The sequence below is a fragment of the Diplotaxodon limnothrissa genome, linkage group LG16, assembly GCF_057381915.1.
Source record: "Diplotaxodon limnothrissa isolate DT_005_m linkage group LG16, D_limnothrissa_male_GT1.1, whole genome shotgun sequence".
In the NCBI taxonomy this organism is placed as follows: Eukaryota; Metazoa; Chordata; class Actinopteri; order Cichliformes; family Cichlidae; genus Diplotaxodon; species Diplotaxodon limnothrissa.
In genome coordinates this window covers 37,416,716-37,519,753 of record NC_140611.1, presented here as the reverse complement: position 1 = coordinate 37,519,753, position 103,038 = coordinate 37,416,716, and the positions used below count along the sequence as shown (strand labels likewise).

Below are 103,038 nucleotides of genomic sequence, written 5' to 3'. Positions count from 1 at the left end.
CCCTGCCAAATGTTGCCATAGCCTAAAGCAGAGTTTGTGTATCGTGAACCTTAGGCTTCAATCGATTCATGATCTCCAAGTGTGGCAGAGTGTGCCGTGCAACCTGTTTCCTCATTGATATTTTCGAATGCTCTCTTCCCTTTATAGATTCATTGACCTGTCAGAAACACACCCACACTTTCCTGACACGATCTTTTCTTGTTGCTTGTGCCAAAAGTTCTTGGAAAAATAAAGGGCGGTGCTTCCTGTGGAATGTCTAATTTTCTGTTGGAGTGACTTCTGTTGACTGGTTTTAAGAAGCAAAGTTCAATAAAACGTCTGCTTAATGTGTCTAATACGCTTGGGAGTTGCACTTGTGTTTCTTATGAGATGTAAATAGTGCAAAATGCTCCTGGATGTGTTAAATATTAATCATGAATCCAGCATTAATATATGCAGGCCTTAGTGCACCATGCTGAGTCATAATGAATGCACTTGGTTCAAGCATGTGTCATTTGCTGAAGTAGGAAACGTGAAAAAGGAAAAACTGTTAAATAATGTATAAACAAAGCAAGAAGCTCCTGTTTATATAGAAAAGAGTGTTTTTCACTCAGTAATTACTGATAAATGTAGCAATTAAATATCATCAAGATCTTGTTTTCACACTAAACCACTGGGAAAACATAAAATGAGCCTGTGAAGATGCCAGATATGAATTGTTTGTATTGGTGCTGTCACAGGTGCGTGCTTGAAGCCCAACCAATAAGACAGCCACAAGATCTTGTTCTTTACTTGGCTTTTTGCTTGATGAGAGTAACTAGAGGCAGCACCAAGTCTCAAATAATTAACAAAAAGACCAAATCAAGTCTCAAGTGTTTCGAGACGTCTACGGCAACTCCAGTCCAGCAACTTGATTAGATAACAGACACCTGGTCAAGAGAAATCCAAGTCAAGTCTTAATTCAATCTCATCAACAAAAGACCGAGTTGAACTACGCTTGACAAATGGAAGTCGAGTGTTGTTCAAGTGCACACTGCCTTTAAGTCAAAATTTTGAGTGTTGAAAGATATTTTCCTGTGTTAGTTGTTAGCACTGCAACTCTGTCTGATAAGTAAATACTCCAGGTGCCTGCAAACTACTGCTTTCTTCATGTAGTGAGGACTGAGGAGTTTTTACTTTCTGAGAGTCAAGTCTCTAAATAGCTAAGGCCACATCACGACTTAACTGTAAGCATAATCTTACAATAGCACATGAATCTCATTTGTCCACTTACAGAGAAAAAAAAGAAAAAGCTTTCCCCTTCGTGCCCCCGTCATTGTTGTTATACAGGAAACTTTTGAAGACCTTGTCCAGAAAGTGATCCCAGTAACACCAGTAATACACACAATGTGTTTTTGGTTCCTTGCTGCAGCTGTATTGGCCACAGAGAGATAACTGTCACACTTTATAGACCTACACTCCGTGGCATAGACATAGATATGGACTTTGTTAATTCCACACCAGGGAAATTCAAAAAGCAGCAAAAGGGTCAGAGAGAAAAAGTGAATTACAGATGTATACTTCTTTAAAAGATTAAAAAACAATAAAAAAATAAGAAAAAATGACTTTAATACTAGAAAACACCCCAAAACTATGCAAGAGTAATATATATACTATTTATAAATGATTGATATAAAATATTTGCATGTATATTGTTGCAGGTAACTTTTGCATGCGTGCATTGTGCAGTCTGACTGCTGTCGGGATGAAGGACCTGTGATGCTGCTCAGTCTGCAGCTGAAGGAGCTCCAGAGTCTGCACTATGCAGGGGGTGAGGAGTGCAGTCCTTAATGGACATCAGCTAGGCTAACGTCCCCCTCTCACCCCCCCATCTCTGTGGTTTACACTAGTTTAAATTGGCAACTACTTCAAAGAGCAAATTTTCACCTGACTGCTGCCAGCAGCAGCTGCAGTGACTCCAGACATGCTGGAAAAGTATGGGAGGAGTTTGACTGCGCATGGACATAATCCGTGAGAGGGGTACACGTTGAGCACTCGTGACTATTGTTTTGTATGTAAAACTTTATATTCGGCCATGTATTTAAACATTTCTCGTAAGCTTCCATGTCCATTACTTTAAAAATACAGCCTTTTACAATTAGATGATTCTTTTTGACTCGCCCTGTGCATACGCAGCGACTACACATAGTAGTTCTAGTTCTAACCACCTTCGACCTGAGCCAGGTTTAATCAGCCAGAATGTTGCTGGGAATAAAAGAATAAAAGGACTTCTTTGTTATTTTAATTAACACTTGATTATCATTTCTGGCTAAGCGATCTAACACTGAGAAACATGGTGTTCAGGTAAAGTCTCTTTGATGTACCAGCATCCTTCCACTTGTATTAAACATGAAGTAGTTGAGAGTGCGTTTTTAACTGCAGTCTGTCTGTCAGAGTGGCTCATTATCATGCTGAGATGTAGTCATGCGGTCAGTGGTTAATTGAAATCAGGAAGAAGAAATGGATATGGTTAAATCCTCGAGTGCAGGAGCACCAAAAGCCCCGGCTTATAATCTTTATATGTAATGTATTTGTAATGAGGTAGCTTTATGGTGTGGTCCAAGAAATCATTGTTGCAGCAGCTGCTGTTTTCCTGTCTCACAGGGATCTGTGCTTGTTTACTGCATTATTTAATACTGATCCAGGAAACCAATGCTAGCAAGCTAACTTTAAAACACATTCAAACAAATGTGCATTCTTATGGAATAATGCAGGAATACAAACTTAAATGTGTTTAAGAGTTTCAAGGACTCACTATCAGACATAACCTTCTCCGCCCACTCTAGCTGACCTTATTAATGAGTTAAAGCTCCCTGGTGAATAATTTATGGAGGAGAATAGCAACCTGAGGAGATTCAAGTGCAAAATCCACGTGAGTGCAACAGCAGCAGATACACTTACATTAACAAATGTGTACTGTGCAGATTTGATTATTTAATGACCAAGGACACTGAGTGGGTTGAGGTCAGAAGGCTCATATTCAAAGTTGCAAAATTGGTTTGTCTTCCAGCAGATGTTGCAAAGAAAAGACGTGTTTGAACTCTTACTGGAAATATTGAAAGTTCACGAGGGCTTGCCACTCTTCAGTCTTCGGGCCACTCTTCTGTCAAGAAAGTTTAGTTGCTCTCCAGAGACGTGCAACGCTGGAGAGGCTTCCGTTTACTTTCCTTGTCCTGATATAAACAGAACTGCTCTTGTGAATTGCAGCAGAGACATTTTGCACTCCAACAACAGAGTGGCTGCAAAAGAAAGAAGCACATGAGCCACGAGGTTAGAGATCTGTGGACTGTATTTCAAAGACGGGACACAATCGATCTACAGTAGATGAAAATTACAGCTCCACACAACGTTCTGTGTTTGCTGCTGAGCATGATGTGTGGTGTTTGGGTGAACGTAAACATCTGTCTGCAGTTAAATTGCTCTGCTTGGAGGGGAACATATATCCAGCAGCCACAACATTAAAACCACCCGCCTAATATTGTGCAGGTTCCCCCTCGTCCCCATCATTTGTCGGGCCATGGACGGGAAACCTCGGGGGGGGGGGGGTTGTTTGGCAGCACACCTCAGCTCGTGTGGATCGGGCTTTTTCCGGCACATCCCACAAATTCTTGATTGGATTGGGATCTGGGGACTGTGGAAGCTGTATCAAAGTGTTCCTTGTGCTGTTTCTGTCCTGCTGGGGTTAATCTGCTGGCCGAGGAATGCTGCAGGGACCTGGTCTCTAGCAATTTTTTGAGTTTGAGGTACATCTATTGCTGAAATGAGCATTAAAAGTTAATGTCAGTGATATGTGAAAGTTTTCTCTTGTTATTTTCATTCGTCTTTGATACAGATCACGAAAGCTTTCATTTTTTAACTTAGATATGTAACTGCAGGACAGTGAAACGTCACGAATGAAGTGCGAGTGGCTGACCTGCTGTAGGTGGAAGAGAAAGATCAGATTTGTGTAACCCTTTCAAGAAGACAGATCTAGGTCTGATTTCTTGCAAAAAACATTTTAATGCACGTAAATACTTAACAAGTGCAGGTTTTGAATGAAGACATGAATGCTTCCCGAATGCCCGATTCATTTATGTCACCTGCAATTATTCACGATTGCAGATGAGCATGGAAATGTGAAAGAGAGCTACTGTGAAGAATTTCAAGTAAACACACTGAGAGCAAAGGTGCTTCCTATAACTGTGAATAGCTTTTCTATGCATGATGTTTCTCATAACTGTAGTGAAGAGCTTCATTTATTCCTTTTAATTCTGTAATTAAAAATTACTCTGTAGCTTTCATTTATAGTACGAGACTAATTATACTAATGATCAAACTAACAGTTTTTCTGCCCTGCAAAATGAACTGTGTGTGTAAAAAAGCCTGAGTCGATGCTGGTATCACTATCTGACATCTAAAGTCCAACTTATTTCCTTGACTTTCTGTGAACCTTGTCATCAAACTGGGGAAAATATTAGACACCTCCTCTTGAGTGACTTCAGCAGCCCATTTCATTTCCTCACAGAAACATTATTTCTACTTCAGGATGCTTGACGAGCTATAGGGGTACAATAGGAGGATGCTGTTAGGCGCCAAGTGGGACTTCTGCGCCTGCTGAAACTAATTAACAAGAAAACTATGCTTGAAACCTCATTGTCATCATCACAGAAGGTAACAAACAGGAAAATATCCATTGGTGTATTTATAAAAACATCCTGCCAAGTCAGACAGACGTGGCCTTTATAAAGACGTGTGAATTTGGTGAAAGCTCACCTTTTCGGGGTCCTGGAAAGCAATTGGTTCATTAATGCATGTCAAATGTGGGCGATCGTGGCTCAAGAGTTGGCAGTTCATCTTGTAATCGGAAGGTTACCAGTTCGAGCCCCGGCTCGGACAGTCTCGGTCGTTGTGTCCTTGGGCAAGACACTTCACCTACCGCCTACTGGTGTTGGCCAGAGGGGCCGATGGCGCGATATGGCAGCCTGGCTTCTGTCAGTCTGCCCCAGGGCAGCTGTGGCTACAACTGTAGCTGCCTCCACCAGTGTGTGAATGTGAGAGTGAATGAATAGTGGAATTGTAAAGCGCTTTGAGGGTCTCGAAAAGCGCTATATAAATGCAATCCATTATTATTATTAAAAGAGATAAAAGTTTAAGTTTAGAGAGCTGCCTCAGCTAAATAAAAAAAAGACGTTTCTCACCACATTTGTTTTTTTGTTCATGTTAGAGCTTTATCAGTTTTCACACCAAGCACCAACAACAACACCAAGCGTGAAGGCGGACCCAAATACAGTCATGAAAGAGGATACATTAAAAAAGGAGAAAGTAATTTATTACACTACTTATTACATCACACTCACACACACAAAGCCCTGTCCTAATGAGGACACACATACAAGCTTTCTTTTAGTACTTACGTATGAACAAAAGTTGACAGACGTTAAAACAATTGATTCTACTCTTCGTGTTTCTACTAAGTTATGTTTCTGTCCTGGACACAGTTGACTTTACTGTTACGCTCTGGTAAAAATAAAAGTAGACGCCGGTCTCTCCACTGGAGACCGCTCCACCATTTTTCTTCTAGCTGATTGTGGTTGAACTCCCTAAGAAAAAAAAACGTGTTTGTTTGATGCTTTTTTCCTTTTATCCATCTGGTGTTTGAAGAACTAAGGACAACTGAAGCTATTTAAGCTTCAGTTGTCAGAGACACCAAACACGAGGAACCGGCGACACAAACAAGGCAGAGAAAGTAAAACTACTGACTAGACTTGAGTCTAGTGCAGTCACATCCAGTGTCTCACAGCTACTGTGGAGGCACAAACAAAACCATCCCCAAACTGGTACCAGTCTACCAAGTTACATGTGGCCATGCAGGTGACCACAGGCAGTGCTAGTTATGAAATACTGTGTCAACAGTCATTAAACTTCTCTGTAATCGAACCTGAACTATGGTTTGTTGTGAACGCCAGTCAAACAGAGCTTCGAACATTTAAATAATGACACCACAAAGAATCTCTCCATCTTCGAGCCAAACACAGTTTCATTAGAAACTTTCCTGCAGCCATTCCAGTAAATATCTGTGGGACAGGAAACGAGAAGAAAAAGAGAACCGTGGAGGAGAAATGATGGAAAGAAAAGTATATAAGTGCCTCATGTCAGGAAGTGCTCCAACTCGCCTCCTCCTGATGTCCCCGCATGTTGATAATAGACCACCTAATGTCATTCACAGATGTCTGCTGGAGATGTTAATGCATGTCATTTTCATGGCTCGGAGCTCAGCTCGTCTGTTCCCAAGTGGCTCTGGTGTATTTCTGTCTTGTTCGCAACCTCCCAGTGGAACCTCATACAACGTTTCAGTCTGCCAGCAGGCAGCTTGGGAGATTTGAACCTAACAAAGCACTGCCTAAAAGAAAGAAATTAACTTCTTGGGGTACTGTAGTATAAAATCCGTACATGATGCAATTACTCCATCTGGAATGTGCTGTGAAAAACGTGAAAACACGAAACAGTAAATGCGTGTTCTCGGTGTAGGGGTCTTGATGTGTACATCTGCAAGTCATGCGTTGCCAATTTGTCTTCTCATAAGATTAAGTAGTGTTATCATACGAGTCTCACGCTCCGCTCTCTGAAGCCTTACACTGTTCTGTCTCTAGAGATGCAGGAGACAGCAAGGCGGATGTAGAGCACAGGAAAAATGGTGGGAGAGAGGAAGTGAAACAGGATGTATATGTATATATAAGTATTGAGCCACCCTTTATTTGGTATGACTACCTTTATTCTTCAGCCTTCTTAGAGTTAAAGACTACAGAAAGCTGCCCAAGTATCTTCAGGAATAGTTCATGAAGTTAAAGTCAAAGTTTTCTTTGGATGTTTCTGCATTTTGCTCCCAAAGTGCTTCAGTAATGCTGCTGCTCTGGGGAGGCCAGTCCATCACTGGTATTCTTCCACTGTGTGTTTTTCTATCCAGTTATGCTTTTAATGCATTAGCAGTGATTGGCATCATTGTCGTGCTGTAAAATGAGTCACTCCTCCGCACACCATTTCTGATCAGAATCAGTAAACAGCAGCATTTATCAACTGCTGCAGATCGTTTTTTAGGCCTGCTAGTTTTATTGTCCTCCAGGTTCCTCAAAACTTATTAATGACACGCTGTGCAAAGATACATCATGTTTCATCCTCTTTTCTTCCTGTCAAACTGTTATTTTTGGCATTTCTTTTGTAAATTCAAGACATGATTTCAAACTAGTTCTTGTCTAAGTTGTCTCTTATGTGTAGACATAACAGTGGTTCATCATTTAGGCTCCTTTTTTATCCTTCAGTGATTCAGACGTCAGTTAACATTCCTCTGTCAGGGACAAGGACTGGACAGAAAATGAGGATAAAACAGCCAACGTCCAAAGGAAAACTTTGACAGACCTTCAGCAAGCCTGGAGAACTATATCACTTAAAAAATGAATTTTAAATTAAGAAGAACACATTTTTAACATCTCGGTCATTAGCACCAAATCTTTCTGTGGGTGAGGCAGTGCTAACACCAGGGATTGCTTGAGCGTCACTGTCCCCCTCACCACTCGTCTGCGCTCATGTTGCCCTTAACGATCTACGCTCCAACATCTCAGTTCCTCTCTCGTGTTTACCCTTTCTATGTTTTAAACACTGGTTTGAAAAGCGCTCTTGCAGCGCAAACGTTTCATGATTTCATGCATTTTGTGGCTTATTTGGGGCAAACATCACACTAGTCACACAAACTGGGCTTTGGGGGTGAAAAGGGGGTGCAGACTGGCCAGTGTGAGTACACCTTAAGACACATTAATTTTTATCTGGCATCCTCTAAAGTTCCCCCCTAATTTCTATTTTAGGTTAACTCTCTATGATGAGGTTGAATTAACTGCAAAAACTGAAGCAGGGAAATAAAATGTAGTAGAGAACAGAATTAATAAGTCTAACGTCTTAGCATCCATTTATTTTCTCCAGTCTGCATGAACACCTGCATTTACAGAAACCTGCTGAGACAACTTTGTGCCCTTTGAAACTAATTAGCAGCCAAACATTACAGGAAAATTCAGAAAATGCTTGAGGTCAGTGGTGTAGGATGCTACTTGCAAGAAAAGTCTTGGCAGAAATATTTCAGTCTTTGACAATTTGCATAACAGCGAAGAGTGGGAGGTTTTTCAGTTTATCCACATTATGTTTACTGAGGCAAAACACTGTTTTACAGAGAGTCCAGAAAATACAGGAACAGTTTTTTATGCTTCCTTATATTAAAGCTGACAATATAATAACAGTTCACTGAGCCCTGCACAGTCAAATTAATGGTATAATTATATGTATATGTAAAGAAAGAAATGTGTTCTCACTTGAGACACCGTCATAACGCCATTTTCTGTCCTCACATTTACGTTGCTTGATAGGAACTGCTGTGCTCACGCAATTATGAGCACATGCTTGATTCCTGTAATTCCAGCACACGTCAGTGACAGACAGCCTTTAAAGTTTAGATTATACTCCCTCGATATCCCGGCATTAGAAAGACATTGCATTCAAGCTGCAGATACAGGCGATGTGGCATGATTCATTTTGTTTTTGTGACTGGAGCTTTTGTGTTTGGATTTATTTAAATGACAGCTGAAAGTCATTTTTCCTACAAGAGATAAGCTCAGTCGGTTTCACATCACGCTGCAGCATGTGTGCAGTGTGGTTTGGCTTGATCCTAATGATGTTGTGGGTGATCATTATACTTTGTTAGAGATGTAAAATCCTGCACAGTGCTCACTGAAGTTAATGATTCAGTGTCGGAAAAAAACACACATATGGGTATAAACACATGTGCAGCTTGTGGGTGCTGTTGCACAGATTTGTTTTGTTGGCACATACTTTTTGATCTTCTCCCACTGCACAAAGCACTTTGATGTGCATTTGTGTGACAGCATTTCATGAACCTGTACTAAGTGGATCAGTTTTGCAGTTTTTTATGACTTAAGCATCTGCATGATCAGGAAATCACTGTAAAGCTGCAGTTAAGCACTAATGTGAAAAGTACATGCTCATCTGACATTAATGTTGTCCCGATTCAGCAAAGCAGCAGAGATATAGCGCTTTATTTAATTACAGTGATGCGTTCATTGTTTCTGTTTAAATTGGCATGGCTGTATGTATTACTCTTTGCAGTCTGCCAAGCTAATCTCACAGCACAATGAAATGCCTCCCACAGCTGGAGCAAGTGTGTGGGCAGCTTTTGAAACAGAACAAAAGGAAATAGAGAGGCACTTACTCTTAGACACACTGTGAAGCACACATAGACACGTGTGACTCCATATGCATCTGCTCATTCACACACACACACACACACACACACACCTGGACGTGCATAATTACATTCAAAATAGATGCAGTTCTTTCATGACGTTTCTCAGACACTGAAAACTGCTCTGTGTAACAAAGGTGTCTAAAATGTGTGCCATTCACACATTTTAGACACAAATGTGTGAATGTGCAGCAACAACAATTTGCCCTGTGACTGCAACTCTACAATCAAGAGAAGCTCAAGTTCCTTCATGTATAATCTGATCTATAATCAGAATCAGTCATATTGATTGCACGCCTATTTAGGTTCAAGTTTATTCTGTGAAATGTTGTTTTCTGCTGATTTTTTGCCTGTCAGATTACATGCAGAAGCAAGATTAATGCATTAGTGGGTTATGCTGAGATTAAAATCAGAGTTGTCAGCAACACAAACGGGAATCTCCAGGAAAAATCTGTGTACTCTGGCCAGTTGGCGAGTGGTTGCTGGAGGTTGCCGGCATTTTCCAGATGCAATCGACTGCACCAAAATCCTCTTTGTGATTGTTTTGGTTGCTAGCAGATTTCCGTAGCTGCCCACAGTTTGCATTAAAAACACTCACTGTTTACTCTTTAAAGTATAGTGAAAGTTAAAAAAGTGTGACACAAACTTGAAATGGAGAACATCACTATCAAATCAAAGTTACTGCTGCAAACAGCACGTTTCCAAAGTTGCAACTTTTACATTGAAGGTTCTTTGTTTCCAGTTCACGTTGTATCTTTCAGAGTCCCAGTACTGCTTGATGAGTAGTTTGCATTTGCGGATAAGTTGATTTCTTCAATGCAACCTACTGGTGACCATGGCAACCTGCTAACAAAGCAAGCTGCCAGCAACCTCCAGAAACCCCTCCCCTGCTCTCCTGCCACTTGTGGAATAAAAACGCTTTTCCCTTGCAAACAGTGGTTACCGGGGTAACTGACCAGACTTTATGCTTCAGCAACTGATTTTACAGCAAACCACCAGCATCCACTTGCAAGTTGGTCACCGACTACGACAGTGGTTTCCAAATGGTTGCCAACCGGTTTTTAGACCTGTGTGTGACTGGGACCAAAATCACCATGGTAACAACTGCTGAGCACATAACCTACTCCAGAGCTCAGATTTGGGTTTTAAATGGGCTGTTTTATTTACAATTAGCTTATATTAAATACATTTTCTGCTTAAGATGTTCTATGTCCTGTTCTGTTTGTATTTGTGTTTTTTTTCTGCTGTTACAACCAAATTTCCCCCTGTTTGACAATTAAAGGATTATTCTATTCTATTCTATTCTATATTCAACTTCACATCATATTAAAATCAGTGCATTAAAGGCAGCTGAAAAACTGTAGCAGCACAACCTGACTGCATTGTGTTATCACTGGAATTTAAATGTATGCAGGTAGAAATACAAAAAATGTTTTTCTCACTTGCTGGGACTGCCGCTGATAGATCGCAGATTGGAAAACCGATCAGTTACATTTGTAAGCTATATATCATTCATACACTCGAGCCATCAACAAACGAAAGTGTTTTCCACATCTCCTTCATCAGCCTGTTGGAGAGTGTAAGCAGTGAACACGTTGAAATGTGCCAAAGGTTTCAGAGCCCTGATGTTCAGCTGTCACGTTTGAATAAACAGCAGCGCAGAGCGGTAAAAGAAATATAGCATCCTTCTTTTCAGCTCATTTCACTTATAATGATTATGGATTCACAGGATTAACAGTTCTTTCATGCAACATCCCTGTTCTGTTTTACTGTTATATTTCTTTAATATTCTTTATCTAGGCCCTTCATCACCTGTTCATCTGATCGGTCTGTGATGGGAGTAGGCAGCCCTCCATTGGTCCATTTTGCATGAAAGAAGAGCCAAAAAGTCCTTTTTATGAGAGCATGCTGCTCAGTTGCTGGTTGTTACAGCCTGGTCTAGGGGTACAGGAGCGCCTGGGTGAAACAATCCAAACAGCCACCTTGATCCAAATTATGGCCAGGGCCGTAACACTGCTAATGGTGGCCCAATCGGTTATTAGGTTTAGGGGGCAATCACCTTTTCAGGGCCATGTAGGTTTGGATTTTTTCCCCTTAATCATAAACACTTTCATTTAGAAACTGCATTTTGAGTTTACTTGTGTTATCTTTGTCTCATATTTAACTTTGTTTGATGATCTGAAACATTTAAGTGTGACAAACATACAAAAATATAGGAAATCAGAAAGGGGGCAAACACTTTCTCACACCATCTCTGATGGGTTTTAGGTTTTGTAAGACAGATCACACAAAAAGAGGCTGGCTATGTTGAACTTGATAACAAAATGTACTAGCGTGCCTAATAAAGCCATGCATTTTTTTGACAGTGACTCTATATCTACACTTTAATTAGATTTGCATGGTATGTTATTTGCTAGACTGAAAAACATTCTAATGCAACATATATTAATATGCGGTATTATCTGCATGTCGTTTCGCAGAGAACGTCATTCCTCCAACTTATAAAAACGAGCTCAGCTCAAACTACTGAGACAGGAGTTACAGAAACATGTGTGACTTAAGAAAAGCGGAAATTCCTGATCTAAAAAAGGAAAAGTAGGAAAGAAAATGCAGACAAAAAGACCTCAGCTCAAGCACTACATGAGAGCCTAACTAATATTCAGACTGGGATTATGCATTTGCTCACACAGGACCTCCATCACAAACACAGTCTGTCATGTTAACTTCTCAACCCAAAGATGGAAGTCGAAAGTAAAACTTCTGCAACTTTCAGTTTTTTTCTCTCATTACCAGCTGTGATAAACAGTTGTTGTTTTCATGTGTGAAAAACTAAGCACACCCCTTACTGTTTCTATATTAAGGAGGAGGGAAAGTAACAGCCAGATGACTGATTAACTGATCGTTGGTAAGTGTTAAAGTGACGTTTGCTGATCTAAAGTTCATAACACGACTCACCTGAAATGCTGTGGTGGGACTTTAAGGAAGGGTTTCCATAAACAAGTCAACCAGAAAATCACTTCAAGTTAATATTACTAAAGCTATAATAATCGCTGGAATGTGAAATTCATAGAGAAACTCCCAGATCCTTCTACTGACCGCTGCGACACACCTGCACCAGGGCAAACCTCCGCCTGCCCCACTCCTGCTAAACAGGTGAAAATAGAGCAACAGGACCGCTGAGTCTTTGATTTTATTTATTTTCTGCTCTGTTTTACTTGCATCTATTTGAAAGAGTGAGTGTAAACACAAAAAACTATTTTATTTGCTTTACTTCATATGTTTCATATGTTGTTTGTTTAATTTAAGACAAAAAAAATAAATGAATGAGAGGTAAAACTTGAGGGGGTAGGGACAAATAAGTAAATACTTCTGCCTACTCCTTTTCAAACAAATAATGGAATGATATTTTGTAATGATTGTGAAGGCACATGTTTGAAATGTTTGAAATAAAAATGAACTGAACTATTTTATGTGATGGAATATGAAGAAAATAGGTTTAAATGTTAAACAAATTTCTTCCAGTCAGAGAATGTTGCATATAATTTAATTTTTGCTTGATGCATAAAGTTAAAAGATTAAAACTAATAAAACAAGTTTTAAAAAGAGACTTTTCCATTTGATTACATTTTGTATGATGGATTATGCAGAAAAATTAAAATTGGGATGAAAGATCTATCACTTTATCACCTATTCAGGGTGTAAATCATGTTTTAAAAAGTAACTAAGTAACTAATTACTTTTGAAAATAAGTTATCAGTAAAGTAACGGGATTACTTTTTCGGGAAGTAATCAGTAATTAGCTACTGATTACTTTTTTCAAGTAACTTGACCAACACTGCTAATAAGTCACATAGGGTGTTAATGGGTGTGGAGGATCACGGCTGTCTGTGCCACAGAGACTTTTTACTTGAGTTTTCCTCACAGTGCTCCAGCCCAGCGCTGCAATTTTGTTCAGAACCAGTGAGCGGTAAATAGCTGAAGAAATGAGATACAGCTTGGAAACAGCTAGAAGCAGCGAGCGTGGCCGACGAACGGAAGTTTGCACGCAGCTGAGTGATGGAAAGACAGAGAAGCAGCAGAGAAATAAGCAGCTGACATCGAACGCCCACCAGGGCACCAACACAAACGCACAAATAGACAGATGGACAGAGAAAACAAACACGCACAACACTCACATTTACAGAGAATTAAGACACAAAGAAAATTGCACAACTCTCTGACATCGGCTCTTAATCTCCAGCGTCGGTGCTGACTGACATTTCCAATAACCTGCAATTTTCTCCCCGCACTCTATACGAGTGTGTCCGCACTGACCTGCCTTCCATATTTAGACAAAACTTTTACTCTGCTGCACGTAATGTGCTGCAGATGCTGCAGACAGCCAGAAAAATGAGAAGGTAAAAAAAACAAAAAGTAAAAAAATAATGGTACTGCCACTGAAAGGGGAGAAACATGATATTTTGTTCTGTAACAGCCACCATAAGATAACCTGATGTGCATGTCAGCAGGAAGTGAGAGCGCACATACTGTAGGTAGATAATGATCCTGTTCAGACTGTTCTTCAGTGAGTGCCTAAAAATAAAAACCACTGTTGCTCTGATGTAACCCCTGAACCTCCCGTGCCCTTCAGCGAATGCACACACAGGAAACTCACACTGGATGCTGATGGGCGCAAATACAATTTACATCCTCTGATTATCTTGTCTGCTACACTGGTTTCACTGCACATCTCGGGATCGGATTGCTGCATCTGTTGTTGTTGTTTGGAAGAGGGGGAAAAGAGGAGAGATGGGAAGTAATTGTGTGTGTGGGTGAGAGATGCCTGAAGATGAGGAGGAAAAGAGAGGGTATCAAACTTAAGCTCTGACAGGATTTTCAGTTTAGATAAACATGAGCACTCCTGGCTTTACGCGTGAATTACTTCAGACACACAAGGGTGACGAACGCTTGGTTTAACTGCTGATCATCCGACAAAGTTTTTTTTTTCTTTTTAATTCTACAGTGCTGGTTTTAACTATAAATGGAGCAGTTGTTAGGTAATATGTAATGCCCTTAAAACTACAGTTGCTGCTCAGGTAGTGAGGTTCAATTACATAACATGCAACAGCATCACTCAGCTGAAAAGCCACAGAGTAAAAAACAAATAATTTCAAAAGTATCTAAAATGATTTAACGCTCCAATGTACCACAGAGACATTGATGATAATTATAAATTATCTGGATCTGGAGTGAACGCATGCAGTTTAATCCTTTAAGTTATCTCTAATCTTTAAAAGTAGAGTAACTGCACAAATTATTTCTGATTTGGAATTTCATTTCACACGTAGTGTACATTTATATTAATATATATTTTCCTATACGCTGATTAACCGATTTGTTGTTCTTTTACGACTCACTTCCTCATAAAACGTTAGGTATTTAAATTTAATTCAACATAATTTTATTTATATAGAACTTAATCACAATATCAGGTAATGTTATCAGGTAAAGACCCCGCAATAATAATAATAATACAGAAAACCGCAGCAATCAGACGACCTCCCTATGAGCAAATACTTGGTGAAAGTGGGAATGAAAAACTCCCATTTAACAGGAATCTCTGGGTTGAAGGGAGGAAGACAGGACAAAAGATGCACTGTGGAAGAGATAATGATTGAAACTGAATTATAATTAGTACAGTTAAGTTATATTATAGGATATTTTAGTCAGACAGTACTTAGTAATGCTTTATTTTTGATTTGATGCACATGCTTTACTGCATTTTAGGTACAGTGAACTTATCATGTTAATTAAACCAGTTTGATAGTTCACTTTGTGGCTTTATCCTGCAATCAGCCATTAGAAGACAGGCACACTGTGGTCATAAAAGGCACACATGATCAGCAGTGATGCTCAGTTGGTACTAAGGACCCCAAAGTGTGCAAATGAAACATTTCCCCATACCACCAGCCTGAACTGTTGAGGTAAGACAGGATGGAGCTGTGCTTTTATGGTGTTCTGACCTAACTGTGATCCTGCCATCCGAATGTTGGAGCAAAAATTGGTGAGCCTGTACAAATTGTAGCCTCAGCTTCCTGTTCTTAGCTGACAGGAGCGGCACCCGGTGCGATCCTCTGCTGCTTTTGCCCATCTGTTGAAGGTTTGTTGCACCTTGGTGGTAATGAGCAGTTATTTGAGTTACTGTTGCATTCCAGCTCGAAGCAGGCTGACCATCATCCTCTGACCTCTGGCATCAACAAGGCATTTTCTCCCAGAGAACTGCTGCTTGTGGACTTTACCACCACTGTTAAAGTGTTAAAGTGTCCAGTGAGTGTATTTTGAATAAGAATCAGACCGACCAATCCGACCAATCACTGGAGCCCATTAATCTCTTCCCTAACGCAGCAGACATGTGTGGAGTCCACATGGTTTCAAGTTCCCCATTATGTTTTTATTGCATTAGTATTTATTTATTTACAGCCTGCTTTTAAAGGATATGGAAACATCTGCTTAAAGATAATTGAGTGTGGGTGGAGAGGACTCGATTGGTTAGATTATATTCAGGCTGAACAGTCACTGTAGGTGAGCGGGGCCTGGAATACCCAGGGAACTGGAGAAATATGATTTATAGCACTCAGCCTTCTCATTATTTGGTTGAGGCTGTCAGCTGTCACTGCACACACAGGAAATCCACGAGGCTGCATAGCCACAGGGCACGGGAACAGTGCGACTGCGCATCCTCCAAAACCCGCCGTAATGACAGGCTGTGGGGATGACTGACAGACGTCAGCACTGTCTGCGTCCCTTTTCCATTCAAGTCAAAGCTTTGAAAGGCTGACGGTTGTGTGCTGAATGTACACTTCGTGTGCACATATGCACAAATGTGTGAGAAGCAAATGCACAGAAGGAGAAAAGCAGCAAACACATTTAATATTTTTTGTAAACACTCAAAAAATTTTGTTACTCCTTTTAATCATTTACTCCACATTTTTATTTAAAGTCATTTAAAGTACCTTTCAATGCTTTAAAAAAATTGCATATTGGTAAAGTGAAGAATTACTTGTGATACCCGTGTCTCATAATTTCTACTCTCAGCCTGGTTTTAGCTCACCTCAGAGCTTCCTTTATTTCCAGACATGCTCAGTTTGGATTAGTCTGATAACAGAACTACAACCACAGAATGGGCGCTACACAGAAGCTGTTATGTACATATATAATTACTTTGTTAACGGTCAGCCTCAAGCAGCCACTTAACTAGTGTCACAGTCAATGGTTGGAGACAGCAGCGCGGCAGCAGACAGTTAAAATAATCATCCTTTGTGAAGTGACACAGACACAGCACACGTCACCAAACGCTCGATCAACACAAGAAACAAGACACGTTAGTTTCATTTATATACTCTTTAATATATCTTAAAAAATGGATATACAATCTGAGAAAGAAAATGTCGAGGATCTGAAGAAGAACAGATTGTTAATCTCGTTCCTCTGGCCCTGGAGTTTAACTGAAGCGAAGACATTTCCAGAGAAACATCCGAAGAAGAGGAGAAAACAAAACAAATTACCTCCAACAACACAAACTGCCAAACTAAAGGACACCGATAACAAGATCTCCAACAGCAAGCAAAAGTATTATTAAGGCCAAGAAAAAGCACTGAGTGTTGGGCTGAGGCAAAAACTACCGAGACAATTTGTTGCCAATTAATGAAGCGTGGTGTAGCCAGATCTGGGACTGCTGTCACTCTGTTTTTAAAGTCCTGGGTCTTTTATTTTGGCAGAGTCGGGTGCTTTGTGTTGTTGTGTTTGCTAAGAAAATAAAAATGATCTGAGCTGATGAATCCAGATTTTAAAAAAGAAAGAGGAAACCAGAGCATGCTAACAAGTCACATCGTCTCCACAAGTCACACTGTAACTGCCCACACACACACAGACACTCCAGGAGCACAAACTGTCATTTTTGTTAATCTTACACGCACACTTCCTACACAAAAATTCAATCTTCTGCCTCTACATTTCCACATCCTCGGTAGACTGCAACACTCGCACACAGACGTTTTCCTCATGCAGACGTGAAAACAAAGCTGAACAGGTGAAAACAGGCGATACTTACAGACTCAAACCGGAGGCACAGCAATAGCCAGGGCCGGGCAAACGACACACGCTCACACACACACACACACATAAAAACACAATCACTAGCCAAAACCCACAGCAGCAGAGGTTCATGGAGACATTATCTAGTTAGTCCAGAATTCCTAGCGGCCATCCCACAAAGCATAATCTGCTCTAGTCAACCGAGAGGCGCAAATATAGTTTAACTAGTTAACTAGCACTCGAGGTAGCAATTTAATCCAGTGTCAAACATGTCAACTGCCTCAAGAGTGTTTCCCACCAAATCTGTGCAGTTTTTTTAACCTCCCCTTTTCCCCAGTGTTTGACTGTGACCGAGCCTGCAGAGCTCCACACATTTATTAGACCCCCCCATCCCCCCACCCCCAGGGTAAGGTTTACCCCACTGCTGCCCTAAATCAAAAGTATTAGTAATGACCAAAATCATTGTTTATGTTTCTGTAATGCTTAATCCTGCAGTACACACAAGCTCTTAATCAAAATTGGATTTTTAAATGGTAAAATATAGTTATTGTTATGATCCCTGACATTTTAAATTTCCTGTTTCACAAAAACGCTGAAAAAGTAAATCACAATTATTAGCAATTATTGTTATTATTTTTATTAAGATGCCAAATTACATGTTAACTTGCATTACTGAATAGAAAAATTCGTTTTAGTTGTTGAATGTGATGTCTCAGAGAAGTGCTGCAGATCAAATTCACCTATAAAAATGTAAAATCGGTTTGTTTTTGCATAAACAAAGAAAAAAAAACATATTTTTGACAGAATTCTCAAATATTTGTGATTCCTGTTTTTATGACAGGCGTTCCAATGGCTTTGTTAAGTACTGCACTTTCATAGATTTCATAGATGTCCAGAATGACGCCTTCCTGCAGTCTCTAACAGATCTGAAGCCACTTACATTAGCTAGCTAGTAATCCTGCTAGCATGTCATCTTGCCATCTGTTTTCATGCAATCTGGAAACCTGCCTTTTAAAGTAGCTGCTTGAACCAGCGTTCAAGTCTTCTGGGCTTCTGATGCACCCAGTGGAGATATATTTGGGCCAAGTTTTCATATTCTTTTGGCCAGTTATGACTTACACCTGCATGCAACTACAGCCTGCTCACCGATCAGTTGAACTCTGGCTACAAACAATAACAGCAGACTCTGCACGTCTGTATGCAGATATCATTTACAGAGTGGTCTTTATGAACCTCTGCTATTGTTTTCTCCACACACATTCAGATAGTGAAATCATACAGTCTGCTTACAAAGGGGGAGAGACTGAAATAGCGCCATTTTTAGAAAGATACAGTCAGCTCGGAAATCTCCCTAAGGGAGCAGAACGAGGGGGTTTGTGCAGATCAGTCAAAAACCTCAATATCAGTTTGGCTCAGCACTGAACAGTGACTATAAAGTAAAAAAAATGACTGAGTTTAAAAGTTGTAAGGCTTTCTTTGCACCTATTGATCTTCATTGGAGACATTTTCACACATGAACTCTGGAGAATGTCAGGACTGTCTGGTGGGATACGATACACTCTGCAGCTACCGGAGCAGGCAGGAGGGAGTGCTTGCTGTGAATTCACCTGACAGTCACCTGTTCTTTTCGCAGCTCACTTTAAAGATCATTGAAAGGTGGCTGCACGTCTCTCAATAATCTTTGGAACAGTTCGGAGCTGCAGTGCACGTGGTTGATGACAAAATGACTCAAGATCGTTCTTCAAGTGTTGCCTACGTACATCCAGGAGGTCATTTGGAGTCGTGTTTAAGGTTTCCTCCAACTTTTCTTTCTTTGACAGATTCTTTACCGTGTTTAGCACTTTGTTGCTTAGTGCTGTTATCAGACTCTTATGTCATCACTTCTTTAAAACCAGTCGTTGTTTCGCTTACATGAAGAGCCAGCATGCCAGAAGTTTTGACTGTACTGTTTTAACCTCTCCATCTGCAACACAGAACTTCACATGTGCGCTCACCTGTGCTGTGTGTGTGTGTGTGTGTGTGTGTGTGTGTGCGCGTGTGTGCGTAACAGAGACAGATGCAGTAAAAAAGACAAAGAAGTGAAGAGGGCAGTGGTGCAGAGACAAGAGATGAAGTTGAAAAATGAACAGTGCATTTGGCTGTTTTTGTGGCAGTATTTTATGTCACTGGAACTGAAAACACACAGCTGTGTCTGCGTGCATGTGTGTGTGTGTGTGTGTGTGTGTGTGTGTGTGTACACATGCAGAGAGAATGACATTAAAATGGGTCAGTGTGGTCATTCACATGCTGTCTAATGGGGCTGGGGGCTGCAGGCTTTCCAACTTCCAACCAATGTGTGTTTTTCCATGTGCTCACCTTTTACTGCAGGCTGTGACTGCGTGTGTGTGTGTGTGTGAACTCACATGCATTTTCACTTTAGTGACACAAACATGGCAGGCACTGGAACAGAGAACTGACAGTAACAGATAATCTTCCTCTTGAGTCATCAAATTTAAAAATAGCCAAGCGTGACTTGTTGTCTTCTTCAGTTAAACATCGCATCCAATTCCATCGCCACGTGGCTCGTGTCCGACGGGCTCGTCAGCGGGGTGGCGTCATTCGTGTGTCTTGCCACAACAGACAGACACTGTGGTCACTGTAACCCTCGGCCGATTAACTAAAGCGTTATTTTCTTGTGTATGTAAGTCCTCTCTTCAACGTGTGACTTTTTTTTTTTTTTTATTTCATTCCTGCGATGTGAAGTTTATTGCAATTGGGTGAACAGAAGAGGCGGGGCGTCGCCAGAGCTGTGGTGTCGAGAGGGAGGGGAGTGGTACGAGTCAAAGAGTCAGCTGCTGATTCACACATGTGGGAGGGGAGTTGGCCAAGAGAAGCAGAGGCAAGGTAGAGCAGTTTGGTTAGTTGGTGCAGGCTGCAGCGGGTCACCAATGCTTTTATCATCTGGCGTAATGCTTGATGTAATCTTGAACCTTATTCCGAAAGTCCTCCTGAGGACAGAGAAGGTAAAGAGAAGAAAAGAGTTAGATGGGAAAACTAGAAGTAAAAATGTTGCTGTGTTGCTTTTTCCCCATTTAAAACCAAAAATGGCAAAAAAACACAAACACTGATCTAACTGAAGATATTTTAATGTACTTTTTAGGTCGCTATGCTAGTTTTGGACATATTAGACGCTGTAAGGCACTTTTTCATTCCACATGTTAACTTCTTGCCAAATAATTGGAAGCAAAACAAACAAAACAAAAAGACAAACAAGTGTAAGAAGTATGCACGAGGACTAGGCTAATCTGAGGCGACACTACACAAATGTAGATCCAGAAAAATCAAGGGTCATTTGAATTTTACTACACTGAAAATATGCAAATGACCTTCGGCAGATTTGTCAATTAATTTCTTGATGTACAGTGATGGCACCCTGCTAAAAATGCAACATGTATAGGGGTACAGTATGATGCATAAACACTGTTAAACAAGCAACAACAACAAGATAAATAACAGCCACTGTTGCAAAACTAGAATATTAATTTCACCAAATATTACATCTCTTTTAACTGTACTATGCACAGTATCAGTCCTATGCAGATGTTACACTGCAAGTAAATGTACGTAAAATCTACAAGCACAAAAACCCAAAACAAAAAGACAAACGTTTAAATTCTTACGTCTGATAGTTTAAAAATGAAATTCTTCAAGTTTTTCTCACTCGGGGCACATCTAGTGCCCGAGACGTGGAGTGCTTGACATCTTGATAATAACGACGTCTGTATCGAGTCGACGTTCCTTGGCCATATCCCTTCTGGTCCTTAGTGTCTTCCTCTTTCCTTACCATGTGTCCCCCCCCCCCTACTCGATCATGCCCCTTCAGGTTATGCTTGACATCGTTCCACCCCCACCCACCATGCACGAGTCCTGTAAACGCCCCTCTGTCGTTACTTCGACTCATATCTCCTGGTGGCATCTGGTCCAACCAAGCTGTGTGTGACCTCCACTTTCCATCCTCTTTTTTCCCCTCCTCCGCTACCCGCTAGTTTTAGTCACGGTTTAAGTTTTCCATCCTTTAAAACCATTTGGCTTTTCTTGCCAACATCCTTTTCATCTTAACTTCTTTTTAATCCCATTATTCCTTTAAACACTGTTTCAATTCAATTTTATTCAGATAGCTTATACTTGCTTTACATTGTAGAGTAAAAACCTTATAATATTACAGAAAGATGTTTCAGCAAGCACTTTGTGACAGTCCAGAGACATTACAAGACTCACACACTCTCTCACACTCACACACACACTTTGAGGCTACAGGCTATTAATTTGAGCTGCAGCAGCTTTACTCTGTTGTGAAAAGGTTTCCTTTATTTGGTCTACACTAGAAAATGCAAGGTCAGGCTGTTAGCTACACACATTATAAATCATAGAAAGTGCTGTAACTGAGGTTGCTGCTCACACATAACAACAACACAGGGGACATTTTTTACTAGTATTAATGATGATGCAGGTATGACTCTGCACAGATTGCTAGCATTTCCCAAGTATGCGGACATGGGGTAGAAGTTAGGCCCCCCAAAAAGAGTTGAATCTGACTTAGGCCCTAAATAGCAGGTTAATCCTACTCTGTTTATTTAAATTTCTAATGAGAAACTATGTGCTACAGGCTCACATGGTCTTCTGCTGAATGTATTTTGAGTAAATGATCTTTTCCCCAAAGAACAGCACACAAATCATTCCAAACAGATGGATTTAATCCATCTGTGCTTTCAACTGGCCTTTTTTTTTTTTTTGCTATAAATATTTAGCTAGCTTATTTGTGACTAAATTAATATTTGTGCACCCTTGGTTCCTAAGCATCCTCGTCTGTCGACCCACTTCTTAATATACCTCTGCTTTTTTCTTTTTTTTTTTTTTTTTAAAACCCATCCACCACCACAGGGTCCTGCCCTTGTCACAGAGTCCCCCCCTCTTGTCCAACCTTTCACATAAATGTGCCGTGCATTGACAACAACGCCCTTATTTATGCGTCAGGTCGAGCGGCCTGTTGGTTACGCACACATTTCTCTGAGGTCGCTGGAGTACGAACAAGAAATGGAGAGCATGAGAAAATAAAGAGTAAATGGGAAAGAGAAAGAGAGAGTCTGTGCACAAACAGGGGAGACGGCATTAATGCTGAAAAGTTGCCAGCAACCATAAAAGAATTGATGACAGCGGTCTGAGAATTGGTCCATGGAGGGATGATGGATCAGCTATTCTCTGTTGAGAGATTACTCCCTTAAGACTTTAATTAATGCTAGAAGAGGAATGAGCGCAGTGTGCTGGAGTCTGGGTACCCAAACTGCTTGTTTCTAAGTGAACCTACTATTTTGGTTTATTATATTGATATATATAGAGAGAGAGATCAGACCGTACTGACTAACATACTCAGCCAGTCACACTGCTTGGCTTGTGACCTCAGCTTAAAAAAAGCAAAGAGAGCTACTGAGAATGGACAAGACTACAGTAAAAATGGTGAAACTGAAGACATACACCTAGTGATGCACAAATCAATGAGTCAGGGATCAGAATCATCCTTGATTGGTGAACATCTGTTCAGCCTCGTGTCTGTTTTGTATTTTGCATGAAACGTTGATGTTTTCTTGATTTTTTTTAGTTCTGGTTATTAGAAAAAAAACTGGCAAAACACACTGAGCCAAGAGGAAATCAAAATGGGCCAAATATATTTCAAAGCTGCTATTACAAAAGGTGTAACTTGAAGAATTACTGCACAATAATTATAAACAACTTTTTCTCTTCCATTAATTAAATTTGAACAGCTTGATCCAGGCTTCATCAAGTATACCTAATCAACTACTTGCTAAATGCAATTATTTAACCAGTCAGTCCCATTCAGCACATTGAGGCATGTAGACACAGTCAAGACAGCCTGGAGAAGTTAAAACCAAACAGCACCACAGACGTTGAAGGTGACATGGTTGTTGATGCCAAATGGGCTCATCTGAGTATTCCAGAAACTCCCGATCTGCTCGGACTTTCCCACACAACCATCACTGGTGTTTACAGAGAATGGTCTGAAAAAGGGAAAATATCCAGTTTGCGGCCGTTCACTGGTAGAGGTCAGAGGATAAGTGCTGGACTGTTTCAGGCTAATATGAAGGCAAGAGTAACTCAAAGTAGTACTCATTATAACTAAGGTGTACAACCTGGTGAGTGGAGGTCACAATGAACTCATAATGAGCTTTGTCCTGAAATATTGGTACATTGAGGCCATAAATGGGTGGACATGGTCAGTAACAGCACTCGGACGGGCTGTGGTGTTTAAATGTGGTGTTTAAGAGCAGCTCAGACTGCACAGGATGCCAAACCTCGAAGCAGATGGGCCACAACAGCAGAAGACCTCACTGGACAGCACTCTGGTCAGCTAAGAGCAGGAGCTTGGATGATGGGGCCAGAATTTGGTGTAAATAATATGAAAGCATCGTATTTTTCGGACCATAAGGCGCACCGGATTATAAGGCGCATTAAGCAAAACAAAGCAGTCAGAGAAGTCAAACTTTACTCAACTCATTCTTCTTGCTTCCTCCACTTCCGTACCATTGATTCATTAATGTTGAATTCTCTCACAGCTGCTCTATTTCCATGTTGTTGCAGTATATTAATGACTAACCTTCTATTGTGGATGGATTATCTCAGTTGTTCTCCTGACTGAAGTTTGGTCCGTTTACAGCATCCTGCCATGCGATTGCATTTGTCCCTGACCATTGGAAACCCTCAAGTTAACGAGTAGAAAAAAGTTAGCGTTCATCCTCCAGCTTCACTGTGTTTGTTATGCTAACATAGCTGTGTCGCTAGCCACCACGTAGCACATCATTATATACCAGCAATTCCAACTTCAGTAACCCTACAAACGTCACTGCTGTTTAGTTTTCTGTCTTCATTTATGTTGGAAGTGATAGCAGAGCTGTACGTTTGAATTTTTTAACAAATCTCTCAGTCAAAACATGCTATATCATGTTTAGCTAACTAGCGAGCTAACTTCCTGCTAACTTCTAACTCTGTTAAATTTAATAAATTCTGTTTTCATGGATGCCTGGATGTTAAACTTAATTGTTACACCTGGTAAAGCAGCAACGCTGATCATCTTATTAAAGATGAAAGAATTTAGACAGTTTTTAACTCTCAGTGATGCTGCAGTGTTCGTTTGACTTTGGGACCTGAAGTAACTGAATTTAGGACCCAGATTACTCCACGAGGCTCTTGACTACAGTAACCGTAATTCTCCGACAATCCATAAAGCGGTGCGGCTTCGTAGCTTACCAAAGTCGTACTAAAGCATTTTTTGACAGATTTTTGAGCGCCGTGTACCAAATAAAATCGGTTTGAGGTCTGTATCACAACCAGAATACATAAGGCGCACTGTCGATTTTTGAGAAAATTAAAGGATTTTCAGTGCGCCTCATTGTGCAGAAAATATGGTACTTAAACTACTTAAACTGTTAGGGCTGGTAGTAGAGGTGAAATCCTGTGGGGGATATTTTATTTACACACGTTGGGCCCCTTAGTACCAGCTGGGCAGCGCCTAAACACCACAGCCTGTCCGAGTGTTGTTACTGACCATGTCCACCCCTTTATGACCTCAGTGTACCCATCTTTCAGGACAAAGCTCATCGTGAGTTCATTGTGACCCCCTCAGTCAACAGATCTAATAGTGCACCTTTGGGATGTGGTGGAATAGAAGGTTTGCATCACTGATGAGCAGCTGACAGCAACTGTGTGACACCACTGTGTCAATATCATCTCAAAATCTCAGAGGGATGTTTCCAGCATCTTGCTGAATCTGTACCACAAAGAGTTCAGACAGTTCTGAAGGAAAAAGGATGGGGCAAACTCTGTACTGTAAGATATACTTAATGAAGTGGCCAGTGACGTGCGTATAGACATTAGTATGTCAATCTATCCAAGAACTGCTGAGAGAATTCACTAAAGGCTGAAAATTTTAAGCTCACAGTTCATCTTCTGACTACTGTTATAATAAAACCCTGCCTGTGACACTTAGTGGCTCTTCTTCCTCATTTGGCAGATGACGTGACATCACAGAGGGAATTAAAAAAAAAAAAAAAGGCAAATATGTGGTGACAAAATGACACATTAACTGTGGAAGTAAACACCAATAGAGTGCACACAGATTTTAAGCTAGAAACTCTTTGTCAACTGGGTCCAATTAAGATGTCAATACAGACTAGGAAGTTTCTCAGTGGCAGAATAAGAAAACAAAAAAACCTTAATTAAGCTATCACACAACTATGAGGAGAAACAGGATAAGAGCAGCAACTATTAAAGACGACTCACAAAAAAAATAGTACGGGTACATTTACATACTTTGATCATATACGTTTCTCTTCCTTTGTTCTTGATTTTTCTCTTACAAAAGAAAATTGGCTGAACTGCAAATTACTCTGAGATTCATTAGATTTAATATTGCAAGTGAACTCTGCAGTCGAATAAAAAGTTTGTTGGACTGGAGCTTACTTTTCTTGGCTTCACCTAGAGAAAGCAATTAACTCTGTTCCTCCAGTGATCTGCACAGGTACTCAAAATATGCACCACCATCAGTGGGAGGGGAATGTAAATTAAACCCTGTGGGTTCAAATGGTTGGTTTAAAATCGGCTAAAATATAAAAACTGAGCAACTGAGGGCCTCGGGATATATCAGGTAAGCAGACTATGAAGGGAAAATATGTCGGCGTAAGGAGCGATGTGAACAGGAAAGTAAAGAAAGGACAGCAAACAGAAATGACATCCATCGAATTAGCCAACTGTTCCCAGTCGTCTTTTTAAACATACAAAAAAGACGAAAGAAAAGCAGAATGAAGAACCAGGCACGTGTTAAAATCATGCTCTAAGCTTCTGTAGTCAATCCACTTGTGTCCACTAATCAAGGATTTCAGTACCCTGGATCATTCTTTGCTGCATGTAAATGTGATTTGATATCTCGCTGGTAAAACCTGGAAGTGTGAAATAAACTCCCAGGTATCCCCCCCCCCTCTCTCTGCACCTACTCAGCTCAGCTGAAACTTAATTAGCACTGTTGCGGGTGAATAGCTCTGCATTAATTGAGTGCATGGAGTGGTATACTGAGGCCACAGCCTTTTGTTTGAAAAACCTATACTGGAGGTGTCACTATGCAAAAGCAACTCTGCTACAGTCTGAAAGGAGGAGGTGGAGGCTCTGGCCGCTCACGATGGATGACATCGTGGCTCATGCAGCACTGAACTCGTCACCACTCTGGATTCCCTTGGCTTTTTCACCTTAAGAAAGGCCAGGCTGCTCATTATACAACTGCTGCTTTGACTTTGAAATTTAGAGCCAACTTGTGCCTCACTTTATCTTCCAGTGACTGTTTTCTGATTATTTGCACAAATCTTTGCTTCCACTTCAGCTACAGTTCATCAGTGTCTACAGGCAGGGCCTACGCTTTGTCTGGCCACTCCGGACGCACCATCTTTTCAGATGACAACAAATGGAGTTAAAGACCTTTATAGACCACTTTACATCACATGCTTGTTAAGTCAGCACTTGGTCTGACTAAACACAGACAGCAGCAGAGAGCAGACATGTCCAATGCTGTTGTCGTTCACTGCCTGGCTGCCACTGCAGAGCTCTGACACTAAACTGATAGAACAGGTACACAACACAATAAGGTGACTGGAGCTGCTGAAGGCTCTGACAGTGTGCTTGTTAACCTGTGTAAGAGCCTGCAGTGTAAATCCAAAGGACAGTCTCCCCTGTAAGACTTTGGGAGTGGACATTAAACCCCCCCCAGTAAACCTCGTCTGTTGTGTACGTCGATGGCACAAAATGAGTGGACTGTTCACTGTTATAGAGGTTGTTGGGGTATTATTTTGGGATCCTGTTCTACACCACACACTCCCACATGCACTCATATCCCCAACTTCCTGTACTGTGGACTGAAAGACAGTGAGAAATCGTGTCTATGCATGGAACTCACTCCAAGCTAAATCCATCAGTCATTCAGTTCTTTATATGTTGAGACAGTTATTTTATCTTTTTCTGTTTCTGTGCCGCAGTTTGACAAATTTAGGGAATACCTTATTACATGTCAGATATAGGGGCAATAACATCTGCTGAAGCCTACTGGGATGGTACCGATAATTCAGGACATTCAGTGGGTGACAAAGTAGAAAAATATTAGTATTTTATAAACAAGAAGTGAACACTGCTTATTTTAAGAGAGACTCAAGAATAAACAACCTTGATACGTGGTCTCCTTTTGTGCTTTAACGAGACCCTGTGGGTCATTCATGGACAGAAAGCTGATGAGGAGAAGAGAAGCCCAATCGAGATGCAGCAAAAGGTGAGAGAGTGTGTGTCTGTACTTGACACGTCTGACTATTGACTGAAGAAGCAAAGCCACTTGAGAGACCCAGGAGTGAGCATCTGGGAGAGTTAGAGAGAGTTAGTCCCTTTAATTGGTCAGTAACAATAAGTGGAGGTGCAGAACATTTAGCATTGTATGAATGAACTTTGAACCCTCCAAGGGCTGACTGGTACAAGGTCACTGTGCGCTTTAGGACAGAGAGTCTACTATGTATCCCAAATACACAGGCTCCCGTTTGTATTTCATATCCACCGAAGTATACGTGCTGTAACACAGTCCTCTGAGCCTTCTGCTCGCTCACGGTTCAGCTTGTTGACATGTTAACAACATTTGATATTTTATGATAGAAGCATGCTCGTGATCTCTGGTAGCGTGTTAATGGTAAGAGCCAATGTACACTGTTCACACTGTCCAGAACATTTCCACCACTGCTGTTGAAAAAAACTGAACAAGTAAGATGTAGGACAATTTTTAAACAATGTGATGTTTTTACATTTCTTCTATTGAATTAAAGCATTTCAGTAAAAAGAAATGAGATAGAATCCAACTTCTCTTTCTTGTAGGTGCAAACTTAAAGAAACGTCTTATCGCTGTGATCACCAACAAGGACTTCTCCAACAAGTACTAAGCCATGTTTTGCTTGGAAATCAAATACTTTATTAAAAGTTTAAATTATAACTTTTATGCAATGATTTTGATTCCTGGATCTTTGGTTGATACTCTGTAATTAAAAATGTAATTCCTAAAAACTTGTTAAAACCCTTGATTAAAAACTGAAGATTTGCATTTCATCACAAGGTGATGGCTTTATTTAAAATCCAGCATGGTGGCATACAGAGCTAAAAAATACAAATGTGTAATTGTGCAGATACTTGTGGACCTGTATGCTTTTCAGTTTGCTAACAGATTCAGTACTGTACAAAATATTCTTAAAGTAACTAATATAGTTGGTGCATCATCGAATGCAACCCAGCCCCATAGCCCTTCCTCAAGTCTTTCCACCATTCAACATTTACTTTTTTCTTCACATGCAAAACCTACTTCGAGTCAGCATGTATTATGTAACTAGGGCACAGAAAATGTTTACACATCAAGAAAAACAGGTAACTGACAACAAGCGCCCAAATCACCCTGTTCTTGGTTTGAAACACAGATCTCAGAAGGATTACAGTCAGTCAGTCTCATCTTTCACACACTTCTTTAAGCTGGAAGGAGCTAATTAGTATTTATAGATCAAGTCTTTGCTGAAGACTTCAAATGTCAGAGACTGTGTGCATTGCAGAGCTCATTATTAATCCACTTCCTTCATAAATCACAGAGAGTCATACAGAGAAATACAATTTTTTTTGTTCTGGGCAGCGACTCCTGAACATCTGTCATAGGATGATCTCCTTTCTTCAGTGTCAGCTACTCTACCACGCTTTGATCACCTACTACAAATACAGCAGTTTATGTAAAAAAAAAAGTTTGAACAATATATATAAATATAATTTTTAAAGAAGTGGACATGTTAACACAATCTCGCTGTCCTATTTAGAGTTATCTCTGAACTGTTTGTTGTACCGCTGTCTACACATGTACACAGACAAAAACCCACTCACAACTAATAATAGCACAATACCATTATAACCAACAACGCACACACACACACAGATTTACACACACTCATACTGCATTGCTCATGAGGATGCTTCCTTTTAGCCACTTTAACCAGCTAATGTATTCAGAGAGCAGCCACAGGAGGAGCCCCACTTCAAATGCCTCAACACAAAGTAGCACACGCATCCACATTCACAAGCATATTTGTGTACTGACACTCGCACTCCCACATCTCTATCCACTCGCTGCTGAAGTTGATTACAGCAGGCTTTGACTCAGTGGGAGTGGGTCACGGTTGGATGACTTTTCAGATGTTGTGACTCTGAAAAGCCACAACAGGCGGTAAAGCACCACTAAAACTTACTGAAACACATTTTGAAATGAGAGATTTTTATCATTAATGTATCAAATTAGTAACTTTGTTAACTCAGAACTATAACTGAAAACACTAAATGGATACACTACAAAAACAAATTCTGCCTTTTGGTCAGTCTTATCAATTCAAACTGCTTTTAGTTTCACAACTGATCTGATTATATATCTGTAGTTCAACGACCAAAAGTCTGTTTCAGTATAAATGTGTGTAATCAGTCAAAGTTTAGAAAAAAAACACTGATTTGACTAAAGCCACATTATAAAGCTGAAACGGGTAAAGGTGCTAAATAACAGACTGGGGCAGTAGAATTTAAAATTTAATTTGAAATAAATTTTGTTTATTTGTTTAATTATAAAGCACCGAATCACAAGTCACCTCAAACTGCTATATACTGTAAGGTCAAGTTTCTAAAGAACACAGAGAAAACCCCAACAGATGGACAACCCCTATCAGCAAGCACTTGGTGACAGTGGGAAGGAAAAACTCCCTTTTAACAGGAAAAATCCTCCAGCAGAAACAGGCTCAGTGAGGAACAGTTGGGGGTGAGCTCATAGAGTTTTCTGTCAGTGTAATTATCATATTCATTCATTGCTGTAAGTGAACAGCAATGAATGAAGTAGCCACAGCCAAACGTAGGCGCTTCTGCTATTCTGTCTGTGCCCCACAGGATGCGGTTGTTGAGACAGCAGTACATCAACCACATTAACTACAAGAAACCTTCATATAGAGATTCTGCACCACATACACTGCCACTAGTGTGACTGTTAATTAGCAATTAAACTGACACCTAAATGTTTAAGTCTCACATGTGGTCAGCTGGTCTGGGAATAATAAAAAGTGCATTTCCAGTAGTAGATTTTCTTACCTATCACAAGCTGGCTAGACTGTGTGGAAATGTGTTCATCCCAACGGCATTAAAATGCATTAAATTACAATGCACAATAAATGAGTAATATATGAGAATAGTGCAGAGTGATACAGGATGCAAGAAAATATCATTCATATTAACCTTTACCTTTGTAATCAGAAATGAATTTTTAATAACTTATAGTTAAACATTTAAAAGGTCATTGCCCAGGTCACAAACACATATTCTGAAAAGAATGACATATAGTTAGTAAACATTTATACCTACAGGAGCTGCTAAGCCATGCAAGCCCATCCCATGAAGCTCCTGGTGCACAGATCTTGTGCTGCTGTTAATGCCAGAGGAGGTCTGGAACTCTGCAGCCATTAAGGCAGCAGAGCATATAATGTTTTTAGAGGGGTATATTGAACGAATTCATCAGCTACATCATGTTAGATATTTGTCATAGAAAACCGGAAGTTAAGAGACAAAGAAAGAAGGCTTTCATGAACCAGTAAACCACACTCACATGACAGATTAAGTCTATACATGGTTTACAGGCGTTTGTTTCCACCTATTTAGTCAGTTAATAAAGATCCAGTGGATGCTTGACAAAACACAGCAGTCAATAAATGAACTATTTGCATGCAAATTTACCTGCAACAGCCTAACAGCTGCAACTTCTGCCACAAACACTTTTTAAACCCTCAGCCTTTTAAAACCCCACGCACAGTCAAACCTGCATATCTAATGGGGGCTCACATGGCAACCATCATCACACACTGTTGGATACACTCCAGTGAACACGGGAAACTGTACGTACACAGGGCAGAAGGTCAGTGATGTACTTCAAAATGCTTTCAGCTTGCCCCTACTGAGCCTTATAATTATTTCAACAGTCAGCAGACTCCCTGCAGATGTTGGCCAGAAATCTATGAATTAAACTTATGTGACCAAAATACTCAAATGATCAGTTTTAACAGTTTTGACACTAAATCGCAGGTAACTGATGGCCAAGTTAAACATAGATGGAAGGGAAGTAAGGCGACGCAGCGGGAATAATAATTTAAAGATTAATCAGCCAGGATAAACATATTTTTTCAGGGATCTTGTGTGTATATATTTATTTATTTATTCTCTATTGGGATTCCACTGTTCTCATGTTAGCTCAAAGCTTACCCAATATGCAAAAAGCCCAGTAAATCCCTGGCACTTACCAATATAAGCTTGACTAAATATATTAAAGTTATAGTCAGAATACATAATTAGCTTACAAACCATCAGGGTAGTGAAGCATATATAAACCCAGACATCCAGTTTGATGGTGTGTTATTTGACTTACAAATGGCAGAGCGTGCTTCAGAGGCAGTGTATTCAGTAGTCTTGCACAAAAACACCATATGCACCTGCTCTGTACAGACAGTTCTGGAGTCATAACGTCACTGTCTGCTCAAAAAGGTTGCCGTGTGCTCTTTGTCTTCAGCCCACCATACCAGATTAAAGCACACCGAGTTACCACATAATCCAGCTACAAAAGCAATGGTTTGCACAGAGCACCTCTGGAACCTACAGCAGCAGAAATTTTGTTTCTAAATATAGCTTATATGCAGGATATGCAGCAGTAAGAATCTCACTGTAATGATCGCAATGTGTGTATGTTTCTCCTCCAAGACACGTAGATCAATCTAGCGTACTGGGATTATCAACATCTACATATAACAATGCAACTATTATTTTTAGAACACACATCTACGAATTATATGTTATGTGTGGTAGCTGATCTCAAATGAATGGAGACATTGTTCACATTTTGTGTGCATTACGTGCACACTTACATACATTTTCGTTAAACTAAACTGGAATGTGTTGTCATGCATATCAGTAAATAAGAGTAAATAAGCTTTTTTTGCCGTCTCATATATACAGAGATATAATGAAGATTTTAAAAAGGCAATGTGATAAATTAAAGTACAAAGTCTGTGTTTACATATGTGAGCGATAGCCACAGGCTAGTATTATGAGGACTACGAGCACATCTTGGATGCTGCAGATAATTAACAAGTGTGCCGAATTTATACCAGATGACCTGAACGACGTGTCTCACCTTGTCTCTCAGATGATGTTCTGCTGCATCAATGTTCAGCGGGTCATCAAAGTTCAAAAGGTCCTGTGGAAGAGGCAAAGGAGGGGGTCATCATCGTTCGATGGATCAAACCACACACATCTTCAAAACTGGCATTTATTTCAGTATCAGCTACATGTGTTAATTCTGTAAACTTTGGTGTGGGAAATACAACCCACATTCACATTACTTCCTTTCTGTATTGACACCCTGAAAGCAGCAACTGTGATAAACAGAAAGAAAATTGAGCTAAAACAGACGCCTGAGAAGTGGTTTCCTTGTTCGAAATGTGATGAGGTTATTCAAGCTCACATTAAATGACTGGACTAAATATTCAAAATGCTTCAAGCTCCTTAATCTCTTCTTACTATGGCAGTAAATAACTTTTTAAAAGTTATTTTTATTTAATTAAAAAAAATAAAAATAAAAAATAAAAATCAGACATACTTAAAATTCACGTTTAGATTCACAAAATTAAACATTTAACATAATTCTGAAAGGACATTCAGATAACTGTATGTTTTTCCTCAATATAACCCTCAATTCGATTACTTATCAATTTCATTCATTTCCTAAAGAATTTATAATCAATTAGTCCTTATCTTTCCATATAAGACCTGGAACTAGGAGACATCCAGAGCCAGCTGGCCCAGGATCTCGATAAGTAATACGTAATCCAATTTTCCTGCTTTTATTCCCCATCAACTCAAAGCGTTCATCATGAGGAGAAAGATAATTTCTCTACGCTGCAGAAGCGGATAAAAAAAAAAAACAAGGACCTTGTTTAATTTGATGTGAATTAAGAGTAATGTCATTAGTATAACCTACATACAGCGAGCAGCTTCAATAGTGTGAATGTCTTTGTGAAGGTTTACTCTCCAGTTAAGGGATTTAATTCAGGGAGGGCTTTAGGAAGCTCTTTCGTTGGATTTCCCCGATTTAGATGACGAAATTCTCCAATGAAACTGTGCATGTGTTCACGCGTTAGGTCATAAACTAGCAAAAACTTACAGTAAACAAGGAGTTCAATCCCCAGACCACATCCTAGAAGACAAAAACAAATGAAAGAACATTAACAAAAACACTACACTTACTACATTATATGCATACTATGAACATATTTATACTATGTTTTTAAAAACATTCTGATTTTTGACTTCTGATAATGAAGAAAAACATTTTTGTTTATTTATTAAATTCTATAAAAGCGAATGAAAGATGACGTACAAAACGACAGCACAAAAACATCTTATAAGTCTGGCAAACTTTTTGGCAAGCAGATGTCAGAGACTGATGAACAGCTCAACACAACATGTATAAGATCTATAACACAATGCAAAACTTTTATAAGAAGTCATTTTCTGCTGAAGTGCTCAAAACTAGCAGAGAACGTGAGAATTCCTCAATAGCTGACATCTAACAACACGTTTGTTGAATAAAACACTTAAAGGCCAGCCTTTCTTTGTTTTGGTGTAAGTGTATTTCCCCTATCTGAAAACACGTTAAAGATAAACTGTTTCCTTGACCAGAATGTCAAAAACAGCAAACATTTTTATACATAACCTGTTACATAAACACATTTTTACACGTCTAGTAATTTCCTCAAAAGCAAAAAGATGTTTTTCAGTGCCGTCTCATGTTGGGATTATGCACAGTAAAAAGGTTGAAGGGTGATCTTCACCCACAATAGCTACAGTAAAGAAAAAAAAGACAGTTAGAAATGACAACAAGTACATCAGAAGAAATTGTGAGAGACCAAAAAGACTAAATAATCTTCATTTCATTCACTTGCTAAATACAACTTGCAATACTGATCATTTTAAAGGATTACTTTGATTTAACTGAATGCTTTCAGAGGTTTCGTTTACCTTCATTCATGCCATAAGAAAATATTTTGTTAATTTACATAATTACATGAAGTTCTGAGTAATGATTATTTTAAAAGACAAACAACTAGCTTGTCTTTCAAAGTTCTGAAGGTGTGCACTGGATGCTTTGTGAGAAAAGTAAACACAAAGCCTTCTCGTTGTACAATGTTCATGATATTAAAACCAAAAGTTTTCTCTTCCAAATCATGGTGAGCTAAAACTAAATCCCTTCCAGCTTTTATTAAAGCCAGTCTAAAGTAAGAGATTATTTTTTACTTTGCTTTACTTTTTCTTAAAGCTGTAAGGCACTGCAGCCAGTGATATGCCCTTCTAAGCAGAAGAAAGTTTATGAGCAACAAGAAAAAGAAAGGGAAAAAGAAAAGTCAACACAAGCTCCGAGTGAACTAGAAGTTAGGTAGGTAAAAACCATTTTAGAGAAAACATCCGCAAAACACAGAAGGAAAAAATGTGAGGAAACTGGTTACCTGAAGAAAAACAAAAACAATGTTATTACCACTCCAATCAACCTAGAAGCAAAAAACTACACTCTACTGACTTACTTTACATACTTCACTGCAAGGACACCCCGGCAGCCCAGTGCTCAGAGCCACGAGTGTGAGCAGAAGTCAGCAAAAGTCAGTAAAAGAGAAAGGACGACTTTGAAAAGTGTCACGACGCCTTTCCAATCAACATTTCCAGAATTTTCTAAAAGCTATGGTGCACCTTAAAAACAAACATCGGATTTAAACTGTGAAACAAACATTGCTATTTTTCTAATCCTTTAACAAAAAGAACCTCTGGCAGCATTTCTGATTAGTCAGCAAATAGTTTTGTTTGAAGTGAATTCATAAAACCACAAAGATGATTCTCAGTACTGGAACTACTGATATAGGACCTGACTATAAAGCACCTATTAGAAACACTTACATAGAATAAGTTGAAAATAAATACATGTAGGCACAATATTTCTGCTGAAATAAACCTTAAAGCAATGAAATATTGAATATGGCATGACTATATACAAATACACACAGCAAAGATATTTCACGTAGCAGTGTGTGGGCTGAAGTACAGAACAGCGGTGACCAACAATCCTTTTGTTGTGTTTTCTTTTCACTTTTGTGAACCTGATGACACTTGCTGACGCACATCAACCCAAAGTCAACCACTCTCACACATATGATCACACTCACACCTACCTTTAGGTAAACAAACACAGGCCACGTTTTAACTTGAGCTGGGGTCACACAGAGAGACAGGCCAGGAATAGAAAGGGACAGCCACAAAAAACCTTAAACAATATGACTGTGAGCATCACTCGAAGCCTTTTATGTCCTTCATAAATCGTTCCACCAGATAATCAGTGAAAGGCTGTTTAAATGTTGCCATTTTTAATTATAATAGCTGTTCTAGCAACCACTTAGCTTTGGATATGCAAAGTACAATCGTAATTTGGACAGATTTAGAGCCAGTTTAAGGCCAAAGCAGTGTTGGGGGTTATTCATTACAAAGTTATGCATTTTACTATAATCATTTGTACTTTGGCATGTACGCTCTCTCCTCCTTAGCAGCTGGGCCAATATGAAACTTTGCACAGACATCATCACACATACAGCAATCATTAAAATCTATGCTTTTAAATTTATTTTAAATCAGAATTCTCTTGATTTTTCTCTATTCTTATTAGTGCTGCCACGATTAGTCGACTAGTCACGAAAAATCGTCGACTATCAAAATCGTCGACGACTGATTTAATAGTCGACGCGTTGTTTGAAGCTTTATAAGATCACAAAAGACGCAGGAATAAGTAGTAGGATTTAACAGTGTAATAACGGACTGAAACAGAAGATGGCAGCACTGCATGTACAAGGATGCCAGCTGCCGTTAAACCCCGAAGAAGAAGCAGCTGTGTCCCAGAATTCATAGCGCGGCCCTGCTCAGTTTCCAACAATGGCGGCAGCTAGTTAGTCTTAATATTACTCTTATTATTCTTTCTGGGTCACAAAATAAACTCAGTTTATCAAGACACCACATATTTTCAAAAGCGCTCAGACGTTTTTGGAGACGTCTGTTACCCACTAGCTTGATAGCTAGCCGGGGGCTAGGCTCACTAGAGCCCGTGAGAACACCGGACCCCCGGCAAATCGTTTTCAAACCCACCGCCGTCTTTCACTTCTCAGGTTAAACATGATATATAAGTCACTTAGATAACTTAAAAATGTTATTATTTGGCTTTTTTCAGTATTTTATTTGTTCCTGAGTAAATCGGTTTGGCTGAGATTAAAGTTATAGTTTTTGCACAGCTGAATAAACGTCAAGCAGACAGCTGATTATCAGAAATGTGAGATGCTCGAGAATTTACTCCGGTGTCCTTTTATATTTTAGATAGCAAGGAGTTTATTAAACTTCACCGAAACAATCTGCAAATTTCATTAAAATTTAATAAACTATCATCTTGTCTTTATTTTTACTTAGCACATACCTTAAACACTTAAAGCTGTAAGCTATTGATAGTTATATAAGAGCAGATGCATGTTGGTGCAATAAGCTGTACGCTGTACGTCCAATGGATGATGATCTGATTAGTCGACTAATCGCAAAAATAATCGGTGACTAGTCGACTATCAAAATAATCGTTTGTGGCAGCCCTAATTCTTATATTATGTTTTTGTCAATAACAAGCACTACTACTTACTGTATAATAGGTCTGACAGCTAAAGCTTGGGCAAAATCAGGAAATTGATCTCGACAATGATCCCAAACACAGCTGCTCAATTAATCGAATTTTAATCTAAATTATGATCTGGGCTTTCAACGATCATTAAAAATGACTGAGCCGATTATTAGCACCTCCCTCGTGCTTTACTCTCGCGCTGCTCCGTGTGGCAAATCGAGCGCACCTCTCTGCATTTCGAACTCGCGTCACAACAATTAAGAGGACCCGAGGGAAGCTCGGAAAGCTAAGCAGAAGTTATTTGGAGAGGAGAGTGACTGCCGTTGGTTGAAAAGGGAGGTAAAAAAAACCTTCAGTGGTGTGGAAACATTATGGGTTTGCGGAGTCAGACGTGGATCAAGTAGACATAGTGTGTAAACTTTGCCACAGTGTTGTAGCTGCTCCACAGAGCAACACTGCAAAGTTCACTAAACATAGATAAGATAAGATAAGATAAGATAAGATAACCTTTATTAGTCCCACACGTGGGAAATTTGTTTTGTCACAGCAGGAAGTGGACAGTGCAAAAGTTATGAGGCAAAAATTAGAATACAATAAGAATAAATACAGTACACAACTGTACAGAATAGAATAAAATAAAATACTATATACAGTAGAATAAAATAAAATAAATATACAATAAGATAAAAATAGAATACAAATACTATATACAACTGAGTAAAAATACAACGATGACAGAAAGTATTATTGCATATGTATGGATGTGTGTGCTTGATCAGTTAAAGTCTTTATTATGGAGTCTGACAGCAGTGGGGAGGAAAGACCTGCGAAATCTCTCCGTCCCACACCGTGGGTGCCGCAGTCTCCCACTGAAGGAGCTGCTCAGTGCTGTCACAGATGTTTACATTTTTCATTTATTTTTTATATTGTAAACATTTGCACTGTTATCAGTATTTGCACACTATTTTATATTATTTTTTGACAATCTTTAAAGTCATTATTCAATACATTGTTGTTAAATAAATATCGTCGAATAATCGAGATCTCAATTTCCGTGAAAATAATCGTGATTATAATTTTTGCCATAATCGAGCAGCCCTAGTTCACACATATACATACAATGCCTTGTCTTAGAAACATGTGGGCGTTGCCTTGCTGTGATGTGCATTGTGTGAACTGCTTTCCCAATAAAAGGCAGTGAGAGGAGGCCGTCATTGGGGTCATTTTCGTGGTAGACACCGACGAGGCCTCCCTTGCAAGTAAATCGATCGATCGCTGACTGTCTTGTTTTCTTCATGATGAATAAGTCTCTAAACCAGCGGGGCTTGTGGAAAAACTGACCCAACGTTTATTTTTTATCAAATGTGGAAAAAAATACCTGAAACATTTTTTAAAACCAACCACAGGTCATAAGTAACACAGCTGCATATGAAGAGGTAAAGAATGGAAAGTGTTCACTACTTTCTGGAATATTGAATTAGATATTCAAATTGTTAAGCAACATTAAAACTGCAAGTAATTCACTGACTGTGGTACCTAATCTAATTCAAGTTTTAGAAATTCAACAGAAATGCCTGGTTATAAGGGACAAAACCAATGTTGAATAGCCATGATCTCCAGGCCTTCAGGCAGCACTGCATTTACAATAAAGGGGAAAAAAAAGGAAAAGATGTGGTTGGTGAAATCACTCTGTGCGCTCAGAAACTCTTTTCAGGAATCCTGCTAACTATTTTCAGTGAACGACATTCACGGATTCAAGGTAATAACTCTACAAAGAAACAATGACAAGGATTTATTGGACCCAGCTCATTTAAGATTGTGGGAGTTAAAGATGTCCTGCTGTCCGCAAATCAACATTGGACATTTTTGGATCACAGCAGCGGTGGCCACCAGACTTTTACTGCCATAAAAGCAGCTAAAAAAATAAAATAAAATAACGCACATTTTTTTCCAAAGTGTACATTGTTTCGTAGATGTTAAAAATAGATTTGACACATTCTTTAATTCTTGTACAATCATGTTGTACACGGAAGAATAGTAGATAATTCAGTTCTTTTGTACAGTTATTTTTCTCCAAGTTATAAGCCTACATTTCTATAATTTCCCTTTATGAATCCTTAGTAGAAACCTGATTGCAGACACATAACAGTCATTGGACCCCATTATACATTTTCCCCCCTAACCGACTGTGACTGAGAGCATGCTAAATAATGTAACATCATTTATTCAATGCTCTGGGGATACTAAACCTGTAATGATGATCACCCAATAAAAGAAAACATAACCAGCCTGAGAGTTTCAACTATGTGAGACATATTGTACAAGGACAAATAGTATGAACAAAGTGTTTGTACAAGAATAAAGGAATGTGTCTTCTTTGAAGGAAGGTAAAGAATAAAAGCAATGTCTGCAAAAAACAAAACAAAAGGCAAAGGAAGGCAGCTAGTCTGGATTGACACACACACACACACACACACACACACACACACACAAAACCTAAAACAGGAATAAAGGGTAAGACAAATCCTGACAGTAACTTCCGACAAGCGCCTTTGCAGGAAACTCGAGGGTATTCAAAGAGGATTTAGTGAATGACCCTCTAAACTCGGAAATCCTGCACTGGAGGAAGAAAGCCCACCCAGTACTTCAAATGCATACATTTGCATATTTCTAAAGCTACAAGAGCATACCAATGCAGTTTGTGACAGCAATTTTTATATACTCTTGAATCTCTGCAGAGAAATCTTATTTAACGTAGAAAGTACAACTACATTATGTTTCAGTCCATAGTTTCTATCAGACATTATTTCAGACAATCTTGAATTGGGCTAGAGGAGGACGTCCTTGCTCGAGTCTTCAGTAACTCTTTCTTAAGAGATTAAAAAAAAAAAAAAAATCTAAATTGAGTGAAGGGTGAAGCATGAAAAGTCAAGGCTTTCTTTTACATGCAGCTGAAAAGCTTTTTTATTGTGGAGTTTATCTTCCACGGCCCTGCAACACTTTATTGTGTCCTGAGAGAATGCCAAAGCTCTGAGCTGTATTTTTTCTGCCTCTTTGTTAGTTTAAGAAAGTGAAAGACACTGTGTGTCAAGGAGTGTGATGCTCGTGTCTTTTGTGTTTGAAATCATGTACAACCCCAACTCCTGTGTAAAGTAAATAAAAACAGAAAACAATCACTTGCAAAACTCATGAACCCATATTTTACTCCCAATAGAGCACAGAAAACATGTTTATGAAAAGATGGGCAGAGGTTCACCAGTCTGCAAGTCTGTAAAAACACAGTGTCTACAAATAGAAGAACAATTTCAGAATAACGATGCTCCACTTAAATTTGTGATGACTTTGAATATCTTATTATCTGCAGTACGTAACGCCTTCAAAAGAAATATCTGCGTGCAAACACGTGGTCTTCAGGCCCTCAGGCAGCACTGCATTAAAAACAGGCTTGATTCTGTCATGGAAATTACTGCCTGGGCTCAGGAACACGTCCAGGACACAGTTTACCGTGCAATCCACAAATGCAGGTTAAAGCTCTATGATACAAAGAAGGAGCCATGTGTGAACGTGATCCAGAAACACTACCATGTTCTCTGGGACAAGGCTTTTTAAAATGAACTGAAGAAAAGTGGAAAACTGTTCTGTGGTCAAGCGACTTGAAATTAATTGACGGCATCTGGCTTGCAGTTCAAAACTCTTGATCTTTGATGATATAGGGTGACATGGGTTTTAGAGGAACATATGCTCCCATTTATCTAAGCAAAACCTTACATATTCATACTCAGGATAATCAGCAAGAGGAAGCAGAACTGCGCATTACATCTATTACAACAACATGGCTTCACAGAAGAGTCTGGGCGATGAACTGGCCAACTTACATTCCAGACATTTTACCTTTTAAAAACATTTAGCTCGTCATGAAATGAAAAAAATAAAATTGGACAAGGACGACCAGGGACGGCTGAGCAGCAAGAATCCTCGCTCAGACGAGACTGCGTCAACCTCCTTCTCCCCAAAGTCTAGCAGCGCCCCTCCTCAGTTCCCAGATGTTTACAGACTGTTAAATAAAAAAAGACATGCTGGGTCCGTCCTAATGTTTGACGCACGATTCTCCCATAGAGTTCAAAATGACTTTATTTTTTTCTGAAAATGGGACATTATTTCAGTTTAAACATCTGATGTTTTCTACATTTCACTGCGAGTAAAATATGGGTTTTATGAGATTTGCAAATCACTGTATTTTGCTTTAATTTACATGTTACAGTGTCCACATTTCTTAAAAATTAGCATTGCATCAATATTTCCCTCCAAGGGTTCAGCACGATATAAGTTATATAGTTAGTTGAAATAATGCTATTATTTTTTTCAAGACTAAGTTTAATTTTGATTCACATATAAATTAAGATATCTGTGCGCTTCATAGCAGGAACAGAGCAAAACAAAAGCTTTGGGTTTCAAACACGCTTGGCAGACTATGACCACCACATGTTGGTCTCTGACGGAGAAAATTGACCTGTTATCCAGATAGTTTGTTGAGTTTTGGGTACATTGCAATGGTATCAAAAGCTAAGGAGAGATTCATAAATATTATGATGTAGCAATTAGAAGGGTCCAAACTTTTTTTCATCATAGAGTCCAATTCTAGTAAGACTGCCGACATCAGCAAACTGCACCTTTCATCACACCTTTGAGCCACATCTTTGTAACGGGACTTGAATTGAACCCCTAGCCCACAGATAAAACACTGATGATGACCCCAAAGTTCAATTACACAGCAAAAACAAAGAAAAGGAAATTCTACTGCAGAAAAAGTTACACTTTACCTTTAATGTTCTAGTGGGGGCCCAGCCTGTGCCATCAATAGAGTGCTCCCGCAATAAGCTGCAGAAGAAAAAAGAGATACACAGCTAGAGTATCTGCAATACTGTAAACGCTTGCGCTTTATGTAAGATGCTTTGTGTGAGCTTTTTAATGCACAATGTTTTTTTTTTTACTGTAGACTACTAATTTTTTTTTTGCATTTGCATGCATTGTCGAGGATTCTCAAAGAATGAGGGCTCAGAGAAATTATTTTTCAGTTTTGGTTTTCTATCAATTTCTAGGCTAAATAGAAAATGACAACATGAGATAAAATGTCACGCGCTAGGAAGAAGTAATATTGGGGAAGGGTACACACAATTTACCTCAAACAGATTTCTCCATTCTCCGTGATATTGGGATGCCATATTCTGGTCAGACATCTCACTTTAGGAGGCTGGAAACCAACAAACCAACAATTTAGGAAGAGACACATTTAAGTTATCTGATTATTTTAACATTATGTGATGTTTTAAAAGCAGTCCATTTCTACTTCCTATTAGTCTCCCAAGTTACCTGAGCATCACTTCATACACGCTCTAAACCAACTTAATTAATCAGACTAAATTTCATTAGATGACAGACAAGACTCAGACACAGAGAAATGTCCAAGAAAGAAAACCCTCAACCAGAAAATAAAAACAGAGGAATCATGTTAAATGAGTATTGTTTCTTTTTTGAATCGTGTTGTGCAAACAGCAGTTAAAAAGCAGAGCACACAAAACCCAGCAGAGTGTCCAAAAATGGTCTAGTCATCATTTCTGGGCAACGAGGATGCGTCTGAGCCTTTTGTGCACGTGCCTCGTATCCTGCTGTTTCTAGTAAAGCATTATTGACTTTTCTGACCTCTTTTCTTTGTTAGCAAATGTGACATAGGCCACTGTAAAAACAGTAAAATCATGTAATTAGAATTTTATTGTAGCTTTACAGGAGTGGTTTCAAAGATGGTGTTTGAATTAAGTAAGTAAAACCAAAGAAGACAGTAAGGAAGGTTTCTAGCTTAGAGCTCCCGCTACTGCAGCATGATGAGAAAAAACATAGATAAATCTAATTTCCTGTGACACTATCGTCTACTTTTCAACTTCAGATGCACGTACTTATTCAACAAGACATTGTGGTGGTTTTTGTTTACCCTTATGAACAACGTTAACTGGGCAAAATAGATTTAAATACAGAGGACCTTCATATGAGAACAAGCCACCACCAGCTCTTCAGTCGATAACTGCATTTTAATCTTTCAAAAAACAATAAAAACCAATGTTAATTTCTAATAGTATATGATGTGAATATTTATTATATTAGTAAATTATTGTATGTCACTTATCTGTTTCTCCTGCTAACCTGTTAATGTTATAGGGGAGGTGGCCTTATAAAACCTTATGGTCTTCCTAACCTCTCCTGCACAGTTGTTCTTATTTTTAAACTTGTTGTTGTTGTTGTTAATAATAATGTTAATAATAATAATAATAATAATAATAATAATAATAATAATAATAATAATATGTTGCTGTTGATTCTATTTCTGTCCAAAACAAAAACAAACTTTTTGCTAATCAGATTTTTTAAACGGCTTTAAGCTTCCCCATTCTGGACTTGATGGCTACTTTCTTTTTCCTATAATGCTATTTGTCTGGAGCCATTTTGTTATGAAAAAAAGAGTAATATACAGTAGCCCCCAGCAAGTCACAACACCCTATTTTCAAGTACAGCCAAAAAAGAAATATTTCTTATCGCACTTTTTATGACTAACAGCTTATTACAAAGAGATTGCACTCATAAATACTTGAAAATGAAGAAACGCTGTTGCATGACACACACTGTTCACTTCACCCTGATAAGTCGGAGTGACTTGAGTGATAATTATAATTATGTCTTTGTAGAGTCATTCTGATGTCCTGATATCTACAAAACTTTATACCAGCAGCTATGTGATGTGGTTCTGATGAGAATTAAATTATATGGATTTAATTTCTCAAATTACTTGTTTCTATATCATGAAGTTAAGTCTTACACTGATGTCAATCCCATCTTGACATTTTGAGTACCTACATGTGACAACCAACTATTGCATTTGGAGACGACAAAGCTATTAAACATAAACAAGTATTGATACTTCACATCTAACAGGAACTGGATTACAGTAAAGTGAGGGGGTATTTCTGGAACAAATCTAACAGTTATTGAAAATGCTTCTCTTTGCTTGTGTTGTAATACTGTTTAACTGGTCAGTAAGACTAGAAAAGCACAGTGCAACTGACTGTCCTTTAATGACTGACCATTAATTATGATTGTGTTTCAGTTAAAGTTTATCAATAGATCAACTAATGTAACATTTTAGGCCATTTGAAATTAGCAGATTATTTTTTACATTTAAAAACCTATAATCAAGAACTTCTTGTTCAACAGCAAGGTGAACATTTGTATCAGTTCAGATTAGAAAGAATTTGTTTTTAAAAAGACGTGAGTGTCAGTCTGATAATGAATAAACCCACTTATTATTCCCCTAACAGCTGACATTGAGTCGTAAAGTCGATCTGATTAACTGTTCATGGAAATTATTTTTCTTGGTGATTATTCAGGAAGGATCTGTCCATGAGCAAGATTTTACAGCTACACAGCTCATAAGAAAGCCTCGCTTCAGGTCAGAGATACATGTCAAAATTAAAAGCTTTTTTTTCCCCATGATTAACAGGTGTTTAGCCCTCAGCCGTAAAAGGCTGACAGAGTATTATAGTCAGCTTGCCGAGCGGGCGATGCGGACATGCAAGTTTGTCAACATGATAACTCAAGAATGAGCAACGTAGAAGTTTTGAAATTTATACTACTGATGTATAAAGATTTTATTTGAGAATTGTAATTTGCTCCATAAACAGCATGTATGAGTGTATTTATGTGTTCATTAATTCCGTCTCTAACCCCTGACTTTATTCTGGCTCTACCATGAGGAGAAAGCCATATTTACAACCTGCGAGCACAGACTCACAGCTAACCTTACTAAGATACAGCAATTATTAATTTAGTGCATCATATCATTTGTAAAGATAGTTCAGTTTAACTGCTGGAGTCAAGCCAGTAATAAATGTAGGCATTTAAAAAAAACAAACAAAAAAAACAAACAGTTTTGCATCTTAACAGTCGCCTAGTTTACCTCATATCTCTGTTTCCGTTCACAGTTTGTTCAATTACTCACTCACAGATCCCCATCTACTCCAGTTAACTCTGGTGTACCCCAGGGCTCTGTCCTGGGTCCTTTACCCTTTATTATCCATCTCCTACCCTTAGGTAATATTTTCAAGAAATATAACATCCAATTTCACTGCTATGCAGACGACACCCAGCTCTAGGGCTGCCACGATTAGTCGACTAGTCATGATAATGTCAATTATTAAAATCACTTAGATAACTGAAAAATGTTATTGTTTGGCTTTTTTTTAGTATTTTATTTGTTCCTGAGTAAATCTGTTTGGCTGAGATTAAAGTTATAGTTTTTACACAGCTGAATAAACGTCAAGCAGACAACTGATTATCAGAAGTGTGAGATACTCGAGAATTTACTCCAGTGTCCTGTTATATTTTAGTTAGCAAGGAGCAGACGGCTGAGTTTATTAAACTCCACCGAAACAATCTGCAAATGTCATTAAAATTTAATAAACTATCATCTTGTCTTTATTTTTAGTTAGCACAGACCTTAAACACTTAAAGCTGTAAGCTAATGATAGTTATATAAGAGCAGATGCTGCTGGTGCAATAAGCTGTATGTTTTATGTCCAATGGATGATGATCTGATTAGTCGACTAATCGCAAAAATAATCGGTGACTAGTCGACGATCAAAATAATTGTTTGTGGCAGCCCTACCCAGCTCTACTTATCTTCCACACCCACAGCTACTCTCCCACCCACATCCATTTCTGATTGTTTAAGAGAAATCTCGATTTGGTTTACTCACAATTTTCTTAAACTTAATGGCAAAAAGCTCCCAGAATTTATTCTAACAGGAACCAAATCAAAACTTATTTTCATCTTCGTATTATTAACCGCCTTCGACCTTCACTCACTCCAAACAGTACTGCCATACTTGCCAATGCTCGTCACATTTTGTTTAGATTACTGTACTTCTCTATGGTCTACCTCATAAATCTCTCCTTAAACTGCAGTTAGTTCAAAATACAGCTGCATGTATTATTTTCAGAATTAGACTTAAACAACTCCATTGGCTTCCAATTCACCTCCGTGTCGATTTCAAGATCCTGCTTCTTACTTTCAAAGCGCTTCATAACCTCGCTCCTCCATATTTATCTGATCTTCTCCATACGCACTCACCACTTCGTACACTCCGCTCTTCTTTAGCTTCCCTTCCATCTGTTCCACCTGTTTACCTGACTACCATGGGAGTCAGAGCCTTTAGTTATTCTGCCCTGAGACGTTGGAATGCACTTCCACCAGACCCCCAGACTACAAACTCTCTACTTTTAAATCACTTCTTAAAACCCATCCATTCAAAATTGCATACCCTTCATGATGATTCCGTCTTATTCTCTTTTTACCTTGTTGAGCTTTTATATTTTCATACATTTTTTATTTTTCATTTACCTCGTGTTTTTATTTTGTTGCACTAATGTAAGGTGACCTTGAAGGTCTTTAAAGGCGCCTATAAATAAAATGCATTATTATTATTATTACTACATTCCTTACATTAAGATCTAAATGATCTAAAATGATTGCTTTTTTATGCAGAAGGATTTGTGAAGCTATTATGAAGTGCTACTTGTGTGGAGCAAATAATGATTGTGTGAAAAAATGTAGAGCAAAGGGAGAAAAACAACACAGAATAAATACACTTACACAGAAGAGTATCAGAATAAATGCTTGGTAGGAAAAGAATGAGTGAAAGAACAAACAAAAGGAAGAGGTGAGCAGGCTAACACAGAGACACCCACGGGCACAGAAATGTGCTTTTCAAACCAGCCCACAGGAGAGAAACTTGACTACTCACCACCATGTTATAGGCTTCAGGGACATCTATTTCAAATTGAAACCTTCCACTTTGGTAGTAACCCTCATCTGGAAAGAGGATGACAAGAAAGGAGATTTTCAGTCATCTACATGAATACTGATTCTTGGTAAGAGATCACATTCATTCAGTGTTGGTGATCAGGACTTAAAAATAAAACAACAATAGAAGTATTTGAATTCAGAAAGACTTCAGTAAAAATGACCTTGAAAACAAGAACTTTAGCAAACACGTGACAAGAGCTGTGCCACATCACACTGTCCACGATAATAAGAGTGTCAGTTTTATGTGACATTTTGTGGCGTCAGTGAACCAGGTTATGAAGGAATGCGAGAACAAGATGCTAACAGCTGGCGATGCGCAACCCAAACATAAACAAAAGACCCCACCGAGCATCACTAGCAGCGCACCATATGCCAGGGAAAGCAGACAGACAGAGAATCCTGATAGAAAAACAAAAAGAAGAGGGCTTTCAGTACCTGTTTAAAAAGATTGACCCAAAATACAACAGGAAAAAAATATTTTTCAATTTCAATATGTGAGAATATTGTGCAGCAGCTCTTGCAGAGACTAAGGTTAAGATACGTAAGGTATTGTTAAGCGATTATTTTATAATTTTACTTCAAATTCCCAGGGATAACACTACCCAGATTACCGTGCTCACACTTGACTGATGCTGTGTCAGTACTATTGGACTTTAATGTTGCTCCACCTTGATAATGTCATTCTTCACATTAGACTCTGTCATCAGTGACAGGAGTGGAAAAGAAAGATGGAAATGCCCTTCATTCTATCTGCACTAATAAATGCAGCTAAATGCAAGCTGCCATCACTAATAAATCCCTCAGTATTTTTCTCCTAGACCATTAGAAATATTATTATCACAAGTTTCCTTGAAATGGTGAGATATAATTTTGATTCTCTCTCTCACAGGCCCACACTTAACATGACAATGTTTGCATTAAACAGTTGCATTAAATGGTTGGAGCTAACAGAAAACCATTCTTCCAAAAATACATCCTTTCTTTGGTGTTTTGATGATCTTAAGAATTCTGCCTGACACACCAGCCTAAAATCTCATTAACCTTTAACTGGCAGATTTGAAACATGAAGATATAGCAAACAATCCATGCCATTATCATCAAACCACTGCCTGACCCCTGATGCCCTGGAGATGGGAGAACCATCTTTGTGATAAAAAAAGATTTAAAAAGGACAGTTATCATTGATGGAAATGTTTCATCATAGGATAAAGGTGATCACCCAGGGCAACTCTGTATCGATTTGCTGTGACCTCTTCTTTCTGAAGAGACAAGTGGAAACTAAAACATGGCAGCAAAATACCATCAGCATCCCGTCACTGTAGGGGCCAAACATGCTGGACCACAGTGAAGGATGACGTATCTGACCACATCTCCTTTCCCCACATCTCCACTGAGGAGTAAACTCTTACATGTGCATTTGTCTTTGTAATGAGACGTTTATGCATTGCAGCCTTATTAAATATCCTTCTCTATTTAACTCTTGATGGCTAGTTTTGCTGAAGCGTACTGCACTGACCTCAACACATCACACAGACACAGTGTACATGTGATCACAGTGCCAAACCACAATTTCTGACATCAATTAGGTACGGTCATCAAAAAAAATAGGAGTTGGTTCACATTTACTGACATCCTTCCTGTAAATCTAAATACAGAGGCCTCTGCGGTCACAGCTGCTAATGGAAAAACTATCCAGCCGAGTAGTTTTTATGACTGAAGCTCATTTCAACCATGCCCTTACAATGAACCCTCGTTCAAAGTCGCTTAGGTCATCCTCATACTGGGCATGCCAGCTTTAGCAGTGGAAACACATGAATGCCTCCACGCCCCCCTGGACTGCAATCACACTGCGTTTAACATTCCAGGTCCACTTTTGCTTTAGTTTGGCTCTTTCACCCCCAATCTTTCACTCCACTGCTCTTCTTCCCCATATGTGGGCTTTCAGAGGGGGCAACAAAGAGGAGGTGAGGAAGGTCCAGGTGTTACTAAAGGACAAGATCAGAGAGGCTAAGGACAATTACAGGAGGAAGCTGGAGTGGAAACTCCAGCAGAACAGCATGAGAGAGGTGTGGAGGGGCATGAAGACCATCACTGGATTCAGGCCAACCAACAGCAGGGGAGCTGAGGGAGGTGAGAATAGAGCCGACGAGTTGAATCTGTTTTTCAATAGATTCGACACCACAGTGTCTGCTCCCACCCCCACAACCTCACCTGCAGTCAGCCTGGAATCCAGAGCCACACCACTGTGCCAGCCTCTCTCTTCACATGTTGCCTCCTATGAGATTCCTGACACCCCTCCCCCACCCATCACCTTCACTCAATACCAGGTTGAGATGCAAATGAGGAGACTTCACTCAGGCAAGTCTGCTGGACCAGACGGAGTGAGTCCCCTTGTCCTCAAGGCCTGTGCCCCCCAGCTGTGTGGAGTCTTTCATAAACTGTTTATGCTGAGTCTGAGTCTGCAGAGGGTCCCGGTGATGTGGAAGACATCATGCCTCGTCCCTGTACCAAAGACGCCTCGTCCCAGTGGCCCCCAGGATTACAGGCCCGTGGCACTGACCTCCCACATCATGAAGACCCTGGAAAGGCTCATCCTGGACCAGCTGCGACCCATAGTAAGACCACATCTGGATCCCCTTCAGTTCGCTTATCAGCCTCGTCTCGGAACAGAGGACGCCATCATCTACCTGCTCAATCGTGTCTACACCCATCTGGACCAGCCGGCGAGCACTGTGAGGGTCATGTTTTTTGACTTTTCCAGTGCTTTCAACACCATCAGGCCGACCCTCCTGGGTGATAAGTTAGCAGCGATGCAGGTGGATGCTTCTCTGGTGTCCTGGATTGTTGATTACCTGACAGGAAGACCACAATATGTACGTCTCCCACAGTGTGTGTCTGACAAGGTGATTAGCAACACAGGGGCACCACAGGGGACTGTCCTCTCCCCCTTCCTCTTCACCCTCTACACCACAGACTTCAGCCACTGCACAGAGACCTGCCATCTTCAGAAGTTTTCTGATGACTCTGCGGTGGTTGGATGCATCAGCAGGGATGATGAGACAGAGTACCGGGCTGTGGTCGACTCCTTTGTCACGTGGTGTGAGCAGAATCATCTGCAGCTCAACGTGGCAAAGACCAAGGAACTGATCGTGGACTTCAGGAAGACCAGGAAACACTTGACCCCTGTTTCAATCCAGGGGGTCAGTGTTGACATTGTGGAGGACTATAAATACCTTGGAGTACACATTGACAATAAACTGGACTGGGCTAAAAACACCACAGCACTTTACAGGAAGGGCCAGAGTCGTCTCTATTTTTTGAGGCGACTGAGGTCCTTCAACATCTGCCAGAAAATGCTGAGGATTTTCTATGAGTCTGTGGTGGCCAGTGCGATCCTCTATGCTGTTGCATGCTGGGGGAGCAGGCTGAGGGTCGCAGATGCCAACAGACTTAATAAACTGATCCGTAAGGCCAGCAATGTTGTGGGGATGGAGCTGGACTCCCTCAAGGTGGTGTCGGAGAGGCGGATGCTGTCCAAGATAAAGACAATGTTGGATAACACCTCCCACCCACTCCATGACATGTTGGTCAGTCACAGGAGCTCGTTCAGTGAGAGACTGAGATTACCGAAAAGCACCACTGAACGACACAGGAAATCATTCCTGCCTGTGGCCATCTCCCTGTACAACGCATCCACTTAACACACTGTTTGCTGCTACAGCTACACATGTTTCTTTTCCAACTATTTATTTATAAGTGACGTATGTATGTATGTATGTATATATATGTATATATTGTACTATTCTTAGTTAGCGTATTGTCTGTCTTGTCTTAATGTTGGTTTAAAATGGAGCACTGTAACAAATAATAATTTCCCCCAGGGATCAATAAAGTATTCTGATTCTGATTCTGATGTCTTTATCTCACACTTATTTATAAGTGACTTATGTATATATGTATGTATATATATGTATATATTGTACTATTCTTAGTTAGCGTATTGTCTGTCTTGTCTTAATGTTGGTTTAAAATGGAGCACTGTAACAAAAAATAATTTCCCCCAGGGATCAATAAAGTATTCTGATTCTGATTCTGATTTTTCTTCTTGGAAGACCAATTACTGTGAAATATAGTTGAGCTACATGCAGGGAGGTCTACGGTGGGGAAAGTTTTTGGTCCAGTTTTCCACACACTCTCACATCCTCATGTAGCCTTCAAAGCTCATTAAAGGCTTGTTCAGACATAGGGTCTGTTTAAAGGGTCTTTAATTAGCCGGATGACATTTACATTTCTGCTCTCACCTTATGGGGCCAGATGCTTTGAAAAGGATAGGCACTAAATATGGTACCATCACGGATCACAGGAGAAGAAAAGAAAAAAAAAAAAAAAAAAAAAAAAAATGGAGACATGGGTCAGATTCAAAGTTATAAAAAAAAATTTAAAAAAAAAAGAAAAAGGAAAAAGACAAAAGGGAAAAAAAAGAAAAAAAGAAATGGCTACTGAGCCTGTCACAAAGGTGGACTTGTCACTCCTGACAACCTGCTGAAATTAAGGTAAGAGAGACAAGGGATGGAAAAAACCCTTGGTAACTGACCATTAAATGATCCGTGTGTGTGCGTGTGCGTGTGTGTGTGTACTCAAGATTTTCTGATATTGTGGATCAGCTCCACTGTAATACAATTAGGGATGTTCCAGAAACGTAATCAGCAATAAGTTTCCTTCCCAATGCAATTCTAACAAAGAGAGATCTGAAATATACTTCCTAAAAATCAGTCTTGGCTCAGTATAGTCAACATGTCTGGCTTTATTTACAGAGTTTTTATCACTTGTTTCTATTCAAACATTATTACATTGTTAAATTCTATTCAATGCAACAATGCGGTGCGATTTAATTAGACGGCAAACAACCTCCTCTGTATTTTAAAAGGTAAAAGACACAAACAGAGAAACTGACATAGAGAAACGCAGCTTCAACATTAGCAAGAAGGAGTAAAGAAAGAAAAAGCTAAGGAATCAAAACCAACAAGGCAAAGTAACAAAAAGATTTTTTTTTTTTTTTTTTTAACACAGCCTCCCATAAAAACAAGAGGAGTAAGAATATGACAGTCAGTATTTTTTTTTTTCTAACAGCTGCAGTCAGAGGTCATAAATAATTCATGACTGTCTCCAGTACACAGGAACAATCAGTATTTGTTGTGACTAAACACTTCTCATGAACACTAAAACAAATAATCTCACAGCTGAACTCCAAATTTCTGTAAACCATGATTATCACATGATTTAACATAATTATGTATATTGCTTATTGCCTGTTTAGGGCACTGAGAAGATTGCTTTCTTCCTACATCAAGAAACAGCTTAACATTTAAATAAGGGATACAAAGCTCAGCCCTTCATCATGGTCGGTCTGCTTTGCCCTTCACACCGAGTATCCTACTCAATACAAATATTCAACCCTTATTGGGATCAACAGCCTCTGACTCGCTGATTGCAGCATAAAATTTATTGCCCTACCCGGACGAATTATTGTATTTGTGATTTTCCCCCTAGGAAGGCGGCGTGTGGAAAAGTGATCTCTGCAGTGCATGTCTGTGTTTACAGATAATTACCGTTTTACTGGAAGGCATTTTAAACAGGACATAAACACGGATCATCTAAATGTTGAAAACCTGACGGTAAAAAATAAATAAATAAATATAGTAATACGAAGAACGAGACTATGACTCAAAATATGCTGAAAAGCAGAGCGACACTTTGCGACACCAAACTATAGATGGTTCTGGCGCCACTTAAAGCTGTGCACAAGCTGGACATCACTGAACTTCTGATGACTATGCAGCTGCTGTAGCTTCCTTATGGTCATGTCTCAGCAGGAAAAAAACAACAGTTGTTTACTCTACAGCACCTCTCACTGTTCTCTTAGCTGGGACTTTTGTTCTCCGTGTTTATCAGTCTAATAACTTCACAGCAGGAAGGAACAAACACTGGCAAGCATCTTAACAACCAAAAATCACAGAACAGAAAACACAAAAACCCAACTGTGGTGATTCTGAGGCTAAATCTGAAGACGTGGCTGCAACAAAAAGTGAGTGAAGTTAGCAACGAATTAGAAAAGCATAATAAATGTTTAAAATTGACTTTGTATCAAGATTGGGCCCTTTTACTTTATTCAAACTTTAGTCACACTTCCAGGCTTGCGCATACACTTTGTACGCAGCAACAATGGGCATTACAATACTGTAATTATGCTTCCATGCAGCACAAAGACAAGGTGATTGGTACATCAATTTTCTCTCATCATTGTAGTTCTAATAATAATAACAGTGACATGTGAGAATGCGTTCACCCCGTCGTGTTGCTGGTATCCCCATTCCTCAGAGACTGAGGGGTCTAAGAGCACGGGGTCACAGCACAGAGTGTTTCATGGGAAAAGAAACAAAAGTACACAGACATTCCAACTAAATAACAACAGACCTAACTAATGTGTTGTCTACCACCTGCCTTGTTTCAATTAGATCTGGGAAGCCAATCCAGCACCAGCTATGTTTCCTTTGATGAGTATTCATGTGTTCTTAATTTGGTTTTGTGTCGTTTACTTTGTGTGATATGTATGAGATGATTTGAGCTGCTCAAAAAATGTTTTTACAAGTAATTGTTTACTAAAAATATGAGAAAGAACAGTGAATAGTAATAGAGCTTAATTCCCAGAATGACCTACAGATCTATTATATGTGACTGTCAAGGACTTTATCTGAAAGGTGATTTTCTGATGTTTTGCCCTGCTGATTTAGATGATTTAAAACTAATTACAACAACAACAACAACAACAACAACAATCTTTATTTATAGAGCACATTTAAAAGCCTTGGGCATACCAAAGTGCTTTACATAAAACAATAAAAGGTTCAAACATTGATAAAGGATAAATAAAAATAACGAGTTATGTTCATAGATAAAAGCTACCAATAAGAATGACTACAGCACATGGGTAATAGCAAGATAAAAGCTGTACCACCATAATAAAAGACACCAATAGAAAGATAGGAGGGAATTAATACAAGAGGTCAATAGGTCACAGCAACCAAACAAACAAACAAACAAACCAGCAATTAAAAGGTGGAGAAGGCAAGTTTAAAAAGATATGTTTTAAGCTGTGATTTAAAAGAATGAATAGAATCAGATGCCCGGATGCCAATCGGGAGATTGTTCCACAGCACAGGTGCAACAAGAGCAAACGATCGATCACCTCTAGTCTTAAGTCGAGATCTGGGCTGAGCCAGCAGTAACTGTGACGATGACCTTAAAGCCCTAGCAGGAGCATAAGGGTTTAAAAGGTCCTTAAGGTAGCTGGGTGCAGTGTTGTTAGTAATTTTAAAAGTAAACAACAAAATTTTAAATTGAATACGATATTTGACAGGCAACCAGTGCAGATCGGCAAGGACAGGAGTAATGTGGGCAAACTTGCTGGTTTTGGTTAGAATGCGAGCTGCAGCATTCTGAACTGTCTGTAATCTCTGTAAAAGGGAAGAGTGGAGACCACAATAAAGTGAATTACAATAGTCTAGCCTCGACGTTACAAAGGCGTGGATGAGCTTTTCGAGATCTTTATGCGGGATATAGCGCCTAGCCTTAGAGATAAGACGAAGCTGGTAAAAACTAGATCTGACAACAGCAGACACTTGTTTGTCAAGTGAAAAGGAGCTGTCAAATAAGACACCCAGATTCCTGACAGTATCAGAGAGAGAACAACTAAGAAAACCAAAGGCATCCCGGAGTTTGGCACGAAGGGCATTACTACCAAAAATCATAATCTCGGTTTTCTTCTCATTAAGGATAAGAGAATTCGACAACAACCACTTCTTGGCCTCGGACATGCATTCTCGGAGGCTATTCAGAGACAGAGCAAGATCGTCGTTTAGCTCAAAATAGAGCTGGATATCATCTGCATAATAGTGATAAGCAATATGGTATTTCTCAAAGATGGCACTTAAAGGAAGCAAGTATAATGAGAAAAGGGTAGGGCCCAGCACAGATCCCTGGGGGACACCACAGCAAACAGGTACAGCCGAGGAAGAGGATGTAGCCAGATGTACCGTAGAGAGCCGATTGGAGAGATAGGATTTAAACCAATCCAGGGCAGCGCCCTTGATGCCTACAGTGTGCTCAAGTCTCGCTAATAAGATATTATGGTCAACCATGTCAAATGCCGATGATAGATCCAAAAGCACTAAGACTGAGGGGCGTCCGTTGTCAGCCATTAGTAGGAGATCATTGAAAACACGAAGCAATGCTGATTCTGTACTGTGATGTTGTTTGAAGGCCGATTGAAATTTATCATTTATATTATTCTCATCAAGGTAGGTCTGCAGTTGGAGCAGAACCACCTTTACAAGTATTTACAGATGAAGGTTAGATCTTTACAAATAATCTCCTTTTCAGAGGACTCACAAAGCTCTATTCATTAAAACATTCCCACTACAGGATTTTGCCTGATAAGTTATTAGTATCAGTGCAGCAGCATTTCCTCACCATGGGTGAGCAAAGTGAATCAGGCCTTTTGTGAATAAAACGCCAACAAGAGTTCCTTTTTTCCTTTTTAATTTTTTTCTTTGTTAAAAATCACACCATTTAACACGTTTAAATATATAAAAGTAATATTTTCAAAAGCCCTCTGAGTCAAATTGCCAGCTTAGTTTGTGCCACCACTGCATGTCATCAACTTTCATCTCCTCTCTCTCACACACACACTTTTATCTTGTCCTTGGTCTCTACGCTTTTCCTTTCTTTTCTCTTTCCCCATCAGCCTCCAACCAGTCATGCCAGATGGCTTTTAAAACAAACAATCAAGATGTGATTGAAGTCAAACATCCAGGGGCTTAACAAAAGTATTGTATTAGCTGTTTAGAAATAAGAGCCATTTTTGTACATAGTTCCCTGTTGTCAGGGGCTCAAAAGTAATTGGACAAGTCTATGACGAGCAGTTTCACAATCAGGTGAGGGCAGCTACCTCGTTATTTTATGACAAGTTAAGCCAGCTGTGGAGTTGTGGGTGTTGCATTTGGGATCTTTTCACTGCAACTCAATAAACAGTCAAAAGAGTTGTCAATAAAAACAAAATATAATAAAATAAAAAGTAATTAACCTGTCAAGAAAATTGCAAATATTTCATGAAACCTAGACAAGTCAATGAGGGCTTATCCAGATTGACAGGGAGATAAATGTAAGGAGAACGAGAGCGCTCTGAAGCATATCACATCAAACATGGTGGAATCAATGTTATGGTATAGGCATGTACAGTGGGGCAAAAAAGTATTTAGTCAGCCACCGATTGTGCAAGTTCCCCCACCTAAAATGATGACAGAGGTCAGTAATTTGCACCAGAGGTACACTTCAACTGTGAGAGACAGAATGTGAAAAAAAAAAAAATCCATGAATCCACATGGTAGGATTTGTAAAGAATTTATTCGTAAATCAGGGTGGAAAATAAGTATTTGGTCAATAACAAAAATACAACTCAATACTTTGTAACATAACCTTTGTTGGCAATAACAGAGGTCAAACGTTTACTATAGGTCTTTACCAGGTTTGCACACACAGTAGCTGCTATTTTGGCCCATTCCTCCATGCAGATCTTCTCGAGAGCAGTGATGTTTTGGGGCTGTCGCCGAGCAACACGGACTTTCAACTCCCGCCACAGATTTTCTATGGGGTTGAGGTCTGGAGACCGGCTAGGCCACCCCAGGACTTTCAAATGCTTCTTACAGAGCCACTCCTTTGTTGCCCGGGCGGTGTGTTTTGGATCATTGTCATGTTGGAAGACCCAGCCTCGTTTCATCTTCAAAGATCTCACTGATGGAAGGAGGTTTTCGCTCAAAATCTAACGATACATGGCCCCATTCATTCTGTCCTTAACACGGATCAGTCGTCCTGTCCCCTTGGCAGAAAAACAGCCCCATAGCATGATGTTTCCACCCCCATGCTTCACAGTAGGTATGGTGTTCTTGGGATGCATCTCAGTATTCTTCTTCCTCCAAACACGACGAGTTGAGTTTATACCAAAAAGTTCTACTTTGGTTTCATCTGACCACATGACATTCTCCCAATCCTCTGCTGTATCATCCATGAGCTCTCTGCAGGTCATTCACCAGGTCCCCCCGTGTGGTTCTGGGATCTTTGCTCACCGTTCTCATGATCATTTTGACCACACGGGATGAGATCTTGCGTGGAGCCCCAGATCGAGGGAGATTATCAGTGGTCTTGTATGTCTTCCATTTTCTGATGATTGCTCCCACAGTTGATTTTTTCACACCAAGCTGCTTGCCTATTGTAGATTCACTCTTCCCAGTCTGGTGCAGGTCTACAATACTTTTCCTGGTGTCCTTCGAAAGCTCTTTGGTCTTGGCCATGGCGGAGTTTGGAGTCTGACTGTTTGAGGCTGTGGACAGGTGTCTTTTATACAGATGATGAGTTCAAACAGGTGCCATTCATACAGGTAACGAGTGGGGGACAGAAAAGCTTCTTACAGAAGACGTTACAGGTCTGTGAGAGCCAGAGATTTTCCTTGTTTGAGGTGACCAAATACTTATTTTCCACCCTAATTTACAAATAAATTCTTTACAAATCCTACCATGTGAATTCATGGATTTTTTTTTTCCACATTCTGTCTCTCACAGTTGAAGTGTACCTCTGGTGCAAATTACTGACCTCTGTCATCATTTTAAGTGGGGGAACTTGCACAATCGGTGGCTGACTAAATACTTTTTTGCCCCACTGTATGGCTGCGATTAGAGTTTACTGATGACGTGAGCACTTTCAGAAACAGAAGGATGAATTCTGGAGTGCACGGGGCTCCACTTTCTGCTCATATTCAGATAAATGCTCCAATGATGTTTAACAGTGCAATTTGAACCAAATGACTAAGATTCAAAATCTATGAGGGACAGTACACAGAGTCAAACCTACAAATGTTGTGTCATTGCCTAAACACTTGACTGATATATATATATTTTTACCTTCTTTACAGGTTGATCAAATCAGAGAGTTGACTTTAAAATGAAGACCACAGAGCCCAAGATGCACAACCTTTGAGTCCAACATTTAAATGAATACAGGATTCAGGAATATTTTTTCCACATTTGGTACAAAAAGTGATTGAGCACACTCTGCTACCTTCAGAACAATGTATTCATGCATTTCTAACCAAAGCAGTGAGTTTTATAGAACAACGTTTTAACCCTTGTAGCATGAAAACTGTTCCAGAGTAAACGGTGCCACGGTCTATGAGAAACATAGAGAACAAGAGAAGAAAATATGAAAGAACATGAGGAAAAAAGCAAAAAAGCAAAACAAAGGATCGCTTAGCCTAGAGCTAAAAATGCTCTACATAGCAAGTCAAGCTGATTTTACCTTACGCTGCTAAGAGATATTAGACAGCCTGCATCCGGAGGCAAGTTCCTCTTGCATTTGATTTTTCATTTTCCGGCCCGACTACAATTACCTTCCCTGAAGCACAAATTAAAGATGCTTCATGGGTAACGTCAGCTTTTTACACTGCCATTCTTAAAGGAAAAATCTAACAATGGAAATAAGACAAATATTCATACAGCTTTGCCAGAAACACACCTGTAACATGACACGTCTTTATAAATCCACCATTTATTCATTTATTAATTTGAAAAGCTTGATGCTATTTTTTTAGTAACCAAACTCACACAAATTATAGTATCATCCTTTAACATGCATTATAGAGAAATGTACTCCTGTAATCGTGCCTGTGCTTAAATGCTTTTAGATTTGGCTATTAGTATTTTGTGTTTTGACGAGAGGCAATATTTTGTTTGTTCTCACAGATGAAATACAAACGACCAGCAAATGATCAGGGCTGTTGTCTTAAACACCACATTGGTTACAACTGAGGAAATGCAGGACGGCTGAGGGAGCCGCACAGGAGGAGGGAAAAGGAAGATTAAACAAAGACAGAAAACAGAAATGGCAAAAGGGAGCATGTGATAGCCGAGCGCGGTGCGGGTGGAGCCGAGGTGGTGCACGCCAGAAGAGACAAAGGTTTTGAATAATTGAGCAAGCCTTTTCTGAGAACTCAGTCTCCTTATCAACTCCTCTTAGAATAACACGAAACCAAAGCTTTACTCTAATTGCTGATCTTTGCTTTTCTCTGCAGATATTGCTTATAAAGGCCTCTGTGAACGTTAACCTGAACGTTACAGTGCATACTGCAGTGGAGGAGAGGTGGATGAACCACCGAGACACAATTACACTTTCACACAATTACACAAGGCACACATTTATTACAGGATGAGACAGCTTAGAATTTTCAAATTAATTCATTTCTAAATGCCCGACCCGACAAAAACAAAAAAACAAAAACCTAAACAATTAATTCCATTGTAAAAAAAAGAAGTTTAAATATTGATGAGTTCCTAAAGTTAAATAACAGTTCTCTAAAGTCATGTTTAAGCTTAAAACTGCTACTAACAAACTCAATTCAAATGCTTTCGATTAGACCAAATCGCACCAATATTTTTTTTTTTAACTTATACAAAATGTATTTGTCCCTCCAATTTATTCTATTAGTCTGTGATTGCTGCAATAAATGTATTTTATCTAAGGAATAATGTACGAATGGTGAATGAAAAAGACAAAAAGCCTTGTCATATGAAAAAACTAATTTAGCATAACACTTATCCTAAAACCTAAAACCAGACCAAACTTAACACTTAGGGTTAAACCCCCCATGTTACTAAAACTATACAGGTAGGAGTAAGACCTTTGATGCACAGATGCTTGGTGGACTCAGAACCCATTGTTGCCATGTTTTGATGCACTGAGGTGTCATTTTTATGAATACAAGGAACAACATGCAGTCTCGCGGTCATTAATGTTATAATCATCTGATTAATTTCTATAAAGAGTTCTTTGAGATGCTGCAGTGGAGTCACTCATGCAAAGACTTGTGTTACCGTGTATTTGTAAAGTTGCAAATGTGGACAAAGCCTTGCTCACAAAAACCATCAGAAATGAACTCTCCAAAACAACTTCCAAACCGAGACCATCCTTCATGCACATGACCTCAGTCCACTCACTCCCAAGCCGTACACCCGCCAGCTTTGATGTGGACTGGATGAGTAGTTGTTGGGAAATGTGAAAACATAATAAGACATCTTCCTTAAATTATTAGCTAGATGAAATATTCTACAAATATTTAAATAATATATTTATTACCGCTCTGTTTCTTTGCTTCTCTCCTTCTATTGCTCCAACATGACTGAGATTTCTCTCAGTCTATGGATTGGCATGTTTACTGATGAAAATGAAGACAGATTGCTACATGAGGAGAATGATAAGGAGAAACTGGGTTTGGGCTGGAAGAAAGTTTGTGTGTGATGGAGAGGAAGCAGGAAGTGGGACGCATGAGAGCCTCCGGAGACTTAGGTAACCCCACACCACTATGTTTGGTTTGTACAATATTCGACAGGTAGCCCGCTGAGCTTGAAACAATGCTGATTAAGCACAACTGCCTTGGGGAGTGAGGACAGTGCTGCGGTAATGTGAAAGTACAGAGAATGCTTAAGTGCCTTTCAATAGGAATACTTTAGGACACACAGAGATTGAGAAACAAATTGCAAACACTTGCAGTCTCCTCTCCTTCACACTAAATCACCTGAACCCAACAACGTCCCCGTCAGAGCTTCTTTTACTACACCACTTCATCTTTAAATGTGCTGGTGTAGTAAATTTAAGTGAAACAGAGATTTAAAAACTTTTATAACTAGAATAAGAACAAACTTTTTTTTTTGTGAGGGTGTACCAAAGCAGTTTTTAGAGCGGGATCAAAACAGGCTTTCTTATTTTCTTACCAGGAGACACTGCCAGCTGAAAATGATGCAGCTTATCCTCATCTGGAAAACTGGCTTTGCATGTGCCTGGACACGAACGATGTGGGGAAAGAGGAAAAAAAAAAAAAAAAAAGAGTCATTAGAGTCAGATAATAAAAACAGAAGAATATTTGCCTTACTGGCAAATAAAGGCATTAAAATCTAAGACATACTGCAATCTGTTCTAACCATGGTATGTTGATACCGCCTTAATTTGGTGCAGGATTTTTGCCTTGCATTTCAAAGTCCCTGTGGCACCATATTCCCCCCTGGTGTTCAAGGACAGGTACTACACTTAAAACTATAAAAGAACTCCTCCTTTTATTTGTTTTACTTACATAATTACCAGCTTTTTGATTAAATAATAATAATAGAAATAATTCCTTTATGTCTTAAAATGACTCCAGACTGCCATCTTCACATTCACATTATATATATGCAAATGAGCCCCAGCAGCTCTAGCATATATACTCAGTGCTCACTATTGGCTTTGGTCACACACCGTAACACTACTCTGTGCTGCACAATGGAAGTTATAATATCAGAGTAATGCAGACACACACACCAACTAGAAACTCATTCTGAAGAGGATGATCAAATTATACCGGGCTGGCTGCCAGTCAATGCATCAGAATGTTAATATAACGTGTTTCACACATTGCTCCCTGATTAGAAAAGAATTAATGAAACCCTGGTTGTCTGAATCAGTGTCATTAAAGAGCCCTTGAGAAATAAAGTGCTCTGCTTGCTCTATGAGAAGATTGCATATTGCATTTAAATACAGCATCAATTTTTTTATAACCTTTCTTCACCTCAAAACATGAAAATGATGTCTTAAAAGCTGCAAATAAAAACTTACATAAATGGATCAATAACAACAATAATAATAATTATGTGATGAAGTAAACAGCTACAATTAAGACATGTTTATGAGCGTAAACCTATAGAGAATAAAAATGTCTTCACTGCACGGTGGATGAATCCCAGCTTTCACCTGGACAACAAAACTTCCCTCAGTGAAGTCCATCAGCCACGAGTGCTCCTTGTTTTTTTTACATCTGATTTGCTTCTTATTTCCCCATCCACCCTACGTTTAACATATTGCCTTTAACAGGCAAAGCTCTCTGCTTTAAGTGATTCCAAGAAAGTCACAAATATAAAAGTGAAAGACTGTGCACACAAATCTGTCACTGTTCTTCACACTGGTGTTTCTCACTGTGTTCACAGCCGGGAGGGTTGTTTTTACGTATTTAATGAATTCATACTCTTCAAGGTATCTTAGCGTTCATACTGGGACGTAAAGAAAGGATACGTAGTGGTCCATACATATTTAACAAATGAGGTTTGAGCACTCGGGAGTTCCTAAAACAAACAGCACTTTGCATCTAAAAAAAAAAAAAACAAACCCAACCAAACAAAAAAAAAAACAAAAAAAACATTGATATGTTTTGATAAAACATTTATCATCCAGACAACGATATAAATCACAAACATTTTAAATTTTCTGTAAATTCTGTGAATCTCGGGCAACTCGACTTGAAGTGTTTTCAGCTGAGCGCCGTGTACCTGAAGTCGAGTGTTTTGACCGATCCGTGAAACTACAGTTTTAGATACAAGTTGTAACGGCCGCCATTTTCTTTGTGAGTATTTATTACACGGCGTGCTGCGGGGAAAAGCTTGTTTTAACGTTTAAGTCTAAGGTGCATTTTGAGCACCTGACGGCTCTATTTTGCTTTTCATCCGTAAACTCGCTCCGTACTCTTTTACGCGACTCTTGAGTAGGTGGTAGAAGAGGTTTGTCGTGTTTGAGTCTGTAGTGGGGACCGGTTTTCGGCATAATTTGCATTGTACAGTTTTCTGGTCCGTGTCAGACTTTTCATAACCAAACCATGTCCATGCTACAGAGGTAGCCCCTCGTTTAGAAATATGGTCCTCGATTTGTTTTGACTGGTCCTTCCTTTTCTCTTATACTAACATGGAGCCTATAAAACAGGAAGCTCCGTTCTGCCGGAGGTTTCTTCCTATTAAAAGGGAGTTTTTCCTTCCCACTGTCCCCAAAGGGTCACATGATTGTTGGGTTTTTCTCTGTATGTACAGTATTATTGTAGGGTCTACCTTACAATATAAAGCACCTTGAGGCGACTGTTGTTGTAATTTGGCACTGTATAAATAAATAAAATGTAATTACATTGAATTGAAGTTGCTGATTGGAAATGTAATAATTAGATCTTTGTAATCAGCAGATTGGATAAAATCTTATTGGACAAAACAGATGCTGAAAAAGCTTAACTTGGGGAGATAATTTGCAGTATAAAAAAGTGAAATATATGTTATTCCAATAGTGAGATGGAAAATCACAATAAAATTGTATCTCGAGTGAAGTATTGAGGTAATATCGTATAGTGGGAAGTCTGGTGATTCCCACCTCTAACATATATTAATCCTAATATGTTTTTACACATAAGCCCGGTTTCCATAAATAAAAACTACTTTAAAAAAAGCACTTTGCACAGAACATTATTTTATCATTCTTTAATTGTACAGCACAGGTTGCAGAAACATAAACGCCTCCTGCTTCACACTGCTGTTCATCTAAGAGCCGCATGACCTCACAGCAACTGTAGTGATTGTTTGAAAAGCAATTTGAAGAACTCTCAGGTTGTCATATGAGGAAGAGATCAAATAAGCTGCGAACACCCGCTGCAGCAGCGCCTACCTCCAGCAACTACTCACTAGTGCTTTTTTTGGACTCTTTGAATTGTGTCTTAAATTTGAATCTCACAAAAACATCTTCTAAGAAAGCCAATCAGCGGTGTTACTTTCCTGTTTCCGTGTGCATGACACATTGTTCATTGACCCTCAAGCTACACATCAGTTTCATCAGGCCACAAACAAAACCAAAAAAAGAAGCAACCTGGTCTGAGCCACAGCAAGCATGATGAACTCTGCACTTGTGCATAGCAGTGACCAAAGAAGATCTGATATACTGAGGTGGAAGTGCTAAAATAGTAGCCAAGGGTAAAGTCTGTTTAAACAAATATCTCCCCTAAGGGCAGAAATACAGCGAGCAGCAAACGTCTTCAGGCCTGCATCACTTTTGTTTATATTTAAAGACATGAATCACTTGCAGCTTAGCACAGATACATTTATGAGGTCGAACTCGAGGAGCTGGCTGAAAATGCGCAGCTAAATAATGCTAAGCTGTCTCTTATCATTTAAAAACATCCACCAGTCTGTCATTTGTAGGGATGGGTATCGTTTAGGTTTTATCCGATACCGGTGCCAAATCGGTACTTTTGAAACGGTGCCGGTGCTTAAACGGTGCTCGAACCGGTGCTTAAAGAATGGAGAACACAAACTTTGTCCAAAAACCTCTCATGTTCAGCTGGGTTTTTTTGTAAAAAGATAACAATGTGTGCCTTTTCTGCAGCTATGTGGCATATATGGTATCACTCTTGGCTGGAAGCAGTGCTTAATCAATGGAAAAAACACCAATTTTTGTCCAAAAACCTCTCATGTTTAACTGTTTTCCACTTTTTCTTTGGTCATTTTAGCCTTTTTGGCCAGGGTGAAGGGAGTATCTGCCATCAAACAAGAAGACAGCCGCATGTAGCTATGATGATGTTTGCTAGTTCACCTTACATGCATTAATGTAATAACGTGGTTAGCCTACTCAACGTAAATTACACACTAACAACATTAAGCTACTCACGCAGAGAAGAACGGCTGCTGCTGCATCATCATCCTCATCATTTCTGCTACACTGGCAGGGCTAGGGGCCAGGACTCTCCTCTTCGGGTTTTTGGGGGATGTTGCTCCGGGTCGATAACTGGCAACCCACCCGACGTGCACGGTGTGAGGTCTCGCAGCAAGCTATCAAATACGGCGCATTTCTCGGCTTTTAAAAAAAACGCTATGCGTCGCCAGCTGTTTAATCGGATTCTTGGTGTTACCTCCTTTGACAGTATCACAGTATCAGCTTAAAGCACGTGTTGCAGGCTGCTGAGTTTGCATATTTTGCTATGAAGTACAGCCAGACTTTGACCGCTTCGCCTTGGGCATTTTTAATCTGTAGCTCTGCTCTAACAGAACGTACGTACCTGGCCCCGCCTACTATCCTCGGAAACGTAAAATGATTGGCTAGAAGTGTATCACAGCTCAGGAAAAAAAAAGCACCGAAATAAAGCACCGAAATGTGCGCTGCTTTTCGGTCTGGTTACTACCGTTTATGTCATGATGGCACCGGACACCGGTACCCATCCCTAGTCATTTGGACTAAGTAGTCTTCCATGAATCACTCACTTAACAAACATTTTAACCATGAAGTAAAATGATCGTGTTACTGGTTGTTGCTGAATAACTTCGTGGCAATGTAATAACGGCTTAAAGTATGGTTACAAATAGCTTTCACTTAACATTAGCAAAGCAATTTGTCAAAAACAGAGAACGTGAAGCACATCAGAGGCTTGGTTTTCTTTCCTGCCTCCTTTATACCATAACTGAGGAAATTAAGAGCCAGAAGGAGACTATGAGGATTTATGGCAAATTAGGCCAATTACTCAGTTGTCAGAGTTTCAGCCGCTTTTGACTGGCGGAAAACGTGGAGCTGAAAAAAAAATGCTGTGTGTATGAAAGTGGAAGTACTTACTAGGAAGATTGGCTTCAAGTTCGGCAACTTCTGTTGGCAGAAAATAAGAACGAGTGAGACAGCAGCAAAAACACAAAAAAAAGAGGCTGAAGAATGAGGCACAGTGTGATATCCTCATACACAAAGAACTCAAACTCCCACACTGGTGTTTTTATAATGAAGTAATATTTTAGTAGCTGCATTGTCAGGAAAGTTTCTCTGCATAAAACATAAAGTCTAATATGAAATTCATACACGAAAAAATGTATTTTACATACAGCGCAGTGTAGCAGAGACACACAGCGAGTAACACGGTGGGCCAAAGTAGGAAAAAGGAGACTGGGAGAGAGAAGAGCAACGCAAGAAGGATAAAAGGTTGTTTTGTTCTCGCTGCCAGAGGGCGAGGTCGGGCTGAATTTTTAAAAGCGTTCAGGGTCTGTTGTGTATTCTCACTACTGACACACTTTTCACTCCTAATTCGTGTCAGCTGGTTTAACACCTTTACCTCCCAGAAAAATACACAACAAAAATACCCGTTGTATTTTTCTTCTCTGGGCAGCTGGTGCTGTTGGTCGGACGTGGCCTGCTGAGAATTTTTACTTTGGTAAATATGCTCTTTGAGATGTGCATAGTCTAATAATTAGGTAATTCAAGGAAGTCGCTGGAGTTTCATCTGTTTCTCCACACAGAATGTGCATACACAGTAATCTACTTAACAGCTCCCTCGGAGATAACGCCGGCTTACTGTTTTGCCTAAGGAGACCAACGATGGGCTTTTATCAGATTAAGAGTAGCTCACAGTAACAAACTTTGGCCAAAAGGCAAAGTCCTATTCAGATTTTGAAAAATTTTTAATCCACCACCTACAATTTAGGTCACCTGTCCCCAGCTAAGAAAAGCTAAAAGAGACTCCTTCCTTCTGGCTGAAGGTGGGTCTCTCTATAAAACTAATACGTGTAAAAACATTTGTGTGAAGTATGTTTTTGGGATGGTTGGCTCTAAATCACCAACTTATACGGTCATGCATTCAAAAGTTAAACATAAAATTTACCAACTTTATTTTGCGTCTGTAAACATGATATACTTGCACTATAAAATACCAAAATAACAATAATACAACAAGGACATGTGCAGCCTTTATGTTGGAGGGCTGGGAGATGTCTTACTACAACAGTTGGCCTGAAAAGCATTTTGTTAGTGGAGGTAAAGCTTCAGGAGTGTAAGACCAAGGAAATAAGAGTCTGACAGCAGACTGTAAGATTACATGTTTGATAATAACGTCAGACAAATGTGAGTGTGAAAGTTATTTCGAGGCTATTTTCTGTGTTGAAACACAAAATTATTCATTGATCAAAAAACCAATTTGTTTACATCTCTTGGGTCTTATTGTGTTGTCATGAGCTGCAGCTGCTGCCATTATTCATGCATGTTTGACTGGCAAAGCTGTCACCTGCTGGGAGTCTCAAAGGGAATGGCATTTGGGTATTTCTCCACGTGATGCTCAAACAAAAATTCTGACTAATTAGATGTATTACCTACAACTAATATTTTAATAAAGTTGATTTCCATGATTCTATGCGTGTAACATAAAGAAATAAAGAAAGATCCCTTTGGAGAGATCATCTCTGTGCACACCTCTGGGCGGCGTCCTGCTATTGCAGAGCCCTCACTGGAAGCCCCATTTTAACCACTTGCACTCTTGTCCTACGATGTTCTGGATCTACTTTACTGTGTCTAAAACAAGCATTCAACCAGAGTTTCAAGTTGAGGAGGAAGATGAAGTTGTAGAGCTCAGAGCAGGTGGCCAGTCTCACCTCAGGGCATGCCCACTTATAGGTTTAAACAAGAGGTTTAAAAATTGCTGCTATCGCTAGTCAACATTCTAATGCTAATCAGTTAAAGTACCTCTCTCCTATTTTATTACTGAACATTTGTTGTTGCCCATTATTTCTGAGATGCTACAAGTTCAAGGGCTACAACCCAAAATGTAAAATGTGATTTGATTATTTAAGAACATGATTAAGTGTTTCTAACAACTCTTGAATACACACGTAATATCAGAGGAGACAGCATTTAACCTCGTCCATTACGCTCGACTCGGATTTCCGAGCGTGTACTACTATGACACGAGTCAGTCAGACTGTGTGCTGCCATTTAAAAACATTAGTAAATTAGCCTCAAGGAGCATCCCTAATATTCATGGCGCTCTGCACAGTGAATGTTTTGTCTCTGTGGTCAGAGCCAGAGAGAGAGAGCTAACATAGAAGTGACTCTCACCCTAACCAGTGAGCACAAATGCTGGGACAGACTCCAGCCACTCCGTCAAGCTAAGATGGAGAAACAGTTAAGAAGAAGGAAGGAAGGAAGGATGGATTATATTCACAAGAGGAAAACTGTTGCAACCTTGTTGAAATCTAGTTTTGTTCCTGTAATAAAAAAGGGAAACTGAAACTGAAAAATGGACCAAATTATAAAATACCCGGGTACCTTTGGTAAGGAGGCGGTCTCTGATTGAGACCCTGTGGGTGGAGTCTGAGGCTCCGGAGGCACGGCCTGTCTTTCCTCCGTCTTCTTTCTTCAGCTTACTGGCCAACGTGAGCATGGCTACGCTGATGTGATATGACTGTCAAAACCACGGTGCACCGTGCTGCAATGCACTGCTGCTCAAATGCCTGCAAACAACACAGAGCATACAGAATAAAATGCTCAGTTACACCATACTGCATAACACACAGATGCAGAGGCATTATAAGGTAGTGATACAGCAGTCAAATAATCCTGAATTACACGAGGGAGTCTGTGTTTTCATTACAAATAGATATTTCTACCACTTCCTTTAACTGTTCTCATTAGGGGTCGCCACAGCAGATAATCTCCCTCCCCATATCCCAGCATCCTCCACTGTCACACCAACCCTCTGCATGTCTTCCTTCAATACATCCATAAACCACCTCACAGCTCCATATTTAACATCCATTGGACAATATACCCATTGCCCCTCCTCTGTACATGTCCAAATCAGCTCATCAACTTTGACTCCAACCTGATGTGTGCCTCTCATGAACTCATTTCTAATCTTGTCCATTTTGGTCACCTGCAATAAAAATTTGCCACCTCCAGGCTGGCCTTCTGTCTAATTGTCAGTGCCACCATGTCAAGCTACACATCCTAGCAGGTCTCACTACCATCTTGTAAAACTTCCCTTTTATTCCTGCAGCTCTCCTGTCACAAATTACCCCTGACATCCATCTCCACCCACTCCACTCCACCTGCACTCACTTCTTCATCTCTCTTGTGGACTGTCTGTTGCACTGAATGGCTGACCCCCCCGTTTAAACTCATCTACCTTCATCACCTCTGCTCCTTCACCTCTCATTCACATGTATTCTGTCTTGCTTCTACTGACTTTCATTCCTCCTCTTGAGACCATAGCTTCACCTCTCCAGGCTCTCTTCCACTTGATCCCTACTCTCACTACAGACCACAGTCATCTGCAATCATCACAGTCCATCAGTGGATGGTCAGCCTGTCCATCACCACTGCAAACAAGAAGATCCCTGAAGTAAACTCACCCGACCTTGAACCCATCTGTCACTCCTACTGCACACCTCACCACCATCACGCTGACCTCATACAGGTCCTGCACCACCCTTATATCCTTCTTTGCCAATCCTCACTTCCTCATGCAGCACCACAGTTCCTCTCTGGACACCCTATCATATGCTTCACGTAGAACATTAAAGACTTAGTGAAGCTCCTTCTGACCTTATCTATACTTCCCCATCAACACTCTCAAAACAAGTATCACATCTGTAGTAACGTCACTTGTTAATTGCAGTTATTCAAACATTCACACTGGTTTCCTCCCACAATCTAAAATTGAGGACAAAAATTCAAAACTTCTCATGTAACTGTGGTTTAAAACATAATGCAATGCTGTTACAATTATGCACATACAGGTAACACAGAGAATAGAGAGGCGCAAACACACAGACCATAGCTCTTTCAAGGTAAATTGCATCAAAGGCAAACAGTAAGAAGTCTCTATTTTTTTCACAGAAAATTAGTACTACTACATATCACATACATTACTACAACTACTGTGAAAAAATGATTTTAAACTCGTTCATTTTTAATCCATCTTAATTGCAACTCATAAGCAACTCATCTGCAATTCCAAATGATGTGCAGAGACGTGCTGAAAAAGTTTTGAATTATAGATATGTTAAATATTATTTCCTGCACAATCATGCTTTTGATCTCGTAGCTATCATCTGGTTGCAGAGAAGGTGTGAATTTAGTGTGAATTTAATGCGGGGGGATTCAAATGTAACTCAAAAACAAGATCTAGTATTGAGCACCGCAACACAACATTTCCATCAACAGAAGGAAATCTCACTGCACACATTCCTTCTGTGTGATAAGCAGGTTGCTGAGTCAAGACATCACGGAGTGTTACATTTCTTGCAGGATCACTACTCGTACAGTACAGTCCACAGTCAGTCAAGGGCTGGAAGTTTTCATGACGAGAAAACAGATGGACCTTGAATCCAGGAACACAGATATACTGTAAACAAACAGTGTCTGAGGCCGAATGTGACCCTGACTGTTAAGGGTATATCATCAGTGGGGCATACAGAGGACAGCACTGGCTTGCTGTCAGTTGGTCTATCTTACCTTTTTCCTGACAGGTTACATTTTTTATCTGGAACATCATGAGACATTGCACATGCAATATTTGTCCTCCGCTCTCATCTGACATCAGACTCAATCTTTATGGGCTTTTGAAAACACCATGTGCCACGGCGCTCTTACTGTGATACTGCTTCACAGACAGCGCAGGCTGCAGCTCTCGGTCAGTGTGAATCCAGTCTGAGCGATGTGGGAAGCAGAGACTAAAGGTATCAACTATCAGCGGACCGTGAAATGTGTGTCACTGCGCCTGAGTCAAGGCCCACCTGCCTCAGCTGTCACTCACTGCTGCACCTCCTTGACACATAGCACCTGGATGCCGGTCAAACAGTAAGCAGGCAACATATGACACATCTGTCAGGCCTACCGCAGTTCCAGCGATCAGCGCAACTGAAAATGTTCCCTAAATCCCAAACTTCCCCAAAACCCAAACCCAACGTGACCCAAACTAGAAGGAGTCGGCTCCCTTCTTATAACACCCAAACCAAACAGAGGTGTAGTACACGAGTTAAACCTTTGTGCAGAGCTGAAAGTGCTTCAAACACATTCAGGACTCGTACTAAAACTTTTCAGAGTGAAGTCACTGCCTCGTCTCCGAGCTGTGGGCTGCTGTGTTACCGTAAAATAACAACAACAAATGGCTCACACCGCTCAGCACGGCTAGCTGGACACTATGCCCAAGCTCATACGCAGCCTCGGCTCGGGGTTATTCCTCTCTAAACGCAGATGGGAGCAGCTGTACAGCTGAAAGTTGCCCGCAAAGTCTGTGTGCTAACTGCTGTTAGCCTGTGTGTGATCTGTGTTACCTGCTGTCTCAGAGCTAGCGCTCCGCGCTACACCATAATCAGCCGCCCCTCCTCTGCTCGGGCCGCAGTCTGCAACTCCAGCCGAGACTCGTAGCAGCTCCGTGCGCCTGTAAATAACCTCAAAAATGACGCCCTGGAGGCACGAAATGGATATGAACTGATTTAGGAATCAGCTGTCAGAACTTCGCTCCGGTGTCATGGGCAACGGAAGTGCAGTGGGTAGTTTACCTTACTGCTGTCCGTGTAGACAGTGCAGCTGATAAATAGTTCCGCAGGGCAGCAGCCGTCTTCTCGTCCATTCTAGTAAGTTCCAGTTTAAAATGGGTAGTAGACGATATGATTATTTAAAAAATTAATTACAGAAATAATTTAACATTACATTGGTATATTATTTGTACATTTGTACGTGCATTTCGTGCCAGTGCCAGTGCCAGTGTGTGAATGTGTGTGTGAATGGGTGAATGACTGAATGTAGTGTAAAGCGCTTTGGGGTCCTATGGACTAGAAAAGCGCTATACAAATGCAGGCCATTTACCATTTACCATTTCATTTATGTCATTAACTACAGCAGCATTTCTTTGTCATGTTGAAAAACTGAGACGTACATTTTAAAAGTGTATGTCTTTTTTCTTATATTGAGATCGTCCAGGGATTCATTGTGCAATTAAACCAGGGCTGCCCAATCCCAGTCCTCGAGAGCTACTATCCTGCAGCTTTTAGATGCATCCCTACTCCAACACAGCTGAATCAAATGAATGGCTTGTTATCAGGCCTTTGCCAAACACGATGGCATGCTGAAGAGGTAATCAAACCATTTGATTCAGCTGTGTTGGAGTAGGGATGCATCTAAAAGCTGCAGGACGGTAGCTCTCGAGGACCGGGATTGGGCACCCCTGAGTTAAACTAAAGATCAGAGTGGGCTGTAGTTTGAGTTTGATACTGTTTCTCTAAAAGGATTTGGACATGAGTAAAATGTTTCCACTTATATATAAACACACAAATAATGTATGTTTATATATAATTATGAGCTGCATGTAACCAGATACAGTGGAGCAAAAAAGTATTTAGTCAGCCACCGATTGTGCAAGTTCCCCCACTTAAAATGATGACAGAGGTCAGTAATTTGCACCAGAGGTACACTTCAACTGTGAGAGACAGAATGTGAAAAAAAAATCCATGAATTCACATGGTAGGATTTGTAAAGAATTTATTCGTAAATCAGGGTGGAAAATAAGTATTTGGTCACCTCAAACAAGGAAAATCTCTGGCTCTCACAGACCTGTAACGTCTTCTGTAAGAAGCTTTTCTGTCCCCCACTCGTTACCTGTATGAATGGCACCTGTTTGAACTCATCATCTGTATAAAAGACACCTGTCCACAGCCTCAAACAGTCAGACTCCAAACGCCGCCATGGCCAAGACCAAAGAGCTTTCGAAGGACACCAGGAAAAGTATTGTAGACCTGCACCAGACTGGGAAGAGTGAATCTACAATAGGCAAGCAGCTTGGTGTGAAAAAATCAACTGTGGGAGCAATCATCAGAAAATGGAAGACATACAAGACCACTGATAATCTCCCACGATCTGGGGCTCCACGCAAGATCTCATCCCGTGGGGTCAAAATGATCATGAGAACGGTGAGCAAAGATCCCAGAACCACACGGGGGGACCTGGTGAATGACCTGCAGAGAGCTGGGACCAAAGTAACAAAGGTCACCATCAGTAACACACTACAACGGCAGGGAATCAAATCCCGCAGTGCCAGACGTGTTCCGCTGCTGAAGCCAGTGCATGTCCAGGCCCGTCTGAAGTTTGCCAGAGAGCACATGGATGATACAGCAGAGGATTGGGAGAATGTCATGTGGTCAGATGAAACCAAAGTAGAACTTTTTGGTATAAACTCAACTCGTCGTGTTTGGAGGAAGAAGAATACTGAGTTGCATCCCAAGAACACCATACCTACTGTGAAGCATGGGGGTGGAAACATCATGCTATGGGGCTGTTTTTCTGCCAAGGGGACAGGACGACTGATCCGTGTTAAGGACAGAATGAATGGGGCCATGTATCGTGAGATTTTGAGCCAAAACCTCCTTCCATCAGTGAGAACTTTGAAGATGAAACGAGGCTGGGTCTTCCAACATGACAATGATCCAAAACTCACCGCCCGGGCAACAAAGGAGTGGCTCCGTAAGAAGCATTTGAAAGTCCTGGAGTGGCCTAGCCAGTCTCCAGACCTCAACCCCATAGAAAATCTGTGGTGGGAGTTGAAAGTCCGTGTTGCTCGGCGACAGCCCCAAAGCATCACTGCTCTCGAGAAGATCTGCATGGAGGAATGGGCCAAAATACCAGCTACTGTGTGTGCAAACCTGGTAAAGACCTATAGTAAACGTTTGACCTCTGTTATTGCCAACAAAGGTTATGTTACAAAGTATTGAGTTGTATTTTTGTTATTGACCAAATACTTATTTTCCACCCTGATTTACCAATAAATTCTTTACAAATCCTACCATGTGGATTCATGGATTTTTTTTTCACATTCTGTCTCTCACAGTTGAAGTATCTTGCATGTACAAGATACATTTAAAGGGTTTGAAAAATGTAAATTCAAGAGAAGAAAGAAAAGGAGAAATGTTGTAGACAAAGAGGAGTAAATGCAGTCATGTGACCAATGGGAAACTAGGACACGGTGCAGTTCTGTGGATTGAGTGAAACAGTGGAGCATCTTTGATCAACATATGTAAAATATCAGTAAGTAAAAGAAAACACTGAACAAAAGTGGAGAAACACACGAGTGCAAGTGAATAGTTTCAATATGTGTTTGTTGATACAAACAGCTGCAGTCTTTTTATGAGGAGGCTGGAATCACTTACACTCGGGCCATGTGGATAATTAAATACACCTACAGGTCCTTCTGCAGTATTAATCTGGTTGAAGTCTGGACTTTGCAGCACTGGATGCCCCGCTTTTCACTCTAGAATACTTTAGCATACGGAGGCGCTCGTGGTCGAATCAGTTGCTGCAAGGTTCCCAGGGACTGTCCTTGCAAAGCAAGCCCAAATCATCACCCTCTCAGCACTGGGCTTGACACTTGGTATGAGGTGTTTGTGCTGATGAGTTGTGTTTGTTTTTCCACATGCGGTGTTATGTTATAGGCAAACATCTCCATTTTGATCTCATCTGTCTAAAGCAAATTTGGGTTTGTTCAGAAGCAACTGAAAGATGAGGCTTTCTCCTTGTAACCCTTTCAAATATTATTTGGTCTTTTTCTAATTTTAATGTAATGAACTTTAATGTTTAAGAACTGTGCAAACAATGTACAAAGCAGCAAATAAATCTTTGCCCCACAACATCCAGAACTTGTTCCAAATAAGACAAAATACTCATGACCTGAGAGGAATCCTTATGTTCAGCAAGCCAGTAGGGACAAATGTAAACTATCACAGCATTACAGTCACATGAGTTAGTGTGTAGAACACCTGTACAGATGAAATCAAGACAAGTACATCAATACACAAATTCACACGATTGTTTAAAAATAATAAATTGCATGAATATAGGAAATATTCCTCTCAGTGACTGAGTTGTCTCACTGTGCTCTATTGAAGCCTTGACCTCCTTTTTATAGATCAAAGCCAGAGTAACCCAAGCTTCAAGCGCTCATTAAGGTATTTGTAACATAGATATAAAATAAGCTCAGAGATTAAGCAGGTGTTAACCACAGCGTGCTTAGTTTATGTAAAAATGTAGTTTGTTATTGTTTTGGTTTAAGTGCTAAAATTGTTTTATGTGTGTATGTTTATGTGTTGTATATGAGTGCAGACTTGTATATAGTTAAACATGTATGGATCATATAATGTCAAATTCTGAATATGGATTTGTAAGCAATAAAAGTTGAAATATGGGGGTAGGAACAGGAAAAGTGTAGACTTCATCCTACTCTGAGCATGCTCATTCTGTAGACATACAGTGGGGCAAAAAAGTATTTAGTCAGCCACCGATTGTGCAAGTTCCCCCACCTAAAATGATGACAGAGGTCAGTAATTTGCACCAGAGGTACACTTCAACTGTGAGAGACAGAATGTGAAAAAAAAAACCATTAATCCACATGGTAGGATTTGTAAAGAATTTATTCGTAAATCAGGGTGGAAAATAAGTATTTGGTCAATAACAAAAATACAACTCAATACTTTGTAACATAACCTTTGTTGGCAATAACAGAGGTCAAACGTTTACTATAGGTCTTTACCAGGTTTGCACACACAGTAGCTGGTATTTTGGCCCATTCCTCCATGCAGATCTTCTCGAGAGCAGTGATGTTTTGGGGCTGTCGCCGAGCAACACGGACTTTCAACTCCCGCCACAGATTTTCTATGGGGTTGAGGTCTGGAGACTGGCTAGGCCACTCCAGGACTTTCAAATGCTTCTTACGGAGCCACTCCTTTGTTGCCCGGGCGGTGTGTTTTGGATCATTGTCATGTTGGAAGACCCAGCCTCGTTTCATCTTCAAGGTTCTCACTGATGGAAGGAGGTTTTGGCTCAAAATCTCACGATACATGGCCCCATTCATTCTGTCCTTAACACGGATCAGTCGTCCTGTCCCCTTGGCAGAAAAACAGCCCCATAGCATGATGTTTCCACCCCCATGCTTCACAGTAGGTATGGTGTTCTTGGGATGCAACTCAGTATTCTTCTTCCTCCAACACGACGAGTTGAGTTTATACCAAAAAGTTCTACTTTGGTTTCATCTGACCACATGACATTCTCCCAATCCTCTGCTGTATCATCCATGTGCTCTCTGGCAAACTTCAGACGGGCCTGGACATGCACTGGCTTCAGCAGCGGAACACGTCTGGCACTGCGGGATTTGATTCCCTGCCGTTGTAGTGTGTTACTGATGGTGACCTTTGTTACTTTGGTCCCAGCTCTCTGCAGGTCATTCACCAGGTCCCCCCGTGTGGTTCTGGGATCTTTGCTCACCGTTCTCATGATCATTTTGACCCCACGGGATGAGATCTTGCGTGGAGCCCCAGATCGAGGGAGATTATCAGTGGTCTTGTATGTCTTCCATTTTCTGATGATTGCTCCCACAGTTGATTTTTTCACACCAAGCTGCTTGCCTATTGTAGATTCACTCTTCCCAGTCTGGTGCAGGTCTACAATACTTTTCCTGGTGTCCTTCGAAAGCTCTTTGGTCTTGGCCATGGCGGAGTTTGGAGTCTGACTGTTTGAGGCTGTGGACAGGTGTCTTTTATACAGATGATGAGTTCAAACAGGTGCCATTCATACAGGTAACGAGTAGGGGACAGAAAAGCTTCTTACAGAAGACGTTACAGGTCTGTGAGAGCCAGAGATTTTCCTTGTTTGAGGTGACCAAATACTTATTTTCCACCCTAATTTACGAATAAATTCTTTACAAATCCTACCATGTGAATTCATGGATTTTTTTTTTCACATTCTGTCTCTCACAGTTGAAGTGTACCTCTGGTGCAAATTACTGACCTCTGTCATCATTTTAAGTGGGGGAACTTGCACAATCGGTGGCTGACTAAATACTTTTTTGCCCCACTGTAGATATATACATGAAACCTCTATCTATCTATCTATCTATCTATCTATCTATCTATCTATCTATCTATCTATCTATCTATCTATCTATCTATCTATCTATCTATCTATCTATCTGTGAAGGTGTTCTCTTGCATTGCTGTGCAGGGCAAAGGCTCATAAATTCAAACGTTAGGATGAAGAAGCATCTATGTATGAAATGAAAACCTCCTGTTTGCCATGTCTGCACAAAGACACACAAACACACTCAGAAATATAAACCGGAGTATTTGCTGTTTGACAGAACAGCACATTCTTCTTGGAGCAAACCCAGTTCGCCCTAAAGTATTTGGACAAAACTGTTCATTCACTCAGCCAGTTGAACAAGGAACGAGGGTGGTGCTGTCACTGTAAACAAGCACATGCTCTTGACTGACCCGTCTGATTAGATAAGGGTCTTAAAACAGGAGGGGCGTATTAATCTTGCAGCGGGTGCGCATTCTGTTTTTCATCTACATGTGTTTAGACAGGTGTTGGCCATCAGGCTTTCTGGCCAAAGGACTAACCCCGTGACTGTGTTACGTTCACTTCCTCGCTTCACACAATGCGTTTGTTATTCGGAGGATGTCCAGTAACAACAAAGCGTACATCTGTATTTATTTGTGGGAGTGTTGGTGCTTCATTGTAGAGATCGAGAACCAAAGTAAATAAGTAAATATTTATAATTAATAGTGCAAAAATTACACTCGAACCCCGAGCAAATAAATACTCTCATAAATCAATGAGAGTTTTAGCCTAAAGAGAGAGCGAGAGATCAAGAACACAGACTAAAGAAATAGACAAATTAGACTTTCTGTCCTTAAATGACCCCAATCCAGTACTGAAAATCAAGACATTTACTAAAATTATGTATACTGTCACGTCAGGGCCTCAGAGATCAAAACAGACTAAAGAGGGGGATTTAAAACAAAGTTTGTTACTTTCATACCCAAAGGAGGAAATTAACTGACAGAAGTGCCCCTTAAGGAATTTCTGAGTTCTGTTTATCTTTTCAGAAACATCTTGAAATTGAAATGTTTAATTAGCTTCTGTCAGCTTTGATGTCTGAAGCCCATCGGTGCCTTGGAAAGTATTCAGCCCAAGTGAAAAAAACAGTCTCATAGAAACGTATTAGGATTTATCTTCTGCTGCTATGTTGTCTACAAGCCGGTGGCTCTGGATTGTCCTTGAAGGCAGATCTTTAATCTTCGTTTCCCTTCCGTGACTCAGATTCAGTCACGCTGCTTGGAAAATATTACACAAGTTATTATTTTATAACTAACCGACTGAAGCTGTGTGCGCTCCTCACAGTGCATGTGCTATTTTGAAGTACTCACTTGATTTAATGTCACAGTAATTTGACATTTTAAGTCGAGCTGTGGAGACTGCTAACCGCTTTTGGTGACTTTATTATCAAGTTACAGCAAAACTAATGAGTTCCAGCTTTAAACCACAGGATTACATTTCCATGTAATTATTCACTTCCGAGCCAGCTTCATTACACAGCTGCCTTGAAAGTAAACAAAAACAATCTGCTATATTTATTTATTTATTCCTAAAATTTACAAGCAAGTTCATACAGTACAAAATCAGCTGAATGGAATTTCAGTGTATTTTATTTGAAATTACAACGTGATTATATTTACCTACCAGTACGTGCAGATAGTACCCTACAATAAGTAAAAAGTCAAGTTTTTACACAACACAAAGAAATTATTATACTATCGGCCAATTTCAGCAGCTTCTAAGTACAGAGTAAGCAAAAAAGAACAAATAAACATAGAATATCCATCATGCACATCAATATAAGGAAGATTAAAAACTATTTTAATAAATAACGATGTAAAAAGGTAAGTCACTCAATAATATGGCTCCACAGCGTACTTATAATGTAGGATGGGGAAATATTGCTTGTTTTCTGCAAAATTTATGCAACACTTAAAATGACTGTATATTTTAAGTATTTCTTTGGTGACAATTTGCAGGTCACCTAAATAATGTAAATACAGTTAAACTGTTATTGGTACTTTATTAAACCACTGTATGTTATGTGCTTGTATCCAAGGACAACGGCTCTTTGTTATTTCTAATTCATTTTCTAACTGGCACAATAAACATCTGTAGTTTATGGGTGAACCAAAGATTTGCTCATATTTTTTCAGAAACCAAAGTACAGAATAAAAAGAAAAAATAGTTTTAACAAAGATTTTTCTTAAATGTCCCCAGAAGTACCCCTGGTTACTCTGAATGCACAATAAAGTCATGTCTGGCTGTCAATTCAGATCACACTGCGACTGCAGCAGCAGTGACATCAGCCCCAGAGGCTCCAGTCTTAATCATGCAGAAACAAAAAGTTACACTTGGGGCTTTGCTCTCCCCACTGGACCAAATGACCCAGATGTTGGCACAGTGTCCACTCAGTTTAAAGGAAAATGTATCCACAAGAACATGAGTAATGCTTGTGATATCATTTTTATACCGTTATTATGTCTGTTGCAAACTTGCTATTATCAGCTAGGTTCTATCAAAAATCTGTTACTATTGTGTGAGACAAAACAATCCATCCTTGTTTGATTCAGGGAACAGAGGTTTTACAGAGCACAGTGCAGACAGGATGCCAGTCCATCTCTGCGCTAACACTTACACCGATTAGGTGTAATGCTCTGACCGCTGCAGGTGAACTGAATGACACTGATTATCTCTTCATCATGGTACCTGTTAGTGGGTGGACTATATCAGGGAGCAGGAGAACATTTTGTCTTCAAAGTTGATGTTGGAAGCTGGAAAAACGGTGAGTTTTGAGTTTGACAAAAGGCCAAACTGTGATGTTAGATGACTGGATCACAACCACAGCCCTGCTCCTGGTTTATAGGGATCGATCAAAAGTGGTCCACGGAAGGAACAGTGGTAATCCAGTGACGGGTCATGGACCACCAAGGTTCATGGATGCACATGAGGATTTAAGGTCTGATCCGACAGACGAGCTTCTGTAGCTCAAAGTTTAAAAAAAAACAACAACAACAAAAAACAAAATGTTTGTGCTGATTCTGATGGAAAAGTGTCTGAACACACAGAAGATCAGAGTTTAGCTGCAGATCAGTCATGCTTATACCTGATGGTAAATACAGACAGCCATCAACCTTGCTGCCTTTTCATTCAGACTAATTTATGTGTGAAATGTAGAAGAATGTTATGAGCTGAAATTCCCTGCAGTAGTGATTCCTGAGCAGAGTAAGAGATGTAGCTTAGTGCTACCAGAGAACGTGTATCAGGCTCAAATTTGTCATGTCAGAAAAAGGCATACCTTTTGTGTCAAACCCATTACAAGCAATCCACCTTTACTCATGTACCATTAGATGTGGTGTTATTGTTGTAGGTGAGCTTTAGGAATATGCGACGTGACAGGGCAAAGCGCTGAAAGAAGAATTGTGTCAAAAAGTAGACCCTGATGGAAGTATTTGGTCATGCTGTCCTCGGGCATGCGGGAAGCTGATGTGTAATGTGCAGTGTTTGCAAGTACCAGAAAACACTGAGTCACGAGAGGACTGTTTGTGCTTGTGTTCATTTTACGATGTATGCTCTACAAAATTATTTGTCTGTTATTAATATCCTTGCTTTGGTTTTTAATGCATAACATTGAAGACTGCACAGATGGAAACACGTGTTTAGCAGACACATCAGACATGCTCACTGTTTGACAGAATATCTCAGTTGGTTTGAAGTTGCTCCAGCACATTCTGCAGAATTCAATGAGAGTTACTATCAGAGCCTGGCGTCTCTGACGTAAAGCACAGAGTTTTCAGTCACAAATCACCGCACACGTGCGCTGACGAAACTAAAACTCTCCTTGAGCCCCTTTGCTTCTGTTTGATCATTGTATAGGGATGGAGGAGGATGCAAATGAGCTCTAGCTCATATTTGTATATTCAAATATTTGCTTATTCAAACTCTGGGCTGCCTCTTTTTTCCTTTCCTTCAGGCTCGTCTAGTGGTGGTGTTCCCTTGAGTCCTACCCATCTCATCCTCCTCTTCTTCTGCAGGTCTTTGTTTTGCTTTTTCCTACAGGTCATTGCAGATCAAGTTAGACCAGTAAGTCTTCAAAATGTTCCTTAGACAGCTGCTGATGAAGGTCTGTGAGCCTTTCTCAGCTTCCTATGTTCTGCACCACAGAGCAAAACTGATTTAAGATCAGAGTTGAAGATTCTGATCTTGGTTTGTTTGTGTTCTTGACTTCCAGGTGGTCCTCAAATTATTCTCAGCTTTCACATTATTTTTAATCATTTCCCATTAAAATCAGAAACTGTTACATAGACACCGACTGTGCCCAAAGATGTGGAGTCTGCAGAGATGCATGCACAGAGTACCCCATTGTGCAAAGATGTAATTCAAAAGCAGATCAATAAAAATAAATCCCTTCAAGCTGACTTTCTGCTAAGCTTTGTCAGCAGCCTGACAGAACAGATGTGATTTCAAAGGACAGACAGCTATTGATTTCCTTCCATATCTTTAGATAATAGCAGGGTGCTTATAATGAGATCTGAATGGAGCCCATGCACTTGAAACATCAGAGAGAAAGGAGGACGCAGATGTGCCGTAGTAAATTGTTGTATTTAATACATGAAAGTAATATTATTTACAACTATTATTCTATCATAGTTTAAATCAGCTGTAGCCTTCACTACATTAATTACATTAAGCAGTAAAAAAACTGCAATAATGTTCAAAGGAAACTAAAAAGTTAAAGGTAAAAAAAAATCATTTAAAAATCCAGAAATTGGAAGAAGAAAATCAAAAAGCACCGGGAAGTGAGAATGTCATGTTTTTCACTATTTAACAGATTTTGTTAGATACTTCTGCCTGGTCAGAGGAGGAAGACAAGAAGATACTGTAAAAATAAAATGATATAGAGTGAAACAAAATGTAGGTAACTACATATTTTGAGGATGTCCTGTCAGGTTAAAGAGGTTAAAGGTTAAAGCAGACCAACTTCAGATTAGGCAAACATGCTTACTTGGCCCTCCTGAGTCAAACCATGATCTCAAGTCATGCCAGCAGCAACAAGTGGCACTCTAATGTTTAACACTCCTGCACTGCCAGTACTATAATGTGTTTATAATAAAGGCCCTCAGTTAGAAAGTCAGGGTTTGAGAACAAAATTGAGGCTATTTTAAGCATAACAAACATGACAAAGTTACTCTTAGCTCAGTAAAGACAAGAATACAAAAGGATTAGTCTGGAGAACAAGCCCATAAATCCACTGTGGTCTGTAATGGGATGAGGGCCCTGAGAAGTTCAAAGGTTTTCTAAAGCCCTGTAGACAAGAGTGATACAAGGTCATAGAGAACTGTTAAGAAGCAATAGCAACTCCAACCCCTTGTGATAGTTAAGGAAATTCTATTTTTTTTCACTGAGATTCTGAGCAAACAAATTTAAGAGAAGCTGCGATGAACTTTCAAAGACTGAAGGTTGAAAATGGCCCAAGCACACCGACATTAAGGTAACAGGGGCTTCATTTACATCTCCTCCTGGGCAATGAAGCCAAGCAGACACTGATAATGGTGATGATGAAGAAACCAAGGACACAGCAGTCGGGTTTTAATGGTGGTGCTTTGCCAGACTTACAAAACCCTGATCGGAATGGTCTCAGTCATCAGTAGAACATTGATCAATGGCTCCCTCTAGTGGCAACTTATGAAACACCATGAAGGCTTCACATGTTTCTGAGAATTTACTAAAGCAATCTGATGCAAACACTGAGTATATAATTCTGTGCTTATTGGGAAAAGTGCGTATTCAGCAGATAATATCTGCACAACCTTTCTGTGCAACTTCTCTATGAAAAGGCTGGTTTTATAAAAGCTGGATTATTAAGTGTGATGATGAATATCACTCTTATGTTTGTACGGTAAATGTACACACGTGACTAATTTTAGTTAAAATACAGGAAATAAATTATGTAATTAAAGCATTATATAGCACTATTTGTTTCTGAGCTTGTCCTAAATTTTGAGTATCAAAGAGATACATTTGTGCACAGAGAAACTGAAGGGAAAACAAAAACAGGACATGTTTTCTACTGGATCCTTAATTAGGTTCATTTTTGTTGTTTAAAATAATAATAATAATAATGGAGGAGACAGGTGTCAGGCTTCCTGTGGTTTGCAGGCCAAAAGGTAGAAATACTTGACAGCCACCACCACCTCTGTCTCTGCAGAGGTCACCTTCATTACAGACATCAGCCTATGCAGAGAAACACAGGAAGCAGAGCGCATGATAATTCAGCTAGAGGGACTCGTTTAGACAACAACGAATGCCAGTCTTACACCTATAATTGTGGTTTTTCCACTGACATTATTATCACCCACAAAACCTGCTGACATGTTTGTCATGTTACTGTATGTAATAGATTTTAACACTGAGGAACATTAAACTGTCAAAACACATTATTGTCATTATGACACATATACACCGTGAAGGTCCCGGTTCACCTCTGACAGATGTCCTGGGAGAGTCTGGAGGCCTCCTGCGGGTCGTCTCTCAGCAGAGCCTGATAGCTGGAGAAAGACTCCACCAGCCCCATGTAGCTGGACAGAGGCATGGTCTTTCTGTCCCACAAACACTCCTGCCTGTAACACAAAATACACTCGCGGCATGAACGCAGTCAGTGGAGAGAGAGAGAGATAAATAAAATACCCATCAGACATGCCAAGGGGATTTTTTTTTTAAAGTGGATGCTGAACATTAAAATAGCTAAAGTGATATTTTTATTTATTTATTTTTTAAATGTTACAAATTATAAAGTACACAACATGTATATGCTGGAAAGAATTAAAACGTCTGTTACATAAGTAATGGTGGTCTGCTGCGAAAATTCCATATTAAGAAACAATTAGAGTTAGGATTATTTACCATTCCTTGTGAGGGTAGGGAATAGTTTCTAAGGCCTCCCGGTACAAGTTAATAGAGCTCACTCCAAGGTGGGGGCTGCGGTACGGCTGCAACGCTGCATAAAACTGGCAAATCCAACAGAAAAGGCCATGAGAAGTATTTATTATGAATTTGTTAATAATATTACAAAGAGCATCAATCAGACATAACTCGGTAATATTCAAGTTATGATAACTATGAGCTGTGTGTTACAGTCCACTCAAAGTTGGTGCACCTCACTCATCAACTCAAACAACTGCACCCCTCAGCTCAGGCTGTTTTACCAGAAACGCCCTCTAGATGGCAACGCACATCATCTTAGTTTCTTAACAACAAAGTAATCCAAACTCTGTGTCCTTATGTTTGCACTGCACCAAGTGCTGTTTCTCTGGATGATGTGGCAATGAACCTGGTGCATAAAACTCCACCGAAAGCAGAGAGGAGATGCTTCCTTTATTATTATTTATCATCTTTTGGCTGTTTTTTGAAAGCGCCGTTATTCACCGCTCACATTCCTATAAAATAACATCTGAGTGGCACACAAACCCTCCTTCCTTATATATTTATTAGTTAAGGTGGACTTTTTTTTACCCTCTAAAACAGACTTTAAACACAGGAACATCTAATCCTTTTTACATAAATCTTTTCTGTAAGAATTATTTAGTTTAAATGTAACTATTTTAACTGAAATCACCTTCCTGGACATGAATATGAGGCTTGAATAATGTTTAGTCTTAAAGAAAAGAGTTATTTTAGTAATCATATTGACTTTGTGGTGTATAAGTGAGCACTCAAGAATTTTTCCAGAAATGGTTTTGCTGCATTACTTTAAAAACCACTAGACTATAAACAGTGGTAATGAAAACACAGCAGTCTATTCTAGGTGGATATTATGCGAGCACCTCTTTGCAGACTTGATTTAGTGAGTGTGAGCAGCAGTCGGCGTAGCTGAGCTCCATGTCAATGGTGTAGTTGAGCAAGGCTAAGCAGCCGTGGGGCTTCAGGACCCTGTGGACCTCTTCGAGAAAGCGTGGCCTGTCAAACCAGTGGAAGGCAGACATGGCCGTCACCAGGTCCACTGAGCTGTCAGCGAGTGGCAGCTCCTCGGCACCACACTGTCTGAAGATGAAAGAGGAACAAAGGCCAAGTGAAACTTTTGACTGACTGCAGGATCATTTTTCAGAGTGTTTATGCAGGACTTCTGAAAACACGTAGCTCGCGGCAGAACAATGTAACCCCTGTCCTGTGAAGGCTGGTCATGCTGTGAGGCTTACATTAAGGAACATTCTCCTACTAGAACAGAACAAATGATGTGGCATTAACTGTGGTATTTTATTTTTTTACAGGCACGAGTTTTGATGAATTCTGACTTGTTTGGTCTTTTCTTACTTGTACGTGATGTTCGGCTCTTTGGCGTGCTGCAAAGCCACTTCCAGCTGGGCGGGACTCACGTCAGTGCCCACCACAGAGGCAAAGTGTCTGGCCAGCAGCAGAGTGCCCTGTCCTGAGCCGCAGCCCACGTCAACTGCCAGCTCAAAGGGCCGACCTTTCTGACAAAATATTCAACATGTCGTTAACGCGCTGTAAATGTTTGATGGCAGTTTACAGTTGAAAGGATTCTCGAAGGAGAAGCATTTGTCACACTTACATGTTTTTCCAGGAAGTCGAGCACGTGTTGAAATAGATGACCTGATGGAGAGATCCTGTACCTCCAGTAGGAAGAAGCATGCTGCTTACCTTCAAACAGGCGGTAGGCCATGGTGAGCTGAAGCCTTCTCAAACAGCTGAACCAGCATCAGTTTAAGTAATAAGTTACCTAATGTGGTGTTGTTGTTTTTTTGTCTGTGTATCTTTCTTTTTGATCAGATAAGAGAAGTGAAACTCTACACTCCACTGTCACAAACACAAAGAAAGACACACAGTGGAGTGGGAGGTCCCACTCCTGCCAAAACCTGCTTTGCTTCATAATTAGAGCCTTTTAAAGAGACAGTCTTTTTTTATACTCCTATTTTTTGCTTGTTGTTATAATAATGTTGTTGTTTTCTTCTTCCCCTACATAATACTGATTTCTAATATTCTAAATGTCAAAATTAAGCCATGATATTAACATTAAACTGAAATCTGGGTCAAGCTCAAAAGCGCTGTGTGAGAAAAGGGTTAGATTACGGGTCATGTGATGGTATGTGCTCCCGTCAGAACCAATAAAAACTCCTGTGTGTGTGTGTGTGTGTGTGTGTGTGTGTGTGTGTGTGTGTGTGTGTGTGTGTGTGTTACAGCTAAAGTGGAGTCTTTCAGTATTTCCTGTACCAAAAGTTTAAATGTCACCTACAACACATTTTATTTTGCAAGGAAACATAATGGCTTCCTCTTTTCCCACGTGTTAGGTACCTTTAGAAGAATGGATTACGTTCATGAAAAAACCTCCAAGGAATTAATTATGATGAACTTCAGCGATATCTTTTCTTGAGAGATTTACAGTTACTTAGCAAAATACATTTGGCACAGAGAGTTAATCTTGACCCCATTCGGCCACTTTAAGTTGTAAAGTTTTAAGAGTACCCGCTGGGATAGGCTCCAACCCCACCATGAGAAGTGGAAACGAGGGGATGGATGGATTTTACACTACACCTAAATAATACCTACACTAAGACATATCTATTGATTCTGACAGTTCATTATGTGAAAAATCTCTTAAATTGATTTCCGAGTGATAATGACAGCTATTCTTTCAGCTGGAACATCAGATTAACTATTGGAAATATTAAGGAAGGGGCACTGATATGGTTACAATAAGAGGACAGGCCACCCACAATATCAAGACCGTTGACAGACTCATCTAAGCACCCACCCACCTCCACCCCCTGACGTGACACAGCTGGTTAATCTTCAATTCTTTCTTTCCACTTATGTAACCTGTGACTGTGCATGTCAGACACCGGTTATTCACTTCAAAATGAAACATGTGTCCAGTTCAAGAAAATCAGTAAAACACAGAATCTGCTGATAAAAACATGGTTTATTTAGAACAACAGGTTTATGTATCTCACAGTGATATTCACTGAATGTTGAAGTGTTGATTAATGTGGTTTGCAGGCCAGGATGCAGTAATAATCCAGTTCAAGTTCCACTTCAGTGTCAGGAGACGTGACTCCCATCTCTTGAAGGAACCTGTAAGAAGATCAGTGACACCAAAAAGTGTGAGTCAGATCACAATAACAGGCACGGGCCAGTTAAATATCTGAATTTGTGTGTGCAGGTGACCTCCTCTCAGTGTTGGACAGCAGCTCTTCAGCACCTTTGGGGTCTTTCAGAGCGTAGGCTTGGAACATGGACCAGCTTTGCATGAAACCCACCAGATGCCTCACTGAGATCAAGGACTTTGCTTGAAAACAATCAATCCTGTCGGATCAGTAAAATAATACAATGAATCTGATGAAAAAGCACCAATAATGTCTCCTATAAGGCACAAGATTAGTTTTACACACAGCTGAAAAAAACATTCCAGCCTAAGTTTGTATTGTTGGCAGTGAGTTTCCTCTGAAGCAACAAGTTAATGCTGTTTTTGTGCTTAAGCGGTTTTTATTTAACCATCACAGAGGTAGCATAAAGACAGGGATGTGTTTGTGTTTACCTCTCTTTATCTGGAAAGGGGATGGCAGAGTACAGCGGGTCCAGCTTACCGTCAGCTACAGCTACTGGGTTGCTCATGTACGGCTGCAGCGCCTGCTTCACCTGGAAGTGAGTTCATAGAGGTGTGAGATGGTACTGCACCATTTGTTATGTGACTGTCTGCAAAAGCTGTCAAAGTAGTACATCTCTAAAAAGACAAACAAATGATACATTAAAGCAGTGAATGGTGGAACTGCTGCAAATAGTGACTTTACAAAAATATGAGATTCTCAAAACAGTCAGTGCCCAGTATTATTCTTCAACAAGAGACATTTACCAAAGTACAAACATTTTAAAATAAAAAGTTATGCATTTTATAACAGAGAGAAAGCTTAGCTGTAGTGTTCGATTTTGTTAAGAGACAGAATTGCTGGCTCTTTCCCCAAGCCTTTAGTCAACGCTACATTAGGCAAACTATATTTAGTCGGGTGTTCCACCTTAAAAGCCAGTCCAGTGCTGGCTGCTGTGTTTGTCTTGGTGTTTATCATTTTTGTCTTTAATTTTAAATTGCTGTACACTTCACTTTTATTGTTATTATACATCTTATCTATCTGTACATCTCTATTTATAGATCTATATATGTTTGTGTTTGCCTCTGAGTGGATGCAATCATGTGGCACACGGGTCACAAATCACAACACAACTTTGCTGCTTTTATTTTTAAGCAACTACTTTTTTTTTTTTAATGTATGTAGATGTGCACAAAGGAATGCACCGTCACTGTTTCTGAAAGTTTCTAGCCCCGAGAGATGTCACAGTGACAAAAGAAAGACTGATGTAAATACTTCTAAGTATTTACTGAAGTCAGAAGTAAAGCTGTGTGGTTCGTTTGTGGAAAGCAGATTTCTGTGGTGAAAGATTACAGTTTGAATCATCATGAATGAGACTAAACACAGTGAAATACAAGAACTTCATGGAAGCCGAGCAGGAACAGGGATCTGAAACTCTTCTTGGAAAGCAACAAAAGCAGCGTTTTTGCACCAGGTTTTGTCAGCGCTAAAAATTAACCACGTTGCTGATGTTGAAACTGAGATAATTAACTTCACAGACAGTTTGTTGCACTTTGATTCGCTACAGATAGATTACTTCAGGACAGTATCACTGCTCGAGTTTTATTCTTCTCTCACATAAAGACACGTGCTCGGAAGATGTTTGAATCCACCTTCACATGTGAACAAACACTGTCAGTGATGACGTTTAACAAAACTAGACACAGATCCTCAGTCACAGCACTGAATCTGACTCTAAACAGACCAGATTTCTCTCACTGAACATGAAAATATACTGAAAAACTGCAGCTGAAGTAATTAAACTTCAAGAAAATTTACAAATGACGCTTTGTATGAAGTGAAAAGAACTGGCATTTTGCAAAAAAGTGTTCTTTGTCACATTCATGAGCTGATTCTGTCTCAGACGCTGCAGGCTCTTTGGCAAAGTCGATGTTTGATTGCCAAGGTGATAACGCTCATGCACACATGGATGTTTGAGTAGAACAGGACACTTTCAGGGAGAGATCCAGGAGCACTGAAAGGAATCCAACGGTGCACATGGGAATGGACTAACACTACTCTGATTATCAGTCTGCACCTACCTCTTCATAGATGTTTTTGAGCCTGTCTCCACAGTTCTGGTAGGTGGGTTTGGTGTTATAATCGCTGAAGCCCAGCAGAGCCATGCAGCCTCTGGGTTTCAAGACCCGAGCTGCCTCTGCCAGAAACCTCGACTGATCAAACCAGTGCGCTGCTGAAGCTGCCGTCAGCAGGTCTACAGATCCATCTGAAAATGGAAGCTCCTCTGCTGTCCCCTTTCTGCAAATGCAACAGACACAATACACAACCTGCCCATGTAAAGGGATCCTTCTACCTAGTCAGCTAAAAGCTGATCAGCTTGATAATACTCAGGAAAATATATTGCGGTGAAACATGAAGGAAGTACTCAACAAGTGATTTACAATAGAAATGTTCCTCAAGCTGTGGACTTGGCAGTTATAAGAGAAATGTGGACATGGTCTTGAAAGAACAGTTTGACATTAAGAAAACTTTTATTTACTTTCTTGCTGTGAGCCAGATAAGAAGGCAGATACCGCCCATGGCATGATATTGCAAATCACTTGCTCGAAGTACTTTACTGTACACACTCCTACAGGCTGCAGCCCGGAAGCTCTCCTACCTGTATGTGATGTTGGGGTGCCCTGGCACAGCTCTAGCCTCCTCCACTTGACACTCACTGATGTCAAGACCCACTACTTCCTTGAAGTGCGGTGCCAGCAGACGTGAATTCTGTCCCGTTCCACATCCCAGATCCACCGCCAGCTCATGTGGCTGTCCCTTCTGGAGTTGCAGAAAGGAGTTTGCTACTTTTTAATGTCTTTCCTTAGGAAAGGCCTTCATATGTGAAGATAATTTGCACATTATATTTTAAGCATACCTTTTTATCTAAGTACTGAATAATAATATCCTTGAGCCCTGCTGGAGGTGTAAAGCGATACTTTTGGTAGATGGAAGCATGATCCTTCCCTTCAAAGAGCCGGTATGCCATGGAGTTGCCTTTTCACTCTTCTCTTTACAACTGCGGCCTTTTAATCTGGGCTGTAAAGCAGCCTTCTTTGTGGAGCAAAGTTCGCCCGTATTGCCCTTCAGCCTCCTGTTTGACTTTAATTGCTTTTCTGTTAATAAAGCTTCTGCATGTCTTCTCTCGTCTTCTTGCTACAGTCTCTGTTAGAGCTGCTTTCTGTCCGGACACACACTGGACTCCTGTTTTTTCCTGCACTGACGTTTTTCCACATTAATCAAAGCATTAACAGGAAAAAAAATCACTGAACTGAAGCTGCAGTCTCAAACATGAGAGCAGAGATACGTTTAAAACACTGAGGGAAGAAAAGCAGAAAGTAAAACCGATGAAGAAAAAATGCTTCTTACGAGTTGAAAGGTGTCTCTGAAGCCAGGAACTAAACTCAGCTGCAGATTTGCTAACAGTGCACAACAGGGGCAGGGCCTCTTACTTAACCCTTTCATGGGACAATTTCTACAGACTGTACTGTCTCATACTGGAACATTAACAAAATAGAAAAGTGGAGAACACACTACAGTTTTAGTCACTGTATTGCATGATTTCAAGTGAGAACGCAAAACATACTTATGATTTTTATTATTATTTTTCCTGTCACCCATTTTACTGTACGATGGCACTTAATACCCCAAATTCCTTACAGTATGTCTTCAAGATATACAGTTAAAAAAAAGGTTTATCTTAGCAAAGGACACCTGGCTATGATTATATTATAGCCGACTGCTGTGATAAAATTCTTTGTCATAACCTCGACCAAGCAGGTTATGTTTTTGAGTGTCTGTGTCATACAGGATAGTTTTGAATGAAACTTTGTAGGAGTGTAAAGTTATGTTAACAATCCAGTAATAATTCATCAGTGTGTTCAAGCTCCAGTTAATGATTTATTGGTTAAAAATTGCCAAAAGGCCTCGTAAAAATATCATGTCACATTTGACCTCTGACCTCTGCTTTAAGGTCAATAGATTCATCTGATGGTCAAAGTGAGAAAAATGCATTATAAAAGGTATTTAAGACTATGTTTCTTACTGTCATTATTTGCATTAACAACATATTGATATGTAGGGAATGATATATGAGGATTCTAAATATCACTTTGGACCTCTGACCTCTTCTTCAAGATCACATAAGGTCAAACTTTCAGAAAATGTCTTTTGCTTTGCTTAAAATTCTACTAACTTTGTTTGTGCTGGCAACATTTAGGACTTTAGAATCTTATTTGGGAATTTTGTTTCTACCCCAAAATGTGCTATATCTTCATAGAAAGTATTGCACAGTACAGTAAGATATTATACAAGTTATTCATATTCAGTTATTTAAAAATTAATACCCATTACCAACGCCGACATAATGTTCATATAGTCAAAGTAAACATCTGTCATGCTTCCTTTATCTGACATTTACTACACTACAAACAAAACAAAACGAACATATACAGTATTAGTAGTAGTAACACTGTTCCCTTAAAGGTAAATACTGCTATGGGCCCTTTTATGCATATACAGTGTAGCATAAACGTATGGAATAGAGTTTATGACTGCTGCCATCATAGAGTCTCACAAACATGTTCATTAGGTCAGTCAGCTGGTTTCACTCTATGTTTGTCATAGTTTGCGATCTTCTCTTGACCACTTACACTGAAAAACATCTTTGTTTTGATTTGGTAACCCAGCACAGCCCTCTGGGCGTTGCAAAGTGTGTATAATTGCTCTTGTGGGATAATGAAGGTAATGACCTGTTGACCATTTCCAACTTGAGCAGTGAGCCATCCCATGGGTTCTCATTACTTTCAGCCTCATCAAACATTGAACCAGGAGATGAATTAAACGTTATTTGACTACAGCTCACCCAAGTTCACTTTACTGACACTAATCACCCAAGCTCTGTGTTTTGGCACCTAAGGCAGATACACGTGGGGGTTCATGGCCGTGATGGGCATCTAGAAGGGCCGAGGGACTCACGCAATTCTTTTCAGTGTCCTTGCATCATTCATGCCCCTGTGTGTGTTTTTGATAAGTTGTTTTAAACGTTTGAAATTAAACAGATTTTGTCTGTCCTATAAATCCTTCATGCATATGAATCCATCTTTAGTATTCCATTATGCATCACTCTATCCACCTAAATACACATACAGGGAGTTAAAAGTAAGGACCTGAGACCTCAAATGTGATTTGGAATATTGAACCCGATAAGTCCTTCCCAAATAAGCATCATCAGTTATTTCAGCCCAGTTATTCCAAAACAACATAATATATGTTTACTGCTGTCCACCATTTCAGAAGATCAAAAGTAATTGTTTACTGTAGTTGTGTTTAAATAGTAGTTGTGTTTTTAAAATGTGGAATAAAGTCCCAGACAAAGATTACTGAACATCAGCCTTGAGAGGCTCTGTCAGGCCTTTACTTTTGTTTTAATACCTGAAAATGTTCTGTGAGGTTGAGTTCAGGTGACTGACTTGGCCATTGAAAAACATCTATTATTTACTTTCACAGTATGCATATAGTATAGTCTGTAAACGCTTATCCTGCTGAGATCATGAGCTGTTCCTTCCTTTGTCTACATTTTTCTTTTTTCAATCATGTATAAATTCATCTTGGTTTCAGAATTGAAACCAAAACGTGCTAAAGCAATAATTTTTTGCATATGAAAACGGAGGGTTTTACTTACACATCACGCACTCAACTTGTCCCAGGCCGCGGTTTCCTTCCACTTTGGAAAAATCGCATAAAAACCGCTGGCAACAACAAAAACATTACAATCCACAAACACGTTTTGCTGATTTGATCAGCTGCTCATGGCACTTCCTACATTGGAATAAACGTCATCGCATTGTGACAGCACACATCAGCAAAACAGGAAGTGACGTCATCTTCGCAGGATATTTCTCTCTTATTTCCCCCCCTCTTGGGCCTTTCAAAAGTTAACTGGTGCTATTGAAAGTCATGTTTGACTTAACAGCTTCTATCACCAGCAGTTAGCTACCCACGCTCACAAATCTGTCTCTTTAACACAAATCTCTAGTCAGCCAATCAGAGGCAGTGTTTAAATACAGCGGCCTCTGACGTCATTGGTCATTTCCAGGTTCAAACTCTTCTTCAGTTCCCAAACCTAAACAAACAGTGAGTTAAACAGCCTAAAATCTTTCGTCTTTAATAAAATATTCTGTTTGGCTGCTCTCCCAGGTGTGACAACAAAGTTGAACCTCCAGACAACCATGAAAAGAGGATTTATGAGACTTAACTGATTAGAAGTTAGCAGGAAGTTAGCTCGCTGGTCTCCATCTAAAGATGATGTACCATGTTCTGACTAATGGATTTCTAAGAGACTAACATGTACTGTTCTGCAATCACTTTATGCATAAATGAAGATGGAAAAACTAAACAGCAGCAATGTTTGAAGGGTTATTAAAGTTGGGCTTGCTGGCATATAATGGTGTGCTACCTGGTGGCTAGCTACAAAGCTGTGTTAAGGATAATATAAATACATTAGGACAGCAAAGATGGAGGATGAGTGTTATCTCCTTTCCACTGAATAAAAGTCAATTTCAGGGTCCCTGATGGTCAGAGACAAATGCAATCATCCATCCATCCATTCGCTTCCGCTTATCCTTTTCAGGGTCGCGGGGGGTGCTGGAGCCCATCCCAGCTGTCATAGGGCGAGAGGCAGGGTACACCCTGGACAGGTCGCCAGTCTGTCGCAGGGCCAACACACAGGGACAGACAACCATTCGCGCTCACATTCATTTGCACCTAGTGACAATTTGGATTATCCAATTAACCTATCCCCACAAGCTGCATGTCTTTGGACGGTGGAAGGAAGCCGGAGTACCCGGAGGGAACCCACACAAACACGGGGAGAACAAGCAAACTCCACACAGAAAGACCCCGGCCTGATGGTGGAATTGAATTCAGGACCTTCTTGCTGTGCGGCAACAGTGCTAACCACCATGCCACCGTGCTGCCTAAATGCAATCATATGGCAAAAAAAGTCGCTGAAAATGAACCAAACTTTAGTCAAGAGAACATCTGACTGAACGAGGTTAGCCATTAATATGTTGCTGTGTTGTTTGGATTACTTGCTATAAAAAATTCCTGATCCTAAGCTTCATGTACAAATTCAAATCTTTGCCTCAGAGTGAAGCATTGAGCTATTTGATGTCTTCCAATCCATGAGCCCATGGGCTGCAGTTTCATCATTAGGAGTCTGTTTCAGAAAGCGGGTTTAGAAAACCCAGAGTTTTCATTAACTCAGGGTATATTTACTCAGAGTTTGCACTAAACCGGCTTCCTGAAATAGGGCCCTGGGACCCGTTCTTCGTACGTCGCTTACTACATCCAAGATCAAATGACACATCCAAGACCAAACCATCGCGCTAACCGTGAGCTCGCTAATCCGGTTCCCCGAACACACCTGCTGTTGACGATCAGTACAGCTGGATGAAGTAATGTGAGATCACTGGGTGTCGTAAAAGGGGCTACGCATCTGAAGGAAACGGTTTCCAGGGCCTAATCCGTGGATCGACTTCCTTCGAGGCGTGGACGTCTATCAGCAGAGAATGTCCCTTAGTCTGTAACACAGTCAAATATATTCTCAAGTAATATTCAAGCATGCCATTCAGCGTGTTAGTACGAGCTCGGGAGCAGCTTGGGAGAACAAGAAAACAGAGACTGCTTCAGGTTGTCTTCCCAAATTGACTCAACTTTATTCACAAGTACAACAGTTTATATAGAGGGTAAAATTCATGAGACAGCAGATTATCAGTTTAAACCAGTACAGACCAAGATAAGGGAGCGTCTTCCTGCCCTTGGGTGAAGAAGCATCCTTTGTGTAGTGTATCAGTTCAGCTACAATTGTGATTATCTCAGCGACATATTTTCAAGGCACAAAACAAAGAGTTCTTACATTAGTGAAATCTGAAACAAACCATTTGGTCTTCAACAGGCATCTCCTAAAAGATTAAGAAACTAATGTAGCTGAGGGAGTGATCTCTGTGGTATTTCAACCTTGTACCAGCCTGTGATTCTCACACATCAATTCTTGGGTCAAAGAGAAAAATAACTAAAACAAAGGGGCCTTATTGAATGACAGAGTTTTCCTGCATAATGTCACTATAAAACAATATCCAGTAAATGCTCCCATGGTACTAAAATACCTAACAGCATCGATAGTAGAAACATTGATCGGCAACCCTCTGATTGGTCGGCGAAAATGTCGAAGGAGCGCGCTCGGTATTTTTCGGCAGCAGAGCAAGAACTCTTGATTGAGGGATTTCAGGAGTTTCAGAGTTTAATTAAAACGCAAGGGAACACTGCAAAGGCTGCAAAAGCAAGGAGAGAGGGCTGGCAGAAAGTTGCTGACAAATTAAACTCGTAAGTAATTTAATAATAACAATAATAATGGAGTGGATTTATATAGCGCTTTTCAAGGCACCCAAAGCGCTTTACAATGCCACTATTCAGTCACTCTCACATTCACACACTGGTGGAGGCAGCTACGGTTGTAGCCACAGCTGCCCTGGGGCAGACTGACAGAAGCGAGGCTGCCATATCGCGCCATCGGCCCCTCTGGCCAACACCAGTAGGCGGTAGGGTAAATCTATTATATTACACTATATTATCCAATATTATATTACATTATATTTTATTATGTTATATTATATCCCCTTTCACATTAGAGCCACAACAGGACCCACTAGAACATGGGAACAGGTAAAAGTGAAACATAAGAATATTCTACAGAATGGTAATATTTATCACTTATATTGCTTTTAGTCTCTTGAAAAGAGACCCTGAAATAATCTGTTTGTTTGTTTATAACAACAACCAAGAAAAGGGCAGAGCAAAAAAAGACAGGTGGTGGTCCTGCACCCCCTCGTCAACAAGTTGGTTAAGTAAATAATACCCTCACGGGAATATCGATATCTCTCAATGAGCACACTGTCGCGCTGAGCTAAAGGATCCTGTCTATCCCGCAATATACGCTGAATTCTGAAAACTCTCCTTATCAATCTTGCACCTTCCGCAATGGGTGGCTCGCGTATACGGACAGGATATGACTGCGACAGACTTCCCAAATCCACCTTCGCTTTTATAGCCGTGGTCTCTCATCTTGATTACACGAAGTAATTTGCAATTACTACTCTGAAATCTGAATTACATCTGTAATAATCACATACATGTAATAGAATGTTAATAGTACATTTCCCTTTTTTAGGAAATGACCTGTATGTATCTGTGTGAAATCAATAAATGGATCAAGTGCTGCATTATCTTTAGTTACATTGATAATATTTATTTATGGTGAAACAGTGGTGGAATATCGCTGTTGCTTTCGTATACATGAAGCGGACATACCTGCGTGGCCGCGATCTAATCCTGTTTACATAAAGTAAACCTGCTCCCGAGCAGGTTTACGCTTACGGCTCTGTTGCTATGGCAGCAAGTCCCGGATGAGCTTCGGGGAACCGAACGATCCAGGATCATGCGAAATCGTCAACAATCAAATCCAGCTAATTTACTTAGCGAGGTACGAAGAACGGACCCCTGGGCCCTATTTCAGGAAGCCGGTTTAGAAAACTCAGAGTGAAAAACGATACTCAGGGTTGAGTAACCCCAAACTGTCCAACTCGGAATATTCGGTTTCAGAAAGGCTGATAACAATTAGTTCAGTCAACGCGGAGTTGCTTTAACCCCAAGTTAAGCGCGCGCACGAGGATACATAAAGCCCTGATTAGTGGAGCACAGATTAAGCGAGTCACCATGGAGACGGAGGGAAAGAAGGCGCGGTCAATGTATTTTACAGCGCTTGAGGCCAAAATACTGATGGCAGCATATGCTGATAACATGCAAATTCCGCGGAAAAAAAGTAACACAGCCTCAGCTGCAAAAGAAAGGGAGCATGCATGGCAAAACATAGAGTCAATGCGTGAGTGTTAATTTAAACATTGATCTAGGGATTTCCACCCATTTAACACGTTATTTTATTATATTTTATTTTATTTTTTATTTTATACATTTTATTTTGTGATGTGATTTGAGCGCAGGTGCAACCCAACAGGCCCCAAACGTTCCTGGCAGCAAGTAAAAATGAAATATAAAAATATAGTCCAAACAGGTAAGGTGTAATTGTATTATGAGCCATAGTGCTTGGTCTGTTTGTCCCATGTAAATCAATTGCAGTTAGAGGCTACATTAATTTCCCCTCTGTAAGCACTTATTGAAATTATCTGAGCACATTACAAGTACATATTTGCTTACTCTGTATGCTCAAATGTGACCCGTTATAGCCAACAGAAAAAAAGCGGAGGCCCGAAAAACAGGTGGGGGTCCTCCACCACCACCACTCACAGAGGCTGAGCAGTTGGCTTCCACATTTGTGATAATGTTGGCAGCATCACATATGATCTTCACAGTGCAAGGAACACAAATTAGCATCCATTACTATATTGAAATAATTTGTTAGTTTGAAATGCTACAGGGAACTATGTACCTGTACATTAATGCTGTGGAAAGACTTCCTGTTCACATAGTCTCCTTCATTTACTGAAGGAGCAATGATTGGAATGTGAGTGCCATCTATACAGCCAATCACGCCTGGGAACCCTGAAAATAAATGTAAAATTTAAGTAGTAGTTCAAGTATCACCACATCATGAATTAAGTTTTGTTCATCCTGCTACCTGCAATTTTGTGGCATCCCTCTTTGATAAATCTTGTGGGTCTATGACCGGGGAACACCACAAACGAGTACAGGAGACGTTTCAGTGCAACTGTAACATTCCTGACTGCCCGACAGACGGTAGCCTTGGAAACGTGCTCAGCGTCACCAATATTATACAGAAAGCTCCCGTTTGCAAAAAACCGAAGTGCCATACAAATAATATGTACAGAACTGAGAGAATGTCCGCGATGTGTCACATGAGCAATATTAGGCCTGAGGATGTTATTCAAATAAATTATAGATTGTGCTGAAAAACGGTAACGTTCACACAGGAAATCATCAGGAAATGATAAAATGTCCAAACACGCTCTAATCACTCTCTCTCGGCGGAGAGCTCTGCGGAGAATTTGGGCTTCAACATCTACTGGCTCTTCAAGGAAGGAGCACGCCATGTCTGACACTTCCTACAGTCAGGTTTCCGACAAAGAGGCGGGGAAAGTCAGGGTTAGTTGAAGTAAACCTGCTAGGGGGCAGGTTAGCTTCACGGAGTGTGTCGTCATAGTGACTCACTCAGAATTAATCTAAACTCGCTTTGTGAAACCGGAAACCCAGAGTTTTCGTTAACTCAGGGTATACTTACTCAGAGTCTGCACTAAACCGGCTTCCTGAAATAGGGCCCTGGTCTTAAAAATTTAGCTTAAAGACACAAACGAATATTGCTAAAAAAAACAACAACAACAACAACAAAAACCCCAGCGAGCTGACAATCACCACTGATTATTTTTAGAGGCTTGTTTATATTTAATTAAACAAGATCAAAACACAGAAAAAGACAACAGTGTGGTGGGGCGTGGTCTGCGGTGCCATGCGGACACACCTGCACGGCATCCGCAATCTGGCCGGAGAGTTAGAGACACGGGGATTCAGGGTTGTTGGTGTGTGTGGTGTGCGGCCTGCTGCTGAGAGCTGCAGGCCGCACTGTGTGAATAAAGTTGGCTCTCAAATCAAACCTCTGGACCTGTCATGCGTCATCCTTGTCACAAACAGCCTTAATGCAGTGGGAACTTGGACCAGGGTTGATACCATCATAACTTACCAAGCAAATTGTTGCTGACCATGTCCGTCCCTTTATGACCATAGTGTGCTCATGTTCTGATGGGTATTTCCAACAGGTTAACATGCCATGTCACAAAGACGGGATCATGTTGGTTTCCTCCACAGTGACTAGATTGCAGTCCATAAGAGCACTGTTCAGATGCAGTGGAATGGCAGGTTCTGCATCATGGACGTGCAGCAGACAAACCTGCAGTAACTCTGTGATGCTATCATATTAATATGGAACCTCTAAAATAAAGAATTAAGGCATTTTTGAAGTTAAAAAAAGGCTCAAACTGGATATGAACATGGTGTAACTGAGAAAGTGTCTGGTGAGTGAATCATGATAATACTGTGTACTTATTTGTATTTTTGTACACAAGTGCAATCATCAATAAAGTAAACTATCATTGTTTTAGATTCTCCATGGAACGATGACTGTCAGCTGCCATCATAAAGAGGCGCTCAGCACTGCTCTTAATCCTCAGTGGTTACCTGCTGTTCCACAGACCACACACACTGACAACACAAAGGACTTTCAGTTGTGGTGAGGCTTAGAAACGCTGAATTTATATTTTAAATATAACTGAGACTAAAAGTTGTTTATTTTCTAACTTGTCCAGATTTATTACAAATATTTTTAACCTGTTGTTTTACATAATTGGTTGGTTTGAAAATATTTCTGTTAAATTGTGTTGTTCTCTGTTGCTCATCTGTGGTACTGCCCATTGCCTATGGGGTAAATGGAAAACAATTCCCATCCACTATATTTTAATCTGACGATGTTTGTGTACATAGGAAAGTTCCGCTATCCGGCATTTGTTTTGTTTTTACTCTTGTATACGTTTATTATCTCAGCGAATCTTGTCATAATAGTGGTAATATCAAGAGAGAAAACCTTACACGAGCCTATGTATATTTTTATTATGTGCCTCTCAATTAACTCTCTGTATGGCTCTGGTGGATTTTTCTTCAGATTTCTAAGAGATCTTCTGTCTGACTCAAACTTGATTGCACGTTCGGCTTGTTACACTCAGATCTATATCATTTACACCTATGCATCCTATGAGCTTACTATTTTAGGCATAATGGCATATGATCGCTTTGTTGCTATATGCCAGCCTTTGCATTACCACAGCAAACTAACTTCAAGGGTGATCTCCAAGTTGCTCGCTTTTGCATGGATCTATCCAGCCTTTTCAGTTGCAGCCTGTGTTTATTTGGCTTCCAGACTTCCACTGTGTGGCAATAAGATACCTAAGGTATTTTGTGCCAACTGGCCTGTTGTAAAATTGTCATGTGTCCCTACAGTGATCAATAATATTATTGGCATGTTTGTGAGCGTAACCACAGTGTTTCTGCCACTTGCTTTTGTCTTGTATACATATATGCGAATTTTCCTGGTTTGTAGGAAGCGCTCGTCACTGTTCAAGAGCAAAGTCATACAGAGCTGCCTGCCACACATTGTTACTTTTGTCAATTATTCCATTACTGTGTTTTGTGATGTTGCCCTCAGCAGAATTGACCTTGAAGAGCTGAATCCATTTCTGGGCATCATTCTGTCACTGGAGTTTGTTGTGATTCCCCCCATTTTAAATCCTCTCATGTATGGTTTAAAGTTACCAGAAATTAGAAAGTGTATCCTAAGAAACTTATCATGCCTAATTAGATAAATGTCATATGACAAAGAAAATAGTGTAAAAGAATCTGTGCCGTTTCTAATAAAAAGGTTATTTTATTATCAACTTAAAAGAATTAAATAGGGATTATGGTTCTGCTAAGAATGACTTTATTTTAATATGTGAGTAAATGCGAATAGATTCATGTTTCAGCATTTATATTAACGCATGTTCCTGTGCTGTGACTGTTTCAGAAAAACAAACTGAAATAAAGAGTTGAGTTAAAAACAACAACAACAAACATTTGTGATGTGCTTCATACATATTATTAATAAAAATGTGTAAATTCATTATATGTGTTTTCTTGTTTATGGACAACATATTACTTTTAAAAGGGAATAATTAATAAATGTGATGTTCTCCAGCAAATGATAAAATTAGCATTTTGTTAATTTTACACACTTTAACAGCTCTGTCACATAGAATTCATACAGCTCCACATTTATCACACACATGTTCACTTTTGGTCAAAGTTAAATTTCAGACCAAATGATATAAAATCATCTAAAACAATTTTATGCAGGCCGACTCCAATATGCACTGTAAATTAAAAATTAAACATTGACCGTTTAAGAGCATTTCACAGAGAGAGAACATATTTTTTGTTTTTTTTTAAATTGGTAAGAAACTATTATTGAACTGTTGCATCATCATGACACTGAGTGATAGGAAGTTGCTTTTTGTGCCTTAAATCTTTTTATATTTCAAGTTTTTTGGCACTAAAAAATAAATTTTTTTTTATTTTTACATGTAATTTACAAATTATATATCTCAGAGAATTCGTCTAAGGCAAATGATTAACACCCATTACAAAATGCACTCTGTGTGGAAACTTCACTGACATTTTATGTTCATAAGTAAAATAAAAGAGGAAAAACCTGATATCATCTTTGTTCTGCTTGTTCAGATTTACCTGTAAAAGTTTTCGGTGATTTTACTGGATTTTCTGACCAGTTTTATATATGTGCAAGATCATTTAAAGTGTCTGAAGAACAAAGGGGGATAATCGTAAATCGCAATGAAAAATATTTATTTCAGAGTATACCATAAAGGCATAGTGTTATAGCCGTTGTCATATATACTTGTTTTTGCGGTACCTGGAGAACTGCCTGTGACAGAGGTTTACTTGCTTCCCCGTGTTTATTATTTTGTCTATTTGTTTATTATTTTGGCCTCGGCTCACCCTGAAGTGCTGACTGTCCTGTGTGGTTGTTGTTTTTTTCCCTTTCTATAAATAAAACCATGTAGTGACAGAAGATTGTCTCCTGTGGCTGCTTGGGTCCTGCTTGGAGCAGGTGCCTCATTCCTGCTATGACCTGACCCCCAGACAGGACTAAACTGGGACCGGATGCCAAAGTGCCGGAGGCTACTGACATGCTCCCTGCTAGCGTGCAGGCTGATGGTAAATGGACTGGTTCTTACATAGCGCTTTTCTAGTCTGAGCACTCAAAGCGCTTTACACAACTTGCCACATTCATTCATTTACACATATTCGCAGAGGCACTCTTTTCTATGCGCTTTCTATCTAAGTGCCTTCTATTGAATGATGCAGCTGGGGACCCTCAAACAGCTTTGTCCACTGAGGATCTCTGCTTAACCCTCTGTGTAAAACAGATGGAGGCCCGCACTAAACAACTTGAGATGCAAGCTATGCCTTGGCTTTGGACTTAGAGAAAAGCTCACGTGTTGTTTCCATGCCTGTGTGTGGTCATCCCAGCACATCCACCACTATTTCTATATGTTTTGACATCACAAAGCACATTCAACTAGTCCCTCCATTTCGTGAAGACAAAGTTGGTTCATATTTCAACAACTGCAAGTTGTCCCAAGGTGTTTTGGCTGCTTTTATTATACCGTAAACTGGTCGGTAAAGCCCAGGAGGTTTATACCAGTTTGTCGGTTGTTTAATTATGAAATTGTAAAGAAAACTGTGTTACAAACATAGGAGCTTGTCCTGGAAGCTTATCAGCGAAGATTTAGGAAATGTGAAAAAACTTCCAGTCAATCATTGCATCACAAACAGTATCACATTGCTGGAAAGAAGAATTTGTAGATTCTACAAAAGTCTACAAAACATTGGACCAGGTCTCCATTCTTATGGAACTATTGGAGGTTTCATGGGTGACTGACCAACCAGTCAACATGTGTTTTGTGTAAGGGTAAGGTTACATCACACTGCAGAAAATTGGAGAAATAGCTGGGTTCTTGAGGCTTCATGAGTGGACTTCTGCTTTGAGGAGCTTGATCACTTTTCCAGAATGGACTAAGGAGGGAGTGCAGGCTGGAATCTTTCCCTTATGGAATAGGAAAGGTAGAGAGTGAGCAGATGGCAGAGTAACAGGTAAGTAACAGGTAACAGGTGCAAACAAGTCTTTTTTCCACAGAGTTACTAAGAGGCAAAGACAAAGCAACATTCACAAGAACTTCTACTGTCTTTCTAGTGACTTCAGCAAACGGCAGAGAGCCTGATCATTATCACTGAAGCAACAACGATCTGACTGGACTACGAAAGACTACAAACAAAAACCAAAAGGAAACCACAACAAGCCCTGGACAATTATGTTTAATTGGCATATGTGTAAGAAATTCCTAACAGTATTATGAAGAAAGCATTTTTTTAATAAAATTGTACTGCCTCTGCTATGGTTGGGCAGTCAGCTAAACTCCTTCCCCACATCAAGACTCTGATGACACGATTC

The 103,038-nt window shown here is 39.9% G+C and overlaps 4 protein-coding genes across 4 annotated transcripts; 1 reads left to right on the top strand and 3 right to left on the bottom strand.

Moving 5' to 3' along the window:
- Positions 1-18,076: 18,076 nt before the first annotated feature.
- Positions 18,077-71,382, bottom strand: ube2f (ubiquitin-conjugating enzyme E2F (putative)). The gene is made up of 10 exons (XM_085374063.1): positions 71,166-71,382; positions 68,155-68,339; positions 65,689-65,718; positions 61,023-61,088; positions 47,087-47,154; positions 42,419-42,489; positions 42,059-42,116; positions 33,708-33,740; positions 32,679-32,741; positions 18,077-20,358 (listed from the first exon to the last, which is right to left on the bottom strand). Exons 2-10 carry the CDS (start codon positions 68,267-68,269, stop codon positions 20,308-20,310), a joined length of 555 nt encoding a protein of 184 aa, XP_085230189.1. The 5' UTR covers positions 68,270-68,339; positions 71,166-71,382; the 3' UTR covers positions 18,077-20,307.
- An 11,366-nt stretch (positions 71,383-82,748) lies between these two features.
- On the bottom strand, positions 82,749-85,440 carry LOC146616646 (putative methyltransferase DDB_G0268948). The gene is made up of 6 exons (XM_085374003.1): positions 85,322-85,440; positions 85,063-85,223; positions 84,576-84,792; positions 83,656-83,759; positions 83,235-83,372; positions 82,749-82,986 (listed from the first exon to the last, which is right to left on the bottom strand). Exons 1-6 carry the CDS (start codon positions 85,430-85,432, stop codon positions 82,890-82,892), a joined length of 828 nt encoding a protein of 275 aa, XP_085230129.1. The 5' UTR covers positions 85,433-85,440; the 3' UTR covers positions 82,749-82,889.
- A 1,237-nt stretch (positions 85,441-86,677) lies between these two features.
- On the bottom strand, positions 86,678-90,264 carry LOC146616645 (putative methyltransferase DDB_G0268948). Its single transcript, XM_085374004.1, has 6 exons — positions 89,770-90,264; positions 89,512-89,672; positions 88,934-89,150; positions 87,305-87,405; positions 86,935-87,072; positions 86,678-86,841 (listed from the first exon to the last, which is right to left on the bottom strand). Exons 1-6 carry the CDS (start codon positions 89,878-89,880, stop codon positions 86,751-86,753), a joined length of 819 nt encoding a protein of 272 aa, XP_085230130.1. The 5' UTR covers positions 89,881-90,264; the 3' UTR covers positions 86,678-86,750.
- Positions 90,265-99,403: 9,139 nt separating this feature from the next.
- LOC146616644 (olfactory receptor 4B13-like) lies at positions 99,404-100,333 on the top strand. The gene has a single exon (XM_085374328.1). The coding sequence runs from the start codon at positions 99,404-99,406 to the stop codon at positions 100,331-100,333; it is 930 nt and encodes a 309-aa protein (XP_085230454.1).
- The last annotated feature ends 2,705 nt before the right edge of the window (positions 100,334-103,038 follow it).

What these genes read in the sequence shown, in the direction of transcription:
- ube2f (XM_085374063.1), bottom strand. Translation starts at nt 68,269, where the DNA reads ATGCTCACGTTGGCCAGTAAGCTGAAGAAAGAAGACGGAGGAAAGACA. An exon ending in ACTTGAAGCCAATCTTCCTA is followed by an intron (nt 61,089 to 65,688) that starts GTAAGTACTTCC and finishes GTTCGTGTCCAG; the next exon opens with GCACATGCAAAGCCAGTTTT. An exon ending in CTGAAGCCTATAACATGGTG is followed by an intron (nt 42,490 to 47,086) that starts GTGAGTAGTCAA and finishes GTTGGTTTCCAG; the next exon opens with CCTCCTAAAGTGAGATGTCT.
- LOC146616646 (XM_085374003.1), bottom strand. Translation starts at nt 85,432, where the DNA reads ATGGCCTACCGCCTGTTTGAAGGTAAGCAGCATGCTTCTTCCTACTGG. An exon ending in CCCTACCCTCACAAGGAATG is followed by an intron (nt 83,373 to 83,655) that starts GTAAATAATCCT and finishes TTTGTGTTACAG; the next exon opens with GCAGGAGTGTTTGTGGGACA. An exon ending in TCCCAGGACATCTGTCAGAG is followed by an intron (nt 82,987 to 83,234) that starts GTGAACCGGGAC and finishes TTCTCTGCATAG; the next exon opens with GCTGATGTCTGTAATGAAGG.
- LOC146616645 (XM_085374004.1), bottom strand. Translation starts at nt 89,880, where the DNA reads ATGGCATACCGGCTCTTTGAAGGGAAGGATCATGCTTCCATCTACCAA. An exon ending in TTCAGTACTTAGATAAAAAG is followed by an intron (nt 89,673 to 89,769) that starts GTATGCTTAAAA and finishes CTGCAACTCCAG; the next exon opens with AAGGGACAGCCACATGAGCT. An exon ending in CCCTTTCCAGATAAAGAGAG is followed by an intron (nt 87,073 to 87,304) that starts GTAAACACAAAC and finishes CTGATCCGACAG; the next exon opens with GATTGATTGTTTTCAAGCAA.
- LOC146616644 (XM_085374328.1), top strand. Translation starts at nt 99,404, where the DNA reads ATGGAAAACAATTCCCATCCACTATATTTTAATCTGACGATGTTTGTG.